The sequence below is a fragment of the Carassius gibelio genome, chromosome A6 (assembly GCF_023724105.1).
Source record: "Carassius gibelio isolate Cgi1373 ecotype wild population from Czech Republic chromosome A6, carGib1.2-hapl.c, whole genome shotgun sequence".
Classification (NCBI taxonomy): Eukaryota; Metazoa; Chordata; class Actinopteri; order Cypriniformes; family Cyprinidae; genus Carassius; species Carassius gibelio.
The window spans coordinates 28,358,100-28,502,278 of NC_068376.1; the positions used below are offsets into that span (position 1 = coordinate 28,358,100).

The following is a 144,179-nucleotide window of genomic DNA, read 5'->3' on the forward strand; positions in this document are numbered from 1 at the left end:
AGTTGCTCCAAAATAGTCTCAGAGCACCTGTCTGTGTTTACACGAGCAATCAGTGCGCCTCTAGCTGAGATCCACCACGCCGCAGGACAGCAGCAGCTACTCACTTCCTGTGGATAACACAGGTCAAAAAATAGCTTCATGTTGCGTTTGAACTTTGGATATGTACATTATATTCAAGACTTTTAACCCAAGAAGTTGGACCCAAGAAAATATCAAAATAAATATATTGATTTTCAGTGCTTTCATTAATTCAGAATATCATTCTATAACAAGTAAAAATAATGCAACATATTAATAGTAGCATACTACATTGCAGTCACATGACCTAATCTCATGCATTATGGTATTTAAAACTTATTTTTTTATTGTCCAATCTCCTATAAAAGACTTTGAGTAATTAGACTAGGAAGAGATTTTTTAAATTGTAGATATTATGTCGAGCACATTGCATGAAGGGATACATTATTTCACGTCTGCCAGTTATAAACCGCACATTGTAGTAAATATAGAAAATATACACAACAATGTGCATACTGAGTATATTTACAAATACAGAATTTGCAATGTTATTGTTAACTAAAATCATAAAGCTGAAATACATTTTTTTAAATCCTTAACTTAAAACTTTAGTAAACCTAAAAACAAAAATGCAAACGACTAAGCTACTAATTGAATTTGAAATTAAAATTAAACATTAAACGGAAACAGGAACATTAAAATAATTAAACCATAAAATAATAATAAAAATGACAAACATACAAATTACAAAAACTTAAAGATTTAAAACGAAACTTAAAAATATAAAAATTGTAATAAAGAAATAAATAACAGTGAGAAGGAGTAGCCTTTGTGAAAGTACACTAAACACCTCATAGTTTGTCCCCAAGCACAATGCCTGCAGAAATAGAGAAAATATTTGTGTCTAGCCTTATAATAAGTAATTAATAAGGGGTTGAGGATGGATAAATTACATGAGCATTATTATTATTTTTTTTTTTTTTAAATCTGTTTCCCCTCTGTCTGTGCCATTCAACATTTACAGAGGTCATCACCTTGCAATCAGGTAGTGGGTGTGTGCATGTTTCTTGTCATCAAACAGCACAAAGTAATTAAATAAGTACCCAGGAGAAACAATTCTCCAGCAGGACGAAATGAGGATGTCTCTACCAATGTGTCCTTGTGACATCTTAGGTGGAACGGTGGAAGGAAGCGAGCGAGCGAGCGAGAGAGAGAGAGAGAGAGAGAGGGAGAGGTACGGCTGCATCTGGATGTTGAGCACTTGCTGATGTTGTGGGATTTGGGAGAGGAGCTAACATAAATCATTCGGCTGTAATTTGCACTTACTCTGGATGTCTACAGTAAAGGTCGAGTGCTCTCTCTCTGTCTCGCTCTCCATCTTGGTGATAGTGGAAAGCATAGTAGGGAGAAGAAACTGTGCTTTCATTAGTTGCTGTCTAAGGTGCAGATGTTCTAGTCTGCTTTCATTTGGTATTGGTTTGTCTTTGAGAGCCGCTCTCAACAGCCCCGTCTTTACCTTCACATCTCTAGAAAGCTCTTCACCCCGAAGCTGCTCTTTCTTTCTTTTATTTTTTTGTAACAAAAAACAACGAATGAACAATTCTTCTGCATCATTTATTAATCTTAGTTTTTTGTAATTGCAACATTCATCATTGCATTATTATAATCCTGTTGTAAAAAGTTGTCTAAAAGAGTTGTGCTTGTTGACATTAATGCACTGTGAATTAACACGAACTATCAATGAATAACTGGATTTTCATTAACCTATGCTGAGAATTTGTATTGTTTCTGCTTTGAGTTATGAGTTGCGTTCTGGCAGATTTCAGAATGCATGTGTGTGGAAACAAGCAGTGTAAGAAGCATTTGCATATGTGTATTTCAGTACATTGTGACTTTGTTTTGGTTTAGAAGTAGAAACCAGTACAAACCATTTAATTAACACAAGCTTTGTGCAGCTATAAGTCCACCGATAATACAGTTTCCTAGTTTGTTTGGATGTGCAGGAAATCTGTCTTCACCAAATGGCCACATTTACAATAATGACCGAATTGGAACAGCTGGTTTGCGCACACACACAAAATGCATATTATTCACAGACAGCAAAATCATGCATCAGACTGACCTAAAAAACTGGAAAGCCATTATCATCCTCTACAAAGAGCTCAGCGGAATGTAGCAGCCACCTGCCCTTGAAATAAGCAAAGAACATTGTGATCATAGAGCTCCATTAGTTCTGTCAGTCCATCCTGATATAATACACACTCCCTCACATGCTTCTGTGACAGCTGGAATTATTTTTTTGTATTTCCCATGCAAGATAAGTCTTCTGACTAATAATAAACCGAAGCATGAATTTTGACAGTTTGTTTACAAACCATGTGATATCAATACGTTTTGTATTATTCAAAGATATTTTAGCATTATGAACCGAAAATGATAAATATAATGCTATCATATCTTTATTTACATATTTGTTCATTTATATATAATAATAATTTATTGTTTTTTACCCTGAATTGTAATATTGGTTCATCAATATTTTTCATGATGAATTTTTCATATTGTAAATTATAATATTTTTGCCCTAAATTCACTTAAAATATTTGAGTTTTTAATGTTTATTTAGACAAAATAGTATAGATTTTTAAAACACAAATGTAATTGATTATTTATTGGTTATTGGCTTAGAGTTTTAATATTGGTGCATGTCTGATATAGTACATTATAATATTTTAATGCCTTATTTCACTTAGAATGATTAATTTTAGTTGTTATATATTTTTAATAATTAGTGTTTAATTTATTTAGACAAAAAAACGAAATATTTTTAACAGATAGTGCTTTGCAGAAATCTTTTTTTACCTGAGTGTTATTCACAGCAGATGCTATATGTCTCACAAACACCTGCTAAGGCCACCCTCTTTTGTTCCCGTGGTAACCTCATTTGTTGGTTTCGTCTCACCTACTGAGTTGGTTTGAGCTCATCCAAGGACAGCGATGCATGCCGGCTGTCTCTATTTACCAGAGAGAAGCAAATAACGCAGCCAGCTGTTTCCCACCATGGGCCCACTACCTGCTGTAGTGTGAATTCATTTTACTATGACATGCTGAGACAGAAAGCAATTTACAGATGATGTCCCACCACTATATTTCTCTGGGAGGGCTATGGGGCAGGCGTGTCTTATGGGATTGACGATTTAGATCAAAGATGGATATGTGTAAATAAATTCTCTAAATTGCCTTTAGGGGCTGCTGAATATTTCATTTTGTATCTATTATTCTTTGCACTGCAGAATCAAAACTGTGGTTTTGATGAGAAATGATATAAGATGCTGTATTATTCTCCTTATGTGTTTAATGTTTAATGTAAGTTTATAGTCTAACTGCTTTAGTTATAGACTAAAACGCTCCAGCATTTATTGATGACGTGTTGCAATTTATTTCGAAGAATGTCAGTAACCAAATAGTTTTACTTCCCATTCGCTGTTTTTCCATCCAAAGCTGAGAATTTCACTTATGTGCAAAGTTGGAATATCATATTTAAAAAATTGCAAATAAAGCTCCATTTCCATCCAGTTAGATGAACATGGTCACTTCCTGATAAACTGTTGCCAAATATCACTAAGAAAAGGTAAATTGCTGCAGTAGGAGAAGGCACATTGGGTCTTTTTTCATATATTATAAATTACCTGTGCCTCAGTAGATGAAATGCAATAAACATGGACACTGTTGTGTAAAACAGTTCTGGGAAGTAATTAGAGAGAACCACTTTGACGACAGACTTTGGCGCAGACATTTAAGTATGACCAAACAACATTTCAGATATTGTGCAGCGAGATTAGTCTGCTGGTTAGTGCAGTTATGCTATCCCATCATGCAAAGTCACTTTACTTTTTTAATTGTGCTTTGAGGAATTTTATTCTGTAAATATGCTTCTATCGTAGTTTCTGCACACATTTTCTTATCGATAAAAAATGTGCACTCACTTTTATTGCACATTTTTAGAATTGATGTGCATCTTTGCATTTCCATTGCACATTTGTTAATGTAATTACCCACAATGTGAATTAAAATAGATGGATGAAGCATAGCGATTGACTTCCATATAGACAAAAATAAAATGGAAGTAAGTGGGAAACAAAACTGTTTGGTTACCAACATTCTTCAAAATCTTATTTTGTGTTCCAAAGAAAAACATAAGGCATACAGGTGTTTTTTTTTTTTTTTTATAACATGCACAGATGAATTCTTTACAATAAGACCAAGAACTTGCATTGGGAAAGGAAATAGTGTTCATTTTGAATTCATGTTGTGTATTTTTAAGTAATCTGCTTCTTGTATCTGACATGTGCAAGTGTATAGACGTATTATGTGATGACTTGTGCAGAAACTCTCTGTTCCTTGCTTCATTTGCCAACCACAAGTTCTTGGCACTCATTTTAAGAGTGCCATCGGTTTCCTCCAGTACACATCAACCTAGATTGCTGAAAATGGAGCAGCCTGCTGCCAGTTAATATAGAAATTGGGGCTCCGAGGATGATGCCGTGTCTTTCATATCTGATATCCTCGGCTTATCATTAAAAAGCGGAGTATGGAGAAACGGCTAAGTGTGTCAAGCATCGGTTCACGTCTTAAGACAATGTCAAACAGAGAGGCAGTTACTGGACTGAAGCTGAAGGACAGTTCCATTACTTAATTGAAGTCAATCAAATGCTTAGACTGTAAAGAAGCACTAGAGAAGATGGAAAAAGAAACAATAATGATTTCATTTGTACTAAGGAGAATTTTCAGACGAACACCTGTTTTTCAATACTCGTTGGCACTTATCGATTAACTATAATTGTTTTTAATTCAGTTCATCCGTTTAGTATTTCTTGTTCACTTTTTTCCAAGGAAAATACTGGATTGCCTGTAAAGGTTCTGTATTTCTTTAACTGTATAAAACACCATGTTTGCAGATATTTGGGAAACATGCTTTGTTCACATGCTTGTTTCTTCGAAAACACTGCTACAGCCAGTTATTCTGCTTTGAAATGTGTGTTCCGTGTCAGAATGTCTGTTTTTGTTTTGGTCTGTATGTCTGAAATGTGAGCCATTAATCACATAGAAATGCACTAACGACCACTCAGAATGCAGTAACACCCTGGCAACCACCTAGCAACCAACCAGAACACTCAAGAAACTGCATGGCAACATACTAACAACCACAGTAAGGGAGTTTTGCATTAGCAGGCACCATTCATCTTTCCTTCAGAAAATGTACAAATCTAGTTTCTCATTCATGTTTCATGCTGGGATGATATATGCCACTCTGCTGTGCTGTGCTCCTTCCTTTCAGTTGTTTGGCTGTCAGTAATGTGCGTTCAATTATATCCAGGGAATGATTAGATACTAAAATGGCATGCCAACATAAAGACTATATTGTGTGGTAGTATAGTTCTTTCCTTTCTCTCCATGCATGGTAAAGAATCTCTCCCTCTCTCCATTATATAGCTGAACAATATAATCGATGTGTGCTATTGTCCAAGACTATAACGTTCACTCTTCAACACGAGAGGCATACAGTGTCTTGTGAGGCAGTTCATTTCTTGAATACTTATTTAACAGGCCTTTATTTCAACCAAGAGAAGAAAAAGTGAAAAGATTCTGAGGTTTAGATCACCAGTATCTTCTACATTACAGTTTTTATGTTTACTAAAGAAAATGCAACTGACTGTGCAAAAGCCACTGCTGCGATGTTAGGGTGAGTGAAAACATCTCGATCATCCACAACTAATCCACACAACTCCATAAATTCATTTCTTGTGAAGTAAAAAACTGAACAATTCCATCAAGACATTCTAGCTTTAAAGGGGTCCCATTATGCTCTTTTACAATGTCTTGATTTTATTTTGGGGGTGCACTACAACAGGCTCTCATACTAGGTTTTTTTTGCATATTTTACATTATTACAACGCCTCTCACCCCTGTCTGGCATGAACAGCTTGAATAGTTCCTGTATCAAAAGAAGGCCCGTCTTCTGAATTACAAAATGTGCTTCTGGCCAGAGATGATCCTCCCTATATGCAAAATATTCAAGCTGTGTCTGGCCCCCGAGACACCAGGGGGCCCCCTTGCTCTCAAAGATTATTTAATTATAGTTTTGTTTTTGAATTTGGCCAGTGGTTATGAAAACATGAATGATAATTTCTTTTAATGAAATTGAACGTCGCCCTTTCAACGTAAAAATGAGTCAAATCATGTAATTTAATGTGTACAGTTTTTCTCAAGTCTAAAAAGACGAGTTGAAAGCGTACCCAGCCGCTTAAGAGACACTGATCTCAAGTGCCACGATTCGAGTTGTATCTGTTTCATTCATTCATTCATAACCACTCATTCCCCACTCCAAATAATGGATTTGTTTCTTAGCTGTAGTATTTATTTATTTTGCTTCTCAGGATGTTATTTGATGGACTGGAGTGGTGTGGATCCTACTGGTGGATTATTATCAGCTCTTTGGACTCTAAGTCTGATGGCACCCATTCACTGCAGAGGATCCATGATGTAATGCTACATTTTTCTAAATCTGTTCTGATGAAGAAACACATTCATCTACAGCTCGGATGGCGTCATGGTGAATACATTTTCAGCAAATTTTCATTTTTGTGTGAAGTATACTTGTGAAACTAGCATTAGGGGTTTGGCTGGCTACATTCACACTGTCAGTTTTTGAGATTGACAGCTGCATTTACTTACAGTCAAATGTGAGTTTCGAAATGTTCCATTCACACAACAGTAGCGTCTCAAACACTGTCTGTATGAATGGAGTCAAGCCCGTATTCCTTACCAGTAACCATATCAATATTGACAAAAAGTAATATCAAAGATGGTGCCGTCCATAAAATTGAAAGACTTATCATATTCTGATACGAAAAGAGTCCAATCAAGCTGCGAGTTCATCCGTCAAATCTTCATTGACTGACAGCCACTTTTATTTGTTTGGAGAGTAGAGCATTTGAGTTTTGCACAGAACACAAAGCTTACGGGGTCTAAAACGGACTGGATCTAAAACTTCCATATGACACACAGCTCATTCTCCGAAACACACAATAGATATGCGGTTTTGCAGCCAGTAGAGCGTCTCTTTCTCGCACTCTACGATGGGAAAGACAACTAGTTGTCTTTTAGTAAGTAAAATTAGTCAAATTAATTTACTTAATTATTCAATACATCAATGGTATTGCGAATATTAATGTACTTGTTCATCATTGTGTCATTGTTTTATTTGCAAGAACAACAAAGTTACGAAACGCGCTGTGTAGAGCACTATTAAAGTAATAGAAACATAACGGTTCATTAAGTATGTTTTTTATACACCCACGAAAAACATAGTTATGTATATTATATAGCATTTCTTAAATAGATCGTTGTAAATATTACACATTGCACCTTTAAAGAAAAAAAAGTGAAAATTAGAAATGTTGCAGTAGCGTACAAAAATTACTCAAACTAAAATAATAAGAAATTAAAGCTATAAATATGAAAAACTAAAAAAAATTACAAAATCACACAACATAATTACTAAAAATTTAACTGGAAACTTAAAATATAAAAATAAAAACTATTAGATTTTTTATAAATAGTATAATAGTATATGACTAATACTAAAATAACACTGTTGTCTCTAACCCTAAAGTATAAACAGAAATAATAATGATGCTTGCATCAGTCATATAGGCTAGCTTTTGTGCAGAGCTTTCATTAAAAAGAACAACAACACATACAGCAGTGTATGTCTTTGATTTATGAATAGGCGACAAAGTCAGCATCAATACATGCTTCCATTGCTTAAATAAATCTGCTTGAACATGCCTTAAGCAGGTCTGTACAGATTTCCCTGGAGACTCGCAGCTATAGATATTATTCTCAAGTCCCATTAGGGAACATAGACTCGAAACGATACGGCAGCCTCTTTTGTGCTGGATTTTTTTTTTTTAAGTTTTATTTCAAGAAATTTATTTTAGGCATTCAGAATAACAGTTTGTTTTTTCATTTGTATCATTTATTTTAAAAAAATTAAATAGTTTGTAAATTTGAGACGATATAGGCTTCAGAATGTATTTTAGCTTATTTTATTTAAAGATACGCTTAGATTATAAATGAGTGTTCATGATAATAATGACCATGTTCAGTTCTTCATGCTGTCTTTTTCAGTCATCTGGTTTGCTGTCCCAAAATAACCCAGCCTCATTTTGGGTCTGAGTCATACATGATATAGCGCCTCTGAAAAAAGATTTAAATTGGTTTATGAAACACTCTTACTCATTGCTGTATCTGTTTAATTGAGCAATAAGGCTTTTCCCCCCCAAAACCTTGAGAAAATCAATTTAGTTATTCTTCATGCACAAAATTTGGTTGCTCTAATTTGTTGTATAGGTGGATGAGTAGAACATGGTAATTACAAAAAGGACATTATTCACACCAGCAAGCAAGGTGTGCTTGAGTGCTTCCGATTTAACTCTGTGTGACCTGGGTTTTAAAGTTTAAAGGTCATGCTGATAATTCCAATTCTAAATTAATGAAGTTGATGCTTAGTTGGTTACCTGAGAGAACCATTGATTTTCTTGCTGCAGATAATCAGAAAATCATTGGAATTGATATGCTATGCTTTTAACTTCAGGTCTTGCTTCAAGTCATGTGCTTTAAAATGAAAGATCTGAGTATAAGAGCATGAGTACTCTGACACTGAAGACTGAAAAGCTTTTTATATGAGGAGGCGGGCATGCAAAAATATATAAACAAACAAAAACAAAAAATCAGTTCAGTGGAAAATTCCAGCTGTTTGTGGCACAATGCAGAAACATCACCCTCAAAAGTTCTATGTATGTTTATTTTGATTGCATTAAACATTCTGTTTTCCTTTTAAAGCTTTGGCATTAAAGGGGCATAATACCTGGGAGCCTACAAACTGAGGGAAAAAATCTTCAGCACTTGATTATAATGCATGGAGCCTACAGGAGTAAACCTGCCCTATCAATGCAAAGTTGCAATGCTATGCATTTTTGTTTAACAAAAGAAAACCTAGTTAGGTCATCATTGTGTCTTGACGTCATACCAATTATAAAAATGGCCTAGAAACTAACAAATGTCATTTGCCTTTAAGCAATACTATCTGCAATGAGATTACCTGCATGGAGCAACTTCTGCAACAAATTGCTATTGGTGTAGACTGTGATCTTAGTAATGCTCCCGTTTTGGTCAAAAACGGCCGGCTTTATTACGGCTGTGTCATAAAAGCCCATGTAAAAAAGAAACATTTTATTTAAACTAAAGCAATACCAGACTGACCTCTCTGAGTCACTGTAGAGATCTACACTACACCCTCCTGGTGACTTCTGTGTATCACAAGCGCTGACAGTGTTAAAAAACCCTGTTTAAATGGGTTGTCTTTTATCTTTGGCCTGTTTTTAAAAAATGAATTATGGTTCATTCATAATGAGCCATCATTGTACATTCACAAATGCAAAAGGCTAAATAAATAATTCTAGAAAATTCTAGAGAATTTGTTGATGGCGCTGCGGTTGATGTTGAATGAGCGTAGATAGTAAAAAAAGGAATAAATATTTAAGATTTCTAGGTCACTAATTAAATAAGCAATTTAATGACACTGATTATGTAACTTTTTCCATCAAAGCACAAGATATTCTTTGGAACATTATAAACTCCTCTTTTTTCATCAACAAATTGAAAAGGTTGAATCTTACTTAACAAATAGATCAAGAAAATTTGTTAAGATGTAAAGAAAGCCTATGCAAGTCTTTGCATGGGCAGATATAGGCTAGTATAAAAAGAAAAAAGTTATAACATAAAATTAGGAAAACCAGATATTTAACATTTTAATATTTCTATAAATCATTTTACACAATTTTCGCCTTCTTTTTATTTTAATGATTAATTTAAAACTTGTTTTTAGCTCCATTTTTAGTGTGAAAAAGTAATAGCTATGACAAAAATAAAAACTACTGATATTAAAATGAAAAATAGAAATGAGAGATGGCAATGAAATGGTCATTACAAAAACTATGCTCCATAATGCGGCTGCACCGGAGAAAGGATGAATCATATGCGTGATTAGACAGTCTGAGAACGAGTAAATATCATCTTCTGTTGTTGCCATTATTAATAATCTTTCAACATTCCATTTCGAATTCAGCAGAGCTGTCGAGCGCCGCCTGGCAACGGTTGCTATGGCGACTAACTACGTCACGCACTACTTCGGTTACCATGGTCCTTGTGACGTGAGTGACCGTGTAAAACTGTGTTGGAAACCCCGCATAGCGGTTACCATGGATACTTACGGGGGGGAGGGGGGAGTTTAGAGGAAGCGGAAGTGTCAGCGCAAGCGGAAGTGGTACTGCCCTGAATACCCCGAGCAGCGAAACGGAGGACAGCTTGATACTCCCATCGTTAACAGACACAAATCAGGACTCGAAATATATTTAAATGTGAGTTACATTGCCCATTACGGCCGCTCGGGTAATATTATGAATGTTAGAGATGTATTTTGCTGTACTGTTGCACATGTAAGCCCCCCTCATCACTGTCAATGGCGGAAGATGTCTATTGTGGTTTGGGGCTGGGTACAAGGACTTAGGCCGAGGCGGCCGATGAATAACGATTATTGCCGATGTATTTCCGATCACGTTCGATTTATATTAGGAGCGCGCGATTCCCGCACTTTCATTGTGTAATAATCAAAATATCGTCGTGCGAAACAACCCTCATCCGAACGGGAGCGATGGCTAGCGGCTCCCGCGTCTATTCAACACCCGGCCGTCGAGAAAGCTAACCGGCTAACGTTAATAGTATTACACACCAGAGGAGTAAAGCGCGTGCTTATGAAATCCAGTTAGTAACAGTTAAATTTAATTTGGCGCGAATAATCAGCGCGTCCGTTTAAATTCCACACGGGAACGCGAGTGAGGGCGTTGCATTGGTGGCTAACGCCGTTAGCCCGAGCCTTGAATATACTGCAGTGCAGTATTAGTGAAGTTAGGCGCTTAAAACGGCTCACGTTTATAGTTTCACTATTCCTAAATGCGTTCAAGTTAATTAATTAAAATAATATTGTGGGTTGGATCGTTTAAATCGCAAAACAACCGCGTCAAAGGATGGCGGACTGGTCGACAGGACGCGTCGTGAGGGCCTATGTAAATAAATCTAGTTCGACACCAGCCCTTATGTCATATACTAACCGTTCAAACTACACATTTAAACTAGTTCTCCAGCCCTCCTCGGTCTCATTAGTCAAAAGATTAGCAAGCTCACACGTGTATGTTCGTCACCAGGAGCTGTGCGGGCTGTGTTTACTCGCCTGACTGACACCGTTACCTGTGGTTCGGGTTTAGGCGGAGACATCGACGCCCTGGGCGTTGGCACTTATGTTTTGATAGCTGACAGGGTTGAAATTCCCATCGTGGCCTGCTGGAATCCCGATGCCATGTCGGATTCCATGACCTTGCACAAAAGAACACAGACAGTTGGATAAATGTAATATTAAGCAGCATCCAGAAACCGGTTATATATACGGTTTTAGAATAGTTGATCTAACTAAGTGGGTTTGGTTTAGACTTTGACCAGTTATAATACGTTTTAGAAATAATGTTTTTGACCTACTTTTTAAATTGGGTTATATATTTCAGAAATCCTGAAACCACTGCAGCAGTGCAGTATGAGCTAAAAATGACCTGATTATTTGTCCATTTGGTGCAGAGAACAATTGTCAATGTAAAATCAAAGTAAAACAAATGTTATGGTGGTCATATTTATTGACCCAAACTAGTCTTTTAGGTTTACCACTGATTACACCATATGGGTAAACCTGGGTTATAGTCACTGATCTATATAGATCAGCGGTTATAGTACATATAATGCATGGTAATCTTCACTTTATATATATATATATATATATATATATATATATATATATATATATATATATATATATATATATATATATATATATATATATATAAGCATTATATGGCAAAAAAATCTTTATTAATAAAGTTTTTGTTTCTCAGAAATAGTTATTGTCAAGGTAAAACAACATTATGGAGTGCATATCTTTATTCTAATCCCCCCCCCCCCCCCCCCCCAAAAAAAAAAGGTTAAGCACTACTAATACCATTATCTATAGATAAACCCGATTCATGATGCAGAAATGTATGTTAATATTTTCTTAAGCATTATATGGCACAATAAATCCCCCATACTTAATTTTTTTTTGAAGTATATAATAATAATAATAAATTAAACATTTTACCAAAGTTCAAGTCTGGCGAATTTTAGTCACAGCAAAAAGATGATTGATCAGCAGAGAATCTTAGAGTTCAAAGAAAAAATGGTAACACTGTACAGTAAGATTCATTAGTTAACTACTTTAGTTAACATGAACTAAGATTGAACAATACTAATACAGCATTTATAAATCTTAATGTTAAATTTCAACATTTACTAATGCATTTTAGTAAAATAAAAAGTTGTACTTGTTTTTATTAATGCACTGTGAATTAACATGAAATAACAATGAACCACTGTATTGTATTTCATGTTAGTTAATACATTAACTAATGGAACCTTATTGTAAAGTGTTACAGAAAAGTTAAGAAAAACACAAACGTGGCATTATGTTGCATTGTTGTGGGATTTAAAGTGATTTTACTTGAAGACCAGTGTGAATGCCATTTTAGTGTGCAAAACTGACTTTTCTCAAAGCCAACTAGTCAACTAATCAGTCTTGACAAAGCTTTGTTTAAGGTTTCAGGTAATCCTCTTGTATTGTCATACCATCAATTAGTGTTATAACCTCAAATGGGATTTTACTTATGTTTTTCACTTTGATTCAGTAATGAATTGGTATAAAGTCTCTGAGACAGTCGCTGAATGACTGCAACTTTATAGCTGTGCCTAAGCATTGGTCCTCTTACATAATCATTTGTGGGTAGTCTTCAGTATGACTTCAGTCTCCATAAGTACCAAATTTAATAATAGTATCTGGTACAGGTGAAAATAGGCACCAACTTGAAAATTGACCTCTTTACAACAAAAGGAGGTCAGCTTGAAGCTCACTACTAAGTGACACCTAACCTGACTTAATTTTACTATATTCCTAGTACAGGCTATAGGAAAAGGAAAATCAACTCTCCAATGTGCATTTTGTTATCGAACTAAATATTTTCTCCTACTTTTGTAGCTGCATCATGGACAAGAGTGACCTAGTGCAGAAGGCAAAGCTCGCTGAGCAGGCCGAGCGCTATGATGACATGGCTGCTTCCATGAAGTCTGTCACAGAGGGTGGTGTTGAGCTTTCCAACGAAGAGCGCAACCTGCTCTCCGTGGCTTACAAGAACGTGGTGGGCGCCCGCCGCTCTTCCTGGCGCGTGATTTCCAGCATCGAGCAGAAAACAGAGGGCAACGAGAAGAAACAGCAGATGGCGCGTGAATACCGTGAGAAGATCGAGGCCGAGCTTCAGGAAATCTGCAACGACGTGCTGGTGAGAGACATGACGTGTGAAGAAAATATTTGACAATTAAATTGACAGTTCTAGAAATTCCACCTAATTTAATTTGCTATTAATTTTTAGGTTTAGAATTGCAGCTGAATTTTAGGGGTTGCACGACTACTGATTTCTGCTAGTAGATTTCTTATTTAAAAAATTCTCAACTACTCGTGGTTCATAATACTGTAAATGAAAAGACATTAAATAGTTCTCATCAATAAATGCTTAATTCATAGCCTAATGCAGCATATTTACATATGTCAGTTGTAAAAACTTTATAATTATGACATTACATATAAAAATTTTCATGTAACGGCCAGTATTTGCACACATTTTCATTATTTGAACTTCACTAAACAAATGTGTCTGTGCAAACCAGCAAAGGATAAAGATGCAAGCATGTAGGCCAAGTGGAAAACGTATCTGTATTATTAGCCTACTCTTTTGAGAGAACTGGTTTGGTTTTTGAGAGACTGAGATGCGCAGTGCGGCTGTTTGATTGGTAAGCGCGCTGTGCTTGTTCCATTCGTTCATTTCATATCGTAGCCTAAGGTTTAAATCATTGCGTTTTAAATGTATATAAATAATAAAACATTTATGTTGTATTATAGGTGATATTACTCTTACCAAGCTCTGATTTCTGAGAGATGCACAGAGAGGCAAAAGCAATGCAATGTTTGATTTGTGCTCTTTTCATTCATAAAGTTTACATTCACTTCACACTCTGTTGCGTGACTTTAGAAGTCTGTGTATAATAGTGCACTGATCCCCTGGCTCATTTGTTAACCAGCAAACACAAGACTGTGCCAGCCTCAGCCGAATTTTCATGCAGAATTATTCCTTATCTGTTATTCATATTGAAGCCATTATCCATGCCATTCTCAATAAGGTATTCAGCTTCGGGCACACCCCTAATTATTACATATTTTAATTTTACACGCAACACAGATAAAGTCATTGAAATTAACAGCAACATGCAATATTGTAATACCAGAATTCACATCGTATTTGCAAACTCCGACTAGTGGTAAATCTAGTCAATCACTCGACTACTCAACTAGTCTATGCAAGCCCTACTTAATTTCAAACGTAGAAATATTATGATGTCTGTTATGCAATATTAGATGATCTGTTTCAAAATCTAGTGGGCTACAACATTTTAAGGCATTATAGCATTAAAATATCACATGAATTTAAAGAGTGGCTCTTTTTAGCCAAAAATTATAATTCCAAAAATGTGCAATGTGTGTACATATAGCTTATTAGAGTACTGTGTTGTTTCTCTTGCGTTGCCTTTGTCAAAATCATTGGGCTTCTGGTGCAAAGCTTTTTATGAATTAGTTGAAATCAACAACTTAATGTTTGTTTTCACTTAGGATGCTGTCTATGTAGGCTGCAAGACAGGCCACTTTACGTTTAGAGCAAAAGGAATCAATTTTATTTGTAACATAAAACTGTTTGTATGTAAAATGCAATTAGGGTGGATCAAAAAATTCACTTTTTACCTTTAAGAAAGTTATTTTTCCTCTTTCTGATGGTCAGTGCTTTTCATTCATTTGTAATAGTAATGTTCATAGCTTAATGTCAGTCTTACCTCTTTTCTATCAGGGTCTCCTGGAGAAGTACCTAATTCCCAATGCTAGCCAGGCAGAGAGCAAAGTCTTCTACCTGAAAATGAAAGGAGACTACTACAGATACCTGTCCGAGGTGGCATCCGGAGAAGCAAAGAGAAGTGAGCTCATTTTCTTTAAAGCAAGAAGTTTGTTGAATAAAAATGATCCAGTTAAATCTATTCAAAGGGAGAAGACTAATAGGAAATGAATGCAACTGATAATGCAGAAGTTTAAATTCCAGTCCTAAGAGTAAATGGTTATATGCTTGCCAAAGCATGAGAACATTCAGGCTGTGATGTTGATGGCCATGAATTTGATTGTGTTTCCTCTCCAATTACAGCCACAGTGGACAACTCTCAGAAGGCTTACCAGGATGCATTTGAGATCAGCAAAAAGGAAATGCAGCCAACACACCCCATCAGGCTGGGACTAGCACTGAACTTCTCCGTGTTTTACTACGAAATCCTTAACACCCCGGAGCAGGCCTGCGCTTTGGCAAAGACGGTTAGACAATGATCTGTTCATCTACAACTTGTTTCATTTTTTCTGTTTCGGGTACACTCTTATCCCATGAATATCTTCAAAAAGCATTTTGAAATGTGAAACTAAATGAGTTTATACTGAAAAATAGTGTTTGATTCCAGTGTACCAGGAAGACAACAGAACTTACCCTCATATTTCCTTTCATCTTAGGCTTTCGATGAGGCAATTGCTGAGCTGGACACCTTAAACGAGGACTCTTACAAAGACAGCACCCTGATCATGCAGTTACTAAGGGACAACCTCACTGTAAGTGCCAACTTTGGCTTTTATACCTGTAGAAAGACCCCAAAATAATAAACAGACATAATAACAGACATAAACAGAGAGAAGTAGTTCCGGCTGCGATGTTCTTCCGCAAGACACAAGCAGTTCTGTTTATTAACCGCTAGAGCGTCAAAAGTTCCCTACCGCAGCTTTAATTCACCCTTTTCACAAGTTCAGGTCTTATCAAAAGGTCTTAAATCACAGCAGGAAGTCTTGCAGTTCACAGCATTAAATGTAGAAATGTGAACATCTTCCTCAGTATATTATAGTATGAAAGGCATTCCAAAACAAATATCTAACATTTTTTAAATCAAGATGCATTTACTTGAGATTCAAATAAAAAATGATGTCATGTTCTTTGAGAAATTAAACACAATTAAAATAAGTTTTGCTTAAAAGAACACATCTGTCAGTGTGGAATGATATTTGTTGTTGGTCGCTCACTTCATTTTTTAATAAAACAAGACAAATCTTGATGAGAAACTTTTTTTTGTTGCAATGTGATCAGAAGGTACAGTAAAAGTTATTTCCATATTCTAGTGGTTATGAGAAGAAACATTCAAGATGAATTGTAGAAGTGGTGTAAAATGAATTGCAAAGTAATGGAGATCTGTGGGAAGTTGAATTTTTAAACTTTCGATGTCTTGAATTTACCTTCATCAAACCTGCAGAATAGTTGTCAATATAGTTTAGGCAATTAAAAAAAGAAGAAATATTACACCATTGGTCAGTGTGGTATAAAGTTAATTTTGGACCCTTGGAAGCCTTAACATTGTATAATGTTAAATTTTTTTATTTGTTTTGCAGCTGTGGACATCAGAAAACCAGGGTGATGAAGCGGATGCTGGCGAGGGCGAGAACTAAAGGCGTTGCACTTCACTGTTAAATCCACCTACACTCTTTATCTTACACACATACAGCCCATAATTCCCTGCTCCATCCAATCCACCTCCCCTTTATCCACCTCTCTGTATGACGAGCAGCATGAATTGTACCTGACCTATAAGTTTGTACCCCTGAAGCCACGAGCGGCAGGGAAAAGTTTGGATTTTCCAAGGCTGACTTGTCTCAAACATGTCTGATTGTGTATTTTCCCCCAGACGAGGGGAAATGGTTGAATAGTGGAAACAATTTCCATCTTTTTTTCCCTTCGTAAAATCCTCCCTAACATTTTTAAAAGGTATATATTCTCTGGTCTAGCAGGATATAATACATTATAGTGTCCACCCCCCAACACCATTTTTCCCTTCTGTCTCTTCTCTCCAATAGTGTACTGGCGATGGCTGGTTTTATTCAAAAGCCTATTAAACTGTCCATTAATTTAACAAACACTGTGATGTTTAGTTTTTCCTCCTGGATAACTCGTGCTTAATGGAAATCAGAATGGTTTTGTTACAAAAAGCAGTGCAATTCTGTTGCGATCTCATACAGAAGGGATGAAAACAGGCTGTATTGTGACACTGACTAACATGCATTACTATTATTGCTGTCATATGCGTAATTTTGCATACACTGCTGACGACAAAAGGGACCCGAGGTTTGTAATTCCATGTCTTTTCAGTTTTAAGTTAAAGACATTCCATTAGTGTGTGATGTTTAACGATTACAGACCTTTCGTGAACAAACTGGAGAGTTTCCTAATGTTCTGTCAATGAGGCAGTCAACATAAAGGTGCTGTTTGACATCAGTAAACGATTTTCCTGGTTTGTTCTGTACATTTACTTTTTTTTTTCCCCTTTGACATAATATTGCCCGCACTTCCATTTAATAAAGATGTACAATTGTAAACATTTTAGAGGTAAATATAATTTGTCCTAAAATTAAATGCTTGCAAAAATGTTTAAGTTATTCAACAAACAAACTATACAAACAGAAGTCGATGCTTGATGTTTCCCTCTTCATGTAAATCAGGAGGAGTTTTGGGGCCGTAGACTGACTTTAAACTTCTCCACTCTTCATTCCTGCTAAGAGAGGAATTTCTGTAAGACCTTAACAGTTCAACTGAGAAATTCTGGATTTAACTTGAATTATGGCGCAGGAAAGTGCTGCAGTCCAGTGGAGGCTTTGAAGTCTTGGCCCAAAGTCTGTGAAACACAAGCCGAGATTGGATTTGGCAAATAGTTTTTATAGGAGTAGTCACTCACTCAGTGTCACAATACCTTGTCACATCACCATAACATTCCACTTAGGTGTAGAACTCATCTGTCTCGAGCTGAAGACTATGTTCATGCACTGAAGACGAAATCTCTCTCTTTCTCTCCCCTTAGCTGAACAAATGGCAGTTATTCTACGCTTGATTACAAAAAATACAGTAGTGAATGTGGAGCCGAGCCTGTCTGTATATCTGGTATCTCCAATTGCTTTGTTTTTACTGACCAGTATTCTGCCTAAAGTTAGCTTCTGTGACGGTTTCATTGCTTAGCGCGCACGTGGTTGTGAAAATTTAGACTAGCTTAAGAAAAAGAAAAAAACAATTACAAAATGACAAAAAAAAAAAATACAACCTGGTTATTGACGTAATACTAGATTTGTGTATGTCTTTTAAAACAGTTCTAGTTTCACCTTACATGTTATAATCAGGAAAGTGTAAAAGACAATTTAAAGTGAAATAAAAGTTTTATCAGTTCCAAATTGCGCTGTATTGTTTTTCGTAGTGGTGTACATTCAATTCAGAATACACAAGTATGTTCTCTAGGTCTTCACACTCTCCTATAAAGATTTTATTGGAGTGTACATTTGTATGCCTAGTTAAATAAGCATTTAAGGGAATGTTCCAGGTTCAATACAAATTTAAGGGAAGGGTTTACCAAATTTGTTGAAAATGTAGTCATTCTCAGGCCATCCATAATATGTAGATGAGTTTGTTTGTTCACAGGAACAGATTTGGAGAAATGTAGCATTCCATCACTTGCTCACAAGTGGATCCTCTGCAGTGAATGGGTGCCGTCAGAATGAGAGTCCAAACAGCTGATAAGAAACATCACCGTAATCCACTCCAGTCCATCAAATAACGTCTTGTGATGCAAAAATCTGCATGTTTTTAAGAAACAAATCCATCATGGTGTTTTAAACCATTGCTTCTGGTAAAAAAAATGAGTCTAAAGTCCTTCAAATCCCACTGACATTTGTTTAGAACGGTTTTGAACTTTTTGCTAGTTATCAGTGCTAGATATGTGCATATTTCTCTCATGATTCACACAAGATGATGTTTTAATTTGGAGAAAGCAATATTATGAATAGAAGATTTTAAACCAGAAGTAATTGTGAGGTTAAAAATGTCTTGATGGATTTATTACAAGGATGCAGCTTTGGTTTCACAAGATGTTAATTGATGGACTGGAGTGGTGTGGGTTACATGTGGATTATTGTGAGGTCTTTATCAGCTATTTGGGCTCTCATTCTGACGGCACCCTTTCGCTGCCGAGCAAGTGATGAAATGCAACTTTTCTCTGATTCTGTTCTGATAAAGAAATGTTCATCTAAATCTTCAATGGCTTAATGGTGAGAGAATTTTTGGTTTAATTATTCAGTAAATTCAATCATCTGTGGCATTCGGTTGATTGCAACAGAAAACGTTTTTTTGTTTTGTACAAAAAACATTTACAGTAACATTTGAAGTTGACTACTGTGATTAAAATAATTTGCTTGTAAAAGTTATATTCAATTAAAGGCATGCTTACAGTTCAGATAACTGAGGAAAAATTTGAAATTGGTAATTGATAGCATGTATTTTTGCTTTCACAGTTATACTACCTGTATACCTAGTATTTACGGTTTTATGTATTTTTGGTATGGCTAATTCCTTTAAAAAAAAAAAAATCATCACTGATCACAGCATTACATCTGCCAGTTTACAGGATAAAAAAAAAAAAATACAATATTCCTGAACATTTTTTTAATTATCAGATGCGTAACTGCACATTCCTTTCTAGAAATAAAATAAAGACTTGTTTACTTTGTCTTGATGCAAAATGGCATATGAAACATCAATAAATACAGGTGCCAAGTCTTTACAAATGTATATAAACATTAATTGGTTTTGACAGGAACTAATCCACAACAATACAACATCTTTGCCAAAAAATAAGCATTAAGTAGAAAATGCAGCCCGAATACTATCTGCCTTTCTGAGATGTCAATCTAAAGTGAAGAAGGAATTACATTTTTGTCTGAAAAAGAGCCATTGAGTTTAGTGTGCCGTGAAAAACACACTAATACCACATGCTAAATCAACGTCACATATGAATCATTACTGATTAAATCGACAAATGTAAATTACCAGAACAAGTTTGATTCAAGACGCAAAGGTGGCATTTCAGAAAGAGCCTTGATTACCTTATTAATGACAACAACAGACAAGGTCAAATGTGCCTACATGAACATCAACACTTTTCCTTGTTTTAAAATAACATTATGATGTGCATATCTAAAGTCTGTAGCAAACATTGCAGAGGCAAATCAATTCGAGGCACTTTGGGAAAGTATCCTCGTGTTCACTTTATAATCACATTTATTTCATCTGTACTTCCTGCAGTAGTTTCTGCACCACCGTGTTGTTTGGCTCAATTTTGAGCACGCTGTTGAGATCCTCAATACAAGATTTCTTGTTCTAAGAGAAGAAAATGTATTACAGTTTATAAAACAATCCACCAGTTTTTACTTGAGAGGTCATGAACTGCCTTTCTTTTTGTACTGTTCTCTGAGGTCCGCTTATAATGTTATCAAGATTTTTACATGAAAAAAACATCTTTAGAAGTATTAAGTTTTTATTTTCTGTCCGGTTTTTAACTACCCTGTGTTTGAATGAACGTGGCTGATCATAGACTTTGTAAACACCCACTGCTATGACTGGCTATCAGTTGTGAAAGTTTGACAGCCTTTATAGATGGACACAGCTGTGATTTAGGTTAGAAATGCATAAATACTCAGTACATATCAACTGATCTATAATAACAGAAAAAGGAATAGAGACCACATAATAAAAACAGTTACTCCACTTGTGTGGTGCGACATTACTGTTGGATCCAATTTATTTGCACAGCATCATTATTTAGTTTCAATCTTTCTGAAAATCCTGCGTTGAATTGTACCTTGTTTGCAAACATATCCTTGTTCAAATGTAGTGAACAATGGAAGTTCTTACTAATCTGGATCTTCATAAAAAAAAAAGTTCATTCACTCTTTCCTAATATTGAGATCAGAAGGAAGGCAATGCAAAGCCAGATACTGCACAGCGTTGTTTTCGGAGCATCTTTATTGTTTGGTGTCTATATAGACCTGTGTTTGTCTCGTTAACACTATGTGTGTGGCTTGTGGGCGGGGCTAAACAGGCAGTGATGTAGAAGTAGACGTCCATGCTCTTCTGAGGAGGCAGGGATTAGCCACACTATTATGTCAAAGTGGCACATTTCACAAGCTGTCGTTTTGGCAGATTGGCTTCAATAGAAGCTGTTCTGAGTTGTGAAACTTAACAGGATGTTTTTATAGTAATCTTTTATATGTCAAAAGATTTTGATTTCTCAGTTCATGCCCCCTTTAACTAAGACAATGATTCAGAAATAAACTTACCTTGAGTTCCTTGTTTGCCTGGGCACGTCGGTAAAACGCCTTAATGTTGGCAGAATCCAATTGAAGAGCCTCATCACAGTCACTAATAGCTTCTTTGTACATCTTTAATGACAGGTAGCAGAGAGCCCTACAAGAAGCATTGATTTACACACATTATCAAACCTAAAGTCCATGACTTTTATTTGAACTGAATAACCATAGGAACCCTGAAACGGCATAATTAAAGGAACCATTTCTTACCGATTTGTGTAGGCGGTGACTTCTGTGGGGTCCTGACTGAGTGACTGCGTGTACTTCTCCAAGGCTTTCTTGTGTTCGCCTTTCTTCACAAACGCATTGCCTTCTTCCTTTAGAGTCTTGGCTTTTTTAGCAGCTTCAGGTCCTGGTGCTTTGAATAAAAAAAGTGAAAATCAAGTGCTGAAGTGAAGCATGATGGCTCCGCTCAGTACGGCACAGGTAAATACCTTTTTTCTTGTTGTCGATCATGCTGTTTTGTTGTGGGCTGGAGGCCGAGCTGGTGGCTTGTGCCATGCTTTCTTTCACAGACATCGGAACGGAGGGAATCGGAGGCAGTTTCTCTCTCCAAGATGGTCCGTCTGTATCTGTCAAAGTCTTGGTCATTCTGAAGGCAAGGAAAGATGTGTTATATGGTACATTTTTGTATCCTTGTGCTCACAAATGAACATTTTATTCTTTGGGTTTGTGTTATATTTTGTGTATTACCACATTATACAGTTGATCAGTGCATTCTTTATAAACATGCATTATTCTGGTTCCTGTTCATGCAGAATTACCTGTTGACGCCATCGTGAGCTGCCGGTATGTTCCAGTCTATCTGTAACACAGTTTTGTAGTCCACATAAGCCTGTCTGTATCTCTCCAAAGCTTCAAAAGCTGACGCCCGGCGAAGCAGAGCTTTAAATCCAAACGGAACCAATTCAAGAGACCTGAAAGGTAAGTATTAAAGGGGTGCTATTATGCTCTTTCACTTTTAACTTTAGTCTGTAATGTTGCTGTTTGAGCATAAAAAAAGGTCTGCAAAGTTACAAAGTCCTATTCAAAAGAAGATATTTTATTTAACAGAAATGTATTTAGATTTTAACGAACGACTCGTTTGGACTACAACGCGTATTTTCCAGGATTTGTGATGTCAAAAATATTGACGAAGGAGATGAGACCCGGTTGAGTTGCACTAGAAAAAGTAACGAGTGTTATCACTATGCTGGAGACATGCTAGCTTTCCCAAGATAGACAAACTTAGAGTGGTTACAATCATCCAGGTTTAAATCCCGCTCAAATTGATTGGTTTTTGACGGAATATTTACAACTAAAGCTCGGCGACTATGGTACTTAAGGGACATGACATTTCCTGACCAGGTGCAGAGTGCTGTCAATCACAACACAGGCTGGCCCAGCTAACCACCACAACACATTTTGTATTTCAGAAGGCGTATTCTTTAGATACAGGAACTATTCGAGCAGTTCATGCCAGACTAAAGAGAGAGGTGTTGTAATAAATGTAAAATATGTGAAAAATATTTTTTTTTTTTTTTGAACGACTTAGTTATGAGAGCCTGTTTTATAACACCCCAAAACAAAATCAAGACATTGTAGAAGAGCATTATAGGACCCCTTTAAGATTATTAACACTGAACATTATCACTTTATACATTTTTGCACCCGCTGTTTGTTGCACTTACCTTGTGCAGTCTTTAATGCATTCACTGCAGTTTCCATTTTTCAGGTAACTGGCGGCCCTGTTGGAGTACAGAATACCCAGTTCCTCCTTGTTCTTCTGACCTGCAAACAGATTAGTTACACTGATGTGCTTTTATTTACAATAGCACCACGGCCTTATTTACATCTATTATAGTCTAAGGAACTGTTTTAAAACTAGTTGCTCTGTAACATTCATATATTCCTGTTTGGGATGATTGCCCTCTTGTTACTCATTTAAAAACATATTAAATATGGAATCTCTATGGTATTCTTAGGATATGACAGTACCATGATGTTATCATCAGATTCCATCACGGGTTCTGTCAGATAATAAAGGATATAATATTAATGCATGGGATTAATTAATCCTATAAATGTGTATATTTTGATTTGGAAAATATTTTCTATTATGTAATATGACATTTTTGCTACTCACTACAGTGTTGTGCTATTAAATGTATAATTTCTCTCTCTCTCACTATTTATATATTATATATACATATATATATATATATATATATATATATATATATATATATATATAGTTCCTTAATGTTAACCTGACAATTTTTCGTGCATTTTTCATCTTTATTATTAAAAAATTTAATATGTGGAAGTTACATAGTTTATCACTTAGAATGTGTCAAATAATATTTGAAAATATTTTCTATATTACACAATACAAACCTTTTCTACTCGCTGCACTTACTAGTATTATTATTAGATGTATTATTTATGTATACACTGACCCCCCTAGTGCTCATTTGGGGATCCCTGGACCCCATTTCGAAACCCCCTGAAACAGTCCACACATGGTACTGAAATGTATTCGAAGAATACCATAAAACAACGAAATATGTAAACTTTGGCTAAGTGGTAATAGTGTAACGATGGTGTTTACCTCTGTGATAGTTGTATTTTGACTATATTTGACCGCCCTTACCAGACTTCTCCAGCAGCTGGATGGACTGGCTGTAGAAGTTCACAGCTTCTCCGTACTGACCGGCTCTGAAGCGCTCGTTACCGGCTTGTTTGAGCTCCGTCCATGAATGCGAGCGACGCTTCTGAGGCATGATGACACTGGAACGATCAAAGGCAGTGTGACCATAAATGCTGTTAACTTAGTTTAGCAGTGTTACATCAATATCACACACTGGCAGCAAAATTGTTGTGATAGCTCTAAACTTACAATATAACGGAGCTACTGCGGTAGAATCGACGTCTGAAGTTGAAAACCCGGAAAGTAAATACTGAAGGAAGGGCTTTAGTGAGCGCCCAGCTTCGCTTGCTTAAAGTGACCAGTTGTTGCACTGTGATCTAAAGTAACATGAGAGAGCTAGTCAGTCCTCGTTCTAGAACAAGCTAAAAGATCCGCTTCACCTACTACACGACTGAAGCGGCTGTCGATCTCCGGTGCTGCTGCTATTTGAATATCAAGATGGGTGATTGTAACCCAATACAGGGTTGCTAGGTCCTGCGAGAAAATCACGTAACATGCAGTGTCAAGGTAACGAGGGAAACGGCACTAAAAATTACAAGGATATATGGCAACACTGAACCAGTGCCAAACGACTGTCGGCTTCCCTCTATGGAAATCCAAGGTGTGTGTTGCCAGATGTTCCTAACACCCCAATAATTCAATATTTTAACGCATCAGTTGTCTTTTCGTTTAATTTTTCTTTTTTAATAATATACAACTACAAGTGCAATTTATAAAGTATATATAAATATATATATATTTAATATTTTATTTAATAAAGTACAAGACAATATTTTGTACATCTTTTTTTTTTAAATATACATTTTACATTTTTTGTAAAGTTTTTTTCTTCATTAAAGTTAACCACTGAAGTCTAATTTCTTTTTTATTATTATTATTACTACTATGAATTTAATGCGTGGTTGCTATTTATCAAAGAAGTTGAGATGTTTTATCAAATGTAATGCTTTGCTCTAAAACGCATAATGTTTCCAGCAAATAAAAACATTAATTATCCTGTTTTTTTATTATTATTATTATTATTCCTTTTTGTTTCCTTTGTTATGGCATTGCTGTCCTTTGTTGGTCTGACTCGACCCTACTGTATTTGTCCCTCGTCTGATTCCGTAGTTTGGTCCCGCACAAACGCCTTCCTTTCCGAGAAACCGGACGTAAGTGCTGAAGGTCGTGAATTAAACGGTAAATATCGAGTTTGCTATACACTTGCAAAATTTCTTTGCTGAAATTAGCATGAACTATAATAATATCACTGGTATGTTTAAACAATATATAGGAATTGGTTTATCTTAGCTAAACGTGCCTCGTTCTTGAGGTACGTCTCGCCGCTTGTCGTCGTTGCTTGCTAACTTCGTGTCCGCTAAACATTTATGTGTCAAAGTGCACTCACCTGCTGATATTAAGCTAACGTGTATTTGAAATGTCATATTTAAAATAAAAGAAAGCTCTGCTGTGCGTTTGCACGCGCTTTTTTCACCTCTACAAAAATAATATGCAAATTCCATATCAGCTATAACGTTAATCCTAAAAAGTTGAACAGAAGAGCACGATTTTAAAGCAAAGATGGAGTTTCATATATCTGAATGTTATTATATAATGCAATTGAGGTTCTTCGTTTGGTTGTGTTGAATGTCAGACATCCATGTGTGATGGTCGGAACAGCACGTAGCACTAATACATCGGTTCATGAAGTTTCTTTTATTAATGCCCTTTATTATTGTCTTCTCTTTCTAGAAGTAAACAATGTCTCTTGTAAAGCCAGCGATGAGAGGCCTTCTTGCCAAGCGTTTGAGGTTTCATTTGCCCATCGCCTTCGGTCTTTCCCTTGTGGCAGCAGCCGGCTTCAAGGTTAGTGAAAGTGTGCTGATAAATCAGTGTATGCTGTTTTTTTTTTTTTATGATTATGTGCACTATAGTTGACCTTTGTGGTCTTCATGGCTTTTCAAAATTATCATTGGTACTTCATCTCTTCCTCTTGTCAAAAGGTTTCAAAAGCACTTTTTGTCGTGACATAACCTCAAAAATCATTCAAATTAGTTTTCCTTAGATGATTTGTAGTCTTGGATATTTGGTTGCATCCCATCTTTAATGAATCTTTTGTTTTTTGCAAAATACCTTGGACCATTTTTCTTGAATCTGAGAAACACTTTTTGTGTCTTTCTGCAGTACACAGTAACAGAACCCAGGAAACAGGCTTATGCTGACTTCTACAAACGTTACGATTCGATGAAGGAGTTCAGTGCCATGAGGGAAGCTGGTGTTTTTGAAAGTGTCAGACCCACTGGAAAATAAACCACTGTCTTGTGAGTGGCCCTTCAGTTGCATATAATATTATTATTATTATTATTATTTGTAATAAATAATACAATTCATAATATATGCATTTATCTTGAAACTCTAAATACATAATTTAAGTACACTTTTTAACCATCTTTGGCTAAAATAAACGTTTTAAATGGTCCAAAAGTGAGAGGTGTTCATTCAAAAATACTAGAGTTATGTCCCTGACTATAACTATGACTTTTTTTTTTTCATTCACTGGTCAGTTTTTGGGCTGTTTGGCTTTTAATAAACTACTCTTTTTGCCAAGTGTATAGAAAACATTCAAAATGCACATTTTTTTATAAAACAATTTCTATTTGCATTTGTAGATTAAAATTTGATGACATATATGCAAAGGCCATTTTCTCAATGTCCAAGCCTCCACTTCATTAGCTCTTATTACTATACACTGTATACTGTTAGTTTTATTCTCATTTATATTCTGAAGGTTTTTATAGACAGGTTTGATTGTAATTCTTAATTGTTAATGTGCAGTGGTTAATCAACTGGTAAAAGTAAGGTGATGTTAGTTACACTTTTTGCTGAATATACCTGTGGTGTCACTGACTTGGACTTTTTACTTCTTTCTTTACAGGTTATGTTCCCCCTTCATTCCTCCTCTACAACTGAATCTTTATGAGATTATCAGATATGAACACTGATGTCTGATGTTCTTATTAATACACAAATAAACTATTGACAGCCATCATGCTGTAGTGATTTATTGACGCTCGTTTATGAAAATAAATGTTGAAACCTGATCTTGTCAACATGTTTCCCCTATTTTGTTTAACATGAAATTATGGATGTTTTACTATGTTTTAATTACATAAATGAAAAATTAAAACCTCTGAATTTAATCCCAATATAGCAGTAATGTTATGCCAAAGTCATGTCTAAAATAGTTTTTTCCCCCAAGGCATTTTCAAAGTTTTCTTTAAAGAAACGTTTTAATTTTTATCTTTAAAAACTTTTTTTCTATGATGTTGATTAAACAAAATGTTGTTTGTACTTTTGACCTTTAGGAGAAACCACATGCTCACATTTGCTTTATACCTTATATCCTTGTATTTTATTAATGGAATGATACTTCAATAATGGTTCGTTTTTTAATTTTATCTTTCTCATACCATAGTAATTTTGAAACTACATTGGTGTGCCATATTGATGCCATCATCATTGTACCAGGAGATCTCCACAGTATTTTTGGGTTTAGTTTTGAGGTCTTTTATTTTGACGTGCGTTTTCCCAGTGTTCTACTGCACAGGAAGTGCTATGAACAAGAAAGCGGAAGTTGTTGTTGACGGACCAACTTCTGTTATAATGTAAGCCTTCTCACGGCCAATGTATAATGCGAATGATTCGTAATGTCGTATAAACGCAGTTTCTTTCATTCTCACTGATACGACTGCTTGTGTACTCTGGGTGAGGTTTTTTTTAATACTAGTTATCAGTTGCTTTCTGTGCATGTGCCTTTAGGAGGCCTCTGTGCTCGCGAGCCTGAGCGTGGACAGCATGTTTGTGTGATATGGATCAAGTACTGGATATTGTATATTTAGTCTGGATAATGTACAAACGAACACCTTAACAATACCTAGTTAATTATGTAAGACTGTATGTCTCATTTGCTGTATCTGTTGTTAAAATGCGTTATTTGGCGCCCCAGAAATTTGACAACACTTTGGTGTATTAGTAAAAAAATATATATTACAATTATTGCATATAACTATGTAATCTTCTAAAATATATACCAGGCTGAAGATTGCATTCTCATTGATAATGCATTGTATTTTTTTAATGGTGTTTAAGTTTTTTTTTTTTTTTTTTTTGCACTCTTTTATTTAATTCCAGGTAAATTCCAATGTACATACAATTAAGTGCCATGTTATTGCCATGTAATGCTATCATTTTACCATGGTGCTGTTTCAGTACTTTTTATGGATGCATTATCATAAACTAATGTACCATGTTACTTAAATGAAAACCGTAACAATATTATTGTATTTTTTTTTATTGAACTGCATAATACGTTATAATATATTAGCATTAAAATGTCTTTTTGGTGTTCAATGAGACTTTTCAAGACTTTATTTTAAAAAGTAAAACAGTTTCAATAGCTAAATATTTATGGCATGCCAAAGTCTAAAATGCTCTACTCAACAGAAGTGATGCAATGTCCCTATGTGATGCAATTTGGGCTTAATTTAATGCGGAAAAGTTGAATAGACATAAAACTGCTGCCCCCCAAACACTGCAATGATGCATTTAAAATTTGTTGTAAGCGATGGTCAGTTTTTCCTGTAATGATCAACGCAGATACTTATATTTAGAGTAGTGTTTCATAAGTCAATGAAAAGCTAAAGATATATTAAATAATAAAATGAAATTATTTTTAAATTCAAAATCAAACACAATTAGAGGTTATATATTTTATTTAAAATATTTATTTTATCATGAATGCATGTATATTTAAATATATTATGAAATGAAATGTATTCCTCTGATGCAAAGCAAAATTTTCAGCATCATTACTCCAGTCTTCAGTGTCACATGATCTTCCAATTGTATAATGCTGATTTACTACTCAAGAAACATTTTTTTTAACTGTGTTGTAAACAGTTGTGCTGCTTTATATTCAAAGTAAACATGTAGTAGAAAGTTTATTATTCATTGTTTTAAATTATTAATGCAGTTATATAATGATACTTCTGGAATAAAATATATTTGTGTTGGTGTTATATTCACAGGTGGATCTGTGATCTGCATCTGTCTTCAGTCTGAGCGCTTCTCCTTCTTGCACTATAACTCTAAACACTTGTAAGACCTCCACCTCTCCGTCACCCACATGAGCGCAGCGTTCTACTCCCGCTGGGCCGAGCGCCATGCCTGACCGGGATAGCACCTACCTGGCAGGCGGTGGTGGAGGTGGGACTGGGGTGGGCACTGGGGTCGGGGACGAGGGAGGGTCTGGGACGGGTGGAGAGAGTAGAGTGACAGGGGTGAGCGGCTCAGCGGGCTGCACGGGGAGTAACGGAGGTCCCGGGGCCATGGGAGGTGGTGGCGCTTTAGGAAACGGGGCTTTCAGCTCCGGTTTGGGACTGGATGGCGTTTGCCGGGACTTTTTGCGGAACGTGTGTAAGCGTGGAAAGCGCTGCCGCTTCCGCCATCCAGACTTCAATGAGGTTCCTGATTTGGGTGTGCAAAAGAATGAGTTCATCTTCTGCCACGACCATCAGAACAAAGAGTGCGTGCGCACCAATTGCAGATTCGTGCACGGCTCGAAGGAGGACGAGGATTATTATAAGAAAACGGGAGAGCTTCCACTTCGGCTCAGAGGGAAGGTGGCAGCCGGGTTGGGATTGTCTCCGACCGATCTCCCGTTGAGCCGTGGTGAGGTGCCCATTTGTAGGGACTACCTGAAAGGAGAGTGCCAGCGGGGCAACAAGTGCAAGTTCCGTCACGTCAGGAAAGATTATGAATACGAGGCCCCACCTCGGGGTGGAGTCGGTTGCATGATGGGTGTCACCGGTGGCGTTAGCGGGATGGTGAACCCCGCCGGTGGTGGAGCAGGAGGTGTTGGCAGTGCCTGTGGCGGGATGTCTGGCCTCGTTGGTGGTAGTGTCGGGAACTACATGGGAATGGCATGTCCTAGTATTGGCAGCTGCAGAGACCAGGGCATGTCGGGGGGAGGCGGGGGCTCGATGAGTGTCTGCATGTCGATGGGGACGGCGGGACATCGGCGCTACGACAGGGGCCCTTGCTCCATCTACGACCCTCTGTTCGAGAATGGTATGTTTGAAGCAGGGCCGGTGGAGGTGCCTGTCGACCACACAGCCTTCCAGCTGAAGAGACGCCGTTTGGATGGGCTTCGGTTGACTGATGGGACCGCCGGTGGACATTATGACCTGGGGCTTCAGACCACTCTGGCGACCCGACCGTTAGAGTACCGCTTACTAGAAGAGGAGAACTCCCTCCTGAGGAAAAGAGTGGAGGAGCTTAAGAAACAGGTGAACAGGTGTTAAATGTACTCATTTACTCACCCTCATGTTGTTCCAAACCTTCCTTCCTTCAGTGGAATACAACAGATGATATTTGGGTTTGGGACTGCAAAATGATATAGGGGAGTATGTGGTTAGTTGTAACATAGTTGCTCAGATCGTTTTTTAATGTTTTGATAACTAACAGAAGACACTAACCAGTTTTTAATTCCACTTGCGCACTATTTACACTATTTACTTTAATTAATTCTAATGAGAAACAGGCGAATAAAGACTGACAGTCAATGTTTAGTCAGTTTAATGTTTAGAAATTATTTCAAAACCTGTAAAGCATTTTTTCTAATTTATGTGGGTCCTCCCAAGCATTGATTGCAATGTGTTCATTGTCAAACTCTAAAATCAATTATTTTTAATCCTTAAAAAACGCCATTATCTTATTAAAAAAAAAAAAATATATATATATATATATATATATATATATATATATATATATATATATATATATATATATATATATATATATATATATATATATATATATATATTATTTTTATAACAATATTTTAGTTTATAATTTCAGTTTTAGTAATTTCGATCATTTTATTCATTTTCTTTTTATTTCTGTTGTAGGTTTTTTTTTGTACTTTTAAATACATATATTTTTATTTAGTTTATTTTATTTCTAAACGAAAATTATTTTTAATAGTTTTTCATTTTAGTTAACAATAACAACACAGCTTTTTTGCAGGGAGGCACCTATATTACAATTCTGTACTATTTTGTCTAAATGATCAATGTTATTAGTTTTAAATGCTGCAGGAGTTTTTTTTTTTTTTTTTTGATGAGCGTTAGATGATGATAAAAATAATCTTTATTAGGCATGCATTATTAAATATTCAATAAAATATATATAAAAATCTCGGATTTTAACTGATACTAATATGGTACAGATATATAATGCATCCTTATTATTATTATTATTATTAATTTATTTTCTTGTGGAGATTTTGGAGATTAACAGTTCCATCTTTGACTTTGCTTTTTAAATTCTGCACATTCTGCAACATATCATCTTTTATGTTCCACAGATGACAAAAACAAAACAAATTTTGAATGATTTGAGCACGAATAAATGATGACCGAGTTTATGGATGACCTCTTTCAATTCTAAGTATTTTAGAAGCATTATACAATTGACCCCCGTCCTTTGCATTATAAATCCTGCATGCAAACAAAACATGCAAATCATCTCTAAATTGTACTTCAGAAATCAGTGACAGAACCTTTTTTTTTTTTTTAATGTAGGAAACCTGTAACAAAGTCCTAAATGTCTCTAGGGTTCCAAGTGAAATTCCCAAAACTCACATATGTCCTATTTTTCTCAAGGTGTCCAATCTCATAGCCACCAACGAGGTTCTCCTGGAGCAGAACGCTCAGTTCCGGAGCCAGGCTAAAGTGATGACGCTGTCCTCCACCCCAGCTCAGTCTGAGCAGAGTCTGGTGCCCCCTGTTGGTTCTGTTAGCTCCTACAACCATGGCATCGCCCAGACACACACCACTCTGAGCAGCGCAGGTCTGCAGCCCCGTCCCGTCACGCAGCAGGATCTGGTGGCCCCAGCTGGTGCTCCGACCGCCCCTCCAACCAATGCGGCGCCCCCTACTGCACCCCCTCCACATCTGAACCCTGACCCCATCTCTGCCGCCCTCGCTCAGACTATCGCCCAGGGCATGGCTCCACCTGTTTCCATGGCCCCTGTTGCAGTTTCGGTAGCACCGGTGGCTGTTTCGATGGCACAACCGCTGCCGGGCATCACGATGAGCCATGCGACCACCCCGATGGTGTCGTATCCCATCGCAAGTCAGAGTATGAGAATCACAACCATGCCTCATTAGTATGAGCAGATGCTTTCAGCAATATATACATACAGTTTAAAATCGGGCACCTCTGCTAACACCCCTTTGTTTAACTTACCAATAACACGGTACGTTTCTCAGGTCAAGGGTCTGTTTTGACTGAAGAAACTTACAGATTTCTGTATAGACAGAATAAGGATCTTCTCATATTTCAGTTTTCTTGCCACACTTTACTGGATGATTGCCTTTAATAGAGCCGGAGAGACTCCTTCGAGATTGTGGACATTTAAAGAAGTAATCGCTGCAGACAGATTGTGAATTTATTTGTTAGCTGTCAGTTTTAGTTTTGATTCTTTTTTAATAGTTTGTTTTGTGAATTGCTTTTCTGTGAACTGATTATTGGTCTTTTGCACAACATTAATGAATCTGACCCGTTAAGCACCATTGTTAATTCTTGTCATGTTTTACATACATAAAAAATGAAAACAAAAAAATAATATATGGGCATAAAATTGTTTAACTTATTTATTTTGCTAACTAAATAACAGCATTATTCTGTCTGAATATTGGCCATGTTTCCTTCACCCAATCACTTTATTGCTCTTAATCAGTTCTAATGAATGAACTGTCATCCTTTAGTGTTTGCTTGTGATGTTTTTTAAGATAATACATAAGGTTTGTGGTCTCTCAGATTTATTTTTATTTTTTTCATGCAAAACATACCAGCATCAGAAGTATGTTTAAACTGACCAGTTCACAAGCTCCTTCCTTTATTTATTGATAATCCACCAGCAGGACACAGGCACATCTGGATGCTCTGGATTACACAAACTAGATTGCATCTATATTGGCAGCCATTATTTAAAATCTAATGTGAATGCCTTGCCTATGAACTGAATACAGACCTTGAGCAGCAGGTGGTCAGCTAGTATGAGAGCACCTACTATGGCAAGTACATTTTCTTTGCTTTCTTTTACTGTCTTTATATCCTTATAAGTATATTTTGACTGGTAAATTTCAGTTTAAACAGTAATAACAATTTAATATATAAGTTAAACTATAGATGAATATAGAAAATAATAATATATGGGTAATGCATTCTGGACATGTTGCATACCATTTCTTGTCAAAAAGTGGTTTTTATTTCAGAATTTGGAGCTAATTGTAACTGGATGAACAAAGAATAGAAAAAGATCCCGTTAGATAAATTGAAAACTTATTTATTTATTTATTTATTTTACCAAAACTGCATTATGGATATGTTCATCTGAAATTATAACGAGTCAAAAGTGCACTGTAGATAAGATATCAAAAAAAAAAAAAAAGATCACTAGTCAAAAAAAAAAAAAAAAAAAAAATGCATTACGGATGTTTTAGTTTTGGCTAATCACAACTGATTCATTAGGAAATATTAATTTATGATGGATGTTTTATTAGCGTTCCTTTACATTTAAATTTTTATCCAAAGCTATTTACAGTGCATTCAGACTACCGTAAATAATTTTTACCTAACATGTAAAACATCCTTGATTTGATTCTAACTAATCAAAATGCAATCATAGAGATATACACCTTAAATTATATCATTAGATACTTTATATGCAAATGCATACATAAAGAAAAAGGTATTCCAGATATCTTGCATTAGTGTTTAGCCTAGTCTAAAAAGAATAATAACGGACCTATTATCGTTCCATTATCACCTATTTAGTCAGAATTGATCTTAATGTACTTTAATTCAAATTGTGTCCCATGAGATGTAAAGGTAGAAGCTTTAAAAGAAAATACTGCCTGCTGCAGCTACCAGCAAAGTTTTCCTCTTTACACGACTGCGTGTTTTGTTGTGGGCGTGGGTCGGCGATGTAACGGTGCGTGCCACACTTCGGGGTTTTCAGAAGGAAAAAGAGCGTCGTGCCAGAGGGGTAAAAAAGCGGAGAGGTGGTCGATTTTTCTTTATTGAGAATGATTTATTGATCAGCAGTGATCAGACGCATCCGATTCATCTGCAGTCAATGCGCGACCGAAACGATCCACTGTAACAACAACATATGTTGAATTTGAGTTGCAAATCGCTGCTCGCAACCGCTTTGTAATCGTATCTCGACTTTGGGAAAAACATTGCGTACAAGCCAGCAATGGCGCACGTCGTTGATTCAGGGCCGAAAAACGACTCGGACTCGGAAAAGAAGATTGTACCGTCCCAGGACAGTTCATCGGGAGAAATGGACGTCCCTAAAAATAAACTATTTGATGCCAAGGCAATCTTATGGACTTTTGGCAAATGTCTCACAGCCTTGTTGCCCGTGTACCTGGCTGGTTACTATCGGATGAGCACTAGTTTAGTGGTGTTTGGGATGATGGTTTACGCAGGATGGAAACACTCTCGTGAGGCGAAGGAGGCGAGACTGAAGTCTGCAATAGAGTTAGTCAACGACGAACAGGAATACATCTCCTCCAAATCATTCAGAAGTAGAAGAGACCTGCCTTCTTGGGTAAGAATGCACAAATACTCAATTGTTATTGATGTATAGCGTCCGAATAAACCCACACGTATTAATACTTCAAGTGAAACAGACAGTGTGTAAATGTAAAATATTTGCATGGCTACGGTACAAACCACTAAAAAGGGCGGCGAGGTCCGAATCGCGAATGATTTGTTCTTATGAATCTGTTCATTTGAACGATTCAGATTCGTACTGCGTTTGAAATCACTTCGCTGTTAAGCATAGAGATTAAAAACTAAGGAGGATGACATGAACAGCTTTAATGTTTGAAGTAAACTTCTCGAGAACACAGTGTAAAACAGTAGTGTTTAACAGAACAACATCATTTACCACTAAAAAATGAACACAATGCCTCGCGTGTCTTAAGTAGTGACTCAAAAGAGTCAGTCATGGTGAATCAAAATCCGTTTGAGCGAATCGATTGAAATGATTCCGATTCTCCAGTGCTCAAGGTGCTAAAGAATAATATAGGAGCGGTCTGCAGATTTAGATTACATTTTTCGAGCTGATGGTGGCGCTGTATTGGTGATATACTGCATACATAATCGTTCTAAACACATTGTTGCTTTGTCATCCCTTCCACATATGCACAGTAGATATATTTGATCATGTCTTGTGGCTATCATGTGGTGTAAAAAGTAATGTTAAAAGTAAAAATGTAAAAAGTTTAAAATATAAAATATATATAAATGATTTAAAATGTATTTAAATTAAATTAAAAATCATTTATTTATTCAGTTTTAATAGGGATATTTTATCCTAGAGAAATCTATGATATGAAATCTATGAATGTTCATGATAGACTGAGGTGGTTATATGTGCTGTTTGTTTGTTTTCCATCTTAATAACCAAATCCTCTGTTAAAAAATTGTTGTACTGACACTTTAAAGCTTGTATGCATTGGCAATCTTTGCATTTAGAAATGTGTTATTATTTTTTCTTCATAATTCCAGGTCAGTTTTCCAGATGTGGAGAAGGTTGAATGGCTCAACAAGGTAATTCAGTAAACATTTTGGTTTACATTTGTTCATTGAGATGCCCCGTGGAAAATCAAGCCTGTAATGCCATGTAATCCTCCTGAACCGTGACGTTAAACCCCACCCAACCCGTCTGTATGACCCTCCCTTATGTCACAACAGCCGTCTGTGACCACACACACACACACACACACACACATGCACGTGTCTGGTTAACAAAAGCTGCATATTCTATCATCACACATTCATTCTTAACCAAACACTAGTTCAACCAACATATGTTCCTGCCTTTGAATTAGTAAATGAGTTGCAATGCATGTTTTTCCAAGAAATTAAATTTTTAATGCCCTTTTGCATCTTTAAAACATAAAAAAAATCCTAACAGTTACAGTAGGGTTTCAGCACTGCATGCTTGAACCCTTAATCATTACAATAGTTGCCAAAACACCATAATAGATATAATATACACAGTTTATACTGATAATAAAAGATAAAATTAATGCATAACAAAATATGGAAACCAAATTATAATAATAAAAAACAACATACTACATAGTCTTAAGAAAAAATGGCTATTTAAATACTAAAGTAAAAAGATACATTTTTTGCTTTCTTATTTAGTATTAATGGTATATTTATGCAAAATATAGTATTTTTTAAATATTAAATTAGAGGTTGAACTGAACTTTTCTTCTTTAGATTTACTCACTGAGAGACAGAAGAAGGAGCAGCATATAGAGACATATCTCAAGCTCATCCCATTTCAGTAATAGTCGTATTATATAAAAGTATATAATATATGTAAAAGTTCTCCAATATATCGTTATAGCACAGATATTTAGACTTGACGTTCTTTTTCAGTGATTCACGAGGAAGATATGTTACGCTGGCATTCATCCCAGCCGAGACTCACCCTTCCCTTGTTGTACCCCGTGCTCATGTGGTTTGTACATGAGTCTCAAAGCTATTTCTAAATTCTGTGGTTTGCTTATGTGATGAGCAGTCCGATAAATACTCTGGCCACTGGTGCTTTAGCTTCTGTTATCAGCTATTAACATCCGCCAACAAAAACAACAGGTCACTACAGTAACAAGGGCAAGGCAAACTAGATGGCTCGGTGTAATCAGCTGCAAGCAGAGCAGAGCACAAACATGAGTTATATGAGTGTTAAGGGAACATTATGGGAATATTGCTTTTTAATGTGCTCTAAACCTTCTGAAACAGGTAGTAATGTTTAAAAAATGTTAAATGACCGTCCAACTAAAACGTTTCAGAAAAAAAAAACGTTCCATGAAAGATGCATGAATAATCTAAAATAAAAGCTGACACACTCTGACATAAAATATGACACACTCTTTCTCTTCCTGTCTGTTTTTCAAGATTATTCAGCAGGCCTGGCCATTTATTGGTCAGTATTTAGAGAAGCTGCTGACGGAAACCATTGCTCCATCCATCCGCGGCTCCAGCTCTCATCTGCAGACGCTCAGCTTCACGAAGGTCGACTTTGGTGGCAAGGTCATAAATGCTCACTCACTTACAGCTACACAATAAATAATATTCCAAAACATTCCCACACATCTCAATCCTCTGCCGTGCAAGAGATTAAAAGAGGCTCCAGTGTCACTGAAGCGTGTCAGAACAAGCGTTCTGTTTAAATAAATGCTCTAGAGAACATTATACACGTCTGATGTCTCATGGCAAACGTTCCTGTTAAAGCAAGAGTGACATTTAGATGTTAAGTCATTTAAAAACTGAAAACGTTGATTTTGTTGCAAATATTTTAGCTAATACTGCAGGGAGGTCAATGAAAAGCTATTAATTCATTAAACCATAAGAATGTAATATATATATATATATATATATATATATATATATATATATATATATATATATATATATTAGGGGTGTAACGATACGCGTATTCGTATTGAACCGTTCGGTACGACGCTTTCGGTTCGGTACGCGGTACGCATTATGTATACCGAACGGTTCGTTGGAGTAATTAATTATATTTGAAAAAAAAAAAAAAAGAGAGAGAGAGAAATATAATGATATGCGTTCAACAAGGTAGCCCAATAACCCAAACAACGTAACAGGCAACGCCCCTGACACTCCCGAAGAAGAAAAAAACACCATCTTATATGTTTATGTTAGGCTACTCAGCAGGCGCTCGCTCACTCAGTACACGCTGAAGGCTCGTTGCAAAATAGCCAATGCGTTTAACAGACTAGAAATGAGAAGATCCTCCAATAACCAACAGGTCTGGTGTTTGGGTGCACTTTGGATTCCCTTTAAGCTATAATGGTGATGGCAAGAGAGTGGTGGATAAAAAAACAACGGTATGTCGCATCTGCAACATGACAGGGTGCACCAGCGGGAATAAAAAAAAAAAAAAAAAAAACACCAGCGGGAAAATCTGGGATATATGCGTCAGTACTATCTGGGAAAAGACGAAAAAAAGGAGAAACATGCACGCAGCAAACTATCCCTGCAGCATTTAGAAACTATAGCTTACAGGGAATCCAACCCAAACACCAGACCTGTTGGTTATTTTAGGATCTTATATTTCTGGTCTGTTAAAGGCATTCGACATTTTGCAACGAGCCTTCAGCGCGTGCTGAGTGAGCGAGCGCCTTAGGGGCCGTTCACATATCGTGCCTAAAAACGCATGGAAAACGCTAAGCGCGTCTTTCTCCTCCTTTCCAAAGCGCTCGGGCAGAAGCGCTCGGGCTCGCTCATGAGGCGTCTGTCTTTGCTAAGCAACAATGACGTGCTCTCTCCATGAGACGCGGAAATTTCAGCGAAGGATAAATGGATTTGCAGCTCTAAAAATCGCTTGCAGTAGCTCTGCTACTAAATTTATTTCAAAATTGCAATCCATATACAACTATGATCAGCTGATCCTTCATCTTGGCTGAGCTCTCAACGTTGTTACGGGAAAGGATGAAGCTGATTGGTTAGTTCTTGTCACATGACCCGCGGTGCGCTTGCGGCATTCTGAAAAGTTGAGATGTTTTTACATTTTGCTGTATCTAAAACGTATCGAACCGAACCGAACCGAACCGTGACATCAGTGTATCGTATCGAACCGAACCGTGAATTTTGTGAACCGTTACACCCCTAATATATATATATATATATATATATATATATATATATATATATATATATATATATATATATATATATATTACATTCATATATATATATTACATTCTTATATATATATATATATATGGCAATGAAAATGAAACACTTACTAAAAATATTCCTGTATGTCATGTGACCATTAGCCGAAATCAGAGAACCCTAAGCATACAAGTGTGTTGTTAAATTATTAAAATACTCATTTAAGATGGTACTTAAAGTACATATTTTAGGTCAAAGGGGTTTTGGAATCCCTGAACCATTATCACTTTTAGCATTATTGAATATCATTCATAAAGAAACAACTAATTTGCCCAATATTACAGTCTTGTCTGCACATCTGATCTTCTGCAACAGATTTTTATTTTATTTTACAGCCTATGAAGGTGGTTGGAGTGAAGGCTCATGCAGAAAATGAGAAAGGTCAAATTCGGCTCGACGTTTACATCAGGTGACGCATGCATCTGAGATTCTCCTCAAACACAAGGTCCTGTAATGAGGGAATTGTCTGTTTGACTCTCAGGGAGGGATTCAAAAGCCTTGTGTACTCGATAGTGTGTCTGGATTTCACAAGATTGTCAAAGTGTAGCCAACTCAGATTTGTTCAGCCTGAATGAGTTTATTCAGAGAAAAAAGGAAATTGAAAGACTGAAATGCATTTCAATTCATTAGTTTAGTTTTAGTTGTTTTAAACTAATTCAGCAGAATTCCTTAAGATGTCTAATTTATTTGGGAAGAGTAATCTAAAAGCAATATTATCTCTAAAAGCAATCTAATGTATTTCTTCAGTTACGTGGGGGACGTGGAGATAGATGTGGAGGTGAAGAGGTATTTCTGCAAGGCTGGTGTGAAGGGAATACAGGTGAGATTATCCGTTAGATATGATGCACACTCCCAATGAATAAATGAATGAGAGTTTATTCCACGTGCGCTTGTTCTGTCAGCTTCATGGAATGATGCGTGTGATTTTGGAGCCTCTGATCGGTGACGTCCCAATCGTGGGTGCTGTAACCATGTTCTTCATTCAAAGACCTGTGAGTTTCTTTAAACATATTCTACACTATGAAATAAATCGGTAACACTTTAGTTTAGGGCGCAATTCTCACTAGTTGCTTGTTAGCATACATATTAATAACTAGCATATTGGCTGTCTATAAGAGTTATAAAGCACATATAAATGCCTTATTCTGCATGATCATATTTTAGATCCCTTAATTTTAGAGCCGATACCTAAACTTAACAATTACCTAACTAACTATTAATAATCATCAAATGAGGAGCTTCTTGATGCAGAGGTCATAGTTAATAGTTAGTTAATAGTGACAATTGGTCCCCAATCTAAAGTGTGACCCAATAAATGTTCTTGAATGGTTCTGTTAAACAAAATAATTTAAATATTAACTTAAAATTTTATGGAAGCCCGTTTCCGCAACTAAATAAAAAAATAAAACGAGGTAATTGCGGCGTTTTATCTGACAACCAGAATTTTGAGATTAAAAGCCACAATTACATTGTTTTATTTTTTATTTAATGGTGAAAATGGGCTTCCATATGATATTACAAGTTATAAAGTCTGAATTGCGAGATATAAACTCACAATTGCGGAAAAGAAACTGACTTTATAACTTGCAATTTTGACTTTATAACTTGTAATTTTGACTTTATATCTTGCAATTGAGTGTTATTAAGAAAAAAAAGTCCAGAATTGCTAGTTATATTTTGCGATTCTGAGAAAAAAAGTCACAATTACATTGTTTTATTTTTTTTATTTAATGATGAAAATATCATTCCATATGATATTACAATTTTTAAGTCAGAATTGCAAGTTATGAACTCGCAATTGGGATAATGAAAGAAAGTCAGAATTACAAGATTTAAACTCGCAATTACGATTTATAACTCCGAACTGCGAGTTTATATGTAACAATTCTGACTTTATAACTCTGAATTTTGACTTTATAACTCACAATTCTGACTTTATATCTTGCAGTTGATTGTTATAAAGTCAGAATTGCAAGATATGAACTCACTATTCTGAGAAAAAAAGTCCAGAATTGTGAGATAAAAAGTAAATATTTTAGGTCAAAGTGGATCGGCTGACAAGATATTTTTTGGAATCACTGCAGTACTGTATTATAGTTTCTTAGTATCATCCTTGGAAGCTCTCCTGGGTTTTTTAAAGCATCAATACATGATTTTCTAAAAGACCACTGAGCTTTACACGGTTCATCTGTGTTCTTCGTTCTTTAAGCATTTTTTTTTTCACCTTTATTTAACCAGGAAAGTGCTCGTTGAGATTAAAAATCTCTTTTTCAAGAGTGTCCTGACCAAGATAGGCAGCAGTACAACCATACATAAAACACAGAATACACAATAACATAAGACAACTAAAATAGCAGATACAACAACCACAAATCCTTAGCATATCATGCAGAACAACTACAGCCAGATGTGGCTGCTTCCAAGTCAGTTAATATCCTCTTAAAAGTAACCAATGAGACAAGCTTATTAAGTTTCACATTTTTCTGTAACTTGTTCCATGCAAAAGGAGCAGCAAAGTTAAGTTCAGTTAAAGTTCAGTCAAAGTTAAAGTTCCCAGCTCAGTTCTAACATTTGGTACAGACAGAAGAACAAGATCCTGGGACAGAAGATTGTAAGTCCCAGCATTTTCTACACTGATGTAGGTCAGAAGGTAGGATGGAAGAAGACCTAAAATAGCCTTACATATAAAAACATACCAGTGTTGAAATCTCCGTGTTGACAGAGAAGACCATCCAACACGTTCATACAGTTCACAGTGGTGAGTGAGGACTTTAAGACCAGTGATGAACCTCAAAGCTCCATGGTATATAGTATCCAGTGCATGTAAACTTTGAGACGAAGCGTGCATATATAAAACATCACCATAGTCAATAATAGACATAAAAGTAACAGCAACTAACCTCTTTTTAGATTCGAATGAGAGACAGGATTTGATTCTAAAATAAAACCCTAGTTTAAGTTTTAATATTTTTGCCAGCTGCTGAATATGAGAAGTAAAAGAAAGAGATTCATCTATTAAAATACAGAGATATCTGTATTTAGAAACAATTTCAATTTTTGAATTTCAAAAAAGCATTACTTTTGTTTTTGCAGCATTTAAAACAAGTTTCAGATCATAAATTATTTTTTGAAGCATATTAAAATCAAATTGTAATTGGGAGAGGGCGTGGACTGCTGTAGGTGCTGAGCAATACAGTACACTGTCATCTGCATAAAAATGAAAATTTCCTTTCAATATGTTATGATTTATGTAATTTATATATAGAATGAAAAGCAGTGGACCCAGCACTGATCCCTGTGGCACGTCTTTTGTTATTTTGAGATAGCTAAAGGTATCTCCCTCCGCCTGTACACACTGAGTTCTGTCTGTAAGGTAATTAACAAACCAACTTACAGTTTGTTCAGAAAGTCCAGCCCTCCACAGTCTGTGCTTAAGCACTGTGTGGTCCACTGTATCAAAAGCCTTAGAAAGGTCAATAAAAAGGGCTGCACAATGCTGCTTTTTTCCTATGGATTCAATTAAGTCATTCAATACCTCAAGAGCTGCAGATGTTGTACTATGCCTTTTTCTAAAACCGGATTGAAAGTCAGATAGAACATTTTTACTGTCTTAAAAAAGTCTTTAATTGATCACTGACAAGAGACTCTAAAACCTTGGCCAGGACAGACAATTTAGAGATCGGTCTATAGTATAGCAGGGTATATTAAATATTTCTGGAGCCTCCTAAGTGTTTTATTATTTCATTAGTACTCAAGTCAGAATGTTAGTTTTGTTGGAATCATGGAATCTTCTTCTTTGACATTTATTTGTTAGAAACTGACCATCAACTGGACCGGTTTGACCAACCTGCTGGACGTTCCAGGGCTCAAGTGAGTTTCAGTCGTAAGAGATGCACAATAACATTTATTCGGCTCAGTACACTGTCCTGAGCTGCCTTCATTTTTGTTGTGTTTCTCTCTAAATCTCTTTAATACTTTCTATCTCCAATTCTATTTCTCAGTGTGATGTCAGATACTATGATCATGGACGCGATCGCTTCATTCCTGGTTCTGCCCAATCGTCTCACTGTTCCTCTAGTGGCAGACCTGCATGTTGCTCAGCTGCGGTGCCCTTTACCCAGGGTAACACACACACACACACACACATGACTACATAAAGTGTAACATTTTGACAAAAACTAAAAAAAAAAATACGGTAGTTTTTGCAATTGAAATTTTAACTACCATACCAATAGTTTGGGCTCACAAAGGCTGCAATTATTTTTTCAAATATAGTAAAAACTGTAATTTTGTGAAATATTATTACAATTTAAAATAACTATTTTCTATTTAAATACATGTTATATATATTTGTCTGAATATAATCAATTTAACTTAGTGATGGTAAAGCTGAATTTCCAGCATCACTTGTCACATGATCCTTCAGAAATCATTCTAATATGCTGATTTGATGCTTAAAGAGTTAGTTCATCCAAAAATGGATGAATTTGGATGAACTAACCCTTTAAGTAACATTTCTGATTATCATTGTTTGAAACAGGTTCATTTTTTGTGGAAACCTCCCACCCCCCGCCAAGATTCTTTTAATGATTAGAAAGTTCAAAAGAACAGCATTTATTTGAAATAGAAATCTTTTGTACCATTGTAAATGCTTTTTCTGTTACTTTTGATCACTTTAGCTTCTGTGCAATTAGAAATTCTCAACAACATTTTTTATTGCAGAGGTAGCATAAAAATAGCTAAAGGATAAAGTTTCTTTAAAAATCAGTAGAATAGAATTAGTTTTCATTTAGGAGTAACGCAGTAATGAAACCGTTCTCTGCACTGCAGTCTCATTCTGTGCATCTTTCTTTCGTAAAGGGAGTTGTGCGTATTCACCTGCTGGAGGCTGATGGTCTGGCTTCGACGGATAACTATGTGAAGGGTGTGATGGCAGGCATGTCTGACCCATACGCCCTGCTCAGAGTCGGGCCGCAAACCTTCAAATCCCGCCATCTGGACAACACACTCAATCCCAAATGGAATGAAATGTACGAGGTGGGTTTTGAAGTGACACCACATTATAATAACAACAACAAAGCTATAAGCCATGTATTATTATTATTATATCAATGTAAATGTGAAAAACATGAATCTCATGTGTATTAGTGTCTTTCAGTTCAGATTTACGCTTCATTCTGTCATTGATTACCCATGCTGTCACTGTAGGTGTGTGTTTGGTGTTTGATGCATGCGTGTGTGTCCGTCAGGTCATTGCTCATGAGGTGCCTGGTCAGGAGCTAGAGGTGGAAGTGTTTGATAAAGATCCTGATCATGATGATTTCCTGGGCAGGTATCATATCACAGCATTTCTTCTCTGTCCATCCATCTCTTGTTTATTATTTAAAAGGTGTGTTTTGCTGTATTCTGATCTCGCGTTATTTTCATCCTTGCGTTGATTCTCTTTATTCCACTTGTGCTCAGGACAAAATTAGATTTGGGGATTGTGAAGAAATCTAAAATAGTGGATGAGGTGAGAACCTTAATTCATATTCTAGTGTGTGTGTGTGTGTGTGTGTGTGTGTGTGTGTGTGTGTGTGTGTGTTGTGTGTGTGGTTAACTTGGTTTGGTTTGCAAATCCTTGCATAAGTTTCACCACAAGACATGAAGTCTATATTGATGAACCAGTTATAAACCACTAAAACCATGTTTTGCATATTGCAGTTATTTTTATTTATGAATGTAATCATCACATGGATGAATGCTTGATTCTGATTGGTCCATCATGGCATTCTCCAGTCAAATATTTTAAAGATGAGGGACTTTCATTTAACTGCTTTTCAAATCTCGTGCAGTGTTATAAATAGCTAAGACTAAAATACTTATTTTCAAATGACAAATCAAATATCGAAAATCGATAAAAAGCTGAAAAATAAAATTTTAATATTAGCAAAAATATAAAAATAGTTTATCCCAAAGTACTTACATTGGAAAGAATAATGCTAAAATAAAAATAATGATAATAAAAAAGTAAAAAAAACGTATAAAAACTAAAATACAAAAAAAAGCGTAAATATGAAAATAAATAATAAATACTGAGCACTGATTTTGTTCACTTTTCTTGCATAATGGAATAATTTAATCTGCAATGAGTATATGAAATGTAAGTGCATCTTATTTATTTATTTGGAAAGTAATAAGTGTGTTAAGCTGCTCGTTATTGTAAAATAAACCCCTGAAAAGGTAATTTTATTTTGTATCAACCTGAAGGAGTTGATTTTACAATAATGGGCAGCTTATGTAATGAACATTTGTGCCAAGCCTGTCTTGTTGGTGTTTATTTCTGTTCTAATGTCCCCTTCTTAGTGGTTCAATTTGAAAGACACCCCTTCAGGACGGATTCATCTCAGACTTGAGTGGCTGACACTAGAAGCCGACACAGAAAGACTAGAAGAGGTAACACTGTACATACACAGAACAGCACACACGCAAACAGTGTGTTCATCTACTCCACCTGATCGAAAGCTTACTTTGCACTTGGCAAACAGAGTGACTTCAAACTCAATTTCTTGTAGTTGGTTCGCCCCTCCCTCCATTTCCCTCATTTTTCTCTCGTTCTCTCTCTCAGGTTCTGAAGAGAAATGAAAGTGTGGTGAGTCGAACAGCAAAGCCTCCCTCAGCAGCCATCCTGACAGTGTATCTGGACAAGGCTGAGGCACTTCCTGTGAGTAATACTCTCACATCCTCTTCCTGCTGCACTCTTTGTTCTAACACACACACACACACACACACACACACACACACACACACTGTAATTCAGACACAAAACTCTCCCTACAGGTGTGCTTAACCTTGCTTAAACCTGCTTTTGGTGACATCTGGGAATCTCATCGAATGGAAAAATTATTCATAAATAAACTAAATTTTGCATTTTAAAAAAGTAAAAAAAATAAAATTAAAAAAATTGTAAATAAAATTAAAATTCTCTTATAATTAGAATTAGGTGTGTTCGACATAACGCTTTGTATCGTTTGTATCAAATGCATTGTTTTCTTTTTTGGTCTGAAGATTCATCTGTTCTAAAATAAAAAATATGATGAGATATCTGTTCAATTTCAATTCAATTTGTATTTTAATATGTAATTTATGGTTGCACTTTATTTTACAGTACGTGTACTAACATGTACTTACAGTGTACTTACAGTGTATTTATCTAAGAAGGTAATACAAGGTAACTACATGGGGTAGGGTTAGGTTTAGGGGTAGGTTCAGGGTTAGTACCTAGTTATTACATAGTTATTGTAATTACTATAATAAGTACATAGTATGTACATGAGGAACAGGACTGTAAAATAAAGTGCTACCTAATTTATTCCTGTGATCAAAGCTGAATTTTCAGCATCATTACTCCAGTCTTCAGTGTCACATGATATTCAGAAATCATTTTAAAATGCTGATCTGCTCCTTAACAAACATTTCTTATTATTATCAATGCTAAATACAGTTCATATGCTGCTTCATATTTTTATGGAAACTGAGATAAAAAAAAAAAACAGAAGCCTAACAAACAGAAGTCGAAGGAAAGCTCCACCCTTATTGGAAAAACCTGTGTGTTGTGTGTGTGTGTGTGTGTGTTTGTGTGTGTGAATGCCTCTGGTTTCCCATAACCTGGCCTTTTATGTTTGGCAGCAGACTGGCAGACGCCCACTCTGAAACAGTCAAATAAAGACTTCAGCCATGTCTACAGAAACGATTGAGTGCAATTCTAGATTATATATCTTCACCTATTCAGCTCATGGCCTTGATGGAGCACTTTGTGAAAGCACTCGCACTGTTTCCCGCATCCAGAATATTTTCCCAGAAGTGCAAAGGCAAAAGAGTTTACTGAGAGGAACACGCTGATACTTAAAACTCTTGAAATAAATATATGAAGCAGTGTGTCGATTTTTAACATTGCTTATAATAGTAAATGTTACTTAAACAGCAAATCGTCATATTAGAATCTTTTCTGAAGGCTCATGTGACACTGAAGACTGGAGTAATGATGCTGAAAATACAGCTTTGCATCACATTACGTTTTAAAATCTATTCAAATAGAAAACAGTTATTTGCAAATGTTGTCATATTTTCTTCAATTTTACAGTTTTGACTGTATTTTTGATTAAATAACTGCAGCCTTGGTGAGCAGGAGAGACTTCTTTCATACACATCACAAAATCTTAAATCATAGAGTACCTTGTGTAAAGTTATATGAATTAGTTAAAACTGTTAAAACAGGAATACTAATCATATTAATGACAGAATCATAAAAGAACTACAATGCATTTGCTGCAGTGTGTTTGTTTTTAAGTGTATTTGTGTTTTCAGATGAAGAAAGGCAATAAGGATCCCAATCCGATCGTTCAGATCTCAGTGCAAGATGTAACTCGTGACAGCCGGGTAAGATGCACACCTACCATCTCTCCCAAATAAACCTCGCCATGTGACCCGCTCTTCTTGCTCACTCATGTCCCTTCCTCTTAGATTTGCTGGAGTACGGTGAACCCCCAGTGGGAGGACGCTTTCACTTTCTTCATCAGAGATCCAAGCAAACAGGACATTAGCGTACAGGTAAGCTGCCTGGAATTAGCATCCATCTGGTCTGATCTGTTTACAAACCCTCAGCTCTAAATACTGGAGAAAACATGGCTCATATGTGAATGCTGGCAGTATTTCTCCACACGTGAATTTTGCTAGTTCACATTCATGTCACATAAGGCATTTTTCCATCTCTTGCAGGTGAAGGATAATGACCGTGTTCAGGTTTTGGGAAGTCTGTCCATTCCTGTATCTCGTCTTCTCTCTTGCCAAGATCTGACTTTGGACGAGTGGTTTAATCTGAAGAATTCTGGTCCAGCAAGCCGCATCCACATCAACACAGTGCTCAGGGTAAATTCATCGAACACACAAAAAAAGAAATAATTATTTCTTATTATTATCAATGTGTTCTGCTATTTTTGTGTGAAAAGAACAGCATTTATTAGAAATAGAAATCCTTTGTAATATTATACATGTCTTTTCTGTCACTTTAAATCAATTTAATGCATCTTTGCTGTATAAAAGTATTAATTTATAAAAATAAAACAAACCTTTAAACAGCAGTTGATGATGTTATTCAGATTTCAAATGCATTATATTTGGAAAAAGAGTCTCATTCTTTGCTGATGTCATTTCCTGCAGGTCCTCTGGTTGGATGAAGCCGCTGCAACTTCCTCTCTCCTCTCCAGTGACCCTCTTTCCAAGAGTTCACGTCCACAGAAGACGACTCCTCATTCCAGCTTCGCCACTGAGGTGTCCATGAGTCAGCACTGTCATTATCTCTGTATATGATTAATAATGTGTCGTATTAGCCATACAAGTACAATATGATCTGAAACCAACATTGTAATGGTCCAACTCCAATCGATGGCATTCAAATGGCATCCAATCGATCATAACCCTCCTCTTAAATCATCTGCTCTTTGTTCCTGTAGGGGGTGCTGCGTATCCACCTCGTGGAGGCTCAAAATCTGGTCCCCAAGGACAACATGATGGGAGGGATGGTGAAGGGCAAGAGCGACCCGTATGTCAAGATCCAAATTGGAGGTGAAACCTTTAAGAGTCGAGTGATCAAGGAGAACCTCAGCCCCACCTGGAACGAGATGTATGAGGTGGGAATGCTGGGAAATACACTTAGAAATCAACACTTTGCAATTTATGAAGATTGTAGTATGTGTGTGTGTGTGTATTTTATTTTTTAAATAGTAGTCCGTATACAGTTTATATTATACAAAACATTTATTTGTGGGACTTTTTTCCTTATTAAAATATAAATAATGCTAAAATTATTTGTAAACATTACAATAGTGTATGACCATCTAACAAAATATAAAAAAATTATCTATATATACCGTGTATATATATATATATATATATATATATATATATATATATATATATGAATAAGTAAATATATGATATAAAAGATAAACTTATGATAAAAAAATAAAAATAACTGTTTTACGTTATTTATTTATTTTATTTTATTTATTATTATTATGTTTTAATATATATATTTGTTTAGCTTTGTTTATTCAATAATTTGTTTAGTTCCTTTTCTATTTTATTTATTTTAGTTTATTTTTATTATTATTTTTTTTCTCTCTTGGCTTTATATTTAAATGTCTTTTTGGTGGGAGGGTTTTAAGTGGGTTTATATTGAGACGATTTATAATTTCGTATTTTTCACTGAATACATTATGTATGGTCTTGTTAAAATACCAATTTAAAAAAAAAAATACGTCAATAATTACATACTTTTTACATGCTGTTTTTTAAATAAAATTATAATTATATCCATCCATATACAGTAGGTACTGCAGATTATGCATTATGCTAACTTTTTCCTCATTTAAACTGCAGAATCTTTCCCAAATGATCATTTGACAGCATGACAATGTATTTTTAACTTTTTATTTCCCTTAACAATTTTTTTTACAGGTGGTTTTGACGCAGCTTCCTGGTCAAGAGTTGACGCTGGAAGTTTTTGATAAGGACATGGACATGAAAGATGACTTTATGGGCAGGTGTGAGGGCCGCTGTCAATATAATCCATAAGAACTCATAGCATTGTTTTGTTTTAGCATTATTTAGGCATATGTTGTTGTTTTTAGGCTGAAGATGAATCTGAGTGACATAATCAGCTCTCAATACATTAATGAAGTGAGTATATGTGCATCAGTAGTAATGAGTCTAAAAATAAGCTGTATGAATATAATGATTGTGTTTGTGTATCAGTGGTTTACTCTGAGCGATGTTAAGCGTGGCCGTGTTCATCTCGTTCTTGAATGGCTGCCCACTGTAACACAACCAGAGAAACTACAGCAGGTGAGCAAAACCGATCTCTGTGTTGACAATGCATTGATGAAAGCAACTGGTTAACTGGATGATTTATTCGTCAGGTGTTGCAGTACCAGTCAAAGAGCTCATACCTGAATAAGAGCACGCCGACTGCTGCTCTCCTGTTTGTGTATGTGGAGCGCGCGCATGAGCTTCCTGTGAGTATGACACTAATGACATAATATCTCTGTTGTTCAGAGGAGACTGTTGGATTTTTCCTCTGAGAAGACGACTTTAGTAATATTGCATGCATCTCCTCTAGTGTGTAACTGTGCTTGTCTGAAACATTTATCCATATTTACTGTGTGAGATGTTCTCATGAGGTTTATTTTTTATTTTCTGTGTTTAGTTGAAGGAGAGTGGAAAGGAGCCTAAAGTTGGAGCTGAGCTGATTTTAAGGAGAACGTCTCATAGAACCACGGTGAGAAACAGTTCTTACACAAATACTGTTGAATTGATTTATTAATGAAGTGTGACTGCAATCACTCTTTTTTATTTTATTTTATTTGATACGGTGTGATGAAGGTATGCGATCGCACCAGCTCTCCTCAGTGGGACGAGGCATTTCACTTTCTGGTTCAGGATCCATTGAACGAAGACCTTGTTGTGAAGGTAAGAGAATGCAAACAGCACATTTTCGTTAACCCTAGCTGTAGTGTTTGGCTTGTAACTCACCTTCCCACCTGACTTGAACCTTTCTACCTCACTTTTCCTCTGCAGTTGACCCACAACTGGGACTTCTCTCTGGGATCTGTGGTGATTCCCGTCAGAGAGCTTCTCTCTGAGCCAGATCTGATGCTGGACCAGTGGCTCGATCTGGATGGAGCGTCACCCCAGAGTCAGATTCTGCTCAGAGCTCAGCTGAAGGTAAAACAAACACACACACACACACATATTCTATTGTTTTAGAAAGGCGTCTCTTAAGCTCACAAGGCTGCATTTATTTCATAAAAAATAAAGTAAATGCAGGAAAAATGTCAAAATATTATTGCAATTTAAAATAATTCTATTTTAAAAGTTTTAAAAGTGTTATTTATTCCAGTGATGCAAAGCTGAATTATCAGCAGCCATTACTCTTACTCATTACTCTTCATTGGGGCTTAATATTTTTAGTGGAAACCATGTAGCATTTATTTTCATAATTTTTTGATGAATAGAATTTTCAAAGGAACAGCATTTTTATTCAGAGCATAAACTCTTAAATTCATAAAATCATGGCATTAAATCTTGAATTCGAAACATTTATATCTTCCTCTGTGTTTTTTAATTCCATTACAAGTACCGTATTTTCCGGACTATAAGTCACACTTTTTTTCATAGTTTGGCTGGTCCTGCGACTTATAGTCAGGTGCAACTTATTTATCAAAATTAATTTGACATGAACCAAGAGAAATGAACTAAGAGAAAACATTACCGTCTACAGCCGTGAGAGGGCGCTCTATGCTGCTCAGTTCTCCTGTAGTACACTGAAGACATAGAGCGCCCTCTCGTGGCTGTAGACGGTAATGTTTTCTCTTCATTCTAAATGAATGCGACTTATAGTCCAGTGTGACTTATATATGTTTTTTTCCTCATCATGACGTATTTTTGGACTGATGCGACTTATACTCGGGCGCGACTTATAGTCTGAAAAATATGTTATCAAAAAATCCTTGAATTAAGATACATTTACTTTTGAGATGCAAAATGTTTTCTGAGAAATTGAACTAAATGCTTAAAACAAAAATGAATATCTGTTGGTAGGCTGTGGAAATGACTTTTCCGTTTGAGTTAAGTTGCTTTTCTGAGTACATTAGCAGATATGTGTTCTTGTTTTATTCATTTTGAGCAGTTTAATGGAAAATAAGACGTCTTATTTCATTTATGTCAGTTTGCTTCTCAAGTAAACGCATTTACTTTATTTAAGAATTCAAATTACTCATTAAATTGCCTTTACCTGGTCTTTTCAAGTCTGGTTTCCAAACAAAATAAAATCTATCTGACCCTGAACGTTTGAATTGTAGAGTAACAGAGTAGCCTGTACATTCATCATGTAAAAGTAGTTTTCAAGAAGAGAAGAATCTGGTTCATTCAGTGCTATATGACTGCAGATTTGTCCTGTCTGCTTGAATTATCCCTTCGAAGTATTTGGTATTGATGTGATGTTTTCTTCATGTTTGTAGATTCTTTGCCCTAAAGAGACAGAGAGCTCTGAAGACCGTGAGGAACCTCATCGTCCTGAAGCGTCCAGCATTAGAAGAAAACAGGAGGAGGATTTAGTGCAGAAGTGAGAGGAGGAGAGGATCATGTGTCCTGTTTAAGATAGATCTGTAGAACTGATATTTCGATCATAATTTCTCTTCAAATGTAAAAATCTCTTCTCTTTATAAAACCAGCATGATGGAATCGATCGACTAGTTAATAACAGCTGTACTAATTTTATCATAAACAGATGTATTTAAGGAAGTGTGTGTGTTTATTGATTATAGTTGACTGTTAAGTGTATTTATGGATATTTTCTGTTCATATAGTTGCATGTTATGTAACTTCTTTGGCCACTAAGAGAAAAGACAATGCTGTGTTTGTTTGGGGGGTTTTAGTTCTAGCTTTGAGGAGGTCCCACCATCTCCTGTCAGCAGGACTTCCTCTGTGTCAGTCCCAGAAGAGGAAGAAGTCCCAAAGGTCAGAGACGTTTCCAGTTCAGATGACCTTCGACCCTTGCACACCAGCCCTGACCCCAGCTTTGGTGCTGAGGTGAGAAATGCTAAGATGGATGGTGAACTGATGAAATGGCTAATAAAAGCAAACATACCAGCATAATCGGGTGACTTGATGCTTTTTAGGGTGTGCTCCGCCTCCACCTGCTGGAAGCTGAAGATCTGGTCGCAAAGGACAACATGATTGGTAGGAAGGGGAAGAGTGACCCGTATGTCAAGATCCATATCGGAGACACAGTCTTTAAGAGTCATGTGATCAAGGAGAACCTCAACCCCGTCTGGAACGAGATGTATGAGGTGTGTTTAGGTCCTCTAATGTTGTTTAAGTGGCTATTAAACATGGTTTTCAAAATATTATCCTGTGATCAATGCTTTTTCCAGCTGGTTATGACCTCCAGGTCGACCTCTGATGTCCTCGTGGAGGTTTTCGACAAGGATATGGACAAAGACGACTTTTTAGGGAGGTATGTGGCCGTGTTTTTATTGCTACTGAAAAAAAAAACCTGCATTAATTGAAATAAAATATAAATATTAGATGGAAAATGTAAACAAAAAAAATGCTGCCTTGTTTAGTTGAAATGCTAAAATGACTTATTTATAAATTATTCAATTATATATATATTTACAAAATAATAAATGTTTATTGAAACGATTTACCGTATTTTTCAGACCATAATTCGCACCTGAGTATAAGTCGCATCAGTCCAAAAATATGTCATGATGAAGAAAAAAACAGTCGCACTGGGCAAGAGGTTGGATTTATTTAGACCCAAGAACCAAGAGAAAGCATTACCATCTACAGCCGTGAGAGGGCGCTCTATGTCTTCAGTGTAGACTACAGGAGCACTGTGCAGCATAGAGCGCCCTCTGGCAGCTGGAGACGGTAATGTTTTCTCTTGGGTCATTTGTCTTAGTTCATACCTCTTGGTTCATGTCAAATTAATTTTGATAAATAAGTCGCACCTGACTATAAGTCGCAGGACCAGCCAAACTATGAAAAAAAGTGCAACTTATAGTCCGGAAAATACGGTATTACTTGTCCATGTCATGTAATGCATATTAATATTTGCTCGGCCACAGGGTGAAAATCAGCTTACAGGAGATCATTCAGTCTCAGCTGACTGACAAAGTGAGTGATTCATCACTGATATCTTTCCTCATTCTCTTTCATGTGTTAATTTTGAACAATTTAGAGATTGATTAAATTAAATTGGCATTTACAGAGGATTGCTAATAAGTTTTCTGGTAAGGTGAGAAAGTGTCATATAAGCAATTTAGTGGTATTGTTGGTTTTTGATTTTTTGATTAATAATTTTTAGTTTTGCAAATGTCATTGAGTTTTCTTTCTCTGTGTCAGTGGTTTTCTCTGAGTGATGTCAAACATGGCCGGGTTCATATGATTCTGGAATGGCTGCCCACAGTCACACAACGTGACAGACTACAAAAGGTCATCATTAAATCTATGTTACGTTATGTATATGAGCTATATGCAATCCATCTAAACATTTATTTATTCAATGGATTTATTTCAAGTACCTCCTGAAATTTTAAGTGATTCTCTAATATTACAGTAATAATAATGAATGAAATAAAAAATGTAATGACTAATTTTGTATGATCAGAGCGAAGTTTTCTATTTGAAGGTTTCATTTTAATATAATTTTTTTTAAATATGTATTACATTTATTTATATACGGTAATTTTTTTTTTTAAGGTTTTCTTTTTTTCTTTTTTTGTGATGTATGTATGCACAGGGTCAAGATTAGTTTACCTTTCAATAAAAAGTAATGAATTCATTTAAATAGTCATTTTGCATTAATGATTACGTAATACATTTAATTACTCATCATGCATGTGATTTCAGGTTACATTGTTACATTTGATGTCATGGTTTTAAAATGATAGAATGACAAATATTATTTGAATGCATGAGTTGTTCATTTCTTAGTATGTTTGTATAGTATATATCTATAGTCTTGGTGTTAGAATTTATTTCTTGTTGTCTTTATGCCAGGCTCTGCAGTTACAGTCCGAGCATTTGTACCAGAACAAATCTGTGGCGTCAGCAGCTCTGTTCTTCATCCTCTTGGAGAGAGCTCACGACCTGCCGGTGCGTCTTCCAGGCATCATTACACACACACACACACAAATACAGTTACACTATATTGGACAGAATGGTTGTAATACTGTGTCATGTGTGCAGCTGAAGAAGAGTGGAAAGGAGCCTAAAGCTGCTGCAGAGCTTGTGCTGGGTGACATTTCTCATAAAACCAAGGTGGGAATTAGTGGCTTTTGTAAAGATTAGGTTTCGTGTCAGTTTCTGACCCTTAATATAAGCAACTTCCTCGCTGGTCTGTTTAAAGGTGTGTGACCGCTCCACGTCTCCCGAGTGGAGTGAAGCTTTTCACTTCCTCATTCACAACCCTACAGAGGAAATTCTTATTATAAAGGTAAAATAGATGGAATTATGTTTGCTGCTTTTATTAAACATTACATTGGTTATTTATAATATCTATAATATAGCAATTAATTATCTCGTTCTTAGTAATATTTTATGTATAATAAAAAGTACATATATATATATATATATATATATATATATATATATATATATATATATATATATATATATATATATATATATATATACACATTTATATACACATTTATATACTAGTGCTGTCAATCGATTAAAAAAAATTAACTAATTAATCGCACAATTTTTTAAAATTAATCGCGATTAATCGCGATTAATCGCAATTAAAAGACTGAAACTTTTTGGATATGTAAATGTAAAATGTAAATAGTTAATGTAAACTCAAGACAAAGAAACTATTTAAATTCAAAATATGATTGTTTATTGGAATTTTTGTTTAACTTGTAACACAGATTTTCTCATGTAAACAACATACCTGCAATAAACCATCAATATCCTCCAAATTAACTGTTGGCTTGAAAGCCATATTTATTACAGAAATAAAAACACAGGCATGTAAGTACCACTTGAATTTCAAAACAATCAATGCCAATAAAAAACTAAAATGATTGCCATGTTCAATTCTAAGTGGACTGCAAAAAAATTCCAAAGTATAGTCATTGCCAGTGCTTTAAGTGGGCCAGTACGCACCAGTACTCAGTACCGCCACTTCCAAATATAGCTCTTGAGCGTACCGCCACCTCTCCGTGCGCCCAGAACGTGCTTGTAGCGTACCGGTACTCTCATTTGGACATCTGTTTTAATAGAGGTTTTAATCTTTTACCTGCACTGCCGATTTTCAGAGCGCCCTTCACTTTGCAAGCTTCCTAATTCATCCCACCCAGAGCAGAAACTACATTACCCATTCACCCTTAACTTATACAAGTGAATAGCGCATGTGTCGCTTTTCCCACTGTTAAGTGTCAACAACTCAACGTGGCCGGAGAAGGTGTGTGAAACTCGTTGTGAGTTATACTAAAGCAAAATCTTGAGTATTTATTGTCTGATAAACATTAAAAACTGTCTGCGGAGGTTCAGTCGTCCTGCAGCCCCCGCTGGCTGTTCACTGGCTGCAGCATCTTTTTTCTAAGTTCTAAAAAAATACCGTAGACGGCAAGGCACAAATTTAGATATTCATTTATCTAATTAATCTATAGCCTATGCACAAAGACAATATGATCTTTTTGTCCCCTTTTTGTTTTAAAGCTTGATGAAGAGAGAGAGCGCAAGTTGCTGCAGCTGAGGAGGACAGTGATGCACGCGCACAGGAGTGATTGACAGTTCGCGGCACTGTGTACAAAAAATACTCCGCTACACAATTATTTCGTTATTTTCGTTTAAGCTTATTAACGTTAGCGTTACAGAAAGGTCTGATTTACGCACTGTTACAGTCATTGTTTTTTTTTTTTTTTTAAACAATGACATTTGAGTTCATGATTTTAATGTTGCCGTTTCTTGTGGCAGACTAAATGAAGAGTAATGTTTCTTGTGGCAGACTGAAGAGTAATCCGGCAGAGTTTTATACTGAAACTTTCCGTCTAAAAGTCTTTCCTTGGTCTTATCCATATTTCTTTGCACGTTGAACACACATAGGCCACAACTGGAAATAAAAAAAACTGCAACCGCGTTAATTGCGTTATTTTTTTTTAACGCGTTAAATATTTCAAATTAATCGAATGCGTTAACGCGCTAATTTTGACAGCACTATTATATACATATACATTATGATAAACTCTATCATTTTATCACCGTATATATTATATTATTTGTCACACTGCTGGACCATTTAGAAAAAGTCGACCTAGAATTTACACTTTCCCGTGTATATATATATTTTTTATTTTAACTTTTCTATATTAGTTATATTAGTTCTGTTCATGGACACATTATGCATTAATAACCCTTATATATGTTGTAATAAACAGTCATAATGGATTTTATTAACTTTCTTATATCTTTTTCGCTCATTTGACCGTAGCTTTCAAGTGCCTTTGAGCAGCCCTTAGGCTCTGTGGTTCTACCAATCAGAGAGCTGCTTTCAGAACCAGGTCTACTGATGGACCAGTGGTTGAGTCTGGATGGAGCAGGTCCTGACAGTCAGATTCTGCTGAGGGCACAACTTAAGGTTAAACAACAATTCTTACTGCTTTTTCTAAATTGTACTTTAATTACCTTTAATAATTACCTTTATCAAATAGTAATTTCAGCTCATAAAAAATATATATATTGTATATGGATCTCTTGCAATTAGTTACATGCTGGTGTGTCAAATCTAGACCATTTGAAATGTATAAAAGGCAAAATTACGCTACATTAATTTCAGATTTTGGACTCAAGTTTGGATACAAGTGTCCTTCATCGTAAAAAGCCTGTTGTTGGAGAAGAGCATTCAGTGAGAGAACAGCCTGAAGAAAAAGCACAGTCACTGTTGAGCACGAAAACACAGCTTGACAGTGAGGTTAGTTTGTGTGTGTAGAAAGTGTGTATCTCATTTGAAGATTTTATTTTAATTGATAATTCATTTTGTATCATATTTGTGACCCTGGACCACAAAAACAGTCTTAAGTGTCAATTTTTCTATATTTAGATTTATACATCATCTGAAAACTGAATAAATAATATTTCCATTGATGCATGGTTTATTCAGATTGGACAAGATTTGGCAGAGATACAACCATTTGAAAATCTGGAATCTGAGAGTGCAAAAAAACTAAATATTGAGAAAATCGCTTTTGAAGTCATTTTACTAATCAAAAATTAAGTTTTGATTTATTCACAGTAGGAAATTTACAAAATATCTTCATGACACATGATTTTTTACTTAATATCTTAATGATTTTTGGCATAAAAGAAAAATCGCTAATTTTGATTTTTTTTTGGCTATTGCTAAAAATATACCCCAGCGACTTAAGACTGCTTTTGTGCTCCAGGGTAACATTTTATTTTGAAATAATTTTATTCATAATATCATTATTTTAATTTTATTGTAATAAATTATATTATAAATTATTTAATTTCTTATTTAGTTTTAATTTATTAAATTAATTACATTTTCTATTTAATTACGTTTTTATTTTTAAATAGTATTTCAGATCCATTATATATATTACATCAAACTACTTTTTGGAGATAAAAATTTGATTAAAAAAATATTAATAATAATAATAAACATTATAAAAGTGAATTATGAAAAGCTTCCTTTTAAATTATTTGCTTATTAAAGACATTGTTGCCAGAGTTAATTTTGTATAATTGAGATACTAATATGGTGTTTTTATTATTTAAAATTATTTAAATTGTAAAAATTTTCGTTTTAATTTTAGTTTGAGTAATATTGGTTTTTGTTTTTGTCATTGTTAAGACTAGCTGTTTATGTCTGCTTAGTTTGTATAAATTTTTACTTCAGTTTTAGTTTCAAGTTAAACCAAATGTAGATGAAAAACATCGGCGGAGCGTGTGTAAGGCTTGGGAAAGCTTAGCCCCCTGAGGCTTAGTCCCCTGGCCATGGGACAATTGGACAATTGGACAAAAATGCCCCTGCACAAACAAATTGTATCTATTAATTCTGTTGCTAGCAAACTGAAAATAATAGACAGTGTACATTGTGGCATTAAATTAAAATCATCTTATGTTATTTCTTTTTAGGCGTTTTTTTTTCAATGTTGTGCATTTTAAACAAATCACACAATACTGTTGAGATCCGTAATGCAATGGCCAATCAAAGGCGTTCAGATGAGTCATCATTGAAAGTAATCAGTTTACAGTGCGTGTTCGCTGACTTAATGATAAACAGCAAAACGCAGATTTACGTACTGTGTAAGAGATTCATTTCTTGCCTATAAATAAATATATGTTTATGATGTTAGCCATACCATACCTCGCCTATGATGAGAAATATTGCTTTAGCAACTAATGGAAATAAAAGTTTTGTATGCATTAATTTTTAGATTTTAACCAGAATTGAAATACAAAACATGCAGTTTTTATTTTAATGGTTCAAAAACTGATGAATAGAATAAGCAGCAACAAACTAATTTTCATTATTCAAAATTCATATTTCATTAAAAATTGTAAAAAAAAATTACATAAAGCTTGTTTTTTAAAATATATAAATTTTATTTCTATACAGTCTCTACGGCACTTTTTGAAAATGTTTATATAAGAGGCAAAAAGTCATGAATAAATCTGAAAATAAGTCAATATTTAACTTTTCAGAGAAGCATTTTGCGTGTAAAGTTCTACTTTCAGTTTTGGTTTTCAACATAGCGTTTAAAAATAAACAGCTGTTCTTTTTTCGTTTTTTTTTTTTTCATAATGGTTAAAAAACAAAAGTTCACGGACCATAAATTAAGTTTTTTCAATATTTTATTCTATTTTGATTAACAAATATTTTGACAACGTAAAGTTTTTTTATTATTATTGTTTTTCTTTAATAAGTGTAATAACTCTGATTGTTGCTTATCATTTACAGGATCTCAGCAATGTTCCTGATTCCACTTCCAGTGAAGGTGGATATATGGAACCAGTCAAAAGATTTGGATCAGCCCATGAAGAACAAAAACACATGGAAAAACCAGAAGAGCAGTGAGTTAAAGATTTGAGATGGTTTTGTTAATCCTTATTCAGCTTAAATTAACAAAGTAATGTATTATTAAAAATCATAATAATGATGGACCATCATATACAGATTTATGTGTGTTTGTTCATGATAAACAGGTCTCCCAAGAAGGTTTCTCCCAGTGTCCCTGCAGAGGAGTCAAAAGTCTCTAGCTCCACAGACGTACGACCCCAAAAGACGAGCCATGACCCCAGCTTTGGCACCAAGGTGTGTGTTATCTTTCCGTTACGGTTCTGTGATCAGTTTAGTAAAGGTCTTAGGATGCTGGAACATGTCCTACTAGGCAGGATCATGTTATTATTGTCTAATATCTGTCCCATAGGGGGTGCTGCGCATCCATCTTTTGGAAGCGAAGGATCTGGTTGCGAAGGACAACATGATGGGAGGGATGATGAAGGGCAAGAGTGACCCGTATGTCAAGATTCATATCGGAGACACAACCTTTAAGAGTCACGTGATCAAGGAGAACCTCAACCCTGTCTGGAACGAGATGTATGAGGTGGGAATGCTGGGATATGTAGTTTGGAAAAATCAAGGTGGCACAGAAGTTACTTTAAAAGAGACTAATAGTTATGTTTTCCATTTTTATTTACTAGATGGTTCTGAGACCTGATTATAATCTTGATGTGAAGTTTGAGGTCTATGATAAGGATTTTGAATCGGATGATTTCCTTGGAAGGTTAGTACATTTACAACCACTATTACTCATTACTCACGCGCAAGGCTGAAGAAACCAGATTTTTTTTTTTGCATTATTACATAATTTTTTTAACTATGCCCCAGATTTTCATGAATTTACTCTAACATTAAAAAACTTTTTATTACAGATAATATGTTCATACAACAAATGCTATTTCACTTTATCTTCATGTGTGTTCAGGTTCAAGCTCAAACTCGGCCACATCATCAGTTCCCAGTATGATGATGAAGTGAGTATGGACACATTTGACTCTGCTTCATAAGAACAGAACACAGTGAGCACATGAATCATTTCCTGCTGCCTTTACTCTTCCAGTGGTTTACTTTGAATGATATAAAACACGGTCGAATCCATTTGGTCCTGGAATGGCTTCCCACCTCAACACAGCAGGATAGACTGGATCAAGTCAGTTTTTCCTGAAGACAAACAGAGTCTGTCGATAATTCGTTTTTTATCAAATTTACTCAATGCTACACGTTGTCTTTTTTACAAGGTAATGCAGATGCAAAGCTCTCTGACCTACCAGAACAAGTGTGTGCCGTCAGCAGCGTTGGTGTTTATTTATTTAGAAAGAGCTCATGATCTTCCTGTGAGTCTATATACTTCTACACAATACATATATATATATATATATATATTTATTCAATCTCTATAAAGTATTTAAATGACTGTAAGTGTAATGAGAGTTCTTGATGGCTGTCTTGGCATCTAGTTGAAGAAAAGCGGAAAGGAACCCAAAGCTGCTGCTGAACTTGTACTTGGAGCAACATCTTATAAAACCAAGGCAAGAGAATTTGATCTATAATAGCAATCATGCAGTACTATTAAAGGTCATGTGGCATTTATTTGAATTCATTTGTAATATTGTAAAAAATATTTAATTTCGTTTTCCTGTGCTCTCTCATGTAAAGGTGTGTGATCGATCAACTTCTCCTCACTGGAGTGAAGCATTTGAATTTCTGGTTCATGACCCCAAAAAGGACATACTTGTCATTAAGGTGAGGATATTTTAGCCTGAATTGCAGTTGATATCCTTTTGTGAAGATAAGATGCAATGAAATGATGCAATGAATATTAAAATAATGATCTGTAACTTCAATATATGACCATATGTATTTAAAATTATCATTATTGTATACACAGTGCAGAGCCTTAGTGTACTTCAAGTACATACTATTTTTTTTAAAAAAATCAACAAACCTAAACCTGAAAGAAACTGAAAAGAAGAAGAGTTTACTCTGATTTGCGCCCCTTGTGGCAGCACCAGAATGCAACAGGGTTTCTGTGTTATGCTTCAGGTCTTAAATGATGATTATTTCAGACTCCCGTTTGATTTATTGTCATTCTGAGCAGATCTCAAGTGCCTGGGACCAACCCATGGGCTCTGTGGTTCTACCAATCAGAGAGCTGCTCTCAAAACCAGAATTGCTGATGGACCAGTGGCTCGATCTGGATGGAGCTTCACCAAAGAGCCAGATCCTACTCCGGGCACAGCTGAAGGTCAGACAACTTGAGCCATCTTCACTCATTTTGATCATTTCATGAGCACAAGATGTTCTGTTTAACAATTGTTTTCTGTTTTATCCAGATCTTGGATTCAAAAATGGCCGCCTTAATAGCCATGGGTTCAGGTCCTGTGTTGAGTAATAAGCAGACGGCCACCACTGGTCACATCAAAATCTCCCTTTCCTTCCAGAAGAAGTTGACCGTGATCATCCATGCATGCAGGTCTGGTGTGATTAGAAACCGTTTTGACCCATTTCTAGTTTAGAAGTTGCCGGTGTGCGTCTGAAGTCTGAGGTGAAGTGAGGACGTTCTGAGTTTCTGTGTATTTTTTAGGGGTCTGGTTACATCATCTAAGGACAGCTTAGACACCTACGTCTCCCTCATTCTGCTTCCGGATAAAAGCAAGGCCACCAAAAGAAAAACAAGTGTGAAGAAGAAAAGTCTGAACCCAGAGTTCAATGAAAGGTTTGGCGATGTGTGTGTGTGTGTGTGTGTGTGTGTGTGTGTGTTGTTTGTGAATAAGTGAGGTTCAAGTAAAGTGTAATCAGTTCTATGTACTATGGTGATACCTTACCTTTGGATTGGAGCACCATCTAAACACAATGATGTGTTAATATAATTATTTAGTAGCATATCGGAATACTATTAAGATAAGGGTGTGTTTAATTCATTTTCAAACATTGCATTGTGCAAATCTTGTCTTTTGATTTTATGATCTGAAATGTGTTTGCATTTTAATGAGTTTGATCAGACTTTGACCCAGTGAGTGTGTGTGATAAACAGGTTTGAGTTTGATATGAGTGTGGAGGACGCTCAGAGACGAGAGCTCAGCGTCTGTGTGAAAAACGCATCCTCGTCCTTCATGAATCGAGACAAAGACTTGATCGGCCAGGTCAGTCTGTCCGGGCTCACTTCAGGTGTCCGGAAACAAAAAAATACACATTTCTCCTTGTCCATTTAAAATACTTTCATTCACAACACCAGACATTCTAACACTCTTATGTTTGTGCACAAAATTTAGTAAGACAATAAGAATTGTTTTCAGAGAATTTATCTTGAATTATGAGTTACTTTTTTGTATTCTTTGTTTTAAATATAAATCTAAGTGCATGATTTTTTAAATATATTTCTTTAGATATTTTTTACTGTAAAGCAAAACAAAAGATTATCTAAATGTATCAAGAATACAAATATTTACAATTAACTATATTATTTTATTTGTATAAAATTTCAAGAATGTTTATATTATAAATATTTATAATTGTATAATTAAATTGTAATTTATATTAAGGTATATAAAAATAAAATTATATATAAATTAATGTTATTGTTCATATTTGATTTTATAATATTTATAATTTAATAATTACATTTTAATATATATATATATATATATATATATATATATATATATATATATATATATATATATATATTCATTTTAAATCAATTTTATTTATTTTATTTATATTTACAGTAGTTTATAATAAAAACATTTATTTCATTTAATAATCATATAATAATTTTAAATGTTTTGGTGTTTAATGTATTATTGATTTATTCTTGTAGGTGCAGATAGACCTGGGACATGTGGACTTAATCTCTGGAGTCACAGAATGGTTAGTTTTGGTGCTTTTAATACACAAACATACATTAATATATATTTATTATATTGTGAATATGTATTATTTATTTTGTTCTGATATCTGTTTAACTTCTACAGTGACAGATTTTTTTTATTTTTGAATAAACTGTTCCTTAAATTGGTTTTCTTTCTCTGTCAGGTTTGATCTAAAAGAAGAGCAGAACTAATTAACACAGTGCTCTTAAACCTCTTCCTGAAGTTCAGCAGGTTAACTTCACTGTCTTGTATCGCTGCCAGTGCTTCCCTTCCCTCTTTATTACTTCACAAACACACATATTTCTTCCCCCCATCTGTTTGTTTATCAACAGATGATTTCTGAGTGACCAGTTCATGTGATGAATATGAATGATCTTTGTGGTTTGAACATATTGCTGCATTGAGTATTATATCAGAACTGATGTATAAATTGGTTATATCTGTAAAGTCAGTATCAGGTGACTGAATGTTAACTGTAAAGAGTCTCTTCTTCCTGTGCAGGTTGCATGGACATTGGAAAAGGATTTTAAAATGAGTTTTTAAAGCAAAGAAATATATTTGTTTTTATTAACGTCAGGATACAATATGGAATCTACATGAATGATTATAATTGACAGATCTTTGTGCACTAAAAATATAAACTGGTTTTATTTAGTCTACATATCACCAACCTAAAAACTTTATTCAAGATGACTTCTGTGCTGTTACCACTGCAGATCTCTACAATCATAGTGTTGCGTCTCGACATATAGCTGCTGTTTACACATTGATGTGTGTCATGTAACTTCTGCAGTACATTGTGATGCCAAATATCTAGAAAATCACATTTTTTAGCCAAAATTATGTTATTAAAGTTTGTGTTCTTGTTACATTGTGTTCGATTTTAAAAGGTATTTTTATTTACAGTCATTTATTTTGCCAAAAACATGCCCGGATCTATACTTAGAGCTCCCATACTTGTGAAAACCTTCCAAAACATTAGGAATTTAAATAGATTTCCAGGCTTGCAAAAATCATGAAACATAAGTCTCAAAAATGTCTAAAGTGAGTGAAATGACTTTCAGAGTCATATGCATTGAGCTGCATTCAGAGCTCAGGCTCGATTTTTTTCTCTTTGGAGATTTTTTACACCATGTATGGTTGTTTAAAATCACTTTATTCTGAGAATTGGTACCGAAGTTACAAACGAAACTACAGTATTGTCTAAAATTTGAATTATGCTTAACCACTAATAGCTGGATATCGTGATAATGAACAACTGTAAATGTCATGGAAATGTATTTGTTCAACAATAGGAGCCCTGTGCAAGATCTAGACCCAGGGCTGTTTAAATCTTGCCCTGGAGGGCTAGTGCAGTGCAGAGTTTGGCTCCAACCCTGATCAAAGTCACCTGCCTGTGATTTTCTTGATTGGCATGCTCAGGTGTGTTTGACTAGGGTCGGAGACAAACTCTGCGCCGCATTGGCCCTCCAGGACAAGATTTGAATATCCCTGATCTAGACCGAACACAAAAGCCTTTTGTTCAGCTTCTTTTGTGTTTTCATAATTATTTTGTTTCGTTTATAATATACTTGTATACACAAACTACCATTCAAAAGTTTGGGGTCGGCAAGATTTTTTTACAATTAATACTTTCAATTGATAAAGTTGACACTGAAGATATTAATAATGTTGCAAAACATTTCTTTTTCAAATAAAGGCTGTTCTTTTGAACTTTCTACTCACCAAAGAATCATAAAATAATCACAGTGAACTGTATTTTTTAAGAAATAAATGGAACCTTTGTTAGAAATCGACAAAAATCCTACAGACCCCAACGAGTTGAACTGTAGTGTACAGTATTTTTTCGTCATAGATTTTACTTTACTAGTTGAAGTTCATATTTTGCATTCCATTTTCTATCACTGTGTGCATGTTACTCTTTTATTTCCAAAATGTTTATATTCCACATTTAAACATGCTGTAATGTGTTGAGATTTATGTTAAAATCAGTAAACACCAAAGAACCAATCCATGCTACGGATGAGCGTGTTCAGTTGAACATGCAGCACTACTCATACTGTCACATACATGAGTGTACCGTCTCATACTCACAGCTGTCAATAAAACAGTTATGGCATCAGTTTCTTGTCAGAAGCCTTATATTCCAACTACATAACTCAAAAATCACTAAAAAGACCTGTGGAAGTTGGTTTTTATTTAACAAACAGTCTATGTTGATCATGCACAGCTTTATTGATGCTGCACTGTGCATGGATACAAACATTTGGAAACATTTAAAGGACGTGTTGTTTTATGTAGGCTGTAAAGTGATTATATACTGTAGATAAAAACAGCCCATCAACATAATACTTCTGTCTTAGTAGTTCATAAAAAGACAGTGTGACAAGCAGTTCATACATGAACATTATGATAATACGTTTTCTCATGGTACGAAGGCAAGAGTGCGTTTCTCCCTGAAGGGAGACATAATCAACCTTCAAACCATCTAATATTGACTTCCAGGTCTGTTCAGGCATCTTCCCACAAATATCCAAAGACTTCAAAACCATTTCAGTTTTATGTGAGACTGGAAAAGAAGAAATAATGAGGTTGAGTTGGCTTTGAAATAATAATCAGAACATTTTACTTGGATAAACTGTATGTATTTCTCCATCACATACCTGTCGATGAGCGAGTCTCTCATGGTAGTTGCGATGGCGCTGGGCTGTGTTTCACTCAATCTGAAGACGCTCTCGATGACGGACAGCTCAGTGCTCGTGGTGTCCAGTCCACAGAAGGCACACCAGTCGTTCACCACCATACCAGCAGCGATCACCTCACTCCCGCGGTTCACCGTCCCAGCCTTCAGAGAAAACAATCACAACACAATTGTGACACTGGACCACAAAACAGGTCATAAGGGTCCATTTTTTTATTGAAGTTTATACATCATGAATAAATAAGCTTTCCATTGATGTATGGTTTGTTAGGATAGGACAATATTTGGCCAAGATACAACTATTTCAAAATTTGGAGTCTGAGGGTGCAAAAAAATCGAAATATTGAGAAAATCGACTTTAAAGTTGTCCAGATGAAATGCTTGGCAATGCATGTTACTAAACAAACATTACATATTGATATATTTACAGTACAAAATATCTTCATGGAACATGATCTTTACATAATATCCTAATGATTTTTGGCATAAAAGAAAAATTTATAATTTTGACCCATACAATGTATTTTTGGCTATTGCTACAAATATACCCCAGTGACTTTAGGCTGGTTTTGTGCTCCAGGATCAAAATTATCAATGAGTCGGAATCAGTGTAAAGAAATCATGTAGTTCCTTGCATAAATATGTAAAGGTTTCTGACAAAATACCAGTTACTTAGGGATTGACGATGTTATTAGTGAATCCATTGCCCCATTAGTCATTTCGCATAAATTCATAGATAAATACTCAAGGTATATACCGGTAATAGTCTGAAAATTAGGATCTCTAACTGACATTAAAATGGCAAAGATTAACAAAAAATGTGTAATTATGATAAACTAAATATTCTGCATAAATGCCAAGTATGAGAAATAATAATAGTGATTCTTATCTTAGTAAACAGCACTATTTACACTATTGTTCAAAGGTTTGGGTCAGTAAGATTTTTAAAAGAGGACTCTTATGCTCATGAAGGCAGCTTCTATTTGATTAAAAAATAAAAAAAATAATAATAAAAAAAATAGTTATTACAATTTAAAATAACCGTTTTCCATTTAAATATATTGTAAAATGTAATTTATTCCTGTGATGCAAAGCTGATATTACAGCATCATTACTCCAGTCTTCAGTGTCACATGACCCTTCAGAAATCATGTTGATTTGTCCAAATGAACTGACTGTCATAGAGCAGTCACTCACCACTAAAGGTACTTGCAGGAGTGATGAGAGTTCATCTTGATCTTCTATGGAGGTTTTGGGGTGGACGAGGCCTCCCTGGTTACTGAAGGCACAGTAACTACCCACAAGCACCTGCTCCGCAATCGTCTGTCTGAACACTTCCACCTTCAGAGTGTCTGCAAGAATCTCTTCTGTCTCCTGTGGACAATAATTCCCGGATTGAATACAAAATACATCAGCTTTGGGAAACAAACTTTCAACTTTCTAATGGATTCATTAATCTAATAGGCTTTTTAGAGAAATATAAAGCATTGAGAAATAATTTAGACCCATTAAGGACATTCAAGGTTCGGAGAAAGCAAACTCATTTCAGAGAGTCTTCCATTAGGGATGTTCTTACTCTGTCGAGATCAGGATGAACTAGAGCAACATAGTCGTTACAAGCGATGACGTTCCCCAGCGCAGAAAGACGCTCTTCTACTCTCTGAATACGCACTGAATCTGGCAGGCAATTCCTAATGTGCTGTAACTCTTGATCAGTCGTGTTGTTGGGGACCAAGAGACCATGACGATTTCCTGCAGAAGAGCATCCCAAGATGGACACACAACATCTATTATACATCACATATGAGAACGTAAAAACATAACTCAGTTTAATCAAATTAAAGGTCTTGTTACATTATTTACTGACATGATGTCTGAATTTCAATCAGCATACAATAAACAAAAATTAAGGTAATCAATCACAAATTTGAAAAATATATTTGATTGGATATATTTTCTCACCCACACACATTCTGCCAATGATTCGACATCCTGCTATAGAAGCATGAACAACAGGCATTGTTTCTGACAGTTCACCTTCAAAAACACTGTGGAAAAACAGGTATTCATCAAAATCAGAACTGTATTGTGTGTACATTACTGTATATATAAATATACATGTGTGTGTATTCAGTAATCTCATTAATGGCTTACCTGTAAAAGTTTTCTGAACCACCAATCGCTACCAAGCAGTATGTGTTTGTGAGCTTGGCAAAGCATCCAATTTCATTATTCTTTTCAAATGACGCACGGACTGCCATTCTTCTGCTATTGAACTGATCAAAGCTGTCTGAAACTGATGACAAACAACATTTATAGGGAGATAGTGATAATAAGAAAAATAAAAATAGGGAAGATATAAAAACATTATTAACAGTATACACACACACTTTTTTTATATAATGTATTTATCTACAATTAGGTTTAGATCCCAAACAGAAACATAAATGCATATATTTCAATAGAAAGTTATTATAAAGGATAATCATATATCAACAGTAAATATGGTGCTATTTTAGTAATAAATAACATCTTTGCATTTATTTATTTTTATTTAGGTTAGAGAAACATTTTAAATGTACTTCGGAAATGATTATTTTGAAACATGGCACCATGACTAAATAAAGTAAAAATCAACAAAACCTTAGGCCTAAACTCGTTCTAGGTAACTTTCATTTAAACAGCACTAGTCAAGGTAGTTAGCAGTCGGCTAATTGAAGTTGTTTAAACTTCTCTAGTCATTAAACGCTATCAATCAGGTGTCCTCAAATGACGACACAGGTTAACAATACATATAACATCCTAACTGTAAAAACTTAAATATAAAATTCATGGCAATTGCAAAAGTAATCTTATATTTACCGATAGTCACTCTATGTAGAAGCGTGGACAGCCGTAAACCACGTGTTCACTTGACTTCCTCAACGTGCTGACGTCAACGCGTCATGATAGTTTGTCGTGACGTCAAACACTCATAGGAGACGCCCACCTGGAGGAGACATATACTTGAACCTGGAGGGAAAACGAAGCAAGGCTCCTTTACAGTTATTTTTTTTACGACGTTTGCATTAAGTAGTGTTTTTTATACAGTCTATGGGTAAAACGCAGATATTAAAAGGTAAAAATCAGTAAACACATTATTGATTACGTATATTTGTACAGGCAAGCATATGAACCCAGTACAAACGCAATGTACAAAGTTTCACGTAAAATGGTTTCCCATAGAAAACGATTATAAGGAAAACACTAAACCATTAAGCGGATTGCGTTCATATTCCGACCACATCTGCTTGTCTATGTAAGTAAATATTTACGTCTATGGTTTTGTCATCCCGCTCATCCGCTAAAACCTGCGTAGCAACAGGACACACCTCTCCTGGCACTATGGATTTGTGAGCCAATCACGATTGAGTTTCAGCATTGACGTCGTTTTTGTTGACACTTCGATTAGCTGGCCACCCGCGAAACGTCACTGCAGAAGCACGCGCTCCTGACTTTCGACATCCACCGAGCGTTTTCTGCCTGGAAACACCGCGAGCTAGTCACAGCTGCGATATCGCGAGCTTCCTGAGGCTGGAGTCGGAGTTGGGTAAAGTCTTGCTGTGCCTCGGCTTGTTAATGCACTATTGATCTGTTTTTGTCCCTGTCACGGTGACAAACGCTCCCAACTGCTTGTGGCGTCTGTAAGTTTTTGCAGTGTAACGTTACTGAATACATTGCTGTCTTGTTACAAATGATAATGTATCTGTGTACAGTCAATAACATTACCTCAAACCTAATCATCTGCGAAAGGAAGTTGCTGAACATTAACATAATCATCTTATGAATTCATGAAGGTTACCTGAGACATGTACCATGTTTATACCATGTTTGTTTATCTTCATAAGTACCATGAATACGATAATTATTAAGTATTGTACTTTTTGTATAAAGTTGATAACGTTACTGTAGAATACAATCAAAAAGCAGTTATAGTTTATCTTGACTGAAGTGCATTTGCAATTAAACTTATCCTAATAATAACTAAATATATTGTTTGCAAGTGTGAATGAAAAACGCAAGCAAATCTATATTGTTGTGTTTTTTTGTTTGTTTTGTTTTGATTTTTTTATTTATTAAAGAAATGGGATCTGATCAGAGTACCAGTTTGGCTGCTGACCAGCAGCAGAAGGATTCAGGCAATCTGTCATTGAAAGGTGAAGTATCTTCATCCAATGCCCAAACCGATACTGGTCCTGAGCCCCAGGACAGTCTGGATCCAGACACTGACTTGCCCCAATGCCGAATGGGCAACAGAAAGGTAGACGATATGAGCTTTATGATATCCTGCACTAACTGGTATTAAAAACCAAAGAAGCACTGTGAAAGAACTGACTAGACTGGACGTTTCATTTCCGACAACGGAAGACATGCTGGTGCTGTAGTTGCAGTGCAATGGGTTTGATGTGATTTATGCCTTTTATAAGTTGTGCAATGTGTTTGAAGACATAGAGAATAAAGTTAGTGCACTAGCTGTGCATGTACTGATTGCATGATATCAAAAGCTTGTAGTATGTAGTTGATATCAACCTGTGATAATTAAGTATGTATGTATATATATATATATATATATATGTCATTATATAATGCATCAAACATCACTTGGCATTTCTGTAATTTTATTTTATTGACATTTCTTTGAACATGGTGATAGTAGATACACAGTGTAAAACTGTAGACTGAAAACCGAAATAAAAACGACTCCTTGTTTACAGAATTAAAAAAAAGATTTAAGAAATAAAACTTAAATCATTTCTAATATTTATAAATCAATCCGTTTAAGATCACTCTCATTTTTTAATAATCAACATTATGCATGACAATGTGTCATAGGAAATCAGAGGCTACCGTTAAGAGTGAAAGCAAAATACAAAAGGTCTGAAAAGTTTCAGTAAATCTTTGTATTTACATGACCATTAAAACCTGACGAGGCTGAGCAGACAGCAACATTTGACCAGTAAATCAGAAAATATCAAAATTCCAATGACAGAATCTACATTTATTTAAATCACAGAGTGAGACATTCACTCTTAAATTCTTGTCAAAGGGAAAAAAGAACCAGTTATATACACAGATACAGTTGAAATTTCATCTTGGTCAGCCAAGAAAAATAATAAGAATAAAAAACAAACCAATTTTTTTTTTTTTTTTTAAAGCTATCTCAGATAAAATCTCCATTAAAGTTAACCCTCTCTAATTAAAAAGCATAAATACAGTTAGTTCCTTGACTACCTCTGATATGTTTGTCCTATTGTTAGTCTCATAAAAGGACCATAAAAAACAAAAGGCAACAGCAGCTTGGGTTAAAAATGACTGTTGTCCAAAGCCACAATCATACCCATTAAAAGAGGCAAATTACCAGAGAATTCCTATTTTGCGTATCTCCCTGTACAGTTCTGTATTTTTATTTTATTTTTTCTGTGCAACTGATGTGGTTATAGGCATGGCTTTACCTTGATTTCAAATAAACTGTAGAATAAATGTATGTCACCATTAATGATAAATAAATAGCTTTTCATATAAGCCTCTATCATTACAAACCGTTCACTTCACCCTACGACAAAAATTTCTAAAGATATCCACCTTTGATAAATACATTAAACATTTCACCTCAGACACTGCTGAATGTTCAGTGTGTTAATATATACACATAATTGCTTGCGCGGTGCTGTTAGCTTAGGAATTCCTCATGAAATGGCATGGTCTGGAATTAAAATTTTCTGTTTTTTACAAAAGATTCTTTAAGTGACAATAGTGCAGGTTTAAAGAAAAAATAATGGTCACATCATGCATTTTTAGTAATGCATGAAAAGTGTAAATGCCGTCAAAGAGGCATTTGAGACTAATATTCTGGACATGGTTTGAATCACAAGCGTAAATGCATCTGTTTGTTTAGGTCACATTTGTAAACATCAGTTGTCCCAAATGGAAATACACCGGCATACAGATATTTGGGATTGCATATGCAATCCACATAATGTTAATTTGCCAAACAGGGCAAATATATTGTACAGAAAAATATGGAAGTAAACATTTTTGTGTTTGCATATAGTTTGGGAGTAGGTTTATAGCTGGATTTATATGTGTTTTGCAGAAACACCTTTATGTGGATAGCAATATGACTGATCATGATGCATGACGTGACCTTGACAATTATCCATTAATCTGTAAATAAATTTTAATTTAACATTTTGATCCCAATATAGAGTACATCTGCAGCATTGCCACATGAGTTTTCTTCCATCACAAGCCATTGTCATATTGATAAAGAATATACTTTAACACTGCTATACAAGATCTCAGACATAGATAAACAACACAAAACCTCTTAAGTATGGAACACACTATTGTCCCACATTGTCAAATTCAATCCATGGCTTATTAGAGCAAGTGGTTTGCCGTCTTTTGTACCAACAACAGCTCATCGGATAGATTTAAAGTTGAGGAAGACAATTGGTGATGCACAGTGTGTTCCTTTAAAAAAAACTCCCACCCAATACTTCCTGTACCCGAGACATTAGATCACTTTACAGACACATTGCTTGTTGTTGCAAGAAGTTGTTGTTGTTGCTCTAGATTCAGAGCTGACTAATAAAAATGCGGAATTCAGAGCTGAGAAACAATAACATCAGATCTTTCCCAAGTGGGCACAAACATGTAAAATCTGCTGTGGTTTCATGCCACTTTTCTTCCCACGACCAAGCTGCTCGCATAACAGGTCCAAAAAATGATATATGAGATGGAGGGCAGTAAAAATGACTGGTAATGCGTTGTTTTCACTTAGTAAAGGCATTGAATAATATATCAAGGGATGTATTCATAAATCCACAGTTTAAATAAAAATTAGGTGGAAATTAATGCAAATGAACAGTGTTCAGTGTGCCATAGCGGACTTAAAGACAAGGCACATGTCTTAAAGGGGTACAGTCACATAACCCAATTTTTCCACCGTGTTATAAAACATTCTATAGTCAATGCAAAGCAATGTCATAAAATCATCATCACACCAAGTATTCTTCCAACCAAAAAGTACAATGGTATAAAGTAGAGCTGTGCGATATGGACAAAAAAAACCTATTGCGATTTCTTTGATCAATTTTGCGATTCCGATTTTAATCACGATTTTGACACACACAGATATGCTTTACAGTCATAAATGTATTCAGTATGAATTTGAAACATATTTCAAACAGAAAGCCAATGGGAGCTTTATCAAAAAGTTGTAACACGTCTAGAACAAACGTAAGTCAAAATAATCACTAAGTAAAGATGTTAAACAAAATGTCTAGACATATGGCAAAAAAATATAAATAAATAAATATCGTGTCCAGGGACTTTTTTGTTTCTTTTTTCTCACGCATTGGTCATAGAGCTCATTGTAGCGTGCCTCAGGTGTTAAAATAGTTTGTTATACATTATACAGGTTCACACGTACGCCGTCTGCAGTGTGTATACAGTATGTGTAAGTGGTGCAGAAGCAGCTTTTGCCCGGAGAGAGTGCACACACTTAAACCGTGTCTCATCTCACTCAAACTGCGTCCTGTGCACTCACAACTCTCTCTATGCTCATGTGCTAGATAATAATTATTTTTGCACGTTTCTATTTCTAGCCTTTTACCGCGTGCAGTGTGAACGCTCTGATCCATTAAGATGAGCTCGGAAAAAAGACGCATCACAGACAGTGTGTGAACCTGGAGTTACGTATAGGCATATGCCCAGTCTGTTCTGTTCTCGTGCTAAGCGTGTTGCATTATGATTGGATCGTATAGAATATACTGCGGGGGGTCGGGGCTGTGGAAAATCGTGCTTTAAAGCGATTAAGAAATCGTGCACGCTCTAATCGTGATTTTAAGACGATTAAGATTAATCGCACAGCCCTAGTATAAAGTACTATGCAAATATTGATAATCATTCAGTTACATGACACATATCAAAGTACTATGATAAACACATTTGATATTATCACTGTTTCATGGAACCACAGTACTTTTTTTGTGATGGAATTAGTCGCCACTAGTCTGTTTAGCCTGTTTTTGCCTTAAGAGTAGAAAAAAATATATATTGCTAGTTTTAATTCAGAAGTCACATGTTGAGAAATAAAGTGTAAGAAAATAAAAATAAAAATTTGATGTAATGTCACTTTGTAAATTATGAAGCCACAAATGGGAGATACAAAGTTAGAAATAGGTGAAATAAATTCACAAATGTGAGATATGTTGCAATTAATACATTTTCATAGTTGCACTGCACTGAAAGTTTGCTGTATTTTGTCTTTCGAATCAGTGGTTACGTGATGGATCCCCTTTTAAGAAGGTCCAAAAGCTTTAAGAAGACCACGCAAAGAGGGTGAAAATCTTTGGAAGACAAGGGTTTAGAGATAAATTTTCTCATGCCCACAAAACCTTCAACAGACTATATAGAAAAAATGTTGATTGAAATGTATTAACAAAATTATGATCTTTTGGGCAGATGTACATATGGAAACTACAGAAGTGACATACTGTCACAAACACCATGCCAGTGAAGCCAGTTTGAATAATGCTCAAACCATTGGAGACACATTAGAAGCCTAAAAGAAGATGCCAGGTAGTTTCTGTTGCAGACCCATGCTCCACTGAATTGTGAATACAATATGTACATGATTCTCTGCAGAATAAACAAAAAAATGCTCTTTCCACAGAGAAAAATAAAATGGTTTTCATAACATTTAACCTAAATGTGTTAAGGCAAAAATATCAGTAAAACCCCAATATCAAATGATAAACTGTGTGCCAAGTGAAGCCTTTTAGGGAGTCTCGCCAAATGTACCATCTTAATTTTGCGATTAAGATGCTACAAACCTTTTCTAATATATATATATATATGTGTGTGTGTGTGTGTGTGTGTGTGTGTGTGTGTGTGTGTGTGTGTCACTTATAAGTTCCATTTGGAATTCTATAAACATCAATTACTTCTCATCTCCTTCCAATGTGCAATGTATCAGATCCATTTCCACAGCAGATGAGCACAAAGAGATGGGTTAATATGGGACAGTCAGACACACTTCACCATTAAATAGCACAGTCGAACCATTAAAAGCACCCAACAGACATTTATGAGCTAAGCGTTAGACGATCCACACTGAAAACATGAAAATGTAAGACATACAGCATATTACGTTCATTCAAAGAGGATGGATGAACTGTTGAGAGATCATCTCCTGGAGGCAACGGTAACAAAGCTATTATATATTCAGATGTGTTCATTGGTCATGGTTCCTGCCTGGCACCAGTGTTTCAAATATAACACTTGGTGAAAAGGTAAGGTCGTAACAAAAAAACTGTGCAAGATGGTTGGAAATATGACTAATAAAAGCAAAATGTAATATAGGGATTGCAAGAAATCAGGCCTTATTCTAAAGAACCAAATTGTGCCTATTATGACACAAAATTACTCTCCTATAAAGACCTAATGCCATTAAAAAGAGATCCTCTTTTGTTACAGACTGATAAAACAGCAAAAGATGAAAAGGAATAGAGTACTGTAGTGAGTGGGAGGAGGTGTTAAGACTGACCTAGTTATTATAAATCATTCTTCCTACTCTGTGGAAATGGATAGGCAGGTGAGGAAAGGGGAAAAAAATTCTAGCAAACATTCAGATGATGTTATGAAGCTAATTAGTTTGAAAGTGCCTCCTATCCACCTCTAAAAAACATGTTGAAGTCTTCAAGGAGTGCCAGAGGTGAACCTTTTATCCCATCAATGAAAAAGACTGCAAGAATTCCTTGGTATTCTTTTCTATGGCCTTTCTACCTACATGGTTTTCAAGTATTTTTAGTTGTTTTGCTCGTTTAAATTCTTTGATAATACTTGAAATTCACGTACAAGTCTATGTTGCGAACGAGACAAGGATTTGCTGGCGTTTTGCAAATCTGCGGTTCCTCTAACTCTCCTGGAGAAAAGATGGTCATGGTCAAATTGGAGTGATGGTTTCTGACTGTTAAGACTTCATCTGGTTAGCATAAGGCCAGGGCACAACTTCAAATGTTAAATCCCCAGAAGAGTTGTCCGTTGGGCTCATGCTAAAAAAATTGCAATATTTGTTGTTAAGTTTTGTCTCAAGTGGGAAGGAAGAAGATACTCCCTTTCCTCATGTTTTGTTCCTGTTCAAGGACAAGGTTGAAGGTTCAGAAAACAGGCACTGGTCAACCCTCAGCATAGTAGCCCTCACTTATGTTGTCAAGCATTTGGGGTCCTTCGCGCCCCCCAGTCCGTCATACCCACTCCTGCACGGGTTGTTTGTAGTAGGTCACTTGCTGTTGGACATTTTTGTTCTTGAACTGGAAGATAGTATATACAAGGACCAGAATGCACAGTGAGAGGATGCACGGGATGACCACAGCGATTGCGTTTACAGTGCCGGGTACATCATTAATGGCGACCATGATGTCGACATCATCGTGAGGGAGGTGACGGTCCTTGTTCTTTACTACTTCAGATTGATCGCAGCCCATCCAGTCTTTGATGATTGATTTTGGGTAGCCTGGCTCCACAGTTAACTTCTGGTTATCGAACTTCCAGTAGTCCTTTCCCTTGTAAAAGTAGGTATAAACTAAAAATAAAATCAAAGAGAGAAAAAAAAAGTCGTCAGTTCATTTGCATAACAGGAATTCTACTATTGGTCAACAAACAGATAGTCCCGCCCACAAAATCACACCATTGTTTGATAAAAATTACATGCTTCACTCTCTGGAAATCATTCGAGTAGTATATTAATTGCCATAATTTTGTGACTCGAAAGTGACTGCTGATTACTGATTGTAATGAGTTATGAATTAACTTACAAAAACAAGTTAAATCATTAACTGTTAAGCTAAAGTTGTAAACTTGAACAGACCAATCATAGAAAGCCATTCATTATCCACCCAATTTTTCAATGCAGAAGTAAGCTGCAATGCTTCTGATTCATTAGCCGCAATAGGAAAATGAAGAGAAGAATGTCAAAGTGCAGTAAACGGTTAAACTAATCACTGCACTTCTTGTTTTCGGTCTTCAATTTGTATTTCCTCAGCGTGAAGGTAAGGTCATACAAATTTATAAATGGACCACTCATTTTAAAATCTTCCCAGTCTACTGACATTTATAACATCCGCTTCGAAACACTGTAAAGCATATGATAACTTTTGTTAACTCTACAATAAATAAATCCATTTCCCCAAGCGAATTACTATTTAACAGCGATGCTATTGAGCTGCCGCAAAACCAGAAGTTCCAAAACAAAATTCTAAAGATGGCTGTGCACTGTTTCTCTGGCACATAAGGTCAATAAGCAAATATTTGTCTATACATGCAGGCAGAGATGCACGTCCTTTTCAGAATGCTCCATTCATATTCATGATCACAAAAATAGCTGTCCTTGTGAACACTCAATGACACAGTATTTCAAAAAGTTGCTCCAGTGTTATACAATTCCTCAGAGAGCTGTCAGTCTGATTGCCAGTGCCACATAAACAGATGCATTCCCGGCACTCAAACCAAATCTATACAAGCACAGACCAAAAACTAAACAGAAATACTGTGAGTAAGCTTCAGACAGCAACCCCTGAGGGTGTGATTGATGAAGTGCTCGTCCTTCCTCTGTTACTTTCCCTGCTCTTACTCGTGATCTTGCTGAGCAAGACTTGCCGAATCCCTCTTTGCAAAATCTGAGTGACAGAAAAATCATGAGGTACGGGGAAACCAAACAGCTCTTATAAACCCTCTTGGCTTCTTCATCTTGTGTTCTGGCCCTAGGCTCCATGTTGAGACAGAGGTTATGACATGACTCGCAGAAAAGATGATCATTCCTTCAGTGGATAATACTCTAGAGAGGAGGAGGAGAAATCTGCAATTCTATGCAGCCACAGCAAAAATACTTAACTGACACTTTTTTACCATCCATCCGAACAGACAGACACTAGCCACATCAACCCAATACAGTGATGCTCATCATCCAGAGTCAGTAGCCCATTTATTTTTATAGTGCTAAACTGTAACTTTGATTCTGATTATTTACAAATCCCCTTTTATTATTATTTTTGTTATATATTGAATATTTTTTTGGCAATACAAAATGAACCAACATAGGAATATTAGAATGTTTTTAGGGATTATTTTATGTATTTTCAAAAAAAAAAAAATCGAAATTCCATATGGAATTTTACATTTGAAAATGTTTTATTATTATTTTTTTTATATTTTAAATATAAACATATAAATATAGACTATATTGCAGTTTTTTTTATTAAACATTTTATAAAAATAAAATGTTTTTACAGATATTTTATAAAAAAATGTTTATTAAAGTCAAATAGATTTTTACATGTTTTAAAATATTTTAGTTAAAAATATTGTTTAAAATATTAATTTATAAAATATGGTTTATTTTTATAAGTGCATATAAATGAAAAAGTTCAAATAAAATAAAATTCTCAACAGATTTCTCCAGTATTTAATTTCTTTCTAGCATTCTCAAGATACTTGTAAAAACCAAGTTTCAGTCTTTTTTGACAAAAACAATAAAAATAAATTTCAGACCATATATATTGAATTTTTTCAAAAGCTATTTATTTCTCATTTTATTTTTTTTCTACATAGCTCTATACCGTTAACATATCACATAATAAAGTATCTTACTACAGTTTTACTGTAGTTTTACTACAGTTTTACTACTGCCATTTTTTGCTTTATTTGTTATCATGCATCAATTGTGACACTGAATTCTAACACCCAAAAGTTGTGTTTGTCTTTTTGTGTCTCCGGAGCCTGTGCCAATCCAGACCTGCTATCAGATCACCACTGAGGAAGACTCGGAGCCAAAACAGTCACTGTCAACACAACAATATTTCAGTGCTGAATCATACAAACACTAATCAATTACTCTACAAGGATGAGGGGAAAACAAGACCTCAGCGCGCTTATTACTATTAACTACTCAATAAAATATATAATCATGCTCAACAGATGAACACTGAAAAATAGCAGCAGCAGATTATGATAAAATATACTAACATGCAATAAACAGTTAAATGCATTCATAATAATCTGAATAAACCATTCTTCCTCAAATTAATATTTATCATCGTTACCATTCCCAAGCAACACCGCATTAATATTAAATGTGTAATTTCAGGTGTGCATTTATTGCCATTTTAATTCAGCTTCGAATGCAGTTCATCCAATGACAACTATACATTTTATAAAGCTTCACTTATTATAATGGGAGTTGCATTGCACAACAGATTAGACCAGTACTAGACACTCGAGAACCAAGCTCAACCAACTTGAACTTCTCAAACCAGAGGGAAGCAGTCAGATCAAATGCCCACCGACCACATGGCTGATTGGCACATTAAATATTAATAGGTTATTGGAACCTCACTGACTCACATCCTTCTCGACTGATGAAGGCTCCTTGCGGGGCATCGGGGATGCCCTTCCAGACACTGATGGGTTTGGGATAGCCTGGGTCAGCTGTACGCTTCTCCTCATTGTAACGCCAGTACTGGTCGCCCTTGAAGAAATAGGTTTTGCCCACAGGTTCCCAGCGTAAGGCTGTGTCGATGCCATCGCGGGGCAAACAGCTGCCCAACTCTACCAGACTGTGAGGATACCCAGGTTCTGCTGTAACCTCCTTGAAGACCCAGTATTTATCCCCTAGAGTCAAAAAACAGCAGTAGATAAGGTCAAAATTCAATGGGTTATATTGAATAATACTATCACATAATGGAACAATGTGCTTATCTACTCCACAAGTTTGGATATATATAGAAGCTTATTTCTTCCAAGGAATAAAAAAAAATAAAAAAGGTACTGCTATATTTTATATAACAATTCATTCTGTTTTTCCTTGCAATTCTGAGTTTATATCTCACAATTCTGACTTCTTTATCCTGCTAGATACAAATTCAGGATTGCATGATATAAAGTCAGTATTTTGAAATATAAACTTGCAACTCTGAGAAGGGGAGTCCGAATTGTGACAATCTGGTTTCCATTAAGGAGTAAAAAAAACTCAGCATTGCAATATATAACTCGCATTTCTAAACAAAAAAAATTTAAATTACAAAATTGAAACAATTATGAGAAGTAAAGTCTAAATTGTGAGATATAAACTCAGTTCTTTTTCCCAGAATTACGATATAAGAATTTGTTTTTTTGTTTTTTTTACTACAATGTGGAAATTCATCACCCCTTTATCTACTAATACCAATGTGCTTTCTCTGAGATAGCTATAGGGCATCCTGCAAGATTGTTTTCTCATGAAACATCACAGATCAGGAGAAACTCAGGTTATAAATATCTCACCCAACCTCTCTTGTGCTGCAAGACTGCGCCGGGCTAATTTAATGAGGAAGAGGGTGAGGACGGCAAGATAGAGAGAGAGATTGTTTAAAAGAAGGGGAGCGAGGGAGGAACAGACAGAATAATAAAGCACAGAATGGAGATTCACTAAGGCTATCAGGCCCAATAGAGGATAAAGACAGGGGATAAATGCAGACCGTTACTGAGATTAACCCACAATCTAACAGCATTTATCTAACCTTTAACTCTAGTGTTCCTATGCTTGTATTAAAAGGTACAAACGTACAAAATATGGTTATTTGAGCTGAAGCTGATCCAAAGGCAACAGATGTTTAATGGATATGGCTTCTCTTTATTATCTAGGCCATATGCAGGTACTTTATTTTAGGGCTTTGGGATGTATTTGGTATCATAATTTATAGTTCTGACAAAAGATACTAGAAAACTAGCCTGAGGCTGCCCTTTTCATATCAAGCAATAAACACATGGTAGTTTTGTAAATGCTTGTTTTTATGGAATATTTTTTTAATTAATGTCATGGCATCTGTCGTACAGATAATTAATCGTACCTTTGAAGAACACAAATTTGCCATCTGATCTCTCGTAGGCAGCGTCAATGCGAGGAGGTAGACCCTTCCAGAACTGCTCAATCAACATGGGATAGCCTTCCTGAACTTTGTTGTTGCGCAAACGCCAGAACCAGCGATCCTGTGATTAGTAAAATAGATTATTTAGAACAATTTTATAATGTAGAACTGACCGTTTTCAAGTAGGGATACACAATATTAAAAAATTATATTATTTAGCTGAAAATTATTTTCACATTATAAGTGATAAATGGCCAACTGTGTAAAAAAAAAATCTACAAGTGAATTTAGGCCATTATAATAATTTATATGAAAAAATAAAGATATTAATTTTGCGATTTGGTAAAAATTACATATATATATATACATTTTTTTTTTAAGTAGAGAAAATAAATGTGACCATAAAATATCCAATAATGGTGGATTTTTTGTTTTAATATTGTATGAAAGCAGAAAAAAGCTCAAAATCTCTAATAATATGTTGTGCATCCCTTCTTTCAACAAAACATATTGTATGTTAACAACCACATCAAACCTCTATGAATTTATTTTAAAGAATTTTGGAAACCAAACTGTATGTTTTAATACTATGGAGATCAAAGGATACCATCAACTGTTTGGTTACCAACATTCTCCAAATTTTTCTTCCTTTCTGTTCAACAGAAGAAAGTAATTTATAGACGTTTGGAAAGGCATAAGGGTAAGTAAATAATTTTGGGTGAATTATCACTTTAATATAGGGATTACAAGGAATTACAATTCTTCATATCACAGACAACCAAATCTGACTAAAATTAGCTGGAGTATGGTAACTGTATTATGATCTGCAAATATAAACCATCTGTATCAAATATCGGAGAGGGAACTGTTTCAACTCGCCTTAAAAACAAACATCTCCCGTCGAAAGAAGGCCACAGTGTTGAAGTTGCCATCGCAGATGTTAGGTTTTCCGTTACCGGGAGAGGACGGCCGATCTCCAGAGGGTGGGCGAGCGGGGCGATGCCGGTCGTGTTTCCTCTCAGAGGTGGAGTGTGTGCGTCGGGCAGGTAGAGTAGGAAGAGGTCGGGTGGGCTCCAGCAAGGCTGTGGGAACACCTGAAGAAGAACAAAGTTTATTCATCTAAAAAGACATTCAGCCATCATGGCAAATGATAATAGAGGTGATAGAGATCATAACTGTACCATAGATTTTCTGGATCCCCTGCAGGTCGTCTAGAGGCAGTTTGAAGTTGTGCGTGTCCATGTACTGGTAGAAGGGGGCCATGATCGCACTGGGGTCGTTGGAATGTTCCAGACCCAACGCGTGTCCCAACTCATGCACGGCCACCAGGAAAAGATCATTGCCTGAAAGGAAACGGTGAAAGGTCAAACCATCTTTGAATGAGTACTAATCAGAATTCTATGTTGGATGAAATATTTAACAGTATGGCATGTACTGCATGAATAAGAATATGGAAGCAGGAGAACTACCAATGCGAAGCTTAAGGCTCTGCATATCTGATGTGTATTTGGTTAAAAAGTAAGAGTTCAGCACACTTGGGATAAATAAGTAATGTGCTACTTTTATAGTGTTTTTTGTTTCTTTTGGAGCATGACAGCATCTATACTCATTCGCTTTCATTGAATAATGCACCTGTGAATTTGCATTTCTGTAAAAGGTGTGGAAACCCAGTTCTATGTTTTCTAAAACCAGGTGCAATCCATTTGGTTATTAGTTTATAGACAAACTTATAGACAAAGGCTAATTGACAGGAATTTCCCGATTCTCAAAACTGTAAGAAAAAAAGTCAGATTTGTGATTTCATAACTCTTAATATTTCTCAGAATTGCAAGTGTGAATCCTGCAATTGTGACATTATAACTCACAATTGTGATAAATATAAAGTTATAAACTTGCAATTCTGACTTTTTCTTACAATTACGAGTTTATATCCCACAATTCTTACATTATAACTCATAATTGCAAATGTATTTTCTCAGAATCAGGAAATATAAACTGAAAACTAAAACTAAAAAGTTATAAAAGTCCATTTTTGAAAAAAAAAAAAAAAAAGTCAGCTCGCAATTCTGACATTTTCTTACAATTTCAAGGTTTATATCTCACAATTCTGAGAAAAAAAACAAAATTTTAATATGGTGGCGGAAACAGGCTTCCATAATTTAACAAGATATATTGGAGATATATCTTTTATGTAGTTTTTTTATCTCAAAATTCTGAATAATAAATTTACATTTACAAATTTATCTTATATTCAGTGTGTGTATGTGTGTGTGTGTGTACGTACACCTATATATATATATATATATATATATATATATATATATATATACACACACACACACACAAACACACACACACTAAATACATAAATACACAAAAAAATATATATATTTATGTATATAAACTTTAACATTTATATATTAGCAATATATTTCTTCCACTCCATGTATGTTTCCATTATGTGAACATATTTTAAAATATATCTGAAAATACATATTTTGTTGCTGTCTGAGTTTACTTTAGTTTGCCTGTTTTTTTCCTCACTTATGTAGACAGGTAAAAAGCGCTGTTTGTATCCAGAATCTAAAGGAACATCTTGTGCATGGGCTGAAAGTGTAAGCTATTACATGACTCAGTTGAGACTGACATGTTCAGATCTTTAAAAACACAGAAGGGATGTGACACCATATCACTCAAATCACAGAAATAGCCTGATCTGTTGTTTGGCGTATATGGGTGCTACAAGTATCAGATGGCTCACAGAAGTGCCCATTGTACAGTACATTTAGTTTACTTTCTTAGAGGATCTCTTGGCCAAAGCCTTTCTTCTTTATCAGTCTTCACACTCTCTTCCTGTGCAATTTAACTGTGTATTTCATTCTCCGTCTCTTTAAAAAGAAATTGATTTTGTGTCTGTCGAGAGTGTCATTGTGAATAAATGGAATATAAAATCTACATCAGCTGCTGAAGATAAATCCATCTACTGTTTGTTGTAAACCATTTACTTTTGATCTGTATCCACTAGGTCTGATACAGTGTAGAGTAATAGATCTGTAAAGAAATGTGTGTGTGCGTGTGTGTGTGTACGTGAACAAGGTACAGATTCTGTGGTCTATAAAGCATGTACTTGAACTGCTGACACTGCAGCACACAGGCAAAGATAACACAGCAAATCTGCAGCACGCAGGCACGGCTGATGCAAGTGAAGAAAGAACGCAATGCTCTGTGTGTCTTTATGTTTCGCATGTGGCATTTACTGATGCTCCTCAGCTCTCTGCTCCAGTTTACCACTCCAAAAGCTCCCAAAAGATTTGCCTCTACACATCTGACTGATCTATCTATCTATAGCTGCAGAACATTCTAGAAAATCCAACTCTTCTTACTATGTGAGAGATAATGAGAACAGACAAGCCAGGTCAATCGTTCTATATTAAGCCATTACCATGCTTGATTAAGGTACATAAATTCACATATATGAAAAATCATAATTAAATAGAGCCACACACAAGAAATACAAATTAAAATAAATATACATTAAAAAATAAAATATAATATAGAAAAATAAAATCTGAAAAAAATCTATGGAAAAAATATGTCAGCGATTAGGAGACCAGAAATGTCAGTTATTCCATATTAAGCCATTACCATGCTTGATTAAAGTAAATTAAATTCAAATAAATGAAAATTCATCATTATACAGATGCAAAAAAATAAATAAATAAATAAACTTTTTTTTAAATAATAAAATTAATTAATAAAATGAAATTGATCATTAAGTAGAGCCCCCAAAAAATAAATAAGTAAATATGTAATTATTACATTAAAATTATTTATTAATGTATTAACGTTTTTAAAATTAAAACTATTTATATTACTTTTCTACATATCACTACATCAGGGATTATGCTTGATTGATTTAAAATGTAATTAAATAAAGCCAAAAAATAATAATTAAAATACAATTCAAACGAAAATTTTACAAATTTAAATAAATAAAAAACACTCTTCATATTACTTGTCTACATATTAATATGTCAAAAGATAAGAGTCCAGACCTCTCAGGTAAATCGTTCTATATCAGCCACAGTCATGTTGGTTTGATCAAAACACGTCCTAATGTTAATAGCAACAAGAAAATACAACTGAAAGTTAAATGCTTTGAAAATCAGTACCACACTTACCGTCGTGATTGGCATTTCCTAACGTCCAGGGCTCATCAGAGTCGAAGTGTGTGTCTCCGCCAATTCCAGGACCAGGGAAATATGCATGAGCTAAAAAACCTCCCTCTCCATCAAACGGTGAACTGTCACCATGGAAACCAGAGGCAAAGAAGATCATGATGTCCGCCTCTTTACCCTCGTTCTTGATCTCAGAGTAGGCCACTTCCTGAAAGGTCAGCGGGGTCACTGTCTGCCAGACGTCGAAGGCCTGGCGAATGGCCCTCTTGGTGTCTTTCTCGCCCACCTTGGGTGTGAAATTATGTATGCTGAAAACAGGAAGAGATGGAAGTTCTTGATATTATATCGTATGACTTAATTCATTAAAATTAAATATTATGTGGAATAATGCACTATTAAAATGCTTTTAAGTTTCTCCTGTAGCTCATCCATGGTAAAACATGGCGCTAAATGTAAATTTTGAATATATATTGAATCTACTCTACATGCATAAAATGATAAATCACAAAAAGCAAATTAAAAGGGTGAAAAACAAAACATACAAACAAATTTGAAATGTTGCATTGGCAACTAACTGAAATAAGTTTAATAACTAAAATGAGTAAAACTGAAATAAAATAAATAAATAAAATCTAAATAAATGCAAATGACAAAAGCACTTTACCAAATTATTAAAACTTAAATAAAAAATTAAAAACTAAAACTAATTAAAACTATTAATTGTACTTTAATAATATATGATTAATATGGAATAACTGCCTGCATATATATCCTTCCATATCATCTTTCCTATGACAGTATGCAGCGCACTACCAACAACCCACTCTATCAGTGTACTGGGGTACTTGAGAATAGAAATGTTGTTTCAATATGAATTAACTGTATATATAAACTGAAGCGAATGCCGTCTGAGTTCACAGGGCTGTGCTGTTACATAAGAATTAATCTGCATTAAACATTTCCTTGAATATAGGGCAAGAGTTAACCCAGGCCAGGCACCTAAGGCAGAAGCAGATGGTTGTCTCTGACACACAACTGCAGGCGCACACAAGTGAGAACATCACATTTGATTAACCAGTGATTACAAACCAAGTTCAGCACTGCATTAGATAACTAACTGAAATTAATGGAGCTTTAAAACAGATGAAACCAGACAAATGTTTGAAAATGATCTGATTTCATGGTTACGTCAGTAGGAAAGCACCACAAGTGCATAATGTCCCAGAATCCCTTTTGTTCAGCTCATATAACCTGAGTCAGCATCATGTAACCAGCAGAAATGGTTTCAAGCCACAACATGCAAATGTAGTTTAAGTAATATATCTGTAATTTAATGAAAATGTAAAAAAATATATATAAATATTCATGTCTTATTACATTTTATTTTTACAATAGATTAAAAATGTGTGTATATATATATATATTTTATATATATTTATATATAAAAATAAAACATTTTATCTATATCAATAATTATATATTTTTACTCAAAATGGTATATGTATGTAAACATTAGTGTGTGTATGTGTGTGTTTCTGTGTGTGTGTGTATATATATATATATATATATATATATATATATATATATATATATATATATATATATATATATATATTCTTATATGTTTTATATATATTTTACATATATGTATATATAACATTTTATTATTTTATTCAAAATGATTTAATTATATAATGTAGCTTTACGTTTCAGCTAAAGACATATGTTCTTACTTTTTTAAAAATGTATAGGTTGAGTGGGATTTGGGATGCATAATACAGCAGCAAGAAAACCACTCAAAGTACTAAGCTTTTATCAACTATTCCTCTTTCATCCTGACCTGCGACATTCCTTGCTTTCTTTGTTTTCTCTCTCTCTCTCTCTTTCTCCCATCAGGCAGAAAACAAAAGCTTATTTTAGCATTTCTAAGGTTGGGAGGGAAGCATTTCAGCAATGGGTGCCTGGAACATTGCATAAGTGACATGCGTTCCAAGTGGCATTGCGTAAGTGGCATTTAAACAGTCGCTGAAAATATATTTTACCTGTATGTGATCTTTTTCTCCCTCCATTTCTGACCAGTGAGGGCGTAGCGTTTATTTCTCCTCCGTCGGCTGATGTGAGGGTGATCTGGAACTCCACACCGAGGTTTTCTCATCCACCTTAAAACATGTAGATAATAATCACACACAAGGACACTAATCGACTGTCAGGGAAAACTCTAGCAGAAAGTTTATGATCTTCATACTACTGCACATCAAATGCAGTGCTAAAATCACACAGAACACCAACAAGAGCAAAAACACGCATTAAGTAAATAAACGGGATGAATTTTCATGTTTAGTTTATATGCACGAGAACATGTTTTTATAAACTATCTTGCAACTGAAAATTTTATTTAAGGTCTAAAAATTAAGAAATTACATAAAAATAATAATAATATATATTATACTCATTATCAACCCAAAATAAAATGGGTAGCTGTGTCTTCAAGAAGACCACAAAATGAGCAAATTTCATCAACATCAAATATTTACAGATAGATTAATTAAACCTGTCGGTCATATATTTTAAGTTGTTGTGCTTGTTATAATATCTTCGTAAGTCACATGATAATGTTGCGGATGATGTCCGGATCTTATTCTTCCTTAATGTATTCAGGCAATAGAGTACGTACTCTTCTAGCACTCGCTAAGGCAGTACTTACTGAAATTAAATGGTTAGTTCACCCAAAAAGGAAAATTATGTCGTTAATGACTCACAGTTCAATTCAATAAACCGGTTGAAGAAAACGGTTCACCGTTTTTTTTGCGCTCGATGTAATGCCGTCATTGGGGATGATTGCCCTTGATTCAAGCTTTCAGTTTACCCGCGCTCATAACATTAGCACAGAATCAGTTCAGAGTCAATCAACAAAAGAATCAGTTCGGTTCAGACATTCTGTGAGTCGGTCTGCTTCACGCTGAATCACACATGTGCAGTATCATCAGCTCCTCAGTTCTCAAATCGGACGCGTCCGACAGAAACGGTTCTTGACTCGAGAACGAGTCAATCTTTCGTTCGTTATCTGGCTCGGTTCGGTGTTCATCTTCAGTTCTCTCTTCACAGCAGTTCAGTCAATGTACTGTTTGAGTACATGAATTACTCCGGGATATTGGTTTGTTTGAACTCAGAGGGAGTGTCAGCCACATTAAAAAAGTTAACAGCTTAAGTCATTTGTGGATTAATGCATATTGGAGACGCGAACCATTACAAACGATTCAGTTTGATTTGGTGAACTGGTTCAAAACGATCCGGTTACATCGAGTGATTCATGGGCGAACCGGATATGACAAACTGCTTTGTTTTAAACTCTCTCTCCCAACAGACACGGAAGAGAAGACAATGCTGAATAAAGTCGTAGTTTTTGCTATTTTTGCACCAAAATGTATTTTCGATGCTTCAAAATATTGATGATGTTTTTCTTACCTTTCTGGACATGGACAGTAGACCGTACACACAGTTTCAATGGAGAGACTGAGAGCTCTTGCACTAAATCTAAAATATCTTAAACTGTGTCCCGAAGATGAACGGAGGTCTTATGTGTTTGGAACGACATGAGGGTGAGTCATTAATGACATAATTTTCCTTTTTGGGTGAACTAACTCTTTAAGTACCTACTCAGTGAGTATGTGGTTTTGAATTCTTCTGAAACAACCATTGGTCTCTCTGTTGCCCCCATCAGCTCTGGAGCACTCATTACATTTAATGAAGTCACTGCTATGGTGTGCAAGTTGATGCTCTCTGAAAATTTTGGAGTCTGAGGTAAGTTATACTTTAGTTTTTGTGCATATTACTTTTTATCCAACTGGTTATGTGATCATTATGTGATCTGAATATTATGTTATAGTGCTCCTGTAGCTCAACTGGTAGAGCACTGTGCTAGCAAGCGCAGGGTTGGGGGTTTGATTCCCCAGGAACACGTGATATGTAAAAATTGATAGCCTGAATGCACTGTAAGTTGCTTTGGATAAAAGCGTCTGCTAAATGCATAAATTTTATTTTTATTTATTTATTTCAATATAAAAGCTCCCGTGAGGGGGCAACTTTAAACGCCCACTGTTCGTCTTATTAATCAAAAACTTGATGTAGCATATGCATTTTTTCTTAAAAGAGTAAGTGATGCAGTAAAGAGGGCTGTTACTAACTCGATGGTGGTCTGGTCAAGCACTCCCGTCACTGGAATACCGTAAAACCGCTGCATGGCAGCGACTGCCGACTGCATGGCTTTCTCCGATCGCAGGTCCGACGTCCGAATGTCCGGAGGGAGCAGATAGCCATAGTTCTTCAGCCACGTCTAAAAAACAAAGAAACATTACATTAAAAACTAAAGGCAAGGTTTTTATAGTTAACTAAAACTGAAAACAATAAATAAAATTAAAACATTTTATTAAGTTTATTTTACTTGAAGTAAAATAAACTTAATAAAATAAATCAAATATTTATAAACGTATTATATTTCAGCCAACTGCCAAGCATTTAGTTAAATGTACATAAATGTACTAAAATAACTAAAAGTTAATAAATAAAAAAAACTTTACACGTATATTTAGAAAAAAAATGTCTAAGACTAAAACTATTATTAAGTCTATTATTTCAATGGTAATAAAATAACACTGACTAAATTACTTTAAATACTGATGCCAACCCAGCTGAAAAAAAATGCTCTTTAACTTTGCTATTTTAGGATGAACTTGAATATGAATTAAAATGCAATTTTAACATACCATCTCTGTATTTTAAAAAAGGTATTTAGTTACCACTTGTAATAAACTTGAAAAATATTTCATACACTAGTGCACTCAAGTGTACTACAAGTAGTGACATTTTTAAATACAAAGAGAGTATGTTAAAAGCACATTTTAGTTCATATTCATGGTGTCCCGAAATAGCAGTTAAGTACACTTAGATGACCTTAAGATTATACCATACAGAGATGGTATTTTTAGAGTAAGCAATAAATTATTCTATTCTGTTTTTGATGCTAGTGTGCAGAAATTACACACTTAAATATGTGTGAAACTATGGGAGAAAACACAAATTGTATCAATAAACAGACCCTGTCTAGGTCAGCCACCTCAAATAAACTCCATTTGTTCTCAAAGCTCGGTTCATTTCACATGCTGCTTGATCTCAACATATTTAACAGCGCAAAAATAAAACTGAACTTATATAGAGCATCCTTATCCTCATCCTCTCATTCCCTCATCTCAGCCTCCTCTCTCTGCTTTCATCTCTCCCTGCGGACAGGCAGAGTGGAGAACTAGTAAGCAAAGCCCTCATTTTATAGAGAGGGGCTCTTTAATTGAGCTCATGGCTTAGAGTCCATTTCCAGCATGAATATTTTAATGCTGGAGTTTCTGGTCCTTTCCTTCTAAGCACGAAGCAGGACCATCACAAACAGTGAGTCAATGCCTAAAATGGAAATCAGTCCTTGGGTCGCCACACACACGTACTTCGATCCTGAATCCAAGAGAGCAACACAGAGTTCATTAGAATTAAAAGTAGTGCTCTCTATTTTCTCATTTTTTTGTGTGTTTGCAAAAAGAATCAACCACACATCTATTGTATAACATAAAAAAAAAAAAAAAATCATCCGTCAATAAACCATCTATAGCAACTCCCAAAAACCTAACCAGAAATCCCTATAAAATACTATGGCATTGTAGCTAGTTCTTCATGGAAATGCCCCAGTTACAAATCTAGCACTGCAATATATAATTTAAGTTTTACATTAAATGTTAGACCAACACCAATATCATACTCTTTACTGTTGAAATGCAATGATAAAGCAGCATATTTCGCTACAGAAATATGCATGAATATAATGCACAGATGTATCACACTAACATTATTTTGCTTATTCAGAATGCTGAGTACACCCTTCTGTGACATGGCTCCATGGTAACAGAGGCTCAGCACGGCCTCCTGGGAAATCGTAACCATTAAATAATTCACCAACACTGTTACTGGTGCCATCATTATAAGCATGGCATACAGCAAAGTCTGCAACCAGCACTAGACCCAACAATATCATCCACTTTGATAAATCAATGAAGGCTGTGAGATCTGAAGAACACAAAAGGACAGTGACAGTTCAGCCCCGTGAATAATAAGCCTTATTTAAGCCGCAGGTCTATTTCTGTTCCAGTATTTTGCAGGACTCAGTGGAATTCAGTTCAAAGTCAGAAAACCACATTTCCCTGGAAATATAAATAATCAATTGTTCGTGAAATGCACTGTCGTTCCAAACCTCTATGACCTTCTGTCTTCTGTGGATCATAAAAGGAGAAACTCTGTATAATATACTTGCCATTCCTGTTCATATAACAAAATCTATTGAGGATACAAATTGTTGAGCTCCAGAATGATACAAAAAGCACCATAAAAGAATAGAAAATATATTCCTCAACATTTCTTATTTTACGTTCCACAAAAGAAAGAAAGTCATAAAGCTTGGGTGAATAAATGATAACAGAATATTCTTCTTTTTTTTTGCTGAAAATGTTCTCACCCTCAGGTAAACCGTGACATAAATTGGTTTGTTTCTTCATGGGAACAGATTTGGAGAAATTTAGCATTGCATCACTTACTCACCAATGGATCATCTGCAGTGAATGGGTGCCATTCTCATCTTTGATAGCCTTAGGGTAAATACATTTTAAATAATGTGCAGTTTTTTGGTGAACTATTCCTTTAAATCTTCAGTTTACCTTCTGTAGTAACTAAGTGCAGGAACTAACCACACTGGTTAAACAAAGTAATCCTTTTCATGATGAACAGGTATACTGCACAGTAATCATTCACAACCACATTACACATTACTCTTTGTATTTCAGTATATAGTTTATATACTTATCACAATTATGCATGCAAAAGTGAAGTGAACAAACAGAGTACACTTTGCAGCATCCTGCATCCCACAATGCAGTGCCCCCGACAGCACAATTCTTGTGTGATGAATGTTCATCTCATTTTTACTCTTTTGATTGGATTGTTAATCAAGAGTTCTAAATGCCTATTTTCCGAATATTTCTGAGCCAATAACTGGATGTCACTGGCTAAATTAAACATGCAATATTATTAGGTCATGTAGCAAACTATTGTTCAAAATTGCATTCATTTTTCAACATTCAACATTTGTCCTTGCACGATTGTGTGTTTTTGAGAAGTAACTGTTCAACAAAGAAGTAATCAATTGTGATAGTTAAAACATATATAAAGTAAAATATATTCTATTTCATATAAATACTGATATTGCGAACTTTCGTCAAAGAGTCCTTAAACAAATGCATGAAGCAGCACAACTGTTTGAAACATTGATAATCAGAAATGTTTCTTGAGCAAGAAATCAGCATATTAGAATGATTTCTGAAGGATCTGAAGACTGTAGTAATGATGCTGAAAATTCAACTTTGTTCACAGAAATAAATGACGTTTTAAAATATATTCAAATAGAACAGTTAATTTGTAATAATATTTCACAATATTGCATTTTTTTTTTTTTTTACTGTATTTTAGTTTTAAACAGTGTATATCACTGAAAAAAAACATTACTTTACTTTAAAAGCTTCAGTTGTGATTTTGTTCTGTTCTTATGGCACACACAATGAAATTCTTTACCACTGATAAACAGTAAGGGACAAGAAGTCTGCATCTGACTCAAATTACATTTGATAGTTCTGCTGAAACAGCACTATGTTTGCTTGCGAGACTATCCAGAGCTCAAATAGCGGCTGATTTCTTCATCATGATATCTGCTGTAATGTAATCTGTGTAAAGTTTCATGTGTTTTACCTTAAATAAACAATCTGACTCTCTGCTGTGTGCTTACAAGAAGAATCAACCATCAGTCCATCCTAGTATTTCAAGGGAAATAACCATTTCCACCTTTCCTCAGATCCTTAGAAACTGGCTGTTTTTGATATTGTGCCAAACACTGAAAAAATAAAAAATGAGTTCACTCCATTCTGACTTCTTTGTTGTTGGATGACTAGAAGACTTATTGGCTAATACTCAAACGACTTCCTTTTACACTGAAATGCCTTCCGTTTGCGCTGAAATGTTCACACACATCCACATATGAAATCACTATGTTCACAACTAAACCATACGTCTTTCTTATCTGAACTGTATACGTTACTGAATTTTTTTTTTTTGTGTATATGGATCGAGTTTATATGTATATGTGAGTATGTATAGGTGAATATGCATGCAGCGAGTTTATATGTATGTGCGAAGTTCGAACGATTATGTATATGGATCACGTTTACATGTATATGTGAGTATGAATAGGTGAATCTGCATGCAGTGAGTTTATATGTGTGCATGTGGTGTTGTAGGTGTATATGCACGGATCGAGTTTATACGTACAAGCGAGTGTCTATAGGTGTATGCATGCGTTAACTTTATATTTATATGCAAGTTAAGTGTATATGCATTTATTACACAATATGTATTGGCATGGATTTCATATTAGAGTTAACCTGTATTTCATATATGTATTTTTGAACATCCAATAGTATACATATATATACGAGTAATTTACAGGTGTATATGCATGTGTTTTGTATGTATTGATAAGCGAAGTTTGATTTAAATCCTGCGTTATCCCAATGCTGAAATGTGCCTCATAAACTGAAATGATGAGGTACAGTACACTGTTAAAAACTGTAGAGCGGCATTAAATAGAGAATATTACAAAGCAGGTACAGTATCTAGCATGCACTTACTGCAGTGTTACTTTGACATTATTACCGGCTGTAAAATTGTTATCACAGCCCATGTAATTGGCCTCTTTGAAACACAAGATGTTCAGGTCATGCGGAGTCTCCTTTCTCATAAGTGTGTGCAAATGAGTAGGGAGTCACAAATGCAGTTGGGCCTTCCACAGAGAGCATGGTGTGTGCGCTTAGTTTGAGGATTTGCGGGAATTGATCGGGTGACATTACCTCAAGACTTTTGACATCTTGTGTTTCAGAGAGAAACTGTATGTCACATCATCAGTCGAATCAATAAAGGTTCAGTTCCTAGCAGTGGTGCCCTGACTGCCTCACCAATAGAAGAGGGGTTAGTGCAAACGGCACATTGAGCCATAGTGCTCATGAGAGAGGCATAAGTTTGAGTTGGCTCATGTCATTTCTCTTTTGTTTTTCTTTAATTTCTTGTTCCGTCTGCCTTGATCAATAAATAAAAGCATAGAAAAGGCCAAAAGAGATAACAATAGTGTTAGAATTATAGCTCCATGATAAATCAAAATGAAAATTGAATCATGAAATGGTGATATTTACTGTGATTATCAAATCCCCAAGGAAGCAGTTTAATTAAACTAATATATGCACTGTGTGAATCAGTGTTCACAACAAACGCATACAAACTCACATCTGCAACTGCTATAAATTTAGGTTATAGCATGCACTTGGGAATGCAACATTTCAATGCAAAGGTTTTCATGCCAAAATAAAGGATGAAGAAATGAAGATACAGTTCAACTATAAAAATAAAATAGTTACATTTATTTTTATTATATTTTTCAAATACAGTGAATTATTACAAAGAAAATAGAAAGTCATGAATATTAGTACTGCAAGCTAACAGCTGTGATGTAAAATAAAATATATTTTATTAAATACTCAGATTTTTACAGCGGAATTTTTTCTATAATATTTATTATAATATTTATTTTTCTGTTTTGTATTTTTTATTTAATAATAGTAATCATAATAAAATTTATTAAATAATGATATAAATACGTTTTTTAAAATTGCAATTGCAATTTTTATAAAAAATAAAAAAAATATTCTCCAAAACATGCAATCCTATTAGCGGTTAACAAACATGCTCTTAAGACATAATAACAGTGCTACAGCCATGGCCTAGTGGTTAGCTAACACACTCAACTGGGGTGGGTGACATGAGTTCAAGTCTAACTCACGTCATTTCTCAATCCTGTTTACAACTCTTTTCCCATCATTCCCTGTCTTTTCGAGACTGTTCTACATACACAAGTGGCACAAAGGGCAAAAAAAATATGATAATGACAGTACTGGAGAGAAAAACATACAGAGAGGGAGAAGACAAAGAACAAAAAGACAAACTGAGCAAGACAGAGGAGAGAGAGACGAAGGATATGGATGAGAAGGGAAGGTGGAGTGATGGAAGATGAGAGCGTACAGTAGATGGAGATGTGGGGGAGGGGAACTAGACAAAGACAGAGAGGAGAGCTGCCATTTGTGCTCATATCAAACACCCCCGAATGAAAAAATACAGATCGAATGATTTAAAACCACAATGATTGCAATAACAGTTTTCACACCAATGCAGTCATAACAGTCTAAAACCCTTCATTAGCTGTACAGCAAATGTGAGCAACCAGGTTAGACACATTCCAGAAACAACAACCTTGTGAAATAGACGTACACTTTAGTATACTTTTAAAAAGAGTACTTATTTTGGAAATAATATACTAAAGTGTGGACTGAATGTAATGTTTTCGGACACTTTATTGCATGTTAGTTACAATAAACTGAAAATATTATAGTTTTAGTTTATATGAAATGCAAGTGCACTGTAAAAATTATATTTTGAAATTGTAAATTAAACAAAAAAAATATTGTAGTATGTTTTACAAGAAAGTACTATTTCAAAATACTATTAGTTGCTGTTTCTTTGTATTTAAAGGGTTAATTCACCCAAAAATGAAAATTATGTAATTGATAACTAATTAATAAAGCTGAGCCAGATAATGAACGAAAGATTGACTTGTTCTCAGGTCAAGAACTGGTTGCATCTGTTTTCGGATCACCAGTAGTGATGGGAAGTTCGGTTCTTTTCCGCGAACCAGTTCTTTAGGACAGTTCGATTCAATAAACCAGATGAAGAAAACGGTTCACCAGTTATTTTGTGTTAGATGTAATGGCGTCATTGGCGATGATTGCCCTTGATTCAAGCCTTCGGTTTACCCACGCTCATAACACTAGCACAAAATCAGTTCAGAATCAATCACCAAAAGAATCAGTTCGGTTCAGACGCTCTGTGTGTCAGTCTGCTTCACGCTGAATCACACATGTGCAGTATCATCAGCTCCTCAGTTCTCGAATCGGACGCGTCTGACAGAAACAGTTCTTGATCGAGAACAAGTCAATCTTTTGTTTATTAATGCATATTGGAGACGTGAACCGTTTAAAACGATTCAGTTCGATTTGGTGAACTGGTTCAAGAATATCCGGTTAAATCGAGTGATTCGTTCGCGAACCGTATATCCCTACACTGCAGTGAACTCGCTCACAACAGACCCGGAAGAGAAGACAATGCTGAATAAAATCATAGTTTTTGCTATTTTTGGACCAAAATGTATTTTCGATGCTTCAAATAATTCCAACGGACCCTCTGATGTCACATGGACTACTTTGATGATGTTTTTCTTACCTTTCTGGACATGGACAGTATACCGTACACACAGCTTCAATGGAGGGACTGAGAGCTCTCGGACTAAATCTAAAATATCTTAAACTGTGTTCCGAAGATGAACAGAGGTCTTACAGGTTTGGAACGACATGAGGGTGAGTCATTAATGACATCATTTTCCTTTTTGGGTGAACTAACCCTTTAATTGTGAAATTTACTAGCAATTTCTGAATCAAAATAGTATCTACACCATTTTTTTGTCCGTCTAGTTGAGCTTATTTTGTGCTTATTTTGAACCACATAAGTAGGACTTAAAGGGGTCATATGACGTTGCTAAAAAGAACGTTATTTGGTGTTTATGCAGTTTAAGGTAAAAAAAAAAATACATTATTTTCCATATACTGTACATTATTGTTTCTCCTCTATGCCCTGCCTTTCTAAAACGCGTAGATTTTTACAAAGATCTTCTCTCTGAAAAGTGAGGTGTGCTCTGATTGGCCAGCTATCCAGTGAGTTGTGATTGGCCTAATGCTTCAAGCATGTGACAGAAATGTTATGCCCTTCACCATACTGTGATGCCGTGTCCTGGTGTGATGAGACAAACCCCGCCCCAAAAAAAACATTACATAACGTTGCGTATCACGCTGCGTAAACATAAAACCATGTCTGCATTTGATGATTGGATCAAAACTCGCATTTGAATCATCAGTGGCAAATTCTTTAAATATGAAAAATTACTTACAGGCTGTGAGTCAGAAGAGCCAGACTGTCCTTGCAAACTTGGAATTGCCTCATTTTATAGAAACAGCCTTTGTGCCACAGCCGGCCTTGTAGGCTACTCTCTCAGGTTCAGGAAACAGTCTGGAACAGTGTTGTAAATGCAACTTAAACACTGATTTCTAGTTGTGTCCTCTTTTGGAAGGCCAAACAAAGTAGTTTCACTTTCACAACGAAACACAGCGTCTCCACAACATGATGGTGGCGGCGGCCTCAATAATACTACAGCGAGAATCAAAGTTACGCCTTCTATCTTTGCTTGAACATTTGGATAATGTTACACAAATATTCCCACACAGTGACGTACCATATTTTCTGGACTATAAGTCGCACTTTTTTTCATAGTTTGGCTGGTCCTGCGACTTATAGTAAGGTGCGACTTATTTATCAAAATTAATTTGACATGAACCAAGAGAAACGAACCAAGAGAAAACATTACCGTCTACAGCCGTGAGAGGGCGCTCTATGCTGCTCAGTGCTCCTGTGGCCGATAATGTTTTCTCTTGGTTCTAAATAAATGCAACTTATAGTCCAGTGCGACTTATTTATGTTTTTTACCACGTCATGGCGTTTATAGTCCAACTTATAGTCCAAAAATTACGGTAGTCATGGGGGCGTGTTTACATATTCATGTAGGTGTACACTTAACTAGCCTTTTATTTCTAATAATATTATCTGCAAGTGCAGTTTTTGTGCACATTTAATAAATTTAATCACACTTCTTTTTCAAAAAGGCAACCATTACATTTTACATGAATAATGACTGTTACAGTACAAAATAAACTAGATTTTTACATTATTCATTTACATTAATCACGATACTTGTCACTAGCTTTCAGGAAGTTGACATGTCAACATGTTACATAACGCAGCACAACACCAAAAAACTGGTATGAATAGCATGATAAAGGCAATGCACCATTCAACTTCAATTCAAGCAGTGATACTGGTGCAGAATTTGTGTGAACTAATTAGGTTTTTCTCTGTTAATTGTGATTTTTTCCCCTCTTTCTTTTAATTTCTCCCAGCATTTGGTCTCCTGAAGAGATGTATTCAGGACGAGTTAAGACATTTGTGAGAAATCAGTGCCATCTTTATTTAGTTGCCTGCATTCATTGCAGAGTCAGAGCGAGGACTGCATGCTTTCTCTCAGCACATTCTAGCATAATTATGGCTGCGGTCGTAACACTAACAAACACAAAGAAAAACACAACATTCTGCAGCTTCTTATTGCACTACAACAGTAAACAGAATATTTAATAAAGCAAACCATGTCTTAATCCTACAGTAAACAGAAAAAAATACAATAATACCGTCAAGAAAGAACAAAGCATACATAAAAAACACAACAATAGCTTCCTTTCACAGCATGAGATTCACTAGGGACCAGAGCAGTGTTTGGCAGTGAAGTGTGTTTCAGCGAATACTTCACACACTTCAGAGATTTTGACACACACTAACATTCTTTAGAGGGTATGGCGAAATACATATCTCACAATCAGAGAAAGACAAAAATTAGGGCAAGTAAATATTACACTTCCATTTCCACACATTGGTACACATTCCATTCACATTTATTTTTTTCTTTACCTTTTCAGAATGTACTGTAGTGTTACTATAGTACAATGATGATAACAGACAACATACATTTATCAGATGCTTTTATCCAAAGCAACTTATAGTGCATTCAGGCTATACATTTTTTTTTTTTTACCAGTATGTGTGTTCCCTGGGAATTGAACCCACAACTTCATCTGCTAATGCAATGCTCTACCACTGAGCCACAAGAACACGAACATACTATGGTACTCTAATATATTCCCTCCTATGATATTGCATAATTACCATGCTTATTTACATAGTTCTCCAAGGAAATAATCCATCATACATGTCCAAAAATAAAAGGTACAATTGAAATTGTGATGTAAGTGTCTTTACAATGTGTAAAAATGTCAAACATATTCTGCATATATGTTTTTTTGATTTAGTTCTAAAGTGACCTAAACAAAATTAAGGCAATATTCAATGAATACTATCTACTACAAATCAAGTCCACATCATCTTAAGCTTGCTAACTCAAATCTCTCTCTCTCTCTCTCTCTCTCTCTCTCTGTCTGTCTGTCTCTCTATCAATCTATATAATACACATTTTTATATTACATTTTAATTGTATTTATATTGTATATAATATTAAACATTTAAATCACTTATCTAATGTCAACAGATAAAAGCTTACTGTAAAGTGTTACCTATTTTATATATATATATTATATAATTATTAAATATCTATTGTTGTGTAGTTACAATAAATAGAAAAACATTAATAATTACTTTTAGGACATCTGATACATAGATCTTCATTAAATGGGATCTTCATTAAATCCCCTGAGCTCTGCAAGACCAGACTCCAATCTATAACATTTTCCTCTCAAACATCTTTAATAAATGATCAATTGAAACAAAATGAAAATAAAGCTACCCAGCATGTTTCACCCACGGTCTAGACCAGCGCTGCACCAAAACAGCTTCAGATCTCAATTTGGTAAATTAAGCTTTTCTTAAATATGAATGAATTTCCTCACGATGCTGTGTGCAGTTCCTTACAGAAAGCAACCGCTGAGCATTTCTATTCAAATCCAACAAACTGGTGGGGTTTAACTGCTCCTGTGGCTAAAATTAAACTGTCAGATGGAGACAGCAATCTAAACTCGCCGGGCTACAGCTTCTCAGAGTCTGTGACATGAAGATGAAGAGGTTTTGTTTCTCCACACGACTAGACACACAAATCAATTGACAGTCTAGGAACGGAACTAAATCAGACTGGAAATCCTGCACGACTGTATAAAGAGCCAAACCACCCAATGACCAGAAAGCTCTTCTATGCCTTAAATAAAGATATATTAAGTATTGAAAAAAGCTCAAGTGGTGTTTTCCTTAAAAAGAATATGCAAATGCTATGTTTTTCTTGCAACAAAACAAGTCCAATCATTGAGGAAAAAGTAAAAGCAGAGTTTAACATTTAACATTATTGTCAATATGTGGAATATGGTCAATATGATGCATGATGCATGCATACATTGCCTACTCTTTGCCCTGTGAACTCTGTCGGATGCAGATTCCAGCTGTCCTCCATTAAAACAGATGTCAAACTGAGACAGACACTAAGGACATCGCTGTCAGTGCAAGTCATTCGCACCTTGTCAAACTACATTTATATAAGAGAACTGACATAATAAAGCAGCTTCCAAATAACAGCGTTTTAAGACACAAGCTGTCTCATAGAGTAAAGGTCTTTGTTTAAGGTTAACATGAAAAAGCATTTGCAAGCCATTTTACTTTCATATTGTGACAGAATATTTAACAATAAAATTAAAATGTATTAATTGGGAAATGCTGAATCTTTGAAGAAACAATGCTTTTTCAGTATCACTGAGTTACTATTAAATCTTTAACTTTTAAAAAAATACATTTGAATTTTAGAATTTCTAATGTGATTTTGTCTTTTTTATGCATTAAAAAATGTTTATATAGTTTTTAGTAGAAATGTTACTTTGATGACTAACAAATAAAATAGGTACTAAAACTGAAATAAAAAGAAATTAAAGCTAAATAGAAATGACAAGCACATATCTAAATTACTACAACTTAAACTAAAATTAAATTAATAAAAATAAATACTACTTAAAAATATTATATATAAATCTAAATATATAATTGTCTTTTTAGAGCTGCTTTACAGCAGATTTGAATTTTGTTTGCATCACTGAATCACTATTTTCTTGTCTATCACTGTAAAGCTGATTTGAAGCAATGTATAGAGCACGATATAAATAAAGGTAAAATAAATATTAAATAATAATGCAATAACACATGCATGAAAATACTAAACTGCAATACTTAAATATTATAAAGAATATTATTTTTTTTTCCTTTTCCATGGATACTACAGTACTCTAAGCATAGGTCAGGTCTAAGGCAACAATCCAAAACTAGTATCGACAGCAGCTTACTCACTGCATGACTCGCTTCGAAAAACGACAAGACTGAAATAAGAGTACAAGACTTAAATTGCTACAGTATTATCATCCTCAGCGACTGCCATGATCCTTCTCATTTCCCTCCCTTTGTTTTGCTCCAGCAGAGGAACAGACGCTTTTTACAGTTGGCCAGAACTATTTATGACTAGTACTACAAATTGCATTTTGACTGCTGCTAATTGTTCACACAACTCAATCAAACTGTCCATCCACATACAAATCAATGATGCTGTGATGACTGAAGCTATTTAGTTTTGTGATGCAGAATGTAGCCTGAGATAGGAAGATATAATCTATATGTAATATGGTAATATGTACCGTATATGTAATCTGATATCAGAGTCTTAAAAGAATAATATCTGAAAACAGAAATGAGCAGTTAACTGGATCATCATGATCATATTATCTCATTTCGATGGGATACTGACATCGAAACCTCTTTTCCCAACATATTCCAATACTAACGGGAACCTTCACCTAAATATCAGTTTCTCTGTCTATGCACATCAGGCACTATCACAAATCTTATAGCTGCAATTTACACATTAGGTCATGAAGCAGAATAATACGTGCAGCCTGATTATTGTATGCAAAGAAAATTTGATCACACTTTGTTTTAGGTAATTTATCAATTTAGAATGATATTGTGCTTAAATTCTGTAAATATACCTATAACAATTAGGTGCATATAGCTAATACTAAAGCTCCTGTTGTTAGTCACTCACATGAATGAAACAAAGAAACAGAGGGTTAAAAAGACTCATTGCATGGAAACAGAATGTGGACTGGAAGAACAATTTCTTATAAACCTGATATGTTGTCATTTTTTTTGTATTAAAGTGTTCAATTATAATGCATTTGTCTCTTTAATACATCATCATTATTCTGTCATGCATGATGACTTTAAAGTCTTAAATCGTTTACAATACAACAATGACAAGATGCTTATCACATTTGTGAACATTGCATAACCTATTTATCTAATTTATCCACTTTACTTATAATAACCACAGCAAAAACAACCTCTAATCAAGCAATCTGCACCATAACAAGATGCTTCATCTTTAAAAATTGTGACAGACATAACAGTAAGATCTCTATTCACCGAGTGATCTATTGCCACAACAAAGCATAATCCAACAGCTCTGGCTCGCTTAAAAGCATCACTGCCTTTCCCATCAATAATGGAGGAACCTATATTTGGAGCACAGCACACACGAAATCAGTAGATGCACATCCAAACAAAAGCCTCTATATATAACAGAATCATTCAAAGCAGCTATTGTGTCCATAAAGAAAATTATTGTGCTAGTTAATCTACATCTTAAATTTGTCTTTACTCAGTAAGAAGCAGGTCTCTTGAACAGGATTAGTTCAGTTCTCACATTGCACTGAGCATAAAGCCTTGAGCATGTTAAGACAAAAGATATATAGGGTATAATAAGGCAATGCATGTGCAGTGAGTGGCGCAATGAAATGATCCAATTACTGGCAACCTGATAATGGCTTCAGTGTGCTGTATTTCCAGGAAGAGCTAACATAAAACACTTAGTATCTGTTCGGGGCCGAATAGAAGGGAAAACGGAGCTGAAAGAAATATAAGAATTCATTCACATGTAGGTAGTTTTGATGCATTGCTGAACTACCTGTATCACAAATGCATTTAAAAGATCATAAATAATAAATATAAATATTAGTACTATTAGTACACAAATGTATTGTATATGTATTGTGATGTGGATGTTTTGGGTGTAATGTTTGCAAATGTTATGTCATATCTGGTTAACACAGTCTGGTTGCATTGTTGTATTTTTAAACTACCTTTAATGCCACAAAAATAACAAATTATAATAAATAATAAAACAAATTGAGTGCTTCTGTTTTCGAATACCTAGATGTTACTATTAGGTATGTTTGGTTTGCGTGTATTGTTATTGTTTACGTGTAGTGTCATGCTTATTTTTAATTTGCACGAATTGTAAAATATCAAGCATTATATTTATTTAATGGTGGTTATTAGCTATTATTTAACACGATTATAGAATGTATATACAAAAATGTAATTGCTTATTACTTATGCATCGCTAAATCATTATTTATTTAGTCTGTTTGACCCTCTTCAGCTAATAAACCAATATGAATATAATTGATAGTAATATTCATCTGCTAAGCCAAAGCTGTGCGCTATAACGCGTCCGTGTGATGATGCTCAAAGGAACAGGTCGCTTTCACGCGCAGCCCGCGGAGGTGAGGATGGTGGACATCATCTCTCTCCACGTACCTCAACAATGAAGGTCCTCTCTTCTCCACAAACAGACACGACCCAGAAGAGAATGTGGAAATAGCATGTTTTCCAACAGACCCCCGGGAGTCCCGTCTTTCTCCCCCTGGCTCCCACCCCCGCCATGACTGTCCCCAGATTCCCCCCACTGTCCGTCGTTGATTTCCAGGCTTATTTCTTCCGTGGTCTTTATTATTTCAGAAAACCAGAGCGCCCTATATTCCTGATAGTGCTGTGAGCGTTCCTTCTCAGTCGAGCGTTAAATTCGCAAAGCCATTTTGTGTTGCGTCTTCTCAAACTGCTGCGTTGAAATGATGCTGCGCCGCTGATGCGCTCGAGCGAATGCAACACCGTCAGCGCGCACAGACTCTTTGAGCGAATCGGTTCTTTTGAACAGTTCGTTTCAAAGGAACTTTTGTTGTTTATAGTGAAAAGTGTTATTTTTGCACTTACGCCTTCAATCAAATATGGAAAAAAATCTGATTTCTATAAAACTGATATAAACAGATTTAGCAACAAGGGTTTATGCAGACTTTGTAGGCGACATAAATGCAGAATAATGATAACTGTAATAAAAATTGGGTTGTGTCGTGTTTCATTAATTCATTTTATGAAATACCAATTCATCGTTATAAGTAATCTTTGTAATTAATCGCCATAAGCTATTAAGCGATCAGGAACTGCTGATTTAAGTCTCACAGTCACACTATCATTCAGAATCGGACACAAAGTAGGCTAATTGATTCAGTACTAAGATTAGATTACTTCAGTAACCACTCTAAATGATCCTTAAATCATATGATTCGGTTCAGCTCATCCAGTTATTCTCTCGGGATTCAAACTTCATCGTGTGGCGATATATGTTTTGATTCACTAAAAAGAGAGAGTCACTTAATTTTTTGGGAATCGAATCACATTGCGTTTCCTGTTTTTGATTCAATATTAGAAGGTGGATCCTGTGGTGTTGTTGCTTTCTGCAAATTTTGAAGTTTTTTTTTTTTTTTTTTTTTTTGTGAATGTGACTCAAGCAAAGTATAATTTGTATAAAAATTAGGTAAAAAATTTGGTATTCCGAGATCTCATGTAAATTTAATTTTATTTCAGTTAAGTAAATCCACTATAACTATAGTAGTTTAAGTAACATTAAATATTTGAATAAGATGTTATGTTATATTTAAGTCACCTTTATTTATTGATACAATACAGATTGTTTCAAAGCAGATTTATTGTGGTAAACAAGAATATAGTGACTTAGTGATGATATTACTTGATATTATTTAAGAAGATTTCATTTACTTTGTAGAGGTACTTTAGCTACCTCAAATATCATAATCTTTGTGTTCTTATTTAATATTGCAAAGGTCAAATTGAGTCATATGAGGCAAATCTAATTAAATGCTATATCGTAATGGTTATTTTTATGTACACATTCATCTCTTGAGATGAAAATAATTTTTTTTTGTAAGTTGATTCAGAAATCTTGATTACCTGATGCAGTGATGCACTAAATTATGTTCATCCAAATGAGCATCTCAAAGCCCGCTGGGTGTTCAGGGATCACAGCAGGTTTTGAGTCCTTTTGAGGAATGGAAAGTCAGAGAGACAGGTTGCATGGCTGGCCCTCGAGGCTCTGTATCTGGGTCACAGCGTGAAGAAGCTCCTCCAGTCCTGGAGATGCTCCTCTCTGTGCTGTGACAACCGTGGGATGGAAGCCAGAGCATCCAAGATGAACAGCAGGGGAGGCTTGATTTCTAACAGTCTCTCCATCTGGAGCTGTGTGAAAGCTGACACACACTTTAATGTAAGGTGTGTGTAGTTCTTTTGTCTTTAAAGCACAAAGCCTTAAAATAATATAAAAAACATATATAAAAAAATTTTTTATGCCACAATTCGTCCATAAACTCGACAGATGCAGTTCTGCTCAACTGCATTTGTGGCTCAACTTGTGATGCTATCTCTCTCACTTGTTTGTAGAAATACCTTTAGATCAGACATGCCTTGCATCTCTTTATACTCTTCTTAAAGTATAAACTCATAAAAACATGTGCGCAGTATGTAAAAAAAAATTCTGGATATCAGTGTTTTTTTAATAGAATTGTTATAGTAATATTTTTGTTAATATTCTGAAGTAGATTTCAAATTATTTTTGTATTTTTATTTTTTATAATGTAAAGTTTTAGTAAGTTTTAAGTTTTGTAGTTTATTTATTTTAGTATTCATTTTAGTACTTCAGCTATAACCAAATGAAAATGAGAAATATTTCCTTGGCAAATTTGATATAGGCTACTTATATTTTTGTTAATAGTGTGAATACGTTTATATATATATATACAGTTCAGACCAAAAGTTTGGACACACCTTCTCATTTAAAGAGTTTTCTTTATTTTCATGACTATGAAAATTGTAGATTCACACTGAAGGCATCGAGGGCTATTTGACCAAGAAGGAGAGTGATGTGGTGCTGCTCCAGATGACCTGGCCTCCACAGTCACCGGACCTGAACCCAATCCAGGTTTAGGGGTGAGCTGGACCGCAGACAGAAGGCAAAAGAGCCAACAAGTGCTAAGCATCTCTCGGGGAACTCCTTCAAGACTGTTGGAAGACCATTTCAGGTGACTACCTCTTGAAGCTCATCAAGAGAAAGCCAAGAGTGTGCAAAGCAGTAATCAAAGCAAAAGGTGGCTACTTTGAAGAACCTACAATATGATATATTTTCAGTTGTTTCACTCTTTTTTGTTATGTATATATAATTCCACATGTGTTAATTCATAGTTTTGATGCCTTCAGTGTGAATCTACAATTTTCATAGTCATGAAAATAAAGAAAACTCTTTGAATTAGAAGGTTTGTCCAAACTTTTGGTCTGAACTGTATATATATATTTGTATTTTTTATACTGTATGTCTTTATAATTTTTTTTTATCAAGTTTTAGTTTTATAGTTTTAGTTATTTTAGCACTTAAATTGTGTAGAAATTATATTATGATATGTTAAGTTATGTTATGTTATGCTATGTTATGTTATGTTACATTTAAGTCACCTTTATTTATATATTGCTATATACAATACAGATAGTTTCAAAGCAGATTTATTTTGGTAAACAAGAATATAGTGATTAAGTGACATGTATTTTATATTATTATGTTTTGCTTATAAGATACAGCAGGGAAGTCGTGGCCTAATGGTTAAAGGGTTAACATAAATAAATAATCTGTTTTGAATTTTTATTTATTTTATATCTCTTATTCTTTAGCTAAACTTAATTTCATTGTTATTTTGTAATTTTAGTTTCAGCTTTATTATTTGATTACTGAAAATGATTTTTTAATACTTTCAGCTTTAATTCTAGTTAACAGTAACAACATGAACAACTTAAATGATGATGCATTTAATGGGCACGATGCTTTTTAAAATGCAAAGCTTTCTGCAGCTAAAGCATTATTAGCATCCCTCACTGGCCTGCTTTTCTTGATGCCGAAGCATTCAGAAATAAACAAAAGGTTGGGGCTGATATCAATGCTGACATTTAAGAAAGGTCACCATCATGCTGAAAGAGCAGTTAAACATATAACGTACATTCAGAAGCAGCCATGAAAGCATAAAACAAAACTAAAAAATTAAACTAGTGGTGACTCAGAAATGTGTGTTACCTTTTTATATAACAGTTTCAGTAAAAGTGCTACCACTCATTACACATTCCAGCCCAATGGTGTGTGTACTGTGTGTAATGAGAAACATGACTCAACACACCAAACGGGATCAATCAACTGATTCAGGACTCCTGCATCCAGATGCACTTCGAACACTTAACAATGTTTGTGTGATGACGAACCTTGCCTTGGTTGAGCAGTTAACCTCATTTCATGTGTATATTGGTGAGTCATCTTTGGTCTGGGAGACATTAAGATGATTTCATGTTCCAAACCATTCAGAGTGAAAACTAATCAAGCCCATATTCACTTCCTGTTTTGCTTTTAGCTCAAAGGTCATTGGGAGCTACAAAGCTGCCCATCATCATCAGATCTGTCAGTCTTACGGTTATTGTTCAGCAGATAAATCTAAGGTTGCTTGTAATCAACCATTAAATGAAGACAATCTAAAGTACACTCCCTAGGCAATGCTGAAAGCTGTAGTTTGAGAACTGGGCCGCTAAATTGTCTCTCAAGACTGCTGGTGTGCACATATGCTAAAATTCAACCTAATCCTGCTTTACAGCTGGACCTTTCTACAGGAAACTAAGACATCAACACTTCAGAGGAGCTCTGGGAAAACTAACCTTATCCACTGATCCCGTATGTTCCCATAAGAGTGTGTATATTTCTGGGAAATATGGAGATGAACTAGTCTAAAATTTAATATCTAGTCAATGAACATTTTAAATGAATTTTCAGCATCATTACTTCAGTCTTCAGTGTCACAATCCTTCAGAAATCATTCTGATATGAAGATTTTCTGCTCAAGAAATGTGTCTCATTATCATCAATGTTGAAAACAGTTGTGCTGCTAACTATTTTTATGGGAAAATAATTTAGTTTGACACTCAGATTAAGCTGTTCATTTGTTGCATTGTTTTGTGAAATTCCTTAAAGGGACAGTTCATCCAAAAACAAAACCTTTCTGATCCCCACTGACTTCCATAGTATTTTTTTTCCCATACTATGGAAATCAAAGTCTATCAGCAACACTCTTCAAAATGTCAGTAGCATCGTTTCACAGATGCAATTTTCACCACCAGGGGTCAGTGTAACCCGCTTAACTATGCATTGCAGCAATATCAAGAGTGGTTTAAATACATTCAAATAAAGCTTTTGCAGACCAATTCTAAGCATTATTTTTTTTTTTTTTATCGGAGCAGTCAGTCAGTTTGAGCCCCACTTCGTCTTCGACAGAGTTTCCATCTTTCAGCACAGTGGCATAGTCTATTATCTGAAGCAGTGCTTCCCAAACCTGTCTTGAGGGACCCCCTGCTCGACACATTTTGTATGTCTCCCTAATCAGACACAACCAATTTAGTTCTTGCAGTCTTTACTAACAAGCTGATGAGTGGAATCAGGTGTGTTAGATGGGGGAGACATAAAAAAGGTGCAGGGCAGGGGGCCACCAGGACAGGTTTGGGAAGCACTGATCTAAAGTAAACCACCAACTTCTATATATCTCTCTGGCTCTCTGGATGAATCACGTAAAAACACATCTAGCTCATATTTTAAACTCAAACTCAAACTCAAAAAAAAAAAAAAAGACATCAAATGAAATGGAACGATTTTTTTTATTTTTGCTCTCTCTCTATATATATATGTGCGCGCACACACACACACACACACACACACACACACACACACACGTTTAGGTATATGTATATGTGTATATATATATATACTATTACAATTATTAACAACATTGTTACAACACTGAAGGAACAATAGATATAATACATTTTATGTAAATATTTTTTTTTTTAAATAATTATTTTATTTTGATTATAAGACCATAAAGATTTTTTAAATGTATTATTGATTATTATATTGCATTTTTAATAAAAAAAATTGAAGGCTGCACAAGAAATTCTTCCATGTTTTAAATATATTATGAAATAAGTATTATTAGATGATAGTTAAAAATTTAAACTGTTTGTCACATAACAACCACATTTTTAAACAATAATTTAAATATGATAGTATTAGGTAAACACAATCTCTCTCTCCCTGCATAAAGATTACATTTTTTTGGGTTAAAATATGACCAAGATAGCTTAGTATCTTTACAGATTTTGTGTGTTTTTTTTTTTACTTGAACTTAAAAAATATATATAACAACAACATCGACAATAATAATAATAAAAATAATGCAAAAAAAAAGAACAATGGAACATTTGCACTTTACTAAGGACAATTAAGTAATCACCCAGTGTTAGTCAAATATCACTGTTTAATATTTAAATAATACAAAAGCTTTGGAACATGAAAGAACATTTATTCTCAGGACAAATGAATCATCTTGGCACATATGAAGCATAAATGAATGAATGCACATACTGAGACCAGTTCTTGCTCCACAGTTTGCTGAGCGCCAGAGGCTGATTAGAACAGCAGCCCACTGTTCAAACACTCGGATATCTGGCACTCTTTCAGCCAACAGGCTCAGCCACATACAGTTAAAAACACCTTCAAATCTCATTGACTCAGTTCATATCACATCACTTTTTGTATAAGACTGCAAAATTCTAGTTACACTTCAGAGCACTCAGGCACCTTTTGGAGTGCATAGACTGTAAGCAGACATATTAGGATGAGGCCGTCAGAAAAGTAAAAAGAAAATATTGGCAAGCTTTGACCCTGTCTCCTGTAGCACTGATGTTTGTTAAAGAGGAGCCTTGCGGGGAAAGGCTGTTGCCATTGATAGTCAATACTGGGATGAAGAAAAAACATGTTTATTTGAACTACTATACTAAATCATTACTAACATAAATATAAACATAAGGATTCCAAAACGAGCATTAGTTTGATTTTAAATTAATTAATTTAATTTTGGCCACAGTTGATTTTTGACTGGCATTAAAATAAAATAATTTGACTGGAAATAAAGTAAAGTGAAGTGAAGTAGCTCTCCATTTATTTCCAAGAACAAATAATGCAGTTCATCTATTCTCAATGGGAAACTATGAAGCTAAATGCAGTATAAAATAATTAAGAATCTTATAATGTGATGTAAAAATAAAAGCACTCCTTCCTTTTACCTTTAAACTACTGGCAGCAACATTCAGTCAACATACTGAAAATACCAGTGTCAGTCTCTTATTGAGTGTCTCAAATATCTTTGCATTTGTAACCTTTGTGTTTTAGGTAGTGAGGAAATCATTCCACCCTAAAAGAGAGTAAAAGTATTTGTTGTGACCCATTGAAAAACAATGCTCTGAGTTCTGAGTAAGAAAGGGAGGAGATCTGGCAAAGAAAGCAAATAACAAAACACCTGTCTTGGTATGATGCAGTGATGGATTTGCACAACAAAACCATAAACAAGTCAGAAGATTGAAACCAGTCCATCTACACTCATTAAATGCATCTTTGCTGTATTCAGGCAGGTTTGAAATCTTGCAGGATGAATCTTAAAGGTCAAACCAAACTGAAAGGTCAAACTGGGGGGAACACAGTCCTCAAGTCATGGGAAAGGTCATGAATGTTAACAAGAAATTGAAATGGCCTCCATTTACTTTCATAAATGCTCCAGGTGTTGTTGTGAACGATTAATCAGTGCAGATTAGTGTAAAGAACATTTCATTAATCTGAAGAACCTTTTTTACACTGTAAACGAGCCTTTTGTGGAGTGGAAAGATTCCATGGATGTTAAATGCTTTTCATTGAACCATAAATGCCAACAAAGACACTATTTTTAAGAGTGGTCAGGAAATGACACACTTCAGCTCGAATGCTGCTTAACACTATAATACAGGTTATGGCAATAATAGCAAGTAACAAAAGATTTTTTTAAAGCATTACCACTGGGATACGTCGAGTTGCTCTCAAGGGTGAACTTGATCTTTGGCCACTTATATAAACAAAAATGATTCCTAGGAAAAAATACTCATCCTCATGCAAACTCACTTTACAAAGAATAAAAATAAGCTGACGTAAATTGCCGTATGCAAGTTATTTTACTTCCATTACGTATTTCAGAAACAGGATATTTAACAGGAAAACGAAATTAAACTCATTCATTAAATACATTATTCCTTTTAATTGATTGGATTATTATCCAATAGCCCATGTGTGGCCAGTGAAAAAGTTTAATTACTTTAGAGGAAATTATTAGGGAGTTATATTTTTCTTTAGAAGAAAGAACATGCACCGGAGAATCTCTCACAATAAAAAGAAGGAAGATGTATTTGAAAGTAAATAAGCTCAGTGTCACGGTTGGGTTTGGGAAAACACAAAGAGAGGGTAGATCCAAATGCAGGTAAGGGTTTTATTAAAACAGAGGGGTAACTACAAAAATAAACAGTCATGAGAGACAAACATAACCAAAAGAGGGAACCGGATGAAACGGGGAACTCGGAAGAATGAGAAGGTAGAGGAAGTCTCGGGGGAACGAGAGCATGAGACACATAGGGTAAGGACTCCATGAAGACAACAGAGAAAGACAGCTCTATATAGGGAAACTAATGACAGAGTATTGTCAACACCTGTGCGATTCTAATTGGAGTGCAATTACTGTGAAGACACAACCAGACTAGCGGAATTAAAGTGCCTATGGTGAAGTGCCTAAGGGGAAGTGAGCTCATTAGGGAACACCCAGGAAAACAAAGACTGGCAGCGTGACACTACCCCCTCCCTACGGAGCAGCTACCAGATGCTCCACCTAAACCCAGGAAAACCCCAACAGAAAAAGAGGCAGGAGGGAGGTGGAACGGCGGCGGACCAGGGGGAGGGACGGAGGGACAGAAAACAGGGACAGGAGCAACCAGGAGGAATGGAAAGGTGCAACACAAAACAAGGAGTCCAGGAGGGAGGCGGACAGGTGGAGGCTCAGGGGGAGGGAAGGAGGGCCAGACTAAACTAAAAGGAACAGACAGAAACAGAACTCAAAAAACACAAAACATAAGTCCATGAAGGGCATGTTGAGGCGTCCACCAGGACGGAGCAGATGACCACCACATCTTTGTGGTCGAGGCCGGAGTCCACCAGGGCGGAGCGGAAGACCACCACGGCCTTGTGGTCAAAGTCAAAGCCCTCCAGGGCGGAGCGGAAGACCACCACGTCTTTGTGGTCGAGGCCGGAGTCCACCAGGGCGGAGCAGAAGACCACCACGTCCTCATGGTCACCGCCGGAGTCCCCCAGAGCGGAGCGGACGACCACCACGTCCTCGTGGTCACCGCCCGAGTCCCCCAGGGTGGAGCGGACGACCACCACGTCCTCGTGGTCACCGCCTCGGGAACTGTATCAGGCACCGCCTCTGGAACAGCCTCGGGCACCGCCTCGGGAACAGCCTCGGGCACCGCCTCGGGAACAGCATCGGGCACCGCCTCGGGAACTGCATCGAGCACCGCCTCGGGAACTGCATCGGGCACCGCCTCGGGAACTGCATCGGGCACCGCCTCGGGAACTGCATCGGGCACCGCCTCGGGGACTGCATCGGGCACCGCCTCGGGAACAACATCGGGCACCGCCTCGGGAACAACATCGAGCACCGCCTCGGGAACAACATCGAGCACCGCCTCGGGAACTGCATCGGGCACCGCCTCGGGAACTGCATCGGGCACCGCCTCGAGCACCGCCTCGGGAACAGCATCGAGCACCGCCTCGGGAACAGCATCGGGCACCGCCTCGGGAACTGCATCGGGCACTGCCTCGGGAACTGCATCGGGCACCGCTTCGGGAACAGCATCGGGCACCGCCTCGGGAACTGCATCGGGCACCGCCTCGGGAACTGCATCGGGCACCGCCTCGGGAACAGCATCGGGCACCGCCTCGGGAACTGCATCGGGCACCGCCTCGGGAACAACATCGGCCACCGCCTCGGGAACAGCCTCGGGCACCGCCTCGGGAACAGCCTCGGGCACCGCCTCGGGAACAGCATCGAGCACCGCCTCGGGAACTGCATCGGGCACCGCCTCGGGAACTGCATCGGGCACCGCCTCGGGAACTGCATCGGGCACCGCCTCGGCCTCCGGAACAGCAACGGGAACCGCATCGGGAACGGCTTCGGTCACCGCCTCGGCCTCCGGAACAGCAGCGGGCACCGCCTCGGCCTCCAGAACAGCAACGGGAACCGCATCGGGAACGGCCTCGGCCACCGCCTCGGCCTCCGGAACAGCAGCGGGTACCGCCTCGGCCTCCAGAACCGCAGCGGGCACCACATCGGGAACAGCATCGGGCATTGCCTCGGCCTCTCGAACAGCATCGAGCACCTTCTCGGGAACAGCCTCGGCCTCGGAAACAGCATCGGGCACCGCCTCGGGAACTGCATCGGGCACCGCCTCGGAGACTGCATCGGGCACCGCCTCGGAGACTGCATCGGGCACCGCCTCGGCCTCCGGAACATTAGCGGGCACCGCCTCGGGAACAGCATCGGGCACCGCCTCGGGAACTGCATCGGGCACCGCTTCAGGAACTGCATCAGGCACCGCTTCGGGAACAGCCTCGGCCTCCGGAACAGCAGCGGGCACCGCCTCGGCCTCCAGAACAGCAACGGGAACCGCATCGGGAACGGCCTCGGCCACCGCCTCGGCCTCCGGAACAGCAGCGGGTACCGCCTCGGCCTCCAGAACCGCAGCGGGCACCACATCGGGAACAGCATCGGGCATTGCCTCGGCCTCTCGAACAGCATCGAGCACCTTCTCGGGAACAGCCTCGGCCTCGGAAACAGCATCGGGCACCGCCTCGGGAACTGCATCGGGCACCGCCTCGGAGACTGCATCGGGCACCGCCTCGGTCTCTGGAACATTAGCGGGCACCGCATCGGGAACGGCCTCGGCCACCGCCTCGGTCTCCGGAACAGCAGCGGGCACCGCATCGGGAAAAGCCTCGGCCACCGCCTCCGGAACAGCAGCGGGCACCGCATCGGGAATGGCCTCATGGACGGCAGCCGCCCGCTCGGGAACGTTCTCCGGGTCCTGAGGAACAGTAGCTGCCTGTCTCCTCCTCCGCCCTCTACGATGGAGAGTCGGTGGCGTTGAGTCGGCCATCTTGTGCTGTGGTGCTGGGCTGGCGGCCATCTTGAGCTGTGGCGCTAGGCTGGCGGCCATCTTGGGCTGTGGGGCTGGGCTGGTGGCCATCTTGGGTTGTGGGGCTGAGCTGGCAGCCTTGTCTGGAAACTCTGGTGTGGTTGTTGCATTCCACTGAGCACGATGGTGCAGGTAATTGGTAAACCCCCAAAAGTCCAGGATCTCTAACCCCTTCATCTCCCATTGAGGTAAAGGATCATCCAGGCAATTATTAAACCAATCCTTTAGTGCTGCATCATTGTAACCTAACCCGACTGCCAAAGTCCAAAACAATTGCGCCAGGCCACCCACCTCCCTTCCCTCTTGATGAAGGGTGGTTAAGTTCCGGACTCTCCCCCTCCGTTCCTCCATGGTGGCTGGGGAACCGATTCGAAATCTCACACCGCTGGATCTAGGCATGATGGAGTCCTTCTGTCACGGTTGGGTTTGGGAAAACACAAAGAGAGGGTAGATCCAAATGCAGGTAAGGGTTTTATTAAAACAGAGGGGTAACTACAAAAATAAACAGTCATGAGAGACAAACATAACCAAAAGAGGGAACCGGATGAAACGGGGAACTCGGAAGAATGAGAAGGTAGAGGAAGTCTCGGGGGAACGAGAGCATGAGACACATAGGGTAAGGACTCCATGAAGACAACAGAGAAAGACAGCTCTATATAGGGAAACTAATGACAGAGTATTGTCAACACCTGTGCGATTCTAATTGGAGTGCAATTACTGTGAAGACACAACCAGACTAGCGGAATTAAAGTGCCTATGGTGAAGTGCCTAAGGGGAAGTGAGCTCATTAGGGAACACCCAGGAAAACAAAGACTGGCAGCGTGACACTCAGGTTCCTGGGAAATCCTAGGATAATAGACTGTGAAAAGCTTTTCATAATAGGAAAATTTTCACAAGGAAATCATCCAAAATGCAAAACAAATCAACACAGAATACATAACAGTATGAAGAGCTTTTGGAAATCATATTCATGTGGTTCAGACCTATTTAATTTGACCACATCATTCACAACATGGAGCACAGAAGTCCTCTCAGGTAAGTTTTGCTGTAACACTACATGAGGACTCTCATCTCTGTCTCTTTGACTTTGAGAATGGTTAATGATGTGAGCCGAAGCTGGCTAAAGTTACTCTCTCTGGCAACTAACAGAAAACAAAGCAGGTTAGCAGTTTGAAGCATGCAAATCCAGTGCATCTTGCAAATTCTGTATGAAACAAAGATGCATTTAGACACTGCATACTACAAAAATACATCAACAGCAGACTAAAAACGTTTTTAGATAAACCGAATAATACAATTATATGTCCAAATACATACTACATAATAAAATAAAAAAGCCAACAAGCTAAATGGGCCCACAAACCATTCATAGTTTCACTAAAAACAGCAATTTGAAAACACACACACACTTTTCAAGAAACACATAGCTTCCTGATAAACTTGGCATCTTTCAGACTGACATCTCCAGCATGAAATTACTTTTAATTTGGTCTAATGGTTTACAGTGACAGAGGAAGATGATCTACGTTCATATAGCCTGATGGCAGGTGAAGATTACATTCACTGCGGTCCCCATGAGAACATGGACTGTAAACATGACGTGTTTCTATAGAGGAACTGCACTTCTGTATTCAGTGCGTGTTAACCAAGAATGTGGACACTCAGGTCAGGCAAGAACTTTCACGTACGCCGTGTTGACAGTGACTGTCCTCAGCTACTTTGAAACTGCTGCTTGTCAACCTACACTGTAAAAATGATTTTTTGGGTCACACTTTAGTTTTGGTCACACTAACTAAAAGACTTTCGTCTCAAACTCTTACTTTGCTGCTTATTAATAGTTAGTAATGTAGTTTGTAGTTGTTGCATGCTGATAAGCAACTAGTTAATAGTGAGAACTCGTCTCTAAACTAAAGTGTTACCATTTTATTTAAAAGTTGTAAATAAAAAGATTATTAGAGTAAATATGAGTTTCAAAATGAATAGCTTTTTTAATTTAAAAAATAACAGTTGTTGTAACTATGTTTAATTCAGTGTGTTACTTTTTTATTTTTTTATAGTTTACAAGAAAACATTAAGTACTTAATATAATTGTAAATATATTAATTAGTAATGTATACTGTTATACATGTTAAAATACTGTTCATATACTGTTAAAACATATTGTAAAGCAGCTCTTTTGAAAAAATCAGTTACTTAAGATATTCAAGTACTAACAAAAAAGCAGCAAATACGTTAAATATACTTATTCTGCCATAAAAAAAAAAATTATAAGGTGAAAGTTATGGTAATAGCATCGAATTTAAAAATAAGTTCACACTAAATGCAAGTAATAAAACACTTATAAACACTACTTAACATTGATTTTGTAACAAAAAGCAGAAGTAAATTAAGTTTGCAAACACTATTTAGTAACGGCATTGAAATTATAATTCACTAAAGAAACATGTCCAAATCAAACAATTTACTAAAATGAATAATGCCTCCATTTTTTTTTCATAACGTTACTTGCCATTATTGAAAAATAAGTAATGTTACTATTTTTCATCATTAACTCCCCCAAAACTGATTTGAATTTCAAAACATTTTTACATTTTCACTCATTTAAATATGTTTGTTACTACACTTACAAAATCTGGTTTGTAAAACAGAAACTTTATTGATTTATGATGGTCTTTGGTAATAACACTGTTGGAAATGCTATGCAAGATGTAAAACATTACATGTAAAGATGTGCAATTGTAAAAGTATTTTACACATCTAGAACTCCCAAAACAGTTATGCTAATAGATCACAGTTTCATTTTCTATAACATCTATAACATACAAAATCAAACAACAATAAGCAAGTCACTGGAAGGCAAAAAAGCATTATCAAGACAAAAAAGTGAGCAAAAATAATAGATGTGTAGAATTAATAACTCCTGAAGGCACTAACTGTGTTACTAGTAAAGCACTAGTATGTTCAAGGCCTTTCAAGAGGTGTTCAGCAGGTGGATCGGCAGTTATTGGCTTGTGCAAGTTAGCAATTTACCAGAAATCTGTTATTATGTTCAAACATTTTAAATAATTAAAATGTAAAGGATCTGCTCCTATCTAGCAGGTATTTATGTCGATGTGGACATAAAGAGATAAAACCTGATCAGCAGTTTTACTTTACAGCTGTTCAGATCCGTTTTCTCAGCGACTGTATGAAGGTGTTTTGTGACTAAAGTCGATTCTGGATCAGTCCTTTAAGGAAACTTCAACATCTGAAGTGTGCATCTTCTTTTTAACCTCACTTATTCACAGTATCTTCTACTTTGTCAGATAAAAAGCTAGAGATTATATATAGATTTGTAGTCAAGTCAAACATGCATATAAAGAGACAACAAATCCATCAAATGCTAATCAGCATTCAATGTAGGCTGTCGCAAACACTTTTACACACACACATTCCCTTCATTAGCACTGGTAAATAACAAAAGATAGAAAAGCTTACCTGTAATGTAAAAAATAATAATCGTGTCAATAATGTATTCCTTGCAATTAGCTTCAATTGCATCATAGTCCATCGTGAGATGAGTTCATACAGTACTTTTTAGTTAAGCAGCTAATTGCAGCGTTACCCACAGTGCATTTTAGAGTCTCTAAATGCATATCTTCAGTGACACGAGAATCACATTTTAGTACAAACACATGAGAACGTCTGGAAGACTACATGTGTAACCTCCTCGATCATGCTATCCAAGGGTAATACTCAGTGGCAGACAGAGTGGCTACATTTAACTCAAAACCTTCTGCTTTGCCAGCTAAAGTGGCAGATAGAAAACAAAAACATCAAAAATACAAAAATGCCCCATGAAGTTATGGGTTGTGCATACACTAGGTTTAACACACTACTAAAAGTACTATGTACTGGTACAAAGCACTAATGCTGCCTTCAAATCATGTAAAAATTATCATATTTACAACATGAGCCACAACAATGTTGTGATCACCAGTGGGGAAACATGAGATTTTCTATAAGCACAGACTTTTAGGGCAATGTAAATAAAAATAAATAATTTATAATAATTATAATAATAATAATTATTTTTGTACTTTGTCTTGGTTATGGAAAATGTTGTTAGGAAAAATGAGAAGCTATGAAGATTTTGAAAATATGTTATGTACTGTTATTTTTTTTTAAATTATTATTTATTATGATTTCCTAAACATCCTGAAGGCAGCTTTAGAACTAAGAATTTAGTTTTCATTAAAAATATAAATGCACAAAAATAAAAACACTCCTCGCCTCTCAATCCTGGTTGATTTTTTTCTCTGGTGTATAAAAAGAGCAACAGTATCTCTCCAAGGATACTATCGTCCCTTCACACATCACAATAACAGCTGTGTACAAGAGTCGACCAGAAAAGAATAATCAGTCTGGCCCAGCATTACTGAGGTATGTAGTTCTTTACCTCAAAGCGACTGTATACCTGTTTGGATTGATTTAACTTGTTGTACTGGTTGACAAGGTCCAATTTGCTGTGTCCCAGCGTCATGCGTTTCTCATCCCGCCGATGTATCCCTTTCTCCGGGCCCATCCTGTCCAAAAGCATGGGTCCTGGTGAGGCAAGACCTTGCTTACTCTCTGGTTCGTTCTGAGAAAGATCTGGCCCACCAAACGGAGAGGAATGAGTAGGCATCTTCTGGAATGAGTAGGAGTCCTTTTCCTTTGAAGTGAACAAATCAGTGAACTTACTGATGAAAGGAGTGGGAAGACGATATTTGGAGGTGGTCTTGTTGTCCGTTGGACTTAGTTGAGTTGGTGATGGACTGTAGAGACCTAAACCCTGGATTTTGGATGTCTGTCCGGGAGTGTTTGAGCGTCCTATTTTGGACCATTCCACACCAGCGGTTTGACCGAAGGAAGTGCGCTCAACTGCCTGACTTTGGTGGGTCCCATTCGGAGAACCTCTTACAATGTGAGGTCCTGAAGGGTTTTGAAGCACCGGACTCGTGACTACCTTCCTGTCAGGAGGCTTTTGAAAGATTTCAGTGTTCTTCTTGTCAGGTGTGACTTTATTAGATTTCATGCCTGGAGGAGCTGCTTTGATGCTGGAAACGCTGCCACTGGATTGGCTGCTGGAGTGCTCCGAATACACTCGCTCCCTGCTGCCGTAATCTGCAAGAAAATCCAAGCCTAAGTTTGGTACTGGCGTGTGGTAGGAGTTAACAGGCATCCCGTCTTCATCTGGATTGTGGAAACGGTCTATTATTTGGGAGTCTGCATACATGCAGCGGAATTCACGATCAAAGCAGTCTGTGACGCGGCCGGAGAAGTGCATAAGCATGTTGCTGTGAACCATGCCTGAGAGCCAAGTAAAACTAGAGGAAAGAACAGAGAGAGATACAAAAGGTTAATTCATAACCTCAAATATTTATTGGAAAATGTAATCATTGACTACGCTTTAAAAATGGCCCATTAATATCTTGGAAAAACTGCATAGTTTACAGAAAATTATACATATGTTACTGTAGCTCAATTGGTAGAGCACTGCGTTATCAAGCGCAAAGTTAGGGGTTCGATTCCCCGGGAACACATGATATGTAAAAATTGATAGCCTGAATGCACTGCAAGTCGCTTTGGATAAAAGCGTCTGCTAAATGCATAAATTTAATTTAACATTTAAGAGTCTATAAAAAAAATGCACAATCAATACAAATGGATTCATTCATGAAACATGAACAGAACAAGTTTCTGTGAAAACATTCAGAAAACCATTCTTGAACAAATTGTTGCACAGAAATTTGTTCTTTGCGTGTTTCATAAATGTGGTTAAAGATTCTGTCCAGACAGTTTTATGGATGGTTCAGGTGACTTATGCTAACAAGTGATCAACTATGTTCAAGCTAACCATCTGTTTATGGCATAACTCAAATGTCTTGCATAAAACACAAGTAAAAGAGCATGTGATAAGCTTTACAATACATCACAGTATTTTCTGGTTTCTAGGTTAACCCTATAAAGTCTACTGTAACATTTGATAAATTAATTTCTAAGGCCTTTAAATGAACAACATGATCAAAACTTTTGCTGATCATGTTGCTCAAAACTTCTCTCGTCTGATTGATAGTTCATACTTTTAGCAAGTAAAACACCCTTTAGAATCATTCAAAAAAATCGCTAACTTTTCCCTCTGAGATTTAATGATTTTTATAAACAAAACATGAATACATTTTAAACGGTTTGGTTTACTTGAGAATCCATACACAATTTTTGGAAAAATCTGGCGAAATCGTGAGTATCATTCATTCATCAATCATTGTATTGCTTTCCATGAAATGTTCTGAAACTACAGAACATTAAATATCACATAACCAAGACATATTATTGAGAGATATAGAGTGACAACTGATATTTATATGCATTTTATGAATATCTGCTATACTGTTATAAAGGTCTCATTGATTTGCATTACAAGCTATCAAAATTTCATCTTACTTTTTGGTCATATAAATATCACTAACTGCATAAAATTGCAGTTTGGGCCTGCAAATAAAACTGAGTTTTTTTCCTCTTAAAATATGAGCACAATGTCCTTATTAAAGCCTGATGTATGAAATATGATACTTAACAAGAAACACATATGCAAACTTTTTCCACAGATTTATACAATTTTATCTAAAAGTTCAACAAACCGTTCGATTAAAAAAAAAAAAAAAAACTATGCATCTCAGTTAATTATTTCCTTTCTGGTGACAAAGATCTAAAAAGTTCAAATTGTTAGTAATAAGTTTGCAATTAATTCCCTTTGTACTGTATGGACTTCTAGTTAAACAAAACTCCCTGTTGTCTCTTATATATGAGCAAAGCCTTCAACACATCCCTATGGCCTCACCCACTATCCACACACCTGTGTGCTAACACACATGAATTTATCCACGGGCTGCTATCAGTCGCACTAACCCTAAAACAACAAGACAACTCCTTCACCAACTAATTCTTAATCATCATAACGGAGAAGCAGATTAGCCAAGCCTTCAGACATGTAAGATTGAGATCGCTTGTTGTGTCTAAACAGGCATAACTGTTAGAAATCAACATATTGTCTGCATAATTCATCAGTTAAACTACCCCGCCCCTCCAAACCAAATTAGCCGTTGAGGCTTGAAAGCTGACAGACACAATGGCACTGAGGTCTAATGCCAATGCTCGGGGCCTGAGAAATGCAGAATCATCATGTTTTCATTGCTAAGCTGCTCAAGTCTACAGATGTCTGCTGGAGCGCATGAGGTGCGCATGTCCTGTCATCTTCCTGCCACAACACTGTCACGCGCTAAAATGATTTCCATAATACAGAGTGATATGACAGGAGATAAGCCTGGACTGATGGGTATTTCAACGCAAATAATTTCAATGCAACTGAATTCCTCCTGTGAAAAATCTGAGTTGCTTCTAGTGTAGCTGGCTTTAAAAAAATATTACTGTGATATACTACAAAAACATACTATTTAGCAGTGTCTTGATATTACTAACTAAAACTATTAAAAACAGTGTTTATTGAAATAAAGCTGGATTACATAAAATTATTAAAAACATATAATAATAAATACATATAATAATAAAACAAATAATCAGAAATTGGAAATGCTGACTTAGAAATATATATATATTTATATATAAAAAAAGATAAATCTGTAAAAATAGGGTGCAATGCACAATTTAGTATTGTGTTTCCTGCTTAACAGAAAAGTGAGTGAAATCATTGTATAATCAGTGCAGAATATACTGGAAATAAATAAACCATTAAAACTGAACTAAATCTGAAACTGAAATTAAAACAAATAAAACCTAAATATATTTTTAACTAACTAATATAAAAAGCACACTCAAATGAAAAATAAACATTACTAAATTATAATGAAAACTGAAAATATTACAAAAAACTATAATAGCATATAAATAAATAAATACATATATATAAATCATTTCAACTCTGTGGCATAACTTGGTCATCATATAAACAAAACAATTCTTAAAGTACTATCAATTTAAAGGATCTCATTAAATTACCAAGATTTACAGTTGTAGAATAACTTCAGTAATTACGTTTTTGGGGTAAAAAAAAAAAAAGATACATAACAGGAATTTTTAAACGGAATTACACAATGCATCAACAACATGATTAACATACCTATATGATCCAGCTATGACTTCCTCACAGTCAATGATCATGAATTTCTCTTGAACCTGGCCTGTGAATTTCTTTCCACTTTTGGTGCAATACGTGTCTCCACATACACTTCTTACCCGCATATTCTGAAACAAAGCAGCATTGAATAAATGTTTAATAATTACTTAATAAAAAAAAACAATATTAATTGTACACCAATATTAATAGCAGTAAGAGAAAAAAAGGGTTTTGTTTTGACAAATATGCTTTTGAAATGTATACTCATTCAACTCGACATTTCCTTTTTATCTGTATGACCTAATAGACTTAAGGAAACTTACATAAGACTTATGTTTTGCTGTTGACTGACAGATGCATTCATATATAAAACTGTGAACACCCTTCTTATTGAATGCTTTCTTAAAACTTATGTGCAAGGATAAGAACATTGAACATGAGCTGGACCACACCACTTCTAAGAGAGCGTCAGCGTCTGACTTACACTTAAGTGTGAATTCTGGATGTCCAGTTCTGAGCACATATTCAAAAAATAGCTGAGATTCTTCTCATCCAGTAGAATATAAACTGGAACCCGGCGCTTGTTGGAGGCCTCCATCAGGTCACAGAACAAGTCAACGTCTGTAAAAACATCCATGACTAAAGCAATAACCTGTGGAATAAAGATAAAGATGCATTCAAATGAACCACAATCTGTAAACATGCAACACTTATTTCTTTATTGCTTCCAGTTAATCATCTCATGATAATAATCAAGCAATTTAGTTATTCATAATGACTTATGTAACAATTTTTATGCAATTTCAAATTCTTCAATAGTTATCTCACCTAAATTAACATTTAGTGAATGTGAAACATTTGGACATTTAAGTCGTACTTATAAAATTTCTGAATGTAAATGAGTTTTATCCACCATTTTTGCCAACTTTATCTAAAGCATTTGAACGGCATTGTTTTAAAACAAGCTTTATTTTGTGAAAGGTTTCGCTTGGCGAGTCTGCTTGTGCTTAGTGTTTTGATATTTGTATTTCAGAAACATTTAGACAGGTTTGTGTGTGACAAAATTACTGTTTGGGGGTCTGATTATTTCACAATTTGTGGTAAATAAAAGTTACAGCTGATCAAACGCACTGAAGCGGTCCAAAAGTACATTGTTTACGTGTGACGTCACACGTCACGCAATGAGCTGCCACACAGAGATGCAAGTTTCAAGCAAAGCACATTTGCAAACCAAAAGGAAGCGGCGTTTGTATTTATTTATTTATTTTTGCATATGAGTGGGTTTCTTCTGTTCTTACCTTCTTGGCTTTACTAATTAGAGAACGAATGTGATCTTTGACGTTTTTTGACTTGTCTCTCTGGAAGTATATCTGCGCTTCGGTGGGTCCAAATCGGTTGGAAGCCTCTGGCCAGCCCAGCTCCAACATTGGTGGCTCCTCGTCGGACATCATAGGGAAATAAGTGCCTGAAGTGAGCTCGGACACCGTGTCCCCTTCCTCCATGTCCACTCCATTAGTCCCGCTATCCGCGCCGCCACCTTTGGCCACATTCTCGGTCATATAACGTATTTCCTGAGAGGACAGAAAGTTTAATTCTCTTTCGTTTTGCAATACTTTTTTGTACTCCTTCTCGCCGTGCTCCAGGAGCGCGTCGGTGGCGAGCCGAGCGGTTTCATTGTGGCTGAGCTCGAGCGCTGATCCTTGTCTCCAGGGGTTCTTCACCTCCTCCAGTCTGGTCGCGAGCTTTCCGAGCGCTTTACGCGCAGGGTTCAGGGTCGGACGCAAAATATCCGAACTGATCATTTCCACGGCTGATAAAACGTTTGTCCAAGTTATCTGAGTTTTACAAAAGCTCAGGTAAGCATTCGGTTATTAATGCAGGTGTATTCCAAAGCTGACCTTGTTTTATGTCATGTTAGTTGGAGTGCGCTATTCCCGGAGGCCTCTCCGAGTATTATTTTGAGCTGCTGGGAAACTCAACGCTGCGCTCCACCTGCGCACTCACCTGCCTCCTTCTCCCAGCGGCTCCACCTCCTCTGACGTCATGGGGAAAGAACCCTATGGCAGGCCGAGTTAACATACATTTGATGGAAAAACGCAAAACAAAAATGTCAATAATTCTTCATGTTTATCTATTTATGAAATATATAATATATGAACACGAATATTAATTTAATAATTATTAATAATAAACATAATTATTATAAATAAAATAAAAGATAAAACATATCAACACAGCACAAAAAAGGAAATAAATAAATATTATAAGGTTTATTTATTAAATATTCAAACCAATTATAAAACATTAATAAGTATTATTAATATTATTATAAATAAAATAAAATATTCTAAAGAAAAACAGTACAGAACTAGAATAGAACTAAATACAATTATTCATGTTTATTTTACATAATTAATCAAATAATTTACGTTTCAAACAACTATTGTGTATTATCATAAATAACAATAAAAGCTAAAACAAAGGAAAACAGCACCAGCAAAAATTATTAATGCTTTTTATTTGTCAAATCACAGATGAAACAAAATGATAATAGCACAAAACATAATAGAATTAAATGAATACATTTTAGTTATGTTACAAACTAGTAAACATTAATAACAACAAATATTTTTTTTTATTATTATATAAAATATTGATCAATCGAAAATAAAATGCATGCATATGAAGATAAATATACAAATATCAGAAGCTTGTGTCAGTGTTAGGATTAAACAAGATAAAAAGGATACTTGTTAATAAATGTTAAATTGGCTTGCCACACAAAACCAAGCAGAGGAACCAATGCTTTAAACAATTGTGTCAACAGATTAACACTCTAGTGTACTCAATTTGGCACCCATCAAATTATTAAGGCACAAATATAGATTAAAATTACAGTAGATTTTATTTTGTAGGTAGTTAATCAATAACTTGGCCAAAGTCAAGAAGAAGTATCTTGTAAAAACACAAGTTTTACAAGATTTTGATTTGAATCTAATATTTCAGTAATACAACTTTTGACTGCTTGATGAGTAAGATGTTTGGGTCTCTTATAGTTCTTTGATCTGGACAAGAGTAACTGGTGTTTAGGACAAAAACAACATCATGTGATCTTCCAATGTGGCGGTTCTGCTTGTGTGAAGCATGTCTGTCTTATTTTGAGGATGTCACTTGTATGATTCATTTGATTGAGTGATGTGTGGAGATGATCACGGAGCAAAAAATGGCAGAGTAAGCAGATATACTCGAAGGGCAGGTTTTTGCAGGATCCTAGCTGTGCCAGTTTTATAGCAAACTCAACAAACATCATACAGAAACAGAACTGTGTTGTATAATACTTCTCAACTCTCTTATCACTGACACCACTGTTGATGTTTTTTTTTTTTTTGGTCTCTATTGTCCAGCAGTGAGATATTTTCGGGTCTTCCTGTGTTTCTAAGGTAGCAGCTGCCCTGAGGCTCGGCTGGCTGTGTGATTCATAACTTTTCCATGACATATAGTAAAAGGGAAACAGATGCAAGCCAACAACCAAACAGCATTTTCTTTGTTCAAACTATTTATATGTACTGAATAGATATTTTTAAATTCTCAGATGAAGCTGCTAAAGTTGCAGAAAACATCCACACAAACTTTATAGGCTATTAAATGCATCTCAGATGCTTGATGTAGACAGTGAATATCTGTGGACTAAATGCATATGACACATATAAAGCACATTGTGGACACTGGATGGCACAATCTTATGCTTGTCATGAGTCACATGGAGCTCTGAATAATGGTTTTACTACACTGCACTATCTGTCCATGATGAAGGGCAAAATTATAATTTTTGTTTATGAATAAAACAGAGAGAAGTGTTCAGGCAGGGTTATATTGCCTTTTTGTCATTTAAACAATTGGATCCAAAAGCCTGAGACCACTACTAGTGAGCTTTTCAAATCCAATACAAATCATTTAATTAAATGATATCATCAAAATAACAATTTGAGTGAATTTTTTACTTTTTGGTATTTAAGTTTAGTTTTTTTCCTTTCTTCTCACATTTATTCGGCAGGGAAGCATTAAACCGACCCAAAGTGAACAACATTTAAAATATTACAAAATATTTAGATTTCAAATAAAGGCTGTTCCTTTAAACTTTATATTCTTTAAAGAATTCTGAAAATAATGTATAACAGTGTCCTCAAAAATATTAAGCAGCACAACCATTTTCAACACTGAAAATAATAAGAAATGTGTGTTAAGCAGCAAATCAGCATTTAAGAATGATTTCTGAAGGATAATGTGACACTGAAGACTGGAGTAATGATGATGAAAATTCAGCTTTGCATCACAGGAATAAATTACATCTCAAAATGTATTTAAATAACTAACTGTTATTTTAAATTGAAATACTGTTTTAAAATATTTCAGTTTTTACTGTATTTTTGTTCAAAGAAATGCAGCATTGGTGAGCATAAGAGACTCCTTTCAGAAACATTAATATATCCACTGATTGCAATTGCAGAAACCCTTTGGCCTGCAGGTGCAGGAACCAGATCCTGTTCGGTTTGTGGTCTTTCTCTGGAACAAATCTGTAAAACTCAACTGCCAACAAGATAGGTACTCAGAAAGTCAACAGCATACCATCATATGACAGCAAATCACACTGGTTAAATAGTGCCACTATTATTGGTATGACTACTTCATGGTAGTGCTAATCAGTATTAATTTATTTATAGCTGTATCTGGGTAAACCGAGTCTAGTACACTACTTATCTCTTCATCAAGAAATGAAAGCATTATGTGTTAATATTAGCAGCAATAACCACATCACCTCTTGAGAACCAACAAAGCTGGTTTGTCCAGATACTCATGTGTACTTCACATGATAAAGGTTCCAACTGTGTCAACAGGAAAACTGATACATCTCCAGATAGTTTTCATTACATTCCACAGAAGTCTTCAGTAAACAATACTGGCTTAAACATACAATTTGATCATCAAGCATTACTATTACTGCCCATTTTTAGGATTAGGGTTGGTTTAAACCCTAGCAACCACCCTGAACCCATTAGCAATCCACATAAACCCTAACAACCATCCTGAACATTGTTACTGTAGCTACATTGTGGTGGACTTTTTTGTGACTTTGAACTTTGAACCCCCTGTACAGTTACTGTAAGTGGGTAGAATTCACCATCTTAAATATTCTGTTGTAATTACAGTGGATAGCTGTATAAAAAAAATCCAAAATCGCATACTGTCTGCACTTTTAATTTGAACATACTGTTGAAACTATATAGTATAAACATTTATTATATGAATGAAATTCAGACAGACTACATCTGCCATGTTGTTACGGAATTATTATATATTTTTTTTTTGTTATAAAAATAGTTTCACCTTACTTGGTTAATCTTTTACACTACAAACATAATTTTAAAACAAGTATAGGTTATATAACACATTCACATTCAATCAATTCTTTCTGTTAAAGGTCTGCTAAATTTGACTGAATCGATTATGAAAGGTAAGGTTAGTGATTACACTTGTCATGCTGAGGTTTTAATGTCATAAGGCAGTAAAGTGCCTTTAGCTAGAGCAATTACTAAGCATTACTTGTTTCAGCAGGCCTCACAGGTCTGAGAGAAGACGCACCTGCCCAAGTTCAAGATTATTTGCATATAACACTGTTCTAAAGTTTGGGGTGGACAAGATATTTTTGTTTTTCTTTTTGAAAGAAATCTCCTATGCTCACCAAGGTTCCATTTATTTGATCAAAATACAGCAACACAATTTAAAATAGCCGTTTTCTATTTTAATATATTTTAAAATGTAATTTATTTCTGTGATATCACAGCTGTATTTTCAGCCGAAGTCTTCAGAAATCACCCTAATACACAATGAATCAAAACACTTAAAAACAGTTGTGCTGCTTAATATTTTTGATTGTTATATATATATATATATATATATATATATATATATATATATATATATATATATATATATAAAAATTCAGGATTCCTTGATGATACTTAACTTATTTGAAATCTTCTGGTCAACTTAATCTTTACTTAAAAAAAAGAAAAAAAAAAAAAAAATAGATAAAAACATTCTTAATATTTAGTCAACATTCTAAGCAGAGCTAAACTAAAAAATTCCTCATGGCATATAATTCTGCTGCTAGATTAACTCTTAATAAGTTAACAATTAATAAATTGCTCATGTCTACCACTTCCCATAAGCAGCACTGAGGCAAGCAGTTTTTCCCTGTGAGACCTTTGTTTCAGAGAAGTAACCATTCATTACTTCAAGGGCTGTGAGTAATCCACAATAAAGCAGATTCAAAGGTCCTTCATGTGTGACGCTGGAAAAGGTCACACAGGAAGAGAGTCTTTCCTGCAACTGTTCACTGTGAGCGCTTTATCTCCGCAGATAACCTTCAAAGAAACCCCAGCCAAAAACAGAAGTCTTGCTCAACCGCAGATATAACCTTCAGGTGAACAAAAGAAAATAAATATACAAGCTGACTGCTGAAAGAGGGACACAACTGTAAGATACAACAGTTTATCTTTAACTTCCACCCTTTGAATCACCACACATGAAGTGACCACAAAAACACTAGGAAACTACTTAAAAAGCTAAATTTAAAAAAGTGTAAATTTCATTGCATTAGACACAAAATATCAAATCAAGTCAAATCAATCATACAATGTTGGTATTTTTGGGTTCTAAAAATAATATTATTCAAACATGAAAAGAAATTATATTGATTAATATAAAACCTGTAAGATTATATTATTAAATTTAAATATACATTTAAATTTAAATTTATGCATTTAACAGAAACTTTTATCCAAAGCGACTTACAGTACATTCAGGCAATAAATAAGTGTAATTTTAACTGTAAAATTTTGTAAAAACGCTACGGAAAAAAACTGATAATAGGTTAACAGTAAGTTCCCGTACTATATACAGGGAAAAACTGTAAAAGATCTAACAAAGCATTTAATGTAAATTTACAGTAAAATTCTGTTAATTATACAGCTTTTAGAAGTAAAAAAAGAACAAATCAATGTATAATTTACAGTCTAAAACTGTAAACTGATATTCCCAGAATTCCCTGCGTGACACTCCACGTTTGAAAGTATTTTGTTTAAATAATCATGTTTTTAAATAGTTCTTGTTATCAGTTATGTACATTTGAGCTTTATGTTACATCTTCTGTTGCTTAATGAAAGTTTTTTGCATTATTTAAGTATCACGTGTGTTACCATGATGGTGTTTTGTGTTTCCATAAATGTGCACCTTCTATATGTTAATATATACTTCTGCTTGTGGTGAAGCTACTTGTGATGAGCTTTGATACTTCATGTGGCTTTCTCTTATACAGTACCATCTTTATTATTATGGTGGTTTTCAGTATTTTCAAGGTACAAAACAGATTTAATTTTGTGTGTTGTTGAATTTACTGGTTTATATTCACATTTTCTTGTTTGTAAATTACAGCTTTATATTGTAAAATTAACAGTTTTTGACGTAAATGTGTTTACAGTTTTCTGTATTTTTACAAAATTATTCTGGCAACCACAGCTGCCAAAAAGTTTTTGTAAAAACAACAAGAAATTTTTTACAGTGTATGTTTTTAAATATATTTTAACTTAATATTTTGCTACAAAAAGATGTAGGTGATCTGTGATGAATCAGAATTGTTATTTTAATCAGAGAATCATTTATTAACATCCAGCATGCTCAGCTATCAAGCTGATCTAACACACAAATTTTTGTCATTTTTTAACAACGCTTACAAATACTTTGAAGCCATAGTACTGCATTCTGACATTATAACTGCATTATGATTTCCGATTCTCTTTAAATACATCATTATACAAGAAAACTTTAATACAATCACACATGAGCAACAAACACTAACAAATACCTAAATATTGTAAAATGATGGTCTGAAAGGCCAGATCTCGACTCTAAAACACATGCCTCAAATCAGATCTTTGCTAATGATCTTGTAAGACAGCACTGTTCACTTTGAAGATGGATGTTGGAGAGGGAGACGTTAATTACAAAACTGCATTTGAAACAAAACAACATTTTGTTTGAATTCAAATCATCAGCAGCCAATTAGATTGCATCTGGAATGTAGGTCACTTATCCGGGACTGATTTTAGATGGGTGTAACCGCTCATTTTTGCTCGAGAAGCTTCAGAGTTCAAAGCTTCTCTTCCCACAGTGAGATGGCATTTTGGGGAATACACCTACAGCAGATCATTCATGTGAAAACAGGAATGCTTGCAAGCAGCGTCTTGCTGTTCTGACTTTTAGCCTTTCGGACCTGGATTTTTAGCTCTGTAAAATACATGTGAAAAAAACGGGAACATGCCTAGCGACTGCTGAGGGGATGAACAGGAAATGTTAATGACCCCATTGTTCATGTTTCACTACAGAATACTGTGAAAACAAAGTGTGACTTCTTGTTCTGGCTCATCAACAAATCAGTACAAATTTAAAATAGGAAGCACAATAGTTCGGTTTTAGTTTTTATCTCTTATGCTCACCAGTGCTAAATTCATTTGATTGCAAATGCAGTAAAAAAAAGCTGAATTTCAGCATAATTACTCACATGCACTGTAAGTACTGCACTGCTAAATGCATAAATTTATTTTATTCATTTATTTATTTATGTCACATGATCCTTCAGAAATGATTATTATATGATGATTTGCAGCTCAAGAAATATGTATTATTATAATCAATGTTGAAAACTATGTGATGTTTATTTTCAGGATTTTTTGAATAGAAAGTTCAAAAGAATTTAACATTTAAAATAGGAATCTTGAGGCTTTAAAATTTGGGTTAGGTAAAATATTTTAGAATATATTTATTGATAAAATTACATTTTCTCATGGTGAGACATTTTAAAAACATCAATTTAAAAACTGTCTGAATAAAACCTTGACCTGGTGATATTAAAAGCAGAGCGATCCAGTAAAATATACTTTAGATACAATGGAGTCTTACAGAAATGATATAAATGTGTGTAAACATCTTAACAAACACCACTAACGATACCAAGAACACCCAATCTTAAAGGTATACTCCACACCAAAATGAAAATATTGTCAGTAATCACTTACCCCCATGTAGATCCAAACCCATAGAAGATTCGTTTGTTTTCAGTACACAATTTAAAATATTTTGGATAAAAACCGGGAGGCTTGTGACTGTACCATTGACTTTGGATAAATTTGACCATTTTGGAGAATGTATGCTGAACGCTGTTTTCATTTCAAATCATAGTGTAGAAAACGTGTGGCACAGCTGACACAGAACAACGTATGCTATATTCTGACAACGTCTTTCATACATTTCTGGACCTTGACAGTGTATTTTACTTGGCAGACAATGAGACAGTCTCAAGCCTCCGTTTTCATCAAAAATATCTTAAATTGTGTTCCGGAGACGAACAAAGCTTTTACGGGTTTGGAGCGACATGGGGCTAAGTGATTAATGACAAAATGTTCTTTTTGGGGTGGAGTATCTCTTTAAGGCCTTCCAGGCAACAAGAAGGGGAATTTTTGTCATGTGCTAAGAAGAAAGATAAATACCTACGGGAGTGTCTGAAATAAACTTCCTTAAACAAAACAAATGGCTGTGGGTGAAGTTAATTAGGGAATTCAGCAATAGGGGGAAGTTACAAAATAATTCAGTACACAGCAACTGGATGTAAAATGATTCAGAAAAGTCTTGCCAGGGAATGAGAGCACCGAGAACAATCCTGTTAAACTGCATGTATACATCAACCTGTCTTTGTCTGTCAAGCTCTAGATCACACAACAGCTGTGTGTTTATCCAGATAGATAGATAGATAGATAGATAGATAGATAGATAGATAGATAGATAGATAGATAGATAGATAGATAGATAGAGGTATGTGGTTTGGTGGGTTTGGCTACAAAGCTTTAGTAAGAAATAGTTAGAAATTTTCACTGGAAATTTGAAATCTGAGAGTGAAACTGAATACTGTCAGAACAAGCTAATCGTCTGCGCTTACCTTTGCTAGATGTTGCAATGTATGTACAATAAAAGTATGATGGATTTGTGAAGCACATGACACTTGACACGTTCACCTGTCAACACTCCTGACCTACTGAAGATCTGCAAACACTGCACGAGGTTAACAAGCGAACAACACCGAACTGCTGAAGAGTGTTGTCTACACGGATCACTAAAGCACAGGAGCCTTTTTTACTCCTGGTGAAGTGCCCCCTGTTGCTTCAAAAGATTAATTTCCAATTACATGGCGAACACTTTTTAAAATAATAGCCTGACGAGAAATTCTTGAGAGGAAATATGCATCTCATGTTTATTTAAATACTTAAAACAAACTTTTCTATATTGTACAAACATGAAAGACACTGGAGCTGTGAAGTGTCTTATTGACTCCTTTAGTGATGGGAATAAGGTTAGGCATTATTGATGTAATTCTTGAGAGTAGGTCTGCTAGTATGATATTGCACATATCATGCTAAAGTTTAACCATGTTTACTAGCTTTACATGACAGGAATTCTACTGTTGAACTGCATTACTGTAAATGCAGTGGAAAGCTGGTGCGTCATCATTTCAGTCAACGCTTCTCATTAATAAATCTTTTAAGAAATTTTGTGGTAATAAACAGCATGCCATTGTAATGAACCTGGAACATTCCTTTAAGCCGGGAATGTCTCTGTGCTGCCGTTTCCCTTCACTGGAACAGATTTAATCAAGTTGATGCAAACCTAGTTAAGATTTACACACATTCACATCAGTGTTATAACTGTAACATGAGCACAATGATCTGCATTAGATTTTTGTAGTTGCTGTTAAGATGGGAAGCCCACAGGTTGTAGCAGAACCCCTGCTGTTGTAATAACAACCACTGGCCTTCTGCCCCCTGCGGCTGACCCACAACAGAGAGAGAGAGAGGATAAGTTCAGAATAGCATTCTACTGCATACTGCAGAAATAGTATGCATACTGTGCACAATCAGAAGTTTTCTGTATTAACAAATATATTGCTATACACACAACGCAATATGCTCTACTTGATCTTCCATTTACAGTGTCATTTAAGTAATCTTCTTCCAGACTTATTATTGATCAGCCTACCAAAGACATTTTTACGCAAAATTAAAAATGAAAAAACAATATTAGTTCTATTATAATAACTACACTTCACCCAAATTTTTTAAACTCTAATTTGCATAAAGAAAATGAAGACTAGTTTTGAAATTGTTATCATTATTATTGCATTGTGACATTATATTCATTAATTAAATAATTAGCCATATTTTCCTCCTATTACCCTGATGCATAAAATCATTACTATAATGCATGTATGTATACAGGTGCATCTCAATAAATTCATTTATTTCAGTAAATCAACTCAAATTGTGAAACTCGTGTATTAAATAAATTCAGTCCACACAGACTGACGTTTATTGTGATGATTTTGGCTCACATTTAACAAAAACTCACCAACTCACTGCCATCTCAACAAATTAGGATACTTTCTTAAAAAAACATTTTTAGTGAATTGTTGGCCTTCTGGAAAGTATGTTCATTTACTCTACATGTACTCAATACTGCTCCATAATTTCTTGGTAAACGGAATTTGGTGCAGTGAATTTGGTTCTCAAAAAACACAATGGACCAACACGAGCAGATGATATTGCAAATCATCACAGACTGTAGAAACTCAACACTGGACTTTAAGCAACTTGGGCTATGAGCTTCTCCATCCTTCCTCCAGACTCTAGGACCTTGGTTTCCAAATGAAATACAAAACTTGCTCTCATCTGAATAGTGGACTTTGGACCACTGGGCAACAGTTCAGTTCTTCTTCTCCTTAGCCCAGGTAAGACACCTCTGATGTTGTCTGTGGTTTAGCAAATTCCTCGACATGTCTGTGTGTGGTGGCTTTTGATGCCTTGACTCCAGCCTCAGTCCATTCCTTGAATTGATTTTGCTTGACAACCCTCATAAGGCTGTGGTTCTCTCTGTTGGTTGTGCATCTTTTTCTTTCACACTTTTTCCTTCCACTCAACTTTCTGTTAACATGCTTTGATACAGCACTCTGTGAAAAGCCAGCTTCTTTGGCAATGAATGTTTGTGGCTTACCCTCCTTGTGAACAGTGTCAATGACTGTCTTCTGGACAACTGTCAGATCAGAAGTCTTCCCCATGATTGTGTAGCCAAGTGAACAAAACTGAGAGACCATTTTGAAGGCTCAGGAAACCTTTGCAGGTGTTTTGAGTTGATTAGCTGATTGACATGTAACCGTATTCTAATTTGTTGACAGTGAATTGGTGGGTTTTGTTAAATGTGAGCCAAATCATCACAAATAAAAGAACCAAAGACTTAAACTACTTCAGTCTGTGTGCATTGAATTTATTTAATACACAAGTTTCACAATTTGAGTTGAATTACTGAAATGAACTTTTCGACGACATTCTAATTTATTGAGATGCACCTGTATATTCAAATTGTATGGTATATTTTTTATTGCCATTAATTTATTCTAATTTAAATGTATTTAAAAAAAAATATGTTGCAGTTTTTAAAATGTGTTTTATACTACAGTACAAAGAATTTTAATTAAGAATAATAGGAATTAAAAAGTAAAATGTTAGTTATGTAAACAAACCACAGAAATCCCATATCAAAATATGTTTCTAAATAGACTTAATTTTCATTTTACAAAATATTATTTATATATATATATTCACTCAGTAAGTAGGGCCTACATTTAATTCTGCACACACTCAGCAAGACAAATAAATTCTTGAGGTGTAAACAAAAAAAGCAAGAAATGGTTGTAATGAAACCGATATAGACACAAAGAGTGAGATTGCTGAGAAGTCTGAAGAGGTTGTTACTGGAGAAGTGCTTTTATTTGTGGACGACCCTGACAAATAAAAAATACACATTCACACACACACGAAACACACTGAGTGAAATAATAATAAAAAAAAAACGATTTGCACTGTAAACACTGATGAGTGGTACAGTGAGAGCCAAGAGATATTGCAGCCTTATGGAAAGACATATAAATACAATAATACTCAAGAATATTTAGAAAAGGAGAGCGCAAAACCATTCTGTTCAGAACTTACTCTCAAGAATACTCTCAATACATGTGAGAATAAATCTATGTGCGTGTGTTTGTTGTATTCCCAACACTGTTTCGATGTAGGAAGCTGACAAACCAGCGGTTAAAGTCATGGAAAGACAGATAAAGGAGGGTGAGATGGCTCTCAGAGTCCAGCATCATTGTAGGTCGGGCTGGGAACCTTCAGGATGCTCCGGGCGTGTTCTTCCACCAGGGGGCGCCATTTCACTTCTCCAGTTAATAGCAGGTCCTCCCCATCCAGAGCATCGATGAACTGCATCTGTGTGAAGTAAAGAACATCCTTATCATCTCCAGGCCAGACTGGGGCTGGCTGCTATATAATGAAAGCATATTGTGACCAAAAAATTTATCTACCGGTATGTTCTCTGGACAAAGGCAATTTTTTCTTCTTCAGAGATGTCAGGAGGATTTATTATTGTTAACACAAAAAATTAAATGTAAAAATTAAAATAAGAAAACATATACGAACTACTAAAATGTCAACAACACAACAAAATTACAAATAAAAATATTTTAAATATTAAATATTAATATTAATATATTAATAAATATTAATAAAATATTAATAAAAACTATAATAGTCTCTCAATACTAAAATAAGTTTTGAGGGTTTGCATATTTGCCGTTTCATGACCAATTTGGTTTTCCTTAGTTGCTTTATGATTTAAATTGCATTGAAACCCCATTAAAAGATTTTAAAATGCATTCCAATACAATTATGCTTTGGAAGAGGACTTTTTGTACTTTAAGTCATGTAAAAAATGTCTAAACAGGAACAAATCTGTGGCAATAAATAGCAGCTTCCCATCATGAAAACTTGCCACAAGTGTGATACAAAGTAATACAGAAAAAAAAACTACAACAACAACCAATAGATGTGGTGTTTTATTTTGTAGAGTGCTAAATTTGTTCCATCAATCCTAAAACTATGAATTTATGAAATAAAAGTGTGATCCAAAAGCAGAGGCTGAACATGATCTAGTCCAGGCTCAATTTACAACAGTGCTGTAAAAAGTCAGACCTCAATGAATTCACCCCCTAGTGTTTAAAACAGGCAAACTAATTCAAAGTGGACTATAGTGAAGACAGCTGTGTAATGAACGCAGGACCAGAGCAGTGTCCCGGGAACTAATTAAAAACTGATGAACACTCGACAACGGACAGTTTCAGAGTGGACCCACGCTTAAACCCAATGCTAAATGCAGAGATACAGTCATGGCCAAGAAAATTGACACCCTTGTTAAATATGATCAAAGAAGGCTGTGTAAATTAATCTGCATTGTTAATCCTTTTGTTCTTTTATATATATATATATATATATATATATATATATATATATATATATATATATATATATATATATATATATATATATATATATATATATAAAGTAATCACAAAAAGCTAACCTTTCATTGGATAATAGGAATTTAAAACGGGGGGAAATATAGTTATGAAATGATGAATGTTTTTCACAAATACATGTTGGACACAATTATTGGCACCCCTAGAAATTTTTATGAGTAAAATATCTCTGAAGTATATTCCCATTCATATTCACAATTTTGAGCACTCCAGCATGATTATAAACATTTAATTATCTATCCATGGCTACCTGTTTCACAGAAATATAAAGAGGAGGGAAAACAAAGCCCAAATTCTCTTAATCATCCATCACAATTAGAAAAAAAAAAACAAGGAATATATTTCTGATGTGCAGCAAAAGATAATTGAGCTTCACAAATTAGTGAAGTGGCTTTAAGAAAAGAGCTAGAGCAGTGAACATTCCCATCTCCACCATCAGGGCAATACTGAATAATTTCCAATCAACAGAAAATGTTATGAATCTGCCTGGAAGAGGACGTGTGTCTATATCGTCTTAATGCACGATGAGAATGAGATTTTGACTGGCTAAAGACTCTCCAAGGATCACAGCTGTAGAATGACTGTATATGCATATCAAACCATCTTCCTTTGTATTTCACAGAATAAAATAAGTCACAGTGGTTTGGAATGACATGAGGTTGAGCAAATTTGCTTATTTGGGTTAAATATCCTGTCGTCCTTTTCATTTCCTAACTCAAACTCACATCTCAGCTCGGAAAAAAGTTGTCACACTTTAAATGAGCCAGTGGAGCATTCTTAATGCTGCACGAGTTTAAAAACAGAAAGTCAAACACACACACACACACACACACACACACAAACACACAATGATGTCAGAGCTAGCGAGTGTTTGTTGAGAGCAATTAGCATTGAATAACGATGCAGTCAAGCACCGGCGCACATGCTTGCACACACACACACACACACACACACACACACACACGTGCACCGTGTGACTTCATCAGAAGAGGCCGCTGTAGCCATGGCGACGTGCCCCTCTCTGCTTCATGTGCTGCACCTGTGACTGTGTTTTCTTTTCCTTTCACCTTCTCACTCGCTCCAGCTCTCCTTCTGCCTCTCGCTCCATCCCGAGTTAAGCAGGCCCCTGACGCTCGGGGGCCAATGGATGACGCTTATTTGTTGGTTTTCTTTCTTTTCTCAGAATGCCTGCAGGAACGACACTGCTGTGCACAACACACACCTCACACAAACTCTCTCTTTTGTAATAGATTCCTGCCCACACCTGTAATGAGCTCATGGCCTCAGCAGTGATGAAGAACCATCATCGTGTGCTTTGTTGAATGATGAAGACCACTTGATGGGGTCTTCAGATGAATAATCATGCATAGATAGATAATCACATCTTATTTTTGGATAATGGCCAGTAGACATTACAATATACTGTTTAATACAGGCCAATTTGTCAAATAAATAAATTAATAAAATTAATAAGAATTAAGCACTTACCACTAACTATGACAGTAGTAGGTTCTTGTAATCATGCGCTATATTACTATGAGAAAAAAACACATTATATATATTTTTTATACACATATTATATAACTTAAAAAGAACAATCATTTAAAATTTTATGAAAATAGTTTTTTAATTTTCACAAAATTAAATAATTCCCATGACATAATAAAAAAGAAAAAGAAAGAAACATAAACATATTGGAAATAAATAAAGTCATTATCAAAAGGACAAAATCAAATAAAAATAAACAAAAATATAAAAAAGTAAATATAATTTTTTTAAAAAGTCTATAAACATAATATATAAAAATAAATAAATAAATAACAAACGGACATTAAATTAGTCATTAACAGATAATTTTAGACCCTGCAACCAGACACTAAAAAGTACAATAATGTCATACCTTGAGCAAAAAGTAAACACACACACATACATATACATAAATAAATAAACAAATGAGCAAACATTAACCTTGATTTATAAAGGCTGTATAAAAAAATAAAAAAAATTACTCCCAGTTAGTTCATGATACCTAATACATAAACTATTAACTACACTGAATCTTGTAAATTGTTACCCATGAAACATTTGAATCTAAAAAAGAATTCCCCCTAAAACGACCAGAACAGTTCGATCTGCTCTATTCAAGGTCTTGGTGGAAAAGCCTATTGTTAGAAAAATCACTGACACACACTGGCGTGACAACACAGGCAGATCAACAGTTCCTGTTTGTGTTTATGTCCGTGTCACGCCACTCTGGCCAGAGGGAAAGATGTGCGCTGGAGGAATCTCCAAACATTCACGCCAGTTATTATGCTCATGAATCATTACATGACATGGTAGAATCAGAAAACTGTATAAACTTTTCAAACACCTGAATTACAAAGGATTTAGAACTAGTAGTTGTTAGGATGTGTGTTTTTCAATGTGAGAGTCAGAGGAAGGGCTGCGTGATACACTGTATACTCATTAAATACACTACTGCTCAAAAAGATTTGTTTATGTTTTTGAACGGCTCACTTAGACATTTACTAGATTAAAAATATAGTAGAACCATTACAGTTGTGAAATTAGATTTGATGAATAGAATGTTAAATAAACAACATTTATTTGAAACTGAAATTCATTACTAATATCTTGCTATGCATCCTTGCTGAATAAAAGTAACCTATTAAATTACAAAACTTTTGAACAGCAACTTAACATGTTTGTATAGTAACTTGAACATTAAAACTGAAATATACCCAAATGAATCAATTTGACTCTGAACTAATCGATTCAGAATCAAATCCAGATATATGTATCTGAATCAGGAAATCTATTCTAGCTCTCTGTCACAATTTTAAAATGATTAACTGTGCACCAAAAAACAGACCAAATGATTTGCTGCAAATGCCACCTTTTACAATTAAATCCCAGCAGTGATAATCGTAATCTGGATTATGTTTTTAATTAATTGAGCAGCTCTAGCATTCATATGATTGCGTCTGAAGCGGGGCTCGTGTAGGGGTGTAAGGGAAGGGAAAGCTCTGCACCAACACAAAGTAAATGCTGAACCCAATTAATGTGACATTATGTGATGGAGATGTGTGTGTTTGCTTGTTAAACACAGTGCCAGTGGATCTGAGTGACGGAGTGGGTGATGTGCAGCACTACATTGTGTTTATGTGTGTGAGGAGGTCGCGCTGTACAGTATATACACACACCTTTCTGTTTGCACAGGAGTAGAGAACTGGCTTCTGACCATCCACGCACACACTGACCTGTTTGCGGACGTATTCGACCATCAGCTCGAGCTGTCTGGGGTCTTCACACTGTCTGTTGAACACGTTTCTCCAGAGCGCCGCCGCAAGAACGCAATCGTCTGACAGTATTCCCTTAAACATTCAGAAGAGACACATGAGATGTGTTTACAGAGACACCAAAATCACTTTAACTCTTGACAGTTCTTGATTGACAATTATGATATGCAAAACTAGTACTGATCATAGTCAACAATTTTGGGCTTAACTGCTTACCTCATCATAACCAAAAAGTGCAGCGTAGAATGTCTCCGTCATCACCTTCATGCTCTCCTTTCTTTGAATGGCATCGATCTATGACAGAGTTTATGAGAAACAATGAAATGCAATACAATATTCAGACCACTTCACCATAACTAGTGACATACTGAAACACTGGTCAAGCCAATTAATCAGAATTCACAATTTTCTGCCTTCATATTATTGGTATTGGACAATAACTTATTATTATTTTTGAATCTGTCAAAAAAAAAAAAAACTTAAAATAATAATAAAACAAAAAAACAAACAAAAAAAATGATACAGTCATATCATAACTTAAGAAGAAAAAAAATTCTTCTCTGTGACTTTTGTTTACTGTACAGCATTAAGGTCAAGTAAAACAATGAAGTAAAATACAATATTAACACAAGTTTGGACAATTACTAACCAACTGAAATACTGGCCAGGACAATTAATCATAATTTACAACTTCCTGTTTTTAATATTATGAGTAATTTAATTCTGTTGGAATAGTTAAATAATTTCTATAGTCAAGAGGAATAATAATAAAAAAAAATACATATATTAACAGATCACTTTAGACCCTAAAATCAGCCATTGAAAAGCACAATCATATTATACCTTGAGTGAAAGAAAAAGTGAGTTTTGAGATTGTAACTTTTGTCTGTCATCATTTAGAATTAAAACATAATACTCGCACCACTTTGCCATAACTAGTAACAGATAAAATAAAATATATATAAAATAATAAAAAAAATGAGAGGAGTGAGAGGAGATTCTCAGCTCCTCACAGTGTGACTTTTAATTTGTAAAGCATCATTTAGAAGCTATTAGGTGATGGATCTATTTGAGCCTCTGCCTAATACTGAGATCACAGTTATGCATTCAGTCAGCGCTGGAATAGTCCTTGGCATTAAATATCAAACATGTGGACGATAATGCAACAATCCTAACTCAGAAAACAAAAGCAGGACTGGATCTGGCAAGAGAGGCCTGTCCAGGTGCTTCACTACATATGCATCTAAACACACAAACATATTCAAAACAAGTGTGTTTATTCTTAAGTCTTGTATGTCGGGTTTTGTGCATGCTTGGTGTGCGTCAGGTCACAGTGTGTGTGCTCGTGTGCGCACGGGGTAGAAAAGCACCTGTGCATAATTACACAGACCTGCAAATAATCAATCTCATCTGGCTGTGCTTTAACTCTTCTCTGCACGCTCGCTCTGCTTTGAGTTCCCTGCCCACAGCCAGAAACATTCAACACACTGAACTTTCATTCAGAGCAATGCTCTTTCGTTTTCAGAGAACACTACAAATTGATTCAGCTGAACAAATCTCGATTGCTTCAAATGACTTCTTCTGAACAGATCCTTTTGAGTGAATGATTCAAATATTCACTGAAATACTCAAAAGGACACTCACCAGTCTTCTACTACTGGTCATCAAATGGATCAGTGAACAATTCAGTTCAAGTGTCATTATTCAGCTTATACAGCTAATTGAGTACAATAACTGTGGATCTGGCAAAATGTATCAATTATGAAATGACTTCGAAGACAATAGTGGCATTGTTCAGCTCAATCTAGCTGAATGTTGATTTGATTCAGTTCAGTTCAATAAAGTTCATCAATTATGAAAAATGTAATTCAGTGATAAGCAGCTCTACAGAAGCCAACAGTGTTATTTTTCAGCTCAATTCAGTTCAATGTTGATTTTTTTCAGTGCGACAAGTTTCAATGTTTCAAAATTCAGTTATGAAATGACTTCAATTTGAGCTACAGTTTTAGGCAGCTTTATAGAAGAAAATTGTGATATTATTTAGCTCTATTTAGTTATGAAACAACTTAAATATCAGCTGTTAATCATATCAAAATTACATTAGTCAGTTCTATTTAGTTGAATGTTGATTCAATTCAGTTCAATAACTTAAATGTAAATCAATTATAAAACAAATACGGTTCAGCCATAGACAGCTCTACAGAAGGCAATGATGTAGTTATTCAGCTCAAGTAAATATGTTTGTAACCACTACAGTAATGCAGGAAGTATGTACACACTAGCACTGATGTTTACATACTTGACTACATTTCTTTTCTCGTTTTATATCCTTCCCGTCTTAAAATTTTTCCCTCCCTGTTTCCACCCTGATCTCCCCTCGCGTTCATCCATCTTCATCCTCCTTTCCCGTGTTGTGACGTAGGTTCCTAAAACCAGGCTGGGATATTTAATCAGTCTGAGGGACCAAAAACTGCTTGAGAGGCAGAATCTAGCTTCTATACCGCAAAATTAGTGTCATATCTCACTTCACTGTTATTACTACAGCTTAGGAAACTCCAGAATCACACACACGATCATGTGTGTAAAGGTAAAGTTCAAGGGGATCTGGTCTAACATGGCACAAATGACAAGTATTTTAGCTCAATTAGGCAAAGTAACCTAACTGTTGTGAGGATTGAGTGAGTGAGTCCTTTCATTTCCATCACAGTAACTGTATCCCGATCCAACGGGACGGACATGTTACCGACCTGCCAGACGTGCTGATTACACACAATTCTTTACAGCTTAAAAAATATTGCATTCAGGGCCGGGCCCAAAGGGAAATGCCTCCTCATTTCTGGCCTATGAAAACAGACTTCCACATCAGGTCAAAGTGTGCACACATGTGCCTGTCTTCACAGAGCTGCTGTTCCCAGTGAATACAAGCGGTTTATATTAAGGGTTATTCCATTATGTAGCAAATTTGAGGGATATTTCAACCAAACTGACAATTCTGCCATTGTTTATTCACCAAAACCTGTTTGACTTTCTGTGGAACATAAAATATATTTTGAATAAAGTTGGGGTCCAAACAACATTGGACTCATTTTATTTCACTGCATGTATAAAACAAACTCCGAGACATTTTTCTAAATATTTTCACAGAAGAAAGCTTAAAACAACATTAAGGTTAGTTAATAAATATGAGAATTTTCATTTTTAGCAAACTGTCCCTTTAAGTTATTACATAATGAAGTGATAATACCCCTAAACATTTAATATTACAAAAACTTTCTTTGATATTTTATTTAATATTTTTTTAAAGAAGAAAAATGTATTAAATTAAAACATAAATGTAAATACAAATAAATTAATTAATATATTAATTTTAAAACTGAAAACAATTTTTCCAGCTGAACTGAATTATTTTGCCAAATTAAACACTGCAAGTCAATAAGTAAATAGTAAAACTAACAATCTATGAATATTTTATTTGTTTAGGCATAATAACTC

The 144,179-nt window shown here is 35.6% G+C and overlaps 9 protein-coding genes and 2 long non-coding RNA genes across 14 annotated transcripts in view; 6 read left to right on the forward strand and 5 right to left on the reverse strand.

Annotated features, from left to right (window-relative positions):
• The first annotated feature begins 10,335 nt into the window (after positions 1–10,335).
• Positions 10,336–18,610, forward strand: LOC128015970 (14-3-3 protein beta/alpha-A). The gene is made up of 6 exons (XM_052600246.1): positions 10,336–10,502; positions 13,253–13,553; positions 15,168–15,291; positions 15,513–15,676; positions 15,866–15,961; positions 16,787–18,610. The coding sequence occupies exons 2-6, from the start codon at positions 13,260–13,262 to the stop codon at positions 16,841–16,843; spliced, it is 735 nt and encodes a 244-aa protein (XP_052456206.1). The 5' UTR covers positions 10,336–10,502; positions 13,253–13,259; the 3' UTR covers positions 16,844–18,610.
• Positions 18,611–19,614: 1,004 nt separating this feature from the next.
• Positions 19,615–24,840, reverse strand: LOC128015969 (mitochondrial import receptor subunit TOM34). Its single transcript, XM_052600245.1, has 8 exons — positions 24,456–24,840; positions 24,210–24,346; positions 23,248–23,347; positions 22,342–22,494; positions 22,012–22,169; positions 21,788–21,935; positions 21,548–21,674; positions 19,615–20,588 (listed from the first exon to the last, which is right to left on the reverse strand). The coding sequence occupies exons 2-8, from the start codon at positions 24,337–24,339 to the stop codon at positions 20,490–20,492; spliced, it is 915 nt and encodes a 304-aa protein (XP_052456205.1). The 5' UTR covers positions 24,340–24,346; positions 24,456–24,840; the 3' UTR covers positions 19,615–20,489.
• Positions 21,867–23,717, forward strand: LOC128015972 (uncharacterized). The gene is made up of 4 exons (XR_008184043.1): positions 21,867–22,003; positions 22,093–22,197; positions 22,336–22,501; positions 23,292–23,717. It is a non-coding gene; the product is annotated as an uncharacterized LOC128015972 (long non-coding RNA).
• Positions 24,841–25,358: 518 nt separating the features above from the next.
• LOC128015971 (cytochrome c oxidase subunit 6C-1) lies at positions 25,359–27,291 on the forward strand. Its single transcript, XM_052600247.1, has 4 exons — positions 25,359–25,445; positions 25,998–26,111; positions 26,430–26,566; positions 27,181–27,291. Exons 2-3 carry the CDS (start codon positions 26,007–26,009, stop codon positions 26,553–26,555), a joined length of 231 nt encoding a protein of 76 aa, XP_052456207.1. The 5' UTR covers positions 25,359–25,445; positions 25,998–26,006; the 3' UTR covers positions 26,556–26,566; positions 27,181–27,291.
• A 202-nt stretch (positions 27,292–27,493) lies between these two features.
• Positions 27,494–33,127, forward strand: LOC128015967 (zinc finger CCCH domain-containing protein 10). Of its 2 annotated transcripts, none has more exons than XM_052600243.1 (3): positions 27,494–28,010; positions 29,333–30,592; positions 31,970–33,127. In XM_052600243.1, exons 2-3 carry the CDS (start codon positions 29,468–29,470, stop codon positions 32,474–32,476), a joined length of 1,632 nt encoding a protein of 543 aa, XP_052456203.1. In that variant the 5' UTR covers positions 27,494–28,010; positions 29,333–29,467; the 3' UTR covers positions 32,477–33,127. The 2 variants fall into 2 exon arrangements, with proteins under 2 accessions (XP_052456203.1, XP_052456204.1); XM_052600244.1 differs by having other exon boundaries at positions 27,494–27,910.
• Positions 33,128–34,281: 1,154 nt separating this feature from the next.
• LOC128015973 (extended synaptotagmin-1) lies at positions 34,282–65,742 on the forward strand. The gene is made up of 51 exons (XM_052600249.1): positions 34,282–34,929; positions 35,895–35,936; positions 37,299–37,433; positions 39,443–39,516; positions 39,855–39,927; positions 40,010–40,099; positions 42,922–42,977; positions 43,109–43,229; positions 43,968–44,144; positions 44,357–44,439; positions 44,571–44,619; positions 45,453–45,542; positions 45,715–45,810; positions 47,454–47,525; positions 47,610–47,696; positions 47,865–48,014; positions 48,306–48,416; positions 48,599–48,775; positions 49,605–49,690; positions 49,778–49,826; positions 49,902–49,991; positions 50,066–50,161; positions 50,353–50,424; positions 50,529–50,615; positions 50,724–50,870; positions 52,166–52,269; positions 52,583–52,736; positions 52,826–52,996; positions 53,081–53,163; positions 53,780–53,828; positions 54,057–54,146; positions 54,714–54,809; positions 54,903–54,974; positions 55,063–55,149; positions 57,154–57,300; positions 57,499–57,633; positions 59,647–59,759; positions 59,892–60,000; positions 60,116–60,292; positions 60,390–60,472; positions 60,674–60,722; positions 60,809–60,898; positions 60,987–61,082; positions 61,206–61,277; positions 61,405–61,491; positions 61,847–61,993; positions 62,082–62,221; positions 62,333–62,464; positions 62,783–62,891; positions 63,569–63,618; positions 63,784–65,742. Exons 1-51 carry the CDS (start codon positions 34,573–34,575, stop codon positions 63,809–63,811), a joined length of 5,337 nt encoding a protein of 1,778 aa, XP_052456209.1. The 5' UTR covers positions 34,282–34,572; the 3' UTR covers positions 63,812–65,742.
• A 56-nt stretch (positions 65,743–65,798) lies between these two features.
• Positions 65,799–69,332, reverse strand: LOC128015975 (eukaryotic translation initiation factor 6). The gene is made up of 7 exons (XM_052600251.1): positions 69,184–69,332; positions 68,476–68,617; positions 68,284–68,369; positions 67,898–68,073; positions 67,519–67,695; positions 66,284–66,465; positions 65,799–66,189 (listed from the first exon to the last, which is right to left on the reverse strand). Exons 2-7 carry the CDS (start codon positions 68,580–68,582, stop codon positions 66,180–66,182), a joined length of 738 nt encoding a protein of 245 aa, XP_052456211.1. The 5' UTR covers positions 68,583–68,617; positions 69,184–69,332; the 3' UTR covers positions 65,799–66,179.
• Positions 69,333–69,337: 5 nt separating this feature from the next.
• Positions 69,338–74,970, forward strand: LOC128015976 (uncharacterized). 3 transcript variants are annotated; one of them, XR_008184046.1, is made up of 4 exons: positions 69,502–70,004; positions 70,443–70,621; positions 74,644–74,706; positions 74,830–74,970. It is a non-coding gene; the product is annotated as an uncharacterized LOC128015976 (long non-coding RNA). The 3 variants fall into 3 exon arrangements; XR_008184045.1 differs by lacking the exons at positions 74,644–74,706; positions 74,830–74,970 and adding an exon at positions 69,338–69,439 and having other exon boundaries at positions 69,680–70,004; positions 70,443–71,841; XR_008184044.1 differs by lacking the exons at positions 74,644–74,706; positions 74,830–74,970 and having other exon boundaries at positions 70,443–71,841.
• On the reverse strand, positions 70,917–104,494 carry LOC128015974 (matrix metalloproteinase-24-like). The gene is made up of 9 exons (XM_052600250.1): positions 103,985–104,494; positions 89,632–89,780; positions 87,490–87,606; positions 85,451–85,755; positions 82,451–82,612; positions 82,149–82,363; positions 81,252–81,390; positions 79,768–80,034; positions 70,917–76,951 (listed from the first exon to the last, which is right to left on the reverse strand). The coding sequence occupies exons 1-9, from the start codon at positions 104,108–104,110 to the stop codon at positions 76,614–76,616; spliced, it is 1,818 nt and encodes a 605-aa protein (XP_052456210.1). The 5' UTR covers positions 104,111–104,494; the 3' UTR covers positions 70,917–76,613.
• A 12,837-nt stretch (positions 104,495–117,331) lies between these two features.
• Positions 117,332–124,879, reverse strand: LOC128015977 (protein FAM83A). The gene is made up of 4 exons (XM_052600252.1): positions 124,154–124,879; positions 123,340–123,507; positions 122,859–122,983; positions 117,332–120,048 (listed from the first exon to the last, which is right to left on the reverse strand). The coding sequence occupies exons 1-4, from the start codon at positions 124,655–124,657 to the stop codon at positions 119,115–119,117; spliced, it is 1,731 nt and encodes a 576-aa protein (XP_052456212.1). The 5' UTR covers positions 124,658–124,879; the 3' UTR covers positions 117,332–119,114.
• An 11,261-nt stretch (positions 124,880–136,140) lies between these two features.
• The window catches only part of LOC128015200 (ubiquinol-cytochrome-c reductase complex assembly factor 1-like), an 18,256-nt gene continuing 10,217 nt past the window's right edge, over positions 136,141–144,179 (reverse strand). Inside the window, exons 6-8 of the mRNA XM_052598864.1 lie at positions 140,904–140,981; positions 140,649–140,762; positions 136,141–136,282 (exon numbers count right to left, since the gene is read on the reverse strand). Of these exons, the coding sequence (XP_052454824.1) occupies positions 136,148–136,282; positions 140,649–140,762; positions 140,904–140,981 (327 nt within the window). The 3' untranslated portion in view covers positions 136,141–136,147. The remainder of the gene's footprint in view (positions 136,283–140,648; positions 140,763–140,903; positions 140,982–144,179) is intronic.

What these genes read in the sequence shown, in the direction of transcription:
- LOC128015970 (XM_052600246.1), top strand. Translation starts at nt 13,260, where the DNA reads ATGGACAAGAGTGACCTAGTGCAGAAGGCAAAGCTCGCTGAGCAGGCC. An exon ending in CCTGCGCTTTGGCAAAGACG is followed by an intron (nt 15,677 to 15,865) that starts GTTAGACAATGA and finishes CTTTCATCTTAG; the next exon opens with GCTTTCGATGAGGCAATTGC. An exon ending in TACTAAGGGACAACCTCACT is followed by an intron (nt 15,962 to 16,786) that starts GTAAGTGCCAAC and finishes TTTGTTTTGCAG; the next exon opens with CTGTGGACATCAGAAAACCA.
- LOC128015969 (XM_052600245.1), bottom strand. Translation starts at nt 24,339, where the DNA reads ATGCCTCAGAAGCGTCGCTCGCATTCATGGACGGAGCTCAAACAAGCC. An exon ending in TGCATTAAAGACTGCACAAG is followed by an intron (nt 22,495 to 23,247) that starts GTAAGTGCAACA and finishes CTTACCTTTCAG; the next exon opens with GTCTCTTGAATTGGTTCCGT. An exon ending in GATCGACAACAAGAAAAAAG is followed by an intron (nt 21,936 to 22,011) that starts GTATTTACCTGT and finishes TTTTATTCAAAG; the next exon opens with CACCAGGACCTGAAGCTGCT.
- LOC128015971 (XM_052600247.1), top strand. Translation starts at nt 26,007, where the DNA reads ATGTCTCTTGTAAAGCCAGCGATGAGAGGCCTTCTTGCCAAGCGTTTG. An exon ending in TGGCAGCAGCCGGCTTCAAG is followed by an intron (nt 26,112 to 26,429) that starts GTTAGTGAAAGT and finishes GTCTTTCTGCAG; the next exon opens with TACACAGTAACAGAACCCAG.
- LOC128015967 (XM_052600243.1), top strand. Translation starts at nt 29,468, where the DNA reads ATGCCTGACCGGGATAGCACCTACCTGGCAGGCGGTGGTGGAGGTGGG. An exon ending in TGGAGGAGCTTAAGAAACAG is followed by an intron (nt 30,593 to 31,969) that starts GTGAACAGGTGT and finishes ATTTTTCTCAAG; the next exon opens with GTGTCCAATCTCATAGCCAC.
- LOC128015973 (XM_052600249.1), top strand. Translation starts at nt 34,573, where the DNA reads ATGGCGCACGTCGTTGATTCAGGGCCGAAAAACGACTCGGACTCGGAA. An exon ending in AGTCTCAGCTGACTGACAAA is followed by an intron (nt 53,829 to 54,056) that starts GTGAGTGATTCA and finishes TCTCTGTGTCAG; the next exon opens with TGGTTTTCTCTGAGTGATGT. An exon ending in AAAGAGCTCATGATCTTCCT is followed by an intron (nt 61,083 to 61,205) that starts GTGAGTCTATAT and finishes CTTGGCATCTAG; the next exon opens with TTGAAGAAAAGCGGAAAGGA.
- LOC128015975 (XM_052600251.1), bottom strand. Translation starts at nt 68,582, where the DNA reads ATGGCAGTCCGTGCGTCATTTGAAAAGAATAATGAAATTGGATGCTTT. An exon ending in TTCATCCTGATCTCGACAGA is followed by an intron (nt 67,696 to 67,897) that starts GTAAGAACATCC and finishes TATTGTCCACAG; the next exon opens with GAGACAGAAGAGATTCTTGC. An exon ending in TCCTGCAAGTACCTTTAGTG is followed by an intron (nt 66,466 to 67,518) that starts GTGAGTGACTGC and finishes TTTTCTCTGAAG; the next exon opens with GCTGGGACGGTGAACCGCGG.
- LOC128015974 (XM_052600250.1), bottom strand. Translation starts at nt 104,110, where the DNA reads ATGGCGGGGGTGGGAGCCAGGGGGAGAAAGACGGGACTCCCGGGGGTC. An exon ending in GAGAAAAAGATCACATACAG is followed by an intron (nt 85,756 to 87,489) that starts GTAAAATATATT and finishes TCCTGTTTTCAG; the next exon opens with CATACATAATTTCACACCCA. An exon ending in CTTCATCAGTCGAGAAGGAT is followed by an intron (nt 76,952 to 79,767) that starts GTGAGTCAGTGA and finishes TTTTATTTTTAG; the next exon opens with TTTATACCTACTTTTACAAG.
- LOC128015977 (XM_052600252.1), bottom strand. Translation starts at nt 124,657, where the DNA reads ATGATCAGTTCGGATATTTTGCGTCCGACCCTGAACCCTGCGCGTAAA. An exon ending in TCCAGAATTCACACTTAAGT is followed by an intron (nt 122,984 to 123,339) that starts GTAAGTCAGACG and finishes GCTTTGTTTCAG; the next exon opens with AATATGCGGGTAAGAAGTGT. An exon ending in GTCATAGCTGGATCATATAG is followed by an intron (nt 120,049 to 122,858) that starts GTATGTTAATCA and finishes TCTTTCCTCTAG; the next exon opens with TTTTACTTGGCTCTCAGGCA.